The sequence below is a fragment of the Argopecten irradians genome, chromosome 5, assembly GCF_041381155.1.
Source record: "Argopecten irradians isolate NY chromosome 5, Ai_NY, whole genome shotgun sequence".
Taxonomy (NCBI): Eukaryota; Metazoa; Mollusca; class Bivalvia; order Pectinida; family Pectinidae; genus Argopecten; species Argopecten irradians.
The window spans coordinates 47,775,836-47,883,462 of NC_091138.1; the positions used below are offsets into that span (position 1 = coordinate 47,775,836).

The window sequence follows — 107,627 nt, forward strand, 5'->3', positions numbered from 1 at the left end:
GGAGTAGGACTTTAAAGCTAAAATTAGGAAAAAATTGTTATTTTGGGGCCCAACCCATCAGCCCCGATGGGGTCGGACCACACTCAATAAAAAAAAAATGATGATGTTTCACACCAAATATGGGATGGAAATCCATCCCGAATGAAGGATGAGTAGGATTTTAAAGCTTAAATTAAGAAAATTACCCTTTTTGGGGCCCCGCCCCTCTGTCCCCTAGGAGTTGGACCTATCTCATTTATATAAAATATGATTGTCCTTCCCAAATGATGTTTCACACCAAATATGGCTGTAATCCACTCAAGGGTTAAGGAGGAGTTGGCTTTTGTATAAATAGGCTTACGCACGACGCACGACGACGGACCAAACACAATGACAATCTTCGGTCAGGATGGCCTAAAATCACATTAACATCGGCTGTCAATATAACGTTAATTCAATCTAACAAACGATATGAAAGTTTATGTCAAACTTTCGAAAGGAGAAACGAAATAAAGAAACAAACATCGCTTTTGGTATACAATAACCGGTGACAATCTGTTACATAGCTTTGTTTCCAGAGGTCCAGTCGCGGAACATATTCTCTATGATGACACAGAGGCAGCAAGAATTTCCAAACATATCCTTGTCTATAATCTTTAGCGAGGATATTCATATCATGATCTCTTCATCAGTCTAGGGGATTTTCGTCGGGGTCAGCATCCTGCATTAAAAAACAAATATTAAAAACAAACGCAACTCCCGAGTCCCCTTTCCTCGCTTGTTTGACTAATTAACGTCCTATTTACAGTCAGCTTTCAGACAGAAAGGACGGTCTCCCATGCATATATGCAGAGTGTTGCGTGTATAAAGTGCTGGTGTGTGTTTCGGGAGACTGCGGTATATTCTAGTTATGTCTTTCTTGTATAGTGGAAATCTAGCACTTTCCAATTTAGGTGTTAAATTCATCGCAATGTTCAGAAACCTGCTTAGTTTTCTTTTCTTCACTGGTGGTTCCTCTGGCTGTTTTGGTAGATGCATGGGGTATATCTTCCAATGCGATTTTTTTTAATTCTCTATTACTTTCTATTGAGATACGCTGAGGCAATTCAGGTGTTTATTACGTATGTCTAGCAAAATATATACCAAATGAGTGGTCGTTAGAGTGTTTTAATTATTTGATCCGAATCTTGTTTCAGGTTCTGTAGAAAGTGTACCCGACCTTTGTTTTATAGCTATATCTGATCTGTGAAATTTCCAATGACTACCCATTAATATTAAGTCAATTATTAAGGGGCTACATACATGAGTGGTTAGCCGTAAATTGTATGTTAAATATACCTTTTATTTAATATTTAGATAGCGTTTGTTTAATCGAATACCAACACGCCAAACGAATTTTAGTTTTCATCCCTTATATTAAAGCTAGTACTGATAATGTTTTTGAAAGGAAACTCGATTCATACACATTTTGTATCAAACTCGAGTGTTACATGTATATATATTAATAAGAAATAATAAATACACACACTAGAAAATTTGCAAGAATGTTTAAACATTCTTAAGATATATAAAATCATATTAAATAGCTAAACTGAGCACTGGAAAATGTATCACGATGGAAATAAGTTATAAGATAAAAATTGAGCAGCAAGTTAGAGATAAAATGGGACACATTGGGTATTGAATACAGTAACTTGTGTCGAACACGGTTGAATCGAAAAAATGGGTTGTTTATGAGATGAAAAAAAGAAAATGCAAGACAAATACGACTGCAATTAGTATTTATAAATAATTGTTGAAATCGTCGATGCATTTTAGTACAGTAGACATGATTGGCCAAACCACTTGATTTTACCGAATACACAAACTGTTTGTAAGTGGTTTTTTTAAAGATTTTTTTTCTCTTTTGTGTTTTGTTTGTTTTGTTTTCTTTAAGGTCGCAATATGTGCCAAAATGTTGGAAATCCCAAAATTCCATTCAGAATTTAAACTAAAGTCTTAAAAGCGATCTTCTTAAAAGCGAGGTAACTCTTTCAGATTAGTATGGTCTGCTAGACCAAGTTGACAAGGGCAATAACTCCTCCAGGTTTAGCTGCTTTTAGCCAATTCAAAACAGCACATCATGTTTTAGTATGAGGAAAAGAAGTATAAACATCATTGAATTCGTATTACCATTAAAGTTCAATAATAACATTATTGAAATATTTTTGACGTATAGACCGAGATTTGCTATCGTATAAGCAATTATCTTTCCCCTCTTCCCCTCTACTGCTTCAGTACTATCAGGATCAAATTTGGGGGCGTTCTTATAACTCTTTGATGGACGTTATTTAACAAACCTCTAAACTGTATTTTAGAAAACAAGATAAAAAGAAACGAACTAGTTTATTCAAATACGTATGGCAACATCTGCTTTAGAATGGGAAAGTTTAGGTTCGGGAGGTCTACTAAAACGAATCAAATAATGTAAAAAGTCATTACTATACAAGGTAGTACCGTGGGGCCGGCTAACGTCCACACTATACAGGGTAGTACCGTGGGGCCGGCTAACGTCCTCACACTACACAGGGTAGTACCGTGGGGCCGGCTAACGTCCTCACTACACAGGTAGTACCGTGGGGCAAGGTAACGTCCTCACTACACAGGAGTACGTGGTGGGGGGCTAACGTCCTCACTACACAGGGTAGTACCGTGGGGGGCTAACGTCCTCACTACACAGGGTAGTACCGTGGGGCCGGCTAACGTCCTCACTACACAGGGTAGTACCGTGGGGCCGGCTAACGTCCTCATACACAGGGTAGTACATGGGGCCGGCTAACTCCTCACACACAGGGTAGTACCGTGGGGCCGGCTAACGTCCTCACTACACAGGGTAGTACCGTGGGGCCGGCTAACGTCCTCACACCACACAGGGTAGTACCGTGGGGCCGGCTAACGTCCTCACTACACAGGGTAGTACCGTGGGGCCGGCTAACGTCCTCACTACACAGGGTAGTACCGTGGGGCCGGCTAACGTCCTCACTACACAGGGTAGTACCGTGGGGCCGGCTAACGTCCTCACTACACAGGGTAGTACCGTGGGGCCGGCTAACGTCCTCACTACACAGGGTAGTACCGTGGGGCCGGCTAACGTCCTCACTACACAGGGTAGTACCGGGGGCCGGCTAACGTCCTCACTACACAGGGTAGTACCGTGGGGCCGGCTAACGTCCTCACTACACAGGGTAGTACCGTGGGGCCGGCTAACGTCCTCACTACACAGGGTAGTACCGTGGGGCCGGCTAACGTCCTCACTACACAGGGTAGTACCGTGGGGCCGGCTAACGTCCTCACACTACACAGGGTAGTACCGTGGGGCAAGGTAACGTCCTTACTACACAGGGTAGTACCGTGGGGCCGGGTAACGTCCTCACTACACAGGGTAGTACCGTGGGGCCGGCTAACGTCCTCACTACACAGGGTAGTACCGTGGGGCCGGCTAACGTCCTCACTACACAGGGTAGTACCGTGGGGCCGGCTAACGTCCTCACTACACAGGGTAGTACCGTGGGGCCGGCTAACGTCCTCACTACACAGGGTAGTACCATGGGGCCGCTAACGTCCTCACTACACAGGGTAGTACCGTGGGGCCGGCTAACGTCCTCACTACACAGGGTAACGGATAACGTCCTCACTACACAGGGTAGTACCGTGGGGCCGGATAACGTCCTCACTACACAGGGTAGTACCGTGGGGTCGGCTAACGTCCTCACTACACAGGGTAGTACCGTGGGGCCGGCTAACGTCCTCACTACACAGGGTAGTACCGTGGGGCCGGGTAACGACCTCACTACACGGGTAGTACCATGGGCCGCCTAACGTCCTCAATACACAGGTAGTACCGTGGGGCCGGCTAACGTCCTCACTACACAGGATATACGTGGGGCCGCTAACGTCCTCACTACACAGGGTAGTACCGTGGGGCCGGCTAAACGTCCTCACTACACAGAGTAGTACCGTGGGGCCGGCTAACGTCCTCACTACACAGGGTAGTACCGTGGGGCCGGCTAACGTCCTCACTACACAGGGTATACCTTGGGGCACAGTGATGGCTTCAGTTTCGTACAAATTAAAGTATTATTTTCTCGTTTCCTATCACATTTTATCTTATGCCTCATCCCTGCCCGCAATTTATATGAAGTCGAACCACTACCCCCCACATCCACACCCATCCCATATGTCCAGAAATAGACTGCTAAGTGTTTGTTTTTTTCTCTATGGTCTGTATGATATTATATTTATATGCTTTCCTTTTATGTATATATGGATTCTCTTACTAACAATTAACCTACTCTTTTTAAAGAATCGTGCTTAATAAGATACACGTGCGTTATTTACAAATACCAGATACACGCACGTGTGAAATACAGCAATTAGCGTTCAACTTTTGTCGGGTTCAGGAACAAAGGCGAATTCCTTTACAACACATGCTATTCGCCTGATGATATACAGCTTTCTAAATTGTTATTTGAACGATTTTGATGATGGCGTTGCAGATGTGTCGCTAAGTAATAGTGACAAGAATTCCCAGTCCTGATTCACATAAACAAACGTCTCCATGTGTTTTCAGGTAAAAAAATGGCCATGATTCGATATCAGGATTTCTTCTTGTGAAATTGACCTGAGATTTAAAGTAGTTTTCATATAGTTATCAATGGAAAAAATCAGGTCAAGGTCTTTTGAGGAGAGTAGTGCGTAGGTGTAATTTTGTAAAATAGAAACTTTCAATCAGTTTCAATTGCAGATGACGTTGAGTCATATAACCGATTACTGCACTTTCGCCTTCACTTGAACACGATTTGCTATGTACGAGGATTTGTTCCACTCTTACTTTTGGTATCCACTAGAAACTGCCTTCTAACCCTGTTATAGAAGACTGTGCGTATAACTTTTTCAACCATGACGCCATGATCCTTCCTACAGTTAGGGCGTTAAAATTCTACCGACTGTCCTTATTGCATGATTGTTTAAGGCGAACTCTTTCTAACGTCTATCTTGACAGTTGACACCAACTCACTTTTGGCCTTGCGATGAATGCTCGCCCCTGTGTAGTTCTGTCCGCTGGTCAAGTAGTTTATGCTTCTGCTTAGCGTTCAGAAATGAAGTACATTTTGTAGGTGGACGAGTTGTTTGCCCATCAGTATTGAGTTTTCCCTATCGCAAAGAGAGAGCACGAATATACCACAGCCGATCAAATTATATACATTCACACGAACGCATTGTATACAGGGGATGTCTTCCTTAAAGGCCCACTACCTTTCCAAAAAGGCTCTATTAATTACATAGAAATGTAAAACGAGAGCGATAGTTTTATAGAGTCGCAAATGTTATTAAATTACCTTTAATACGACACTTATCTTCACCCTCTGAACATTTTAATTCAAATAAATAAAATATTACGTTCCATAAGGCGGGTCCTTAGTACCGAGCGGTAGTTGAAAATCCCTGCGCCAGGCGGCAAAACAGCGAAATGACTCTCCGCCGTTATCATATATTACGTAGGGAATCTTGCATATGTTTGATGTGGTAACCACATCTTAGGCCATCGATTAATAATTTCTTCTGTTATTAATGATTTTCAGACACCTATTTATTTGCTGCGGATATGGTTAGTTAGTTGATTTAATTAACGACCCGATTAACAGCTTATTGTCATGTAAGACGGCCTCCCATGTAAGCTGCTAGCGTTTATGGTTGTACTGGAGTATGTTTTGGAGAGCTGTCCCATGTCATGTTCTGTCTTATTGAATAGTGGAACTGTTGCCGTATGTTTTATAGTGCAAATCACTGATACCTCATCCTGCCGAAGACACCAAAGCAACACACCGACGACCCACTGGTCACATAAGACGGACAACGGGCAAAAACCAAGTCGTCCCCACACCCTGTAAGCCTGATCGCAAAGAGCAGAAACAAACCACATTTATAGACTTTGGTGAGTCTCCGCAAGGAGGGACAGAACCCATAGCCTTCCTCACTGGGGCTAACGCCTCAACTCAAGGCCAAAAGTGAGGCGATGCCAAGGAGGCATTAGGAAAGAATAAAGTCAGATTTTAGGAAGAAGAGAAAAGAAAAACCCTGCGGATAGGTATTGGGCCTTTAAATGGTCTAAGATATTAATATGCACAATAATCAAACCAGCCACATGAACAGGGTAAGAGTTCCACTATACAGAATGTCACACACTTCACAAACGGAAAACCGTCCACAGAACAACGCGACAAGCGCTGAAATTGGGTCAAAAGGTGGTCAAAGAGGACGATAGAAAATAAAAAGATATTGTCCCAAATTTAGTCGCCTCTCACAAGATCATATGTCGGAAACTGCTTTTAAAATAATATCTTATTGGTAAGACAACAGATAAATGGCAATAAGGCATTTTTCACATTTTTTTTTTCTTTCAAATGCAGATTGACAATAATGTCACTTTGGACACCCTTGATATCTTTCAGTGACCTTTGCGACAAGGCAAAAGAAATGGGCTTAAAAATATTATACAATATCACGTTCAGAAAGAACATGCAGCTGCTCCTGCTAAGCGCTCAACAGGAGTGGGACGACTGGTTTGGCCATTGTAAGTATAACGTGACCGGGTGGGGTGTGTGTTGCTTGATGTCTTCGGTGGCATGCCTCAGTGATATAGCACTATAGAAAGGGTAAGAGTTCCTTCTACACAAGAAGACACATCACGAATATACCACAGTCTCCCAAGATACACACTGCGCACTCCATTTTGTTTGTTTGTTTGATTAATTAGCGTCCTATTAACAGCTATAGTTATGTAAGGACGGACTCCCATGTATGTGGTGTGTTGCGTGTATGTTGTGCGAGGTGCGTGTTTTGGAAGACTGCGGTATATTCATGTTGTGTCTTCTTGTATACTGGAACTGTTACCCTAACACGCAACACACTGCATACATGGGAGGACTTCCTTACATGACCCTGGTTGTTAATAAGACGTTAATTTAATAGAAAAAAAAAAAAGCATAACCTTTTTCATCCAAAGGGATTTGATAAGTATTAAACAAATTACAAAGTTTTAAATCGATGAATATCTTAAAGAGTAGTAATGCACATTCTGATTACGGAATCAAAACATTGTTCTAATGTCTAATATACCTGTTATATTTTCGGAGGTCATAAAATTAAAATGAAGCCAAACTTCACGATTTCCTTTAGTCTTTAAATAACTCTAGTGATTAATTCACGGATCAAAATATCACGACGATTACGGCCCGCTAAATACATCATCCCCACAAAAACAATCGGCTGTTCGAAAATTCTGGTTCCGTCAAATGTCTTCAAAAAGCATTTTTCGTTCGTCAATGCTAATGCTTTTTAAATTTATACTGTCTTTGCATTTCTTGATATAGTTTAAGGTGCTATTTCAGATTAATCATTGTAATATTTTGTTTGAAAATATTTGTTATCATTACTGTTATATAACCATTTATCAATTCTGCTTTCCTACAGGTTGTTTGAACTGAAGTGCCTGACTTTTTGCCTCAAGTGTTATATGAAACCCTAGGCTCAATTATAATCGCAAGAATTAATTTTGTACACAAATGCAACCTCACTGCAATAGATCTGAAGTGTTTGGAGTGATAAGAAAGGGGATGCATTAAAACAAAACCGTAATAAAATATCAAAGCAATGAAAAGATTAATTTCATTCATATTTGCCACGGTATTATCTATATGCTTTGAAAGGTGTTACATTTTTATCAACTGACTATCATTTAATCCGCCTTTGATCCAGGCCAAGGATTCGCCGATTTAATATTTTGCATATGTAACTTGTAAAACATGACCTTGGGCGTTATGGGTTGATGTACAGTAAATAAGAACAATGCGTGACGTCAGGATATAAAATTGGGTGTAACAAAATTGCTTCTTCATATAGATTTTTTTTATCTCAATTTAACATTAAAATCCTTCGAAATGTAAGTTTTTGTGTCTGTGTAATGAAGTTTTATATAATTTTATATGAAATTATGTGACGATCGTAATTAAGTATTATTATTTTGGTGGTCAAGGTTTATAAAAAAGTTGGTTTTGTAGAATGCCCAAAACTCAAGTGACTTACATAATGTAAGTGGAGAGTACCACAGTATCGGAATGGGATTGAAGATCTGGCTTTAATCAGATTGCTTTCATACTTAAATAAGAATTTAAAACTACATTCTATGTATTACAGTATAGGATGGTTAATGTCTTGTACCGTCAGACGGGCGAACACATTACATGAAGAGTGTAAATGTTTGACCCCAACTGTTCTCAACTATGAATGATACATAAAAATATTGTAAAAGAGATCATTAATTTACCACAAAAATGGAGTTTTATATGGTTGCTATTCTAGCGGAACGAGCGTCGCGGTCTACGAGTTTCAAGAAAGGGCACATCAATATGACAAGCCACCGCCGGACAGGTGCGAGAAAAGGAACTGAGAGAAGAACACAAATAAGTATGCATTTTACGTATTAATTGTCAACAAGACGCTATCAATGTACACAATGAGGCCTACCGCAGACATACGGCTATCTGATTTTGCGGACAAGAAGATATACGGCCCGGGATATATGTACATGGGCTCCAAGGTCGTGCGAATAATTTGTTAAGTTTACAAATAAAAAATTAGAAAATTCTTTGGTTACAAAAAAATATTAGAAAGTCCTTTGGGTACTTCAACCTCACATATGTGTGGAAATTCTTATGAAAGCCAGATAAAATAAAAATGTATAGCCATTTATACTTCCCATGAAGTAAATACATGTAATATCGTTGACTATAAGAATTCGCGAATATCACTCAATTCTCTTTACGCAGTATGAAGTTCCTTGTCCATAAAGTTGAATTTTTGTTTAAGTTGACGCAAAAACATTTTTTTTAACTTTTCACATTAAAACCTGTTATTACAAAGAAACGATTGGGGTACTAATAATTGTTTGGTTATTAGTTTGTTTTTTGATTAATTATTTAATGTCTTATTAAGTAAGGACAGCCTCCAGTGGAAGCGGTGTATATGAGGTGGAAGGTGTCGTGTTTTGGGACACTGTGCTATGTTCGTGTTGTGTTTTCTTGTATAGAGAAAGTATTTTTATAGTGCTATATCACTGAAGCATGCCACCGAAGACACCAAGCAACATATCCAATCCGGTCACATAATATAAGTCATCTATGAAAATCCGAAATACTAAGTAAAAATATATTCTGTTAATTATTGGATTATTCAAGATTTTCTTGTTGAATACATGCACTCTATTATTAAGGCAGAATATGAAAGTACTGAAAATTGAAACAAGTGTAAAAATCTTTAGTAAATTTAATGATAAGGATTAATTTGAATATTTTTTATGTTATGAAGATATAACACAAAAAATCTGAGTGCGTGTACTCAGATTACTGGAGAAAATATAAAAAACAAGAATCAATTGAATATTTCACATTATCTTCTATCTCAGATCACTTTTTAGTAAATAATATCGAGGAAAAACTTATTACACTATTTTAAATTATATTTTTTAGTTATAGTAGACAACATTGTATATAAAACTTAATATTCGAACATATTTTAAAAAACGACGTTTAAAAGTACCCTCATGATTAATGTACTTTATGCACTTAAACCCGTGGACCTGCCGGTTTGGTGTTAGTATTGCACCCTGCTGCCCCTATTGCATGATCGTAAAAGGCGACTAAATTTAGAATCTTTCTTATCTTTTCTTTCTTCCTAGTTTTCTTTCTTGCTCCTAACGTATCCCTTGACACCGCCTCACTTTTGACCTTCAATTGAGCGCTCGCCCCTGTGAGGGAGGCTATAGGTTCTGTCCCGAAGATACCATAGTCTCCAAATGTGGTAGTTTCTACTCCTGCTTAGCGTTCAACAGAAAGGAATTGAGACGACTGGTTCGCCCGTTGTCAGTATAATGTGACCGGCTGGGATGTATTGCTTGTGACTTCGACTTCATGCTTCAGCATTATAACACTATAAAAAGGGCAACAGTTCTGCACTTTTTACACACAACCACCTCATAATTGGGAGGCCGTTTTTACATGACCTGGCCGTTAATAGGACGTTAAATGAATCAAATAAACAAACAAAACTACTTTTGCAGTAATTTTTCTAGAAAACTTGCATTTAAGTTTTTCATTGACGCATTGATTGTTTGTTTGATTAATTAACGTCCTATTAACAGCTATGGTCATGTAAGCACGGCCTCCTATGTATGCTGTGTATTGCGTGTATGTTGTGCGAGGTGCGTGTTTTGGGAGACTGCGGTATATTCATGCAGTGTCTTCTTGAATAGTGGAACTGTTGCCCTTTTAAAGTGCTATATCACTGAAGCATGCCGCCGAAGACACCAAGCAACACACCCTACCCGGTCACATTATACTGACAACGGACGAACCAGTCGTCCCACTCCCTGTATGCTGAGCGCTAAGCAGGAGCGTGTATATAAAACTTAATATTTGAACATATTCTAAAAAACGACGTTTAAAAGTACCCTCATGATTAATGTACTTATTCACTTAAAAAGATGTTTTCAGAAACCCGTGGACATGCAGGTTTGGTGTTAGTATTGCACCTGCTGCTCCTATTGCATGATCGTTAAAGGCGACTAAATTTAGGATCGTTCTTATCTTTTCTTTCTTGCTCCTAACGTATCCCTTGACACCGCCTCACTTTTGGCCTTCAGTTGAGCGCTCGCGCCTCAATTTTGGCCTTCAGTTGAGCGCTCGCCCCTGTGAAGGAGGCTCTAGGTTCTGTCCCGAAGATACCATAGTCTCCAAATGTGGTAGTTTCTACTTCTGCTTAGCGTTCAGCAGAAAGAGGTTGAGACGACTGGTTCGCCCGTTGTCAGTATAATGCTGGGATGTATTGCTTGTGTCTTCGACTTCATGCTTCAGCATTATAACACTATAAAAAGGACAACAGTTGCGCACTTTATACACACAACCACCTCATAATTGGGAGGCCGTTTTTACATGACCTGGCCGTTAATAGGACGTTAAATGAATCAAATAAACAAACAAAACCGTTTTTGCAGTAATTTTTCTAGAAAACTTGCATTTAAGTTTTTCATTGACGCATTGATTCTAAACCTCAAAACTTTTCTGTAAAAATAAGCTCAAATAAGCCTATCAACACTATTTGTATTTTATGAAGAATTTAAATTGCAAAGGGTTAGAAATGGCATTATTTGATATTAGCCCAATGAAATATTATGCATCAAATCAAAATCTGCAGTAGGCCACCAGGCACCTCCTCTTTTACACTCTTCTTCTGGAAGACGACATCGCAAAAAAAATTAATGTCAGTCTTCATATTACAATGATGGCTCATTAAAAGGAAATATAAACGTTAATGATCTTAGTGACATTGTGCTCCGATTAAATGAATAACTACGCCTTCGAGTCGGAAGTTAAACACAAATATATACAATATTTTATAATCTACTTATAAATTGCATTATGCATCATACGAGTTTTTCATCTAATAATTTATATTTAAAGCGTCAAATTTCTGTAAAATTGCTGTAAAATATTTTTAAACTTGTCTAACAAATTGATAAAAAGTGTCATCAAAAGATATAGCGTGGATCTGTTACCTTCCCAGCACGTGAACCACAGGTCAAGTGATCTAGAAGTCCCAATACCAGGCACCATGCGCCATAGTACTGACATCTATACGGAACATGTACGCATTTACCATGATCATTTTACATGCAATTTCAACTTTTTCAATTCCCTCTCGATCATCAGATTACATGTGTACCTGGAGATACGGTTGTCAATATCACAAATGCATTTTATTTCATTAATCGTGTTTCATTGGGAAATATTGTGAATATTTCCATGCAGTTTACATGTTTACAAAGGTAGAATTATGAAATCAAAGTCACATATAAAAGTGAGACGAAAAACAACTGAAAAAAAAAACATTTTTCTCCAGTTGACTGCTTTCTTTGGTAGTTTGGTAGAAGCCAAAAGCAGCAGAGGTAACATTTGATATTAGTTTGTATATTACAAATGTAGATATCGACACAGCACTGCAGATAGGGCGTAAGAATGGTGTCTGCTGCCCTAATGCACGATTGTGAAAGGCGAGTTAATTTAGGATCTCATATTGTTTTCTCTAATGACTCTCTTAAAATAATCATCTGGCATCCGTTGAGCGCCCGTCCCTGTGAAAGGAAATCTTGGTTTTCTTTCCTTATCGAGACACTATAGTCTACAAAATTGGTAGTTTCTGAACTTGCTTAGCGCTCAGCATAAAGGGAGTGGGACAACTGGTCCATCCGTTACCTGTTCTGTGTCTTTGGCGACCTGCTTCAGTGATATAGCACTATATATTAGGCAAGCATTATTCTATAACAAAGATACTGTAACCTTCCAAAACACACGCACCTCAAACTAAACACAACGCACCGCCGACACGGAGGTCGTCCTTAAGTGGCTGTTACCATGACGTAAATATAACCAACCAACCTATTGACCTATTATTGTTTTGACTCCGTTTGTATGAACAAAGTCAAATTTATTATTGTGACGTCACAACCTGGCCGATATTGTGCTGTTGGGCTCACAATCTGCAAACGTTGAATTCCGCAGGGTGGTGTCCTAAAGGCATGATTCTTTATTTTTAACATGATAAACATTGTTATATTATCATATTATATAGTATTGTTATATTGACATTTTTAGACAAATTCAAAGTAGTATTTGCGATTAAATATAAGAACAAAAGATTTGATTAGTATTGGAAAATTATATCCCAATTTTCGATTTCCATACTTACATTGAAAATTTATAAAAATGTCTCGATTGTTTCAAATCAAGATGGAAGATTGGAAATTGAGCTCGAAACACTAAATTAATGCTCTTATTTAAAATTGCATGACAAAGCAGTGGGTCAGCATAATTCCTTTTTTACAACATACGACTCATCACCATCATTAAGATACTCGTTTAAGATGTATTGATGTTTTTGAATATATTTCTTATAATTGTTTTCTGTAATTTGAAAATGAAACTCGTTTCACCGATATAAAGACAGACTTATTATTTAAATTGTTATGGACATTTCAAGGTTACCAGATGAGAGATGTGTTTCTCGATTTCCACGGGTGTGTAAAGATGCTCAAGACATAGCAGGCCATCGGGTTAGCGTAAGTCAATGGAAGGTTAGGGAGTGAAGCGATCATACCTCCGAAGGGTTGTGTGTTGGAGTATGTACGTCACTCGATGTTAATTACAATACAGACATTGAAACGTAAAACACGCTGTTTCATCCGATATGTTGGCTTAATCTGAATCTAACCGGAATACGTTAGGTAGTGTATAATTGTGGTTGCGCCATATGTGGAGATGGAAGGTTCCGACTGAAACGAGGTGGAACTTATTAGCCCGGATGTAGCAGACTGATGAACAACATGAACGACTTTTTTATTTCTTGTTAATGTCTGGAGATCTTCTGTACGACATTTTATTGTAATTACATAAGAAAAGGTTTATGGGGAGGTATAATTCCGAGGGGATACGACTAGAGATTCCGGCGACCTGTGCCCGACCTCCGTACCGGGTTTTATATTCTCCTATTCCAGAGTTCGTTCTGGAAAGAATGTAAACGCCGATCAAATGAAAAAAACGGGTTTACTTTCAATACAAATGCCGAAAATACTATCTAATTTTATTAATCGAAAGAGGACATAAAATTTGGAAGGTTTTGATATCGCGACGGAGGTATACATTTAGTGTCATGGCATAGGAAACTGTAGCCGCTAATTACTGGGTTGTGAATACTGCGTATAAAATATGGCTTCACTATGAGGTTTTTGTCCACAGCGTATCGGGGTTTGGCTGTGGGACAGCCCGGACTTGTCACAATATAATGTGTAATTTGCTACAGATTAGACTCTGGATGGTATCGTCCCTGATCTGATTCCCCAGATCATACGTCCACCGTCACAGATCACAGGGAAATGATGATGGTTCGTTTACACTTGTTGGATGTTCGCCAAGTGTCCCGCCTATCGCCTCGACTGTCACTGTGAAATTAAAACATCACTCGCTCTAGTCAATTCTGTCAAACACCATAACCTCGAATTTATTTGAAACGTTTTAATGAAAAAACAAATATATATATATATAGTGATTTTTCATGTTATTGCGTATTTTTCTATTTCATTATAATTTTATTTTTGTGATTTGTGTATGACTGTTGTGGTTGACAAATGTCGTATCATTTGATATGTACGGCACATAGAAACCGATCCTTCTGCTTTGTTCTCTATGCAGCGCCCGGTGAAGGAAAGTGAAATGCTAGACAATGTAATTGTGATATTTGTACTGCCTTTAAACAAAACCTCATCGTGTCAGTGCATTCACAGATGTCAAGTCACATGCAAATGGTCATATTAGGCTAAATTTGTACATTTCTCTTTTCATTGAGTGCTGCTTATAAGACAACCACCCTGCGGAGGAATACACTTGGACAAAGCGGAAAGGAGTACTCAACGACCTTCGAAGATAAAGGGCAATAAGCACACTATGCATTGTTCCCACGCTTTTTATAGGGCTTGAAATACTGGAAAATACACCGATACCCGTGAATCCGTCCGTCTAATGGTTCTTGGGTTCAATATGAACTCAGAACCGTTGTATAGGTAACTACAAGATACATGATATACGAACGCAGAAACTTTACAATATACGAGCTTACTTTTAATTATTTTTAGACAGCAAAAATGGTTGAAACGGCAAACTTTTAAATTACATAGATGAACCATACGTTTGAAGATTTGTGATTGAAATACAATCCGGTTTTTACTATTTATGAACCAGTCTACCTCAGAAGGGTCGATTCATGGCATGACACAGGATCCCGTGCTTTTAGTTTCCATGTATTAATTATCGATATATACTGACTGACAAAAATACATATTACATGTAGGGGTACTTAGAGAGAATTGTCTATACTTTCAACTCATAGTATTTACATTAGTTCCTTTGTCTTATATACTTTTTGAGAAAGCCGTATTTTATAACCAAGCAAAACTTTTTGTTGCCATCTGGGTAAGAATAAAGAAGGAAATGACGTCAAAAAGTTTAAATGGTGCACAAAAATAAAGATAACGGAAAATTATAGATGTCCACTCTATACGGTGGACCATCACGATCCACTATACCACATGGATAAAGCATAATTAAATGGGAGCCCACCCAATACAATGGACCACCGTGGACCACTGAATTTAGTGGACGGTAGAGGATTGTAGTGGGCAGTCTTGTTTTACCACTAGGTCGGTGGACGGACGGACATGAGCTTGTCCACCTGGCCTGTACTGTATGCGATCGTTGCCATGGTTACCACATAATATAGATTCTCGAAGGGATTGAGTAAAAATGCAACAAAATTTGTGTAATTTGACATAAAGATTTATACTTTACCCTAACCATTGCATAGGTTTATTAGGCCATTTGACTCGACTTGCCTAAAATGATCTTGACATATCTCTACCAAGTCTTGATCTGAAATCCAAAATGGCCGCCACGTCCGCGATCTTTAAAAACATTTTGAAATTTTTCTTCAAGCTCTACATTGTACCAGTGTCATTTAGCTGAAACTGAAATAATCCTGGCATGATCTCGACAAAGTGTTGTTACATTTGTATTTGACGGGTTGATTCGAAATCCAAGATGTCGGCTATCTTAGAAACACATTTGATATAGTTCTAGCAGTGCGATTTAGCTGAAAGCCTGCCTGAAACGATCCTGACATGATCCCGATAAACTGTTGTTCTTCTTATTATTTTTTTTAATTATTATTATTGATACAAAAATTACCATTCGCGATTATCATGTTGTTCATAAAATATACACCATAAAAATATATTAAGGTTCTAATTTTAAAATACATAGATGCATCACATATACCATGTTTTTTAAGAGTGAGTAACATAAAAAACACCATTCAGCATTCTGTTTGCAGCATTCTGTTTTATCGGAGTTAGCCCTCGTTTGCTGCCATGAGAGGTTGAACTGGTGGGAAATTAAAATCACAGGTTCAGATGGATCAAGTTAGAAAAACTATTTATGCTATGATTACATATTTGGAATTTACTTATCCGGTAATTTAGTTCTAAAAGTATACCATGTGCTTGTTACCATTTATGATGATAGATGTAACTTCACCCATAGTTTCTAAATTTCGGTTGTTCTGTCCCCTGGCCGAGACACACAATAGTCTGTATTTTCTGCTTATGCTTAGCGCTCAACAAAAATGGGAATGGGACGACTGGTTTGCCTGCTGTCAGTATAATGTGGCCGGGTGGGGCGTGCTTGTTCGGTGTCGTCTATGGCATGCCTCAGTGATATAGCACTATAAAAAGGGCATAGTTCCACTATTAGACGGCGATACAATACGAATACACCACAGCTCCAAAAACAGAATGGCATCCATTTACCGCAACACATCGCATATATGGGAGGCCGTCCTTTACCTTGACCATGGCGGTTGATAGGACGTTTATATAATAGACCAAATCAATAATGTGTCGATTAACCAGAGAACGCCCGCTACTTTGGAACCTCATTGTGATTTCTTAGGATTCTACAGGAAAATTTGTACTGTGAATGTAGAATTATTTGCGGTATATTTTTTTCGCTATTTTCTTCACATTAACCCTCCGCATATTATAAATACACACGCTAAAAGTCTCAAATTTTGACATGCAAATAGTATATATGCACAGCTGTACATCATAACAATAAGAATTTCTAAGGTGATTTAGCAAAAACAGTCACTTTTAGAGGATGTTGTTTACATATGCATTTTTTAAAAAGGTCATGATTTTTGAGTCAGTGAGTATTTAGTTGTTTATAAACCGTAAAAGATTAGTGAAGCCAAACGGTCATACCAATTTCCATGTTTATTTATTTATTTTATAATCCCAGTAAGACTGCCATCAAATTCCATAATACCAGGTGCTAGTATTACCTGGGGTACCATTAAGTATTTAAAATGCAGCCGCCTCAGCGAGCAGACTCTAAGAGCGATGGTAAGCAAAGACAAACTAGGGTATATTGATGGATAACATGATACCTATAACTCGTCTGTTTATCGTCACACGATAGGGACTCCCGCGTAAGGCAATGGGGTTGAACTAGCGCAGATAGGGACGACTTATGACAATAACGTCGACATCAAAATCTGTGAATGGTGGCTCTGTCCCTCCCCCATGTAATATCACACTACAGATAGCAAAATCAAGACTTCTCTTTTATCTATGCTTCGATGATGCTGTATGGTAAATTATATGGTTATGAATTTTCCTATCAGCATACCTCACAAGGTGGAACCCGTCGTGCTACTGAACCAGAAACGGGCCCCGTCGTAAACGAATCCTTGACGGCTTCGGTATATCATTAATTCTCAATCTTAATCGAAACGAACAAATTAAATCTCTATCATGCACCACATATTTCGACAGGACAATCCCGGCTCGTCATTTCAGAAGAGAGATAAATGTATAAGATGTATGGGGCGCAAGGTTTTTATAGCTTTCCTCAAGAAATAAAACTTTCAAAATGTCACAAAAGCTTTGTGACAAATCGGAAGGACGGAAATATGGGCTAAAAAGTTCACTTGACCCTGAGAAAAGCAAATTACATTACTAAAAACCTTTCTTCCGTAAGCGCAATGAATATGAAACATTCTAATTTTACATGCCCCGACATTGTATAACCACACAATGTCGATGTTTATCTCTACGCAAAATAATCTAATATCTGTTAGAATTTGAAGATGAAAGCTAGAGTGGCCTCTTGGATTATTTTATTCTTATCTGTATACCGTTTATGAACTACATGTGAAATATTTTACATTACAAAATGTACTATGCCTCGGTAACGTCGTGGCCTTATTGTATCATATCTTACCTCTGAAACCTTGACAAGAAATGGTGCTATGGGATTATCACCAGACCTCACGCGCAGACTACTAGAGATGTAACTATATTGTATTTGATTCATCTCAATGGGCGTTTTAATTTCTTAATCAAAAATCACTGTTTTATCGTGAAATTCACAAGGTTATTTGAATAGATACTTATAGTTGGATTATATACATATCTTGTAGATCATTTATTCTACCAATCCGCTATTAATTTTAACGCTAATGACCTCATATCAGACCTTGAAGCGTCATAAAGAGCAAAAGTCAATTACGTAATCAGCTAAAGTTATCAATAATCCGCTGCAGGATTAAGTTAGGTTTTCATTTAATAGCTTATCATCATCTCTTTATAATCGTCATTTTGGCAGCGAGATAATTTCCCAAGGATTTTACAATGAATTTTAACAAAATGGAATGCATGAGAAAAGTAACGCTACAATAGACACTTAAGCAAACGCCAACACAGTAGGCTAAATTTATCTTTTACAAAAACAGTTAAGATATTGTCAAATTATCAATAGGAAAGAAACAGGTCTATGTCAACAGATAGAACAGTTAGGATGGAAAACATTAAATGATTCCAAAAAGTTCTATTTTGAAATTCAAGTGGTACTGATTTAAAAGATGACGTTTTTCATCTTTTGAAAAAGTTTTCGTTATTCCATATATGCACTATCGAACATGATATGTTCTTGGGTGCTTTCAGATGGTGGTTTAGACTTATTATGTACCATAGATAGAAAGGATCGTGGGTATGGCTGATAACATAGTGGATTCAATATTGTGAAAAATACATTTCCTTGTTTTTATATTTTTAATTTATTCAAGCAATGATGTCATTATTTTTTAACTTCATCGGGTATGAAAGAACTGTTGTTTGCAAACTGTGTGAATCCGCTACGCGGATTAACTCAAAAGTTTGTAAACAAAATTTATTTAATAACCCGATAAAATTAAAAATAGTTATATATCAATGCTTATAATTAATTTTTCAGACTACTTGATAACATAAAATACGTTTAAACGTACGATTCTATTGACTTCCCAATAGATTTTTTTTTCTAAATCAATACGCAACATCGACTTCTCTATTATGACGTCATGATAACGTCGGTCTTTCGCGCCATAATCTGATTTTTTCTTCATAGTATATGAAGAAAAAGTATCTGCCAATCAGAAAGTAATATTAAGTATAAAAACAAATAAAAATTAATTATTAAGCAGAAATAAATACGAATATTAAAAACTTTTCATATTATACAATTATTTATTTGCATAATACAGAGTTATCTGTCAATTCAGGTAAGTATTGATTATCACGTCACTTTCAAGATAAAACAACGTGAATTTCGATCACAAGATAATGACGTCACAATGGATACCTACCTTCAACGGAGATAGGTCTGTAATATGCAAAGACGGTTCGTTCGTTCGATTAATTTAACGCCCTATAAACAGCCAGGGTCATGTAAGGACGGCCTCCCATGTATGCAGTACGGTATAGTTTACTCATAAGTATAAATCATACCAGGCAAAATTTCTCGAAAAAAACTAGGTCAAAACAGACTTACATGAGATATATTTTGAGAAACATTGAAGTTTTGATTTAATTAAGTCGGTGTTTTTTTGTTTCGAGAAATCGGGGCCGGCTGCATATACTAAAAACGGTCTTATACTTTCATTAGTTTGTCACGGTACAGTGTATTTCTGATTGTTACAAGAGATAGAGAACATCCTGAGAGCCATTCCTGTGGTATCGGGTATAGGATGTCGAAAGCACTGTTATAATTATTCATAACATATTACGGTGTTCACATTTGACCGCTTACGACGTATATTACCATTAAGTTATGCGAATAGGTGAAATAATGTAAAGCACGTCTTGGAATGGGGCGAAAAGTGAAAAGCAGAATGTATATTAAACGGTCGGCGTTGGACATTTACAGAGAAAAAGGTGACACAGCAAATTAACCAATGTAAATTACTTCAAGGATGAGTATTGCGATGCACCGTCTCATGTTTTCCCGTGATGGGTAGAATTTGTAGATCTAAGCCGAGTGTCGCTGTTACAGGGTGTACATTTCATCCCATCCTTGCTGACAAATTCGGACACACCCGGTCAATACTGAGTCATTATGACAAGAAACTCGAGTTGTAAAATTACATTACATCAGATAGATTTCATTTTTAAAGGCAAGTGATAATGAGATAAGGAAAAGGAAGTACTGCAGATATACTGTACGTATTTAAAAATATTTTCGCTTTCACAATTTTTGCGTTAAAATATCAAAGCGTTTTTTTCTATACGGAGGTCGTTGAGATATCAATTATGACGAATGCGCAAATTCGCCACCGCATTAAATTATTCAATATCGTTTTTGTGTAAAATTTTGATATCACCATCACAATTCAGTGAGATAGCACTATTAACAAGAGAAACCCGACCAGCTGTTATGGAGAAGAAGTCGATTGTTGACGGATGACGGACGACGGATGCCGCGGTATCCCATCTCTCCTTCGGACCAGGTGACATATGATGACATTACAAGAAGTCCGTGGGCCTAAACGGTCATCTGCCTCATGGCACAAAACAACAAAGTCACAGTATAAAGTAGTGGTTAACAATTAATATAAACAATACAAGGAACTCCTTAGTGGAATATGTACAATTATAAGTTTCTGAAATAGGTAAATGTCATTTATTGAACAAACTTGGTAGCCCTTCATCCATATATGGTTGTAAATAATTCAAGGATTAAGGAGGAGTCAGATTTTAAAGCCAAATTTCAACAAAGCTCCCATTTTTGACCCCCGTGGTTCTATCCCCATGGGTCTTACCTCGGTCCTTTATAAAATATGATTGTTCTCACCTAAAGCATCCCCTTTTGAGCCCCGCCCCTCTGTCCCAAAGAGTTGGAGCTAACTAGTTTATATTAAATATGATTGCCCTTCCCCAGTGATGTTTCACACAAAATATTGATGCATTAATCCACTCAAGGGTTAAGGAGGAGTAGGATTTTAAAGCTAAAACAAGTACTCATGGTAAGGGACACCATTATATAATCCCCCATACGACCATCCCCCTCCCCCTCCCCATCCCAACCTGCAACAAATCAAGAATACAATTTCACAGGATATGAATATCTTGGAAGAAATTTTGAGGCACTTTATATCTAATTAATTGCAGACGAAAATTTGAAAACAGGAAGTTGGCCCAGCGACAATCTTTCAAATTTGTTATCATATTGATCAGCATCCCTTGATACCTCTATACACTAATTTTCATTGAAATCAGAGACAAAAATATAAAAACAGGATGTTGGCCCAGCGACCATCTTGTAATACCAAAATCTTTACGAAAATATTTGCATGTTGTTCGCCATCTCTTAAACCCCTTTAACAAATTTTCATTATGATCGGAGACCGAAACCTGAAAACAGGAAGTGGGCCAGCGGCCATCTTGGAAAATCTTTATATAAAATATAATTGCCATTCCCAAAAGATGTTTACACCAAATATGGATGAACTCCATTCAAGGGTTAAGGAGGAGTAGGATTTTAAAGCCAAATTTCATCAAAGTTTCCCCTTCTGAGCCCCACCCCTCTGTCCCCAGGGGTCAGACCTAACTCGTTCATGTAAATATCATTGTCCTTCCCCAATGATGTTTTACACCAAATATTGATGTAATCTACTCAAAGATTAAGGAGGAGTAGGATTTTAAAGCAAAAATTAAGAAAATTTCACCTTTCGGGGCCCCACCCCTAAGCCCCTAGGGGTCGGACCAGGCTCATTTATATTAAATACGATTGTCCTTTGCCAATAATGTTTCACACCAAATATGGTTGATTTTCACACAATAGTTAATGAGAGGTAGGTCTTCAAAGGTAAAATTTAGAAATTTTCCCCTTTGTGTCCCTTACCCTCAGCCCTTAGAGGTCAGGGCAGGTTCATATATATAAAATATGATTGCCCTTTCCAAACAATGTTTCAAATCAAATTTGGTTGCCATCCATCCAAGGATGAAGGAGGAGTAGGATTTTAAAGCTAAAAAAAGAAAATTACCCCGTTTGGGGCCCTGCCCTTCTGCCCCCAGGGTTCGGACCTTACTCTTTTTTATATAAATTATTATTGTCCTTGCTCAATGATATTTCACACCAAATATTGATGAAATCCGTCTACGAATAAAGGAGGAGCAGGATTTTAAAGCTGAAATTAAGAAAATTTGCCCCTTAAGGGTCCCACCCCTCAGCTTCTAGAAGGTCGGACCAGGCTCATTTATATAAAAAAAATTGTTGTTCCATACCAAATATGGAAGTAATCAACTCAAGGGTTAAGGAGGAGTAGCGTTTTACGCACGGCGCACGACGACGGACAAAGCACGATGACTTAAGACCTAAAAATCAAAAGTTCCATTACTACAAGGAGACGGATATACCGCAGCCTCCCAAAACATGACAAACATGAGAGTCTGTCTTTAAATGATATGACCCTGGCTGTTAATATGACGTTTATCTAAAACACCCAATCAGGTTCCACTACACATGTTGTGTAAGTTTGACATTAAACAATGGCATATTGAGGATTGATTTGTTAAAGAGAGCTGGTGCCCTCTTCACAAATAAGGTCAAAGAAGGATGTATTGTATTTCTAAGGAAAGCCAAACGAAATAAACATCTCTCTTTTGTCTGTAAGGTTTTCTAGTCGACTTCAGATATTATGTGACCATGCTTTAGTGTGACTATTACATACCGGAGTGCCCAGAACACACGAACATACTGCAGTCTCCCAAAACGTGCACTTTGTTCTACACACACGCTACACATCGCTGAAATGACATCTTTGGTAAGCTTCTGGGCTTGTTTGATGTACGTTGATGCTTTCTTCAACTGATATAGTTCTATACATGCGCGTACTATTTGTTTAAAACTTCCGGTTGCGTTAAAAGGTGTCTATATTTGACACTTGGTAATCGTTCGTTAGTTCCTGTAATATTGATTTTGTACATATACGGTACATCATGGTGACCCTATTGGGTGTTAAAAATAACCTCTCCATTTAAAATGTTAGTGGTTGTTTAACAGTTCATACTACCACTACACAGTTCAGTTGACTAACTCACTAGTAGAACGTTGGTCGAAATTTGGTTGGGTGGTTGACCCACAATTTGTTCAGTCTGGATTTGAAGCAATTAAGCGTTGGTGATGTAACCACTTCCTCTGAGAGCGAGTTCCATGTCTTAATTACTCGATTACTGAAGAAATTTCCGGTTGAGTTTAGCCTAAATCGTTTTTTGAAGAGTTTTTTCGAGTGTCCTCTAGTTGCTATACCCGTTAGTTCTCTGAACATAGTTGTTTGATCCAGAATGTCTATTTTGTTTAAAATCTTGTAGACTTGAATCACATCTGCCCTGCTTCTTCTATATTCTAAACTTGGTAGCCCAAGTTTCTTGATACGCTCTGAATACGATAAGTTTTGAATTGATGGTATCCTTTTAGTTGCTCTTCGTTGTACGTTTTCCGGTGCAATGTTATCACGTGTCAACATTGGTGACCAGATTGTGGTTCGCTTACATGGAAAGCCTTCTTACATAACCCTGGCTTTTAATAGGACATGAAAATATTCAATCCAACACTATTTATTCATTTATGTCACACAAGGAATTGTTTCGTTTTCAATTGTTTCTCATCTACAATCTGCAGGTGTTGTCTATTAATGTAAACATGAAGTGAATATTCCCGATGTGACGTTATTACCCAAGTGTTGATTTCTTCAGGGAGACATCCTCTGGCCATCGTTCTTCTTGTGATTAACGTATACATCGGATAAATCTTTTGACAAATTGATCAATAATGAGAATCATCAAAATTAGGGAATTAGTGTTCTGGACTGCGTTAAAAATCTACATAAATTGATGTTTTTTTTTCATTTTTAAGAGTCATTTCATCGATACAGTTAAGTGCTTTTGTGTATTTTAGTAATACAAATACGTGTACATCGTTCGGAAGTTCGTCAAGATGATTACAATTAATAATGACTTGCTTTGTAAGTTGTAAAAAAATTAATTAAAACTGTTCGAAAGCATATTTTATAAATTTTTATTGAAAAAGTCATGTTGAAAAAAAGAAAATTCACCTTATTTTCAATCATGTTGCACATTCCTTCTCGTGTAGTTGTGAAGTCCTATAAGACTCTCTTCCAAGTGTCGATATGAAGGATATTCTATCAGAGGTAACAAAATGTTGTAAAGTTGAGCCTTGACAAAGTTTGGCAACATCTTGTTATACCGAGAGTAGAATATTCCAATCCTTCCTATCCATGTATAAACAAGTTTTCCCATCACACTTCCGCGTTATTAATTACAGATATGATGCAATTTTGATCTTTCAGATAAATTCTAAGAAAACCACGACAATAATTTCTCCAAACATGTAAATTGTGTGGTATTTTTACTGTTTACTTCCTGTTAATATTGTGTTTTAGATAATATCAGCATGATTCCTGAAATTAGCGCTAAAATTATACCGTAAGGGTAGTCATGTAATACAGCCTCAGACGACATGAGTGTATTGCACCATTCAACTAATATTACACCCGAATGTATAAGAGAAACAAATTTTAGCGCAATACCCAAATTGACTTTTATCCTCGACTATCGATTAGGTCCGGAAGGACAAAGAAGCACAATTTTGAAGTTACATGCGGAATTCCATGATAGTTAATTAATCGTTTTTCCAAAGTTTAAAGCATTCAAAAAGTGATTAGTAAATTTAAAGTTCCTTTCTACAAATTAAGATGCATTCTCTATTTCTCCCTGAATAGTAATGGTATTCATTTCATATTTCCGGTGAACAAGTCGCCTCCATTTGTAAATATTCTGGTGCGATTTGCAGTGTTTTTTGCATTTTAACACTGTAGTTTTTTTTACGTACGAATGCTTTGTGTTTTATAATTTAACACTGTACTATTTTGCATACGAACGCAATACCGTTTGCATTTTATCGTTACATTTTTTGCGTGCAAACGCAATATCTTGCATTTTAACGCTATACTTTTTTTGTGTACGAACGCAATACCTTTTTGCATTTTAACGCTATACTTTTTTGCGTACGAACGCAATACCTTTTTGCATTTTAACGCTATACTTTTTTGCGTACGAACGCAATACCATTTTTTTGCATTTTAACGTTGAATGGTTTTGTTTGTGAATGCAATAGCGTAAAGTTTAATGGACTGTAAGGTAGGAATTGCTCGAAAACGCAACTAAGAATTGCGTACATATGAAAAATGCTATGCGTTCGAACGCAATCATATTTCCCTCATTCCGAATGGATAGGTCCTGGAAGCATGAGACTTCTTTGGTTGGTTTATTTGTTTGTTTGTTTGTTGGTTTATTTGTTTGTTTGTTTGTTTGTTTGTTTGTTTGTTTGTTTGTTTGTTTGTTTGTGTTTTGTGTTTTGTTTGTTGTTTGTTTGTTTGTTTGTTTGTTTGTTTGTTGTTTGTTTGTTTGTTTGTGTGTTTGTTTTGTTTGTTTGTTTGTTTGTTTGTTTGTTGTTTGTTTGTTTGTTTGTTTGTTTGTTTGTTTGTTTGTTTGTTTGTTTGTTTGTTTGTTTGTTTGTTTGTTTGTTTGTTTGTTTGTTTGTTTGTTTGTTTGTTTGTTTGTTTGTTTAAGTTTTTCGCCCTAGCGACAACTAATATATTTAAGGGCCGAACTATCATCTTTAAAAAGAAGGAATAACATATCTGTTAGAAATAATATTTGAGGCAAAATGTAAAACATTATTCTGTTAATAACAAATGGGCAAGTTCATTATACAAATAACAACAAAAATTGAAGGTGGCGATAGAAGAATGAAAAAGTATATGCATGCGGTACCGTCTAACTTTCAAGATATCAATATCTCGTATATATCTTTTATAAAAATTCCTGGACTCTGTATACTGCATCTAAACTGCATAATTATACATTTAGAGCGTGTGTGGGCACATTTCCATAATTCTATGGTGATGTGTGATATGTTTATATCGGTAAACAGTAACCTTAGAAACAGGATTCAACAACTTGTCACCAAACACATATCGTATTCGTACAGATCTACATAAATAAAGATAATTAGTCCTTACATCTACAATATAATTGTATGTAAACACTAAACAATGCCTGTTTAAGTGGTTGTTTGATCCCAAAACCGTACATATTTTATTGTGGTGGTTTCTTATTTAGTTGCAAGCATTCCCGGCATCTTATCTCCCGTCATCAGCAACGGAGTCACGTACAGAGACAGAAACATATTATAGGTGTATGGGCGTATACGTATGTTCACACGGTTTATATGGTATGCACGACATTTTACTTTTCATAATGCTTGTAAAGGGATGGAAACATACGCCAATTTGGTGGGTTTTGTATTAGAATGTCTGACCCTTAGGTTCAGGATGACCTATAGTCATCATGCTTCGTCCGTCACCGTGCGACATTCACTCAAACGAATTCTCAATAGCCTGATATTTCGCCTGCAGCATGCTGGAATGAAGAGCTACCAAATTTGTTCAAAGGAATTACATGTACCTTGACAATCATTCAAGGTCACAGGGTCAAATAGGCTAAAATCTTTAATCGGCTTCTAGTGAATAACTAAGAGACCTAGAGGCTGGATACTGTGTTTGTAGAATGCTGGGATGAAGCAAAGGAATGGCCTTGACCATCGTTCAAGTTCACGGGGGTAAAAAAAGGCTAAAATCACTAAACAAAATTTTGAGAATAACTAAGAGGCCAAGAGATCGGATATTAAGTATGTAGCATGCTTTAATAAAACGCTACCAAGGGTGTGCAAAGAAATGACCTTGACCTTTATTAAAGCTTTTTTTCAAACGACTTGTTGTGAATAACCAAGAGGCCTAGACACCTGATATTGGGCCTTACGTACAAGACAATTGTAAAGGGCTATTCTACTTTCACGGACTCTGAGATCAAATGGATTCAATTTCAATTTCAACAAATTTTATTTCAAAAATATTTGAAAATGGATCGAACAACAGGCTTAGCCTATTATTCTCTATGGCAAAAAAAATCAACCATTCATTCTAGTAAACAAATTTGAAGTGCTTCGTCTAGCATGCTACAGTTTCTGAATACCGTACTTTAGGCTCTAACTTAATACTGTTTGTACAGCGATCTGTCGCCATTACATAATGTTTCTGCTTTACCTGTACTGTTATATGACGAGTGTTCTTTTTGAAACAGAAAACGCTTATACTTCCGGATCCCTGATTGTAACCCCTTATACAATTTCATTAGTTTCTGAAATAATGTTTATTTTTACCTTCGTTCAATCAATTTTGAGAAGACTCTGAAAACAAATTGCTATTTTTTCTGCTTCTTTTGTTTCATTGCTTTGTTCGCCAATGTAGAAGTCACATCCGGTTCAATGCCCTAGAAAGTATGTTGATGTGACACCTGGCCGTGACACGACGAGGGTGACGAAGGGCTTGATGACACGTTCCTTCCTCTATGGTGGGGGAGACTGGATGAACAAAGACACCTTCACGACATACTGTGTCGATCAACATTGAGTGAGGCGTCATTATTTGGTTACCTATCTAACTCGTATTGATGGCAGTTGCTCTGACCATCCGATACGGCCCCGGGGCCCGGGGCGACGAGTCATTTCACATACATAATGCCGAACCAGTGTAATTGAATTTAAATTTATATTATTGCATGTATATTGTGACACTCGTCTCAGTTTCAATTTACTTGGTAATGGAAATCAGGTTGTGGAAACCCGCCATTATTGTATGGCGAATAATATAATTGTTTCCTGTCCAAACTCCCGGGGGTCGAGTCAGACCGCTATTGTACATTCTGTAGGTTTGTTTGGTTTTGCTACATATTATTTCAACTCAAGAGTTACAGAAACTGTTATATACAAATATAATCAATTTCCTTATTTGATGAATGGAAGTGCGTGGGATTTTAACATTCACTTTTACTGTACTGTGAAAGAAAATATGAATTTCAGTAAAAATATATAGAATTGGTAAATGTGAGCCATCATATCCACGATTCACAAAGAAGTACGCTTTGTACGACTGGAAGAGCAAGACGTATATCCATGGCCGATATCATTACAGCAAACTTGTGTCCTTGCGCAACCCCATCTTTCTAACATGTTTTCCATATCATAATATATGTGTGACTAAGAACAATGAATATGGTCCATATGCGAATGAACTAAAAGTACTCATACGCACCCACATTATATATATATATATATATAATTACTACACCATGATAATTATCCAGGCGCGCGCGCATACGCGATCACATCACTACATGTACAGTACCTCAATACTTGTGTCAATGCGCGACCTCGCAGCTACATCAATGAATTGTGTTCTTGACCGACCCAATCACTACAACGAACCTGTTTTCATCCGCGGATGAACTTAAAAGTTTCTGTGCGCGATTTAACTATAAGAATGGTGTCCATGCGCAACTGCAACTCCAATCACTACAAAGCATGTGTTCACGTGTGATAGCTCTACATCAAGACATGCATAGATGAATTTAGAAGTGTCAATGCATGACCACATTCATCAATACCGACAAATTGGCTTTTATCGACAAAAAATGTCATGTCCCAAATTACAAGAATGTGAGATATTTTGAAGATAAATTGAAGTTGTACAAGACTATGCGTAACAAAAACAGATAAAAAAAACTTTCAATACGTGGGATTTTTTCCCTAAAATAACGTTGTTGGTTTTTTTTGCGAGTGGTATTTCTTGCAATTGGCCGTCAAATAAGTTTGTCGTGAACTTTGTGATGATTTGCAAAAAAATGAACTAATCAATAAACATCAAAATACTATAAACTTGTTAATTGCAAAATCATATGCCTCCATTCGAGCTCATACTGAGATGTGTTATTTTCTTGCTACCATACACAGTTACAATTGGAACCTTGCAGTACGCCTTAGACTTTATCGAAAGCCTTCCGAATGTCACATTCTGCCTTCCGAACATCAGGCTTTAAATCATAGAGCTTGCTATACATAAATTGTATGCTAGCTTTAAAAATGAAATATTTCACATGTGAACTATAGAAATAATCTTTAACTGCCGTTATTATGCATGTATTTACATCAATATATCGGGTTAGAAAGTTATTTACTGTCTCTGGGTACAGTGGCGACATGCATTAGGCCGATAGTTAACGCATGTCGTATGTAAAATCGTGACTCTCCATGACACTCGTCATATATATACCAATCGAGGTGTGTAATACCCGTGTATATCTCTGGCTGTGAGGTACATACAGCTATGTCGTAGATGACCCAGAATTGACGGAAATTTATTTCCCGTCACGAGTTACATGTGACTTTTGACCTCATCAAAGCCTCGTACTGGACCTGCTGGAGTCTGGAACGTGATAGTGTATATCTGGACGTATGCTGTTTAGCCTTTTCTCTGGGAACAAAACTGACATATATATATCATTTGTAGGTCTCATATTATTGTAAAAATAAATATGTTCATCATTTATTACTGCTCCTTAACTAGACAAATAAAATTATTCTCTTTGATTAGCAAATATTTAAGGCCCGGGAAGTTTTTTCCACGAAAGAATATCCCGCAGCCTCCCAAAATTTACAAATATTCATACGCACAACGCGTCCTTAAATGAACCTGTGCGACAATACGACGTTAAATCTACTGTATTTATTGAATTAAAAAATCATTGTGAATGAATTTCTCCGTGAGATTTTGTAATAGATTACTTCGTATGCCTTAAGTAATAAAACATTAAGTATAAGCAAACACCCGAAAGTCACGAATAAGTTCAAGATATCAATTTCCTATATGATCCCTAAATGGTGAATTGTACAGTACTAGGAATATCCCAGTCGTCGGTGCAGTGACGTTTACTTTAGGTCCGATTTCTTTTCAATAGAAACAGTTAAAGTTTAAACAGATTTTATTACAACTGATGGTATCGTCCTTACTGTAATACAGCACGAAACTAAAGCAATAGACAAACATAGATGTGTAAGTAAATTTATGACAGGCAGAAAAAGGAAATATAGCTACATTTTGTGTTTGTGCTGGGTTTTTTTAGTTTCCAGGCGTATACATTGTGTTTTTTATTTTAAACATATTTTATTTGTACAATGGGATCGGGCACAAGTGGTCCCAGTATATTATGTAGTTTAACTGTTTCTATTCAGTCATTTTACATTATGAGCATTCGTTTTCGCATTGCAATGCATCATGGAATTCGGTAGCCATGTTATGTGAGCTTTATTTGCATGTTTTCTTCACAGCTGTCGTGTTACTGTATATATTTTCATCGTATGTATATACGCTAGAATAAAATTTCCACCTGGGCTTTGTTTCTTGTTTATAAACTGATGTTAGAAGATGTACTTATATTAATTAACTGCGGAGTCGGAATTGTCAGAATAAAGAAAGGGAAACAACATCGCCTTGTCAACCTCCAACGATTTAATCAAATTATTTCGATTTATATTATTGATAATTCCAGAAAGGTTTTTTTTAGGAATTTATTGTTTTTGCATTATTTTTCATGAGTGTGACAACAGTTTTGTAGTTTACATGGTTTTCTAAAATAACATTAGCATTTTATGAATGTCATGCAGACAATGAGGCGTTTCTATTTATAAACAATTTCATTTATTTCAACTTTATTTCAATTCTATATCTATGTCTCATTCCGTGCGTTCCATTACAGATTCGTACCAGTTGTACCGGTAAGAATTTGCTGATATCTCAAATAGAACGCGCCGTATCACTTGGATCCAAGATGGTGGATCAAGGATTTTTCATTTGCCTTTGAATTGTGTTCTTCATTGAAAGCAATAAAGAAACATTTCAAGGAAACCGCGTAGCTCATGTACATGTATTTTAATGTACGTCAAAACAACTAATGTATTTAGTTTCTGCTTTAATTCTGTCTTATTTTAACGTAGGGTTTATATTTGAAGAATATGATCATTTAGATGACGCCATTTCGAAAAATCCAAACGCGTTTCATTAGATGGTGCGAGAAAAATATATGTTCAGTACAAACTGTATGAATCTGTTAAACGAAAGCAGAAAATAAAATGCTTAGATTCATATATTTAAAAAAGAAAATGTACTTCCGATTTTTATTTATGAAAACAACAGGGATAATTGTCTATCTCCATTGTGGCAAAAAATTATGAAAATATTTAATATAAAATTAACCATAACTACATGTATCAAACCATAATATGATCTTTGATGTATAATGTGTATTATGCAAAAATATTGTACCACTACTTAATACTTCCTGGAATTAAAAAATGCCTATAAACCGAAAGAAAATCTTGAAATCTTGAGTCTTCATCAAAGGCAATTAAGGAATTCACAATTTCTCTAAAATATGTGCATTATATGTATTCATGTGTCTGGTATATGTCACAGAAGGGCTATTGCACACACTATCCCCACCCCCTCCAAGAAAGCTCCGATAATCTTAATGTAATGGTTTTATCAGAGGTGATAACCAACGAAATCGCCTTTGAGTCATAATCCAATACCCTATATATTAAAGTCCGAAATTTTGTGAATTGACACTGATGACGCATTTTGCGGAAGTGATTTTCACGCCTCCATTTCAAAAGAGCTATAATCCTCATTCAAAAGTAGTCTTCTACCGCCAATTAAAATAAATCATTGTTTACACAGGCTAATCGAATTAGTAAACGACGCGTCGCTATACCTTACGTTTAGCCGGATATTCCTCTAGTCATGCTTATGCTGTTTTCACTGTCTTAAGTGTTAATTTAATGGAATGTGATTAAGTGTGAATGATCGGCCTAATGGCTGGCATTTTACGACGTTTTCACTAACTTGAGTATGAGTGGATTATTTAAATCCATTAATCACCGTGGCGAAGCTGTTTTCATCCCTCCCATGTCTGTTTTAATGGTCTACTATTTAATCTGCGACCAGAAGAGGTAACAGGTGTGAAAGTTGGATACACACCTGTCCAGTCCGAGACATGTTTGATCTAGATTATAGGTATGAATGGCAGTATATATCCGCGTCGTAATCACTACCTCTGTTCAGCGCGAATTAGCCTGCAAGCTAATTATGTACGTGAATGGAAAAGTAAATGAATTCACCACCTTAGAATGTAACGGAATCCGACCGATAAGTTCATTACGCAACCTAAACCTCGTTGTTGACACCTGGAACGGGTATAGCCAAATTTTTGGAACACCCCAGGCTTAACCTTTTCTGATAATCAATACATCGATTTCCCATCGTTATCGACGGATAGCTATGTGACGAGTTCCGCTGGAGTGGTGGTATCGATGTCTACAGCAGTTTAAACATGTATCCACTCAAGAAGGCGCTAATATTTGTTTACTTCGACAAATTTATCACCTGGGTACTTAGCCTGGTGTGAAAACTATTGAAATAAACCCCAACTTTATCATTACAGACAAACAGTGGCTTTATACGGAAGGAAAGACAATTCGCCTGGTGCGACCATGTTTGCTTTACGTTTCATTAACTTTGTACGTTTCGTTTAGAATATCATTATCACTTTTTTAGAACTTGCTTTGTCATCTTCTACTCCATACATGAATATAAATTTACAATTTTCTGAATATAAGATGAATATGTGATATGTATTTTTCCCCAGTCACTAAATTGAAATTCCCTAACGCGCCTGTGTGCTGCCATGGCATCCACTGATATCTAACGCTGCCCCTGCTCGTTCAAACCCAATACAACCTAAATTTTCTCCATCAGTGCTCCCTTTATAGAGAACTGACTTGTCTGTCAACAAAGGGCTTTACCCCTTGAGGCCACACACTACCACCATTTCCATCAAAGACTCCCCCTCCCTCCTCATATACAACAACCATCACTTATAAATTATTATTCACCTTAATTGAGGTCGGTTATAATATTTATATAGATAGCCTATATTGATAAACTTAAAAGCAAAAGTTTTGTTGTATCATTGAAATTTCATTCTGCATACCGTAATAATACGACAGTAAAAATTTGCATTTGAATAAAAATTAATTTGTGAACCAACTAAACTTCATTTTACATGCATGATAATGTTTACCCCTACACATGTTTTAAAATATTTTACATGACATTTCTGAGAGGTAGATATTTCAGAAGCCAAAATGTATTTTGCATTTCTGTTTTTCGTTAAACTTGTAAACACTTCATAAAGAGTATTTGATTACTTAATTTGAATTAAATCTGTCAGTTAAGTTGAAAAAAAATCAGCCGGGATACATTTCAACATTAAATAAATTCTGAAAAAAACAAGCGTCCATTGTGATTGCACGAAGCATGTAATACGGGTATTTCGGCACTTATGTTGTAATGAACACCAGGTATGTGAAAAGAGGGGGTGCTAAACCGGGGGGGGGGGGGGTTAAAGAATAAGCAGAGAATTGTATGCGTAGGCGAGAAGGGACAGGAGGATTGGGGGAGGGAAATAGTATTCTTTATACTGTATATACCGGTGTACCCCGGACGTAAAAAATGCAAATCTAATTTTGTAATTGTGTATTTCTTTCGTGTTTTGTGTTTTATGTTGATTGTTATGAAGATCATACGGCTTTGGATTGAATCAGAGTAGAGTTATGTCAGACGAGAACTGGGGATAAATCAGAACTTTGATCCACATTTACATCCCACTGTAGGCTAGCTCAATAGCAGGGTAAATGACCCCACATTTTTGTCGATATTCGATACGGATCTAGTGATATTGATTCAGGTGGCTTATAAGTCTGTTCCTCGTCACACAGGGATACTTATATATTTATATGCGTACCACAGTCTACAGGTAATATAGAATATTATTTTTAGAATGAAGAAAAATAAAATGAAAGAAATAACGTATATATTCCGAAATACGATCTTGTGTAAACAAATGCTATTATAGCAATCGTTGACGAGACATATGACGTAAAAGCAAACAATTTGTCCAACATTCATTGTTCTTTAAAGGAATATATAACTGTTTCGAAAGAAAAGCGATACAGTGCAACCGCGAGACTGTGCTGAGGTGGGCGGGGCCTACAGCGGGGTACTCTGCCTGTGAGCTGAGAGAACCTCATTGATTGGCAGCGGTGGGCGTGGCCTGATAACAAGAATAGGTTTACGTTCACAAGTCGGTAGAGCCTCGATGTATAATCCAACTCGTGTTCTAATTGCCCTGCACAGTGCCGGTTGATAGACTGTTTCACGACTTTCGCATCCACGGTGTTGGAAATCGGACTTGGAATTGTATGTAGCTGTTCTAGTGTAAATCTGTGTTATTGGTACTGATCCCACTCGTGTTTAGGAGTAGGCAGCACTATCACGGAGTACAATTTATCCTCTCAAAACTTAGACGTGCTATTTTATACTAATTACATCGGAACGTAATCAAACAAAGCATCGGAACCAACAAATATAGTCGTGATAAACGTGGATGATATATTTGTGGAATTCGTAAACACGGAATCATGACGATCGCCGAATCTCCGCCAGACGTGTCCGGAGCATGAGTGGTCATCCAGTGGTCACCAGTAGTTCTTTTTTGGGATGTATCAAAGCAACTGTCCGACCGAAGTTCTTCCATCAACATGTGTAAATGGGGATAGCGCTAAAAGATAAAAAAAATCCTGTCAGTTATATGTAAATCTAAATTAATCAAAATAGTTATGAATGATTGTGAATAGTTGTGTATTTATTTGTTTCTGGAGTACATGGAGTGGAATTTGGAATGATAACCGAGAGGTCCAAACTGTCGTCAAAAATGTCTAAATTTACATTACTATTGGGGTTTTTAAGTACCCATTTCATTTTGGCCTCCCCATCCTACCTGAATATGTTCCAACAACCTACGAACCAGGACCCTTGTTATGACGATCGGGGTGAACCTACCCGGTGCGTACCCGATTTCGTCAATGCTGCATTTGCGAAAGAGGTTTACGCTTCAAGCACGTGCGGGGCACCAGCAAGTCAATACTGTAAGTCAACTCTCGGAAAAGACGGTGGTATTATTCGAAACTGTTTTATTTGCGATGCAAACCATCCTAAGAGGCAGCATCCCGCATCTTATTTAACTGACTTGAATAATCCCAACAACGTCACGTGTTGGATGTCTGATACGTACGTACAGTACCCTCAAAATGTCACCCTCAAATTATCTTTAAACAAAAAATATGAAATGACGTATATCAGCTTACAGTTTTGTTCCGCAAGGCCAGCATCAATGGCTATTTATAAAAGTGTTGATTATGGCAAAACATGGGTACCATTCCAATATTATTCAAATGCATGTAAAAAGATGTATTCCAAATCACCACGCGCTGTCATAACGAAAGCTAACGAACAGGACGCTTTGTGTACTGAAGCCTACAGTGACATCGAACCCCTATCCGGTGCTCGGGTAGCCTTTAGTACTCTGGAAGGGAGACCCTCAGCTTATGATTTTGATAACAGCCCCATCCTCCAAGACTGGGTAACAGCGACGGACGTCATGGTGATTTTCAGTAAGCTTAATACTTTTGGGGATGAGAGTTCGAATGACGAAGCGGCGAGGAAGAGTTATTACTACGCGCTGTCGGACTTCGCTGTCGGAGGGAGGTGTAAGTGTAACGGACATGCCTCGAAATGTATCGAGAATCGAGAAGGGCGATTGGAGTGTGACTGCAAACACAACACGGCAGGTTACGATTGTGAGAAATGTAAGGCTTTCCATTCGGACCGCCCGTGGGCCCGGGCAAATAATAAGGATGCTAACGAGTGTGTGGGTAAGTCTAAAGCAAAATCTCGATTTTTACATCAAGTGATTCTGAATTTATGAATTGATATTCCGAAGGAACTTATAATATAAAACGATTCATTCAATATCTTAAGTTATGTTACAATTACAATATATTCTGGTTTCTAATGAAAAATTAGTTTGAGGCTTGTGTGCTGTAAGAACAAAAAAATATAAAGCTATTCAATCGATTCAAATCCGAAGCATGTTTTGTAGACCTCAAGAAATATTATTTTTCAGGAATTGTATTCTTTAATCTTCAAAATTATTTATGTTGATGCTAAGCATAAAATGCTTACATAATTTTATTCGCATATCATAATTATCTATGACGAAAAATAAGAAAATGAAAATTCTGCATGATAAATTCACAGATTTAAATTATCTCTGGAGGATACAGGTGTGACACTTTTTGAAGGAGCTCGGGGGTGGGGAATGGAGGGGGCAACGGCACGTGTTATACTCGTCCTGTTGGGATTGAAAATAACGGGCATGCGCTGCCAAATTACCCCTGCACTGAACCGATTTAAATTTTAATGAAAATAGATAAGGTTTATAAGTTGTAAAATTTTGAGATATTTTCAAATTGTGTGGCCCCGATCGTTCGCCGTAATCTTTACACCAGGTCTATATGTGCTCCCTGAACAGGAAGGAAGAAAAACGAGCGAAATATAAGTGTTCGGTAAATATAAATGTAGCAGGTTTGAGATTAGATGCGAAAAATATCCATGTCTAAAACACTGTACAATGGCTTTATCTCCGTACACTAGGGACAGAGTATAGCCACATGCACTAAATGAATCCTTGTATTGCCCTAGAAATGTACGCACAGAATATGAATAGAAAACATTTTATCATAGCTCTTGATATTTTTTAAAAGAAATCCCCTAAGTTGTCGCTGGCTTGTCTGGATCGGTCATAACATTGTCATGAGCCGGGCTATTTTCTTTTTTACTGGCCATAATACATAAATAAATGTTGATTTTATTTCTACAATATGTAATTTATGATTCTATGTTAGAATTTGATACTCTGGCTGATACTATCAACAAACTTCTACTTCTCCCACCGAAACACCGACCTTTAATACCCTACACCACAATACAATTTCTTTATCTAATTGATATTTATTTATTAAGGTTTTAGAATACATAAATACATGATAGTAAGATTCTTTAAAGATGACTATAAAAGCCGGCGTTTTGGGGTTTTTAATATATACAATGCACAAATGTTCGAGACTTCCCCTCTCTCCCTCCCCCAACATGACAAATGTTTATGTACTGTTAGGGATAGCGAACGTGTGTTTGTGCACTATAAGTCTGATAGATGTTTTCTGGGTGTTAACACCGGTCATTGATGAAGGCATCCAATTAACGGTAAGAATTCGCGTTGCCTGACTTACCGCCATTTGAGCGTTTCGCTGACTCACAGAGTTTGCTACCTGACCGTGTCTAGGCCAGCGATATACTTTAACAATCACGCTAATTAGCCCGAAACACAAAACGTATTGTTTGTTTAACTTTAAGCAAAGAAATAAACAAAATAGATAACAATTATAAAACTGGTATGCAATTTATTTGAATTTTAATATTGTAATATACGATCAAATAATGATAAGGCATTTCTTTTGATTGTTGAGAAGCTCGTTCGACAACTTTGTAGCTGTACGCTGTATAAAAATTGTTTACATTGTATTGTTTATTAAACACCGTACGATTGAAATAAACACGACTTATAGGTAGTAATCTGTCATTGTTTGGTGCTCTAAAGCAGTGTCCCATAACAGATTTTCACACCAAATGTGTTTCCGGTAATAGGGTTAGCTACCAGGTGTCGCTCCATAATCCCCGATTAGGGAGCCACATAATGACATGCCAATACAAAGTCCTACCATTGAGCGAGAAAGGTCCCCTAGCTCCAACATTCCGTACCTACGCACCTCTATAAAACCTCTCATTTAATCGTCAGCACAAAAATACCACCACCTTCTTCCCCAAACAGTTCAAATAAAAAAACTACATTTTTTCTCGAAAGATTTATCTAACAAAAAAAGATCTAAAAAACATTTTCCGGAGAACTCAACCGTTATTTACTTATAAATGATGTTACTGACAAATTCTCGTTTCTAAATGTTTTATTGTGTGGCGATATATTGTGACGTGTTATCAGTTCTAATAATCGGAGATGACATGATTGGGACCTGGTCCTACACAAACCTCAGGTGCTAGCTGATAGAAACACAGATACGTAATGAATAGATGACAAAAGAGCGCGTCTTTTGAAGTTAATTGTATCACTACCATAGTCAAATTTCAGCTCCCAATAAATCTTTTAAATTTCCATTTTAATATATTAAATATAAACTGCGAATAAAATTTGAATATAATTTCCCGTGATTATGGTTTCGGTTCAGAGTGAATGGGAACTCGTCAGCTTTTATAGGTAACTATGATTCTGCTTGAATGAGAACTAGTCACCTTTTTATAAAACTCATATTCTGGCTATTAATTTGGATATTAACATCACGCCATTTTTGCTACCTTTACCACGTTAGTCCAGATAACTTTGAATTGTTAAGAAAATCGAAAGAGACTTTTCTCTTTTCCAGTACGTTATTGCTGAAATTTTGAGATAGTATAAAGCATAGGTCATGTCCGACAAAAACATCAACATGTATTTGCTGGTGTAGGCGCTCAGAATTTATATCATTTTATTTCAATGGACAATCGATATACATAGCATTAATACCATCTTTCATAATAACAGAGCAACTCAACTTCACTCTCCCCACACGTGGTAACGTAGGGTAACACATTGAAATACCCTCTTTCTCCCGTAGTAACCCATGGTGACAAACTATGGCCTCTCCCGTCTTTAGAACCCAAGGGTAACAGATTTTTTTTCTTCTTATCGTGGCAAATAATGGTAAAAAATATTCACGTTTGTGACAACATAGGGCAACATAACTGTTGACCATGACAATCAAGGGTAGAATAAGTTGATCTTTCTTTTCAATGACAACCAAGAGTAACTTACAATTGTCTCTTTCCTACGACAACTTGGGGTAACAAAACATTGCCTCCCTGCCCGCAATAACCTAGGTTAACACGCCATTTGCCCCTCTAGTACCGACAACCCTAATAACATCACACATACCCCCTTCCTGCCTTGTATCTGCCAACTCTAGTCAATGGTTCGTCCTCCATTAAAACTCAGTCTACTATCAGATAAGACAGTTTGTATTTCCAGTTGCAATCTGTTATTGTATAGTGAGTAACATGCTTTGATGCCAAACAAACTAAACACAGTTTTCGATGTGAAGCAAGTTTATAATAATATACAGATTTTCTGGCCACCTGGTGAAAGCCCTACTTGAACATAATTGCATTGAAGACTGGGATGCAAATATTTGATCGCCAAAATGTATTGTCAAATGTAGAAATCTCTATTGACATACTGGAGAAGCGAAGTCTCATTGTCACTAAACGTTCTAATGAATATCTGAAACTATATATATAAAAATAATACAAATTGGATAAATTACGCCATACTGTATAAACATTGCATAGAGAATACAAGAGCATATAAAATGATAAATTATGTCATACTCTATAAATATTGCAAAGAGAATAGAATTTTATTAACAATCTTTGATTTACATAGAAATATTTTACACTAACTGTAATGATGCAGAATGCAATGTATCATATGGATTTAAATGTAATGGGGTAAATACCAGGAAATATTTATCTAGATAAATATTATGGAAACGTATAAAAAAGATATAATACCCGGAAAATCAATAAGCAATATACATTGTAAAGATAAGACGTATGTAATATTTTGTAATGTTAAGAATATGGACATGTATTTAAAATACAATACACAAAAACAGCCCCATATAATGCAGTATTATTATACAGACAATACAAAGTGTATGTATGTGATGTAAAGAATACGAATATTGTATATTAAATATGTTGCATATTTTTGTTCTAAATTGTAATAATGATGTCAATGTCTCATATATTCTTATTCGGATAGATTGGTCGGTATGTAAAAAATGTGATCCCAATTTAAATGTATATATATTGTAGATACATGTATTACATAATAAATTGAAATAAGACAACTCGCAAATGTATGCATTACACAAAGTAAATCTAAAAATATATTGAAATATTATGAGACAAAAGATGCTATTAAAGCGACCAATACCAATGAAGTCAGCTTACTGTCAAAAAAAGCATACATGTATTTCTTTTCTCTACAATAACGTAAAATTTTCCACCGACATCATTTTGATGTGAAGACTGAAGTAACTTTAATATTTGCACCACTTAAATCTCAGATAGGCTATATCTGTGCAACGCACCTGGCGCAATATTAAAACCATATAGATTACACGAATTAAGTGGTCGAAACGAAGACTAGATACTCCAAACAGTATCGGTTTTATTTAAATACGAGAAGGCTTCTGTATTCTCGATTTTACATTTTCTGATGTAATCTGCTACCTCATGCTATAGGGAAGATGTTGGGGATTGTCATGTAATATACATTTTCTTTGTTACATGGTTTGATGCATTGCACTGCGGTATGTAATATACGAATATTTTAATGAAAGTTTCTGCTTATATATATACATGTATACATGTTAAATGTACTGGAATATTCTACTCATTTTAGGTTTTATAAAATAAATGGTTTTGTTCCATATGAAACAAAACAATCATTTTTTTTCATATTAAATGTTTGATGTAACGAAATGAACAGGGAACATTATATGAATGTAGAACTGCTATTTCACGTTTAAAAATAAAGAGAAAGCAAAATCCCATCATGCCCCATGTGATAAATCATACCAGATACTGCAAATCATGTTGTACAATACATGTTGCTTATTTTCTCTCATTACCTGTTATGTCAAAATATAACAAAATTATATAATAATGAAAGTCTATTGTTCAGAGCAGCCAACGTAGGCTCGTTCCTCTCTATCAGATTCTGATGTACGCTTTCAATCGTTTGTCACTCTTACCCCGAAAATATCTATCAATTCAGAACGAGTAAATGTTTATGTTTTTTATAATTTGTTATTTGATCAATATTTCATGCAGTTTTTAACCAAAGGTAATATCGAAGATTTTTATGTCTTATCAAACATAATTGACAATTATACGAAGAAAATTGTCATTTGAAGTTTAAATTAAATATTTTTGAACGAGGTGTTCAGTTTACCAAACACACCATTAATGTCGGAATATGAAAACACGAAATTACATGTGTGTTTGTACTAGGTAAAGTGGATACAAATACCTTTTTTCCTCCGAACATGCCACCATTTGGTCCGGTAAACAATTACATTAAATTTACGCTGTAACACCTGATATACTATCTGCCTTGCTAAGAAGAGTATTTCATGTTGTCTTGTTGTTCCCCGGTTCTTATCGCCTTCCCTGGATGCTTTCATGGTTTCAATATTTTTTGACATTTTCAGTTTTTGGCGAATCCTCGATTTTATTGTCGCCTTTCAGCTTGATTCCAATACTACCCCCACATGCTTGATAATGTGGTTTTTTTTACTTGGTGTGTTTTTTGGTTTTTTAACCGTATCCTGGACGTCCCATGTTCACAATTGTTCTACAGAGTCCTTTTTACTTTGTTATTTTAGTAGTTATTGCTGTCTTCCTTTTTTGTTTCGGTTCGTCCTGAATTCTGCTGTTTTGTTTTCTTCTGCTTTTTCGTGTCCATGGCTCACGTGTGCTTCCTTTTTCAGCATCCCCATTTTTATAGTTTCTGTTTTGTTAGTAAATGCCTCTATTACATGTATATCAATGTGCCCCTATTGGTTTTTATCGTCCATATTGTAAATTTATATCCCAGTATCTTCTATGAAGTTGAGATTGTTACGTTTTTCCAAAACACCTGATTCTATATATAGATATTTGAGTAATAATCCACATTGCGTTCACAATTTGTTTCTATTTAATAAAATTTGGGTTTTGGGATCAGAAGTTAATCACTGTGTCAATGTTATGTTATTTCAACAATTTCCTACCCAAGTTATAAATCCAAATTATTTAATTTTGCTTCATAGACCATAAATATTCTTGCTATTAATATTCGTATGTTATGTATTTAATATATTCAATATTTAGAGTCTTTATATCTTATACTGCAAAACAACGTTTATTCCCTAACATATGAAGATTGTGTAGTATTTATTAATGGAATTTATGGATTGAAAATATCGCAAAGATTCCTTTAAAATGCCAACTCATTGTAATATCTGAACTTAAGGTCAGTTTTATATTTTTGATTGAAGGTGTTGAACTGTCAGCTGTATAACTAGGGCTTATTGTGAAATCCACTTTGACCCCTATCTGTTATTTTAGCATGTTTACGGAGTGGCCCCTATCGAAGTTGATGGTCCTTTCCCCCATGTTTGAAGACCCCCTCCCGTTTTCCCGTGGTGTTATCGATGATAAGGCGTTAATAACGAATGAACCACATCCTGTGGTCGAATATCCGCGGACTCCGGACTTCCCCATAAATCATTCCAAAAATCCAAAAAATTATACACAGGAGAAGAACAATATCATAATAGGAGCTAAACGGTAAACTAGCCTGGTCTGACCGACAAAGTGTCAGTGGAACTCCATGTAATTCACCCACTGAGATCTAACTTTCGCTGTTTGATTCGATCCTTTGGGAATATCATACCAGATGACAAGGATTTGCTAAAATAACCTGACCCGCTTGTATAAGCCTCATCGGCTTACTGTGTGTTAGACCGCATTACTTATGGACGATATTCAGTTATTACTTGGGCCGAATGCATGCTGGAATTCGCACATACTGTCATGTTATATGTGACAGAACGCTGCAATTTATCATTATCTAAAATGTAAATAAATCCAATGCAATATGGGGCAACATGTTACAACTAAGCATTGTCATGTCATATTTGAACGCGATCCAAATTGCCAATCAGTTCTTTGCACTCAAAGTAACCGAGCGTTTTTAATTAAACAAAATATTTGACATAAATTTTTAACATTGAAATGAGTCATTAGAAAACCCTTTCCGGAATGTAAGTGAAAGTGTCAATATATGTGACCCATGTAATCGTAATTTTTTTGTGGACTGTGCTCACAGAAACATTGGCTTCAGGAGTACCCGGGTAGTAAGAATGATAAACAGGTGTTATAAGGGTGGATCTATGTAGCACTTGTACGTGACAAATGTGGTGGGACGGCAGTTACTTTCGGGTGTGAAAAAATCACCATTGAAAATATGGCACTTTGTATCTGGCGGAACCAGCTAACCCCGGACTGGTGGGGAGCGAAGTGGATCTTAGGCAAATATTGAACTTAAGTCGATATGTTGATAACAAGCATACTGTCACCGCAGATACTGTTTTTATCAAAAGTGATGTTTAAATTAAATTTGAGGATTGACGATTGATTCTTTTATCAATTCGCTACTGATTTCCTACCTTTGAGTCACATGTAGGAGATAATTGCGGTACAGTAAGAGTATATAAACATTGGATTGATCAGCGCTTCAGCGTATTTTAACCCCTGCCTTACGGGACGAGTTACTAACGAGCTTTTCGCCACCGAGCAGCTTCTCGGCACTTACTCTATTTACATAAGTATTCAGACGTTATAATTAGTTCATGTTAAACGGTCATTAAACTATATCTCGTCAATATGGAGAATTCAGATGTCACATAACACATTAATTTGTTACGGACCACCCTTGTGCATAGTCGCCGTACACCGAGGAAGCGAATGGGCATGACGAACGATTTTTAGTCTGAACTTTCACTGGGTGCAATTGTATGTGAGAAAGCATTTAAAGTGAACTTAGACATTTGTGATAATTTCGATTATTTATTAATAAAACAAACTGAATGCAAACGCCTGTGAGAAAACATTTAAAATGAACTTAGACAAAACAAGATAATTTCCATAATTTATTAAGAAAAATATGAATGATATGCAAGCGCTTGTGAGAAGCATTTATTGTGTAATAAACTGAGTTTTGGAATTATTGAGATAAATTTCACAACGTATTCATAAAAAAAACTTGACACCTAGTTAATTTCAAATTATATAGAGTTACAGGGAATTGCATAGCCATTATGAAAACGACGGAGTAAATGCCTTCTATTATGATATCAATGCACTCACCATGGCTGCAACGATAAGGATTATTACAAATTTATTTTATTTTAAATATGACGTCAAATACAATTTGAAAATTGATTATTTTAACTGCCGAAAATGTAAGTTGCTGTATCCAAAATTTAAGATAAAAACAATAATATTTATCATAAATGCCGCTGTTCATTATACAACTAAAATGGCAGAATAAATGCATGTTAATGTATAAACTATCTGGGTTTTTTTGTGTAGAATATCTTTTAGTGCTATTGATGGAAGCTAACGAAATACTCTGATATGAAACCTGTAAAAGTTACTTTTTTTGTCATAATTTTTATTGTTTTTAGCTTTCTGTATCTTTTTTTCTTTCAACCGGTTTATAAATATTTACAAAATGCCTACGATTGCTATTACATTCGATAAGTGATTTTTGTGTTGATGTTTTATTACACTGTTGCACATTATTCCAGTAATTCAAAACGGTACAAAGTGAGAAAAGTTAAAGTTTATGTTGAAAGTGACATTATGCTTCATAAAGTCACCTGAAAACAAATTTTGAAATTAAAGAAAAATAATTGCTTAATATTTGTATATGTAACATGCAATGGTAATAAACACATTACCACGTGATACCCGATAACGTTTGTGGGGGGACTATTGTTTCTATTAGTGATTGAATGACGTCAAAAGATTATATCCCGCGCTAACTTCATTTTAGCGGGAAGATTACAAAGAGTAACTTTCCATCACTGGATCTACTAGTCCCGCACAAACGTTATCGGGTATCACGTGGTACGTGAATTAGTCCCATTATTTTAGTGACGGTATTATTTTCGCGTTTTATGCATGACTACATTTTCGTTGCTATTTAATTTCACGATATAGACGGGCATTATTGTATTTTGTCTCTATTTGAAAAAAAAATCGCGGGTTGTTTTTTCGATTGCTTGCGAAAAACGCCAAATTTATTTTGAGGTGAAATTAGACGATTTAGAGTATTATCATTTATCAAGTACAATAGACATACTCTTTTGACCGTTGTTATAAATGTATGATTGATGAATAAGTACGAAATTACGGAATGGCATCACAAGTGTTCATGCAACATGTTTGATAGTATACAGTCTCAGGTTAAAAACAGTTAAGTACAAAAATACATTCCATGTAGCATGCTCCACGCTGGTAGTTCTATCAGAAATGTATTAGATATAATAGTCGTTTTCCATATCCATAGCTTACATACTACGGAAGTGATAATTTGATTTATCATCAAATGGGCTAGGCCGTTGAATTTTAATAATCTTAGAGGTTTTCTTGCGGAAACTGAGCAACGTACGGTTTACTTGTGATTTTCGTTTTTACAAATTTTAATGGCTAGTCTTTGGCAATTTGTTATCATGTGATTGATGCACTTATGTGGTACACGGAATAGGAGTAAGACTTCTGAAATTTTACACTTTGAAAAACTCAGAAGCTATGAGCAATTCAGATTAGACATCTTAAAACTTCTACGCATATCACGTAAACTTGGAGTTAGGCTCAAATGTTTAAGAATCGGGACGCATCCCGCGGAAACCGCTAGGGTGAATATATCAATTTTAATTTGTATGATGCGTTTGATGAATCATAGGTACAACAAGCTGTAGGAGGAATAAATTTACATAGTGATGAATTGATTTCAAAATTATCATTTTGCTATTTTGTCATTTGTAACTTGCTGTATCGTAGATAAATAGTTTAGTTATAATTAAAAAAAAATCATACTTATTTCCATGGTGACATTTTTGAAGATTGTGCAATAGGTCTACTTATATTATTGAATCTTTTTATCGGTGACCAATTTTCGCGAGTTCTACCAGAAATGCTCGCTAAGTATGACACATTCAATCTTGTGATTTGTAGGATAATATGATGGGTATGATGATGATGATGATGACGATGATGATGATGGTGATATACATGTGTTTTGGAATAAAACAAGGAATAATAGTAGGAGAAATAATCTCTGAGAAAATGATAGAATTATTTCAATAGAAGTAAATAAAAAAAGTAATTACTAAAGATTGGTTAAGACTATTTGCTTGGTTATATTTATTAGGCACATGCCTTTATTTTTTTTCTTCGACACAGTTTTGTGTCCTTTAAAACAAACATAGAATTTTAATGTGGTTTAATGACGGTTTTTGGCTGAAAGAATGGAACCTGTCTAATCGCATATAATTAATGATACTGCCATCTAGGAGGACTTTTTACTGGATCCTTTATGATTCTGGAAACACCTTAACGAATTAATGTCAATTTGCTCAAATTCAAATTTTGCTTTCAAGCTTGAGGAAATTATTTTTAAGGATATTTTTTTTTCGAAAATGCCATGGTATTATCCGCAAAAAAAATTCAATTAAGGTTATATGTTATTATGAAAATTTTGATAAGATATAGAACTATACTTATAACAAAAAGTTAAACCTCTTTCATATATATGCTTTCCGGAAAAAAAATCCAAAACTAATCAAATCATAAATCATATTAATTAGCAAGGACATACTTCATATGACTGTATTGGACAATCAGTTTTGGGCTGCAATATATTGGCGCCATATTGCAAAGATTTAACAATGTTTTGGCAGAACATTTTTGTATTTTCTTATAATTTGTGCAAACCGTAATAATGCCAATAGTAATGTTTAACATCTAGAATCTTTGGGACGTGCCAAATGTTGAGAACTTTTATGTGATTATTCTCATGCTGTGCATCAGCATAGTCTATTAATTTACATGTCAAGATATGCACTTGTTCATATGTTTGGGTGTTGATATATTCGCCTAAGTTTATTGAAAAATAAATAAGCCAAAAAATTTCTGCGTCGCGAATAATTCCTCTTTCACAGTAGTAGTTTATTGTGGATATCAATATACTGTACAAGTGTTAAATTTCCCTGACGTATAATTTTGCGATCTACTGTTTTGGAACTTTATTTTCGCGAGACATATTAACAGTCTTTAAAAGCGTCATTCACATGACAGGCTGTGATAAACAAACATGAACTTGATCATTTACGCGAGGAATTAAATTTCGCGAATTTGAATGAATCTGCGAATATTAGAAACTTAACAGTATTCGGTATTTCCTATGTACCAATGTATTCTAGCACTTACTCCATCACCCGTTCACAAAGATCAGTTTAATCACAAAAAGTATTACAAAACCATCCTATGTCTATTAATCTGATCTCCTAACTTTCCATTTTTTAGATCACGAGAGGATATATGGATCTCATTTTATCTTTAAACAAGACTAAATGAATTGAACAGATCGTATGTAAATTGATACCTCAGACATTTCCAGTGCGGGCAAGCTACCAAACACTATCTTTATATACCAGTGCACAATCAAATCTGAATTCAACTTTACACCAAAAACATCAGCATTATGAAACAGCAAATATTTTAATCTTGCTTCGTGACTCCGAGCTAAATCCTGAGGATGAAGCACAATGTTGATGTGTTGGCATGTAGAGTAACGTTATGTACGTACTTTAACTTCATGTGGAATGTTCAAGACTGAGAAATAACAATTGGAAATCATTCTCAACAATCAAAAACATCTGTTGAATGCTCTTTCTGTTGCCAGCATCATATCCCTACAGAGTTTCTCGTGATTCTTCATGAATCGACGTAAATATATTTTACCGTTGCACTACAATGCTCTATATAATACAGGAATGCGCAAAGATGAGATTCAATTAGAATAGAACGAAATACACTACTTATGTCTTCGCCAGCAGTACAGTATCGGGTTCATCGACCATATAATGTCAAATGTAACATAGTGAAAGCGAATGCCAAATCACTGAAACATATCCCCATTAAAAGTAAAACGGGTTTTAAGTGTTTTAGTAACCTTTTTATGGTTTGTTTTTGTCTCGAGCCAATTGAGTCTTTGATAAAAATCGAAATGAAGTATGCTATATGCTTTATTCAAATTGAAAATTTGAAATAAAATTGTCTTACTATGATAATTCATGAAAGATAGATTAATTGAAATGAACGATATACGATTATATTTCTCGAACGGAGCTAATCTCGAATCTTGCTGCAATGTTGATTCGTGAAAACAAATTTACTGTGAAGGATATACATTTCAATCGCTTCACTTATTTAACCAAAGTTGATTTAAAAGTTCAATTGCTTACCACACCTTCAAAGAAAATGATGTTATAAGCTACATTAGCTACATTAAATAATTGATAAAACCTGATGATTGAATTCTTGCACAATATCAGCGCCATGCAACGCGGCAGTATTGTGCAATATACATTAATTGTCAATTTCGTTGCTTATAAAACGTACTTAAAATTATTTTTATTCATAATAGCTTACACAAGACTTTAAAACATTCCGTCCACTCTGGGAACTGTTTCATTATAAAATTTGTCAGTATTTGTAAAAAGCCAAAAGAAATTGGGGAAAACCATAGATAAGAACATATATGCAAAACATACTGTCGATACATAAATGGGAGACCACATGTAGTAGCTCTTACTAAATCATTTAATGTGATGCAGAACAATATTGATAACTTGTACCACTCTCGATTTTATATCATCATGTGTTTATTTTTATCCTTGACGGTAAATAAGACTATAGAATAACAAATGTATGTACTATATAACAAAATATTCGTGGCTACTCTTTACCATGGTTTGTAACTTTAAGATTACTTGGAGGGTTGAAATATTTGTTGTTTTTATGGTTGCTAATGAACTACGAGAACATTAATATATCATGCTATACAATACGTTAAACTATATAAATAAACTTTAAGCAAATAACACGATGCTCAGAGCGAGAATCCATGAGAACTTCTCTAAACTTTTTGCAAGACAGACGGTTATTAAACGAAAGAAAAGATGCGCCCCCAGGTACCGTTTCTAGTAATGAAGTCGATGATATATTCCCGTGCCCTCTTTGTGGTTGTATTGCGATCATTTTTTCATAGATTAAAAAATCAGAGAAGAATTTAATCTTGTTTCCTTATCCAACTCAAACTGTATGGAATACCTCTCCGATAACCTCAAACCTTCAAGGCGAAATATTCTTTGCTGCCGCAGATATACTTTCTTTAGTTTTCTAATCAGCCCCAACATCTTGTGCTCATCTCGTGCTGATATAGCAGCACGTGAGATGTGGGAGTGTAGTAGGTCAGTCATGGTTAGTAATTAACTTTTTGTGACACTTTCAAATGTTGCTAGGTCATAGTAATACCTGAGGTCATTTAGAGACGTTTTTGATTCTAGAAAGTTAATTTTCCCAAACCCATCCACCTATAACAGACCAAATACCTTGCGACAGCCTCATACCAAGCTTGCGAAATATTTTCATGTTTTAATATTAGGAAGGAATCAATTTAATTTCTTATAATATACTCAGTTCAAAACTCAATCCGTCTATTCTTTCTATTCTGTGTAAGGGATAAATAGTCGAGATTACAGTAACCTAAATGTAGTTACTCCAAATGGTTTGGTGTACACTTTGACTAAAGTGAACAGTCGGGCAAGGATGGCTAAAGTCGGTAAAAATGGTGTGAATGTATCCAGTATAATTTCTTATGAAATAGAAAAACAAAATCTCTCGCCAAAATCTGTCTGCGTACGAAGAAATTAATTTAAAGTATAGGAATCCTAAAACGTCCTCCCGGCTGACTATGTCCGTGGTTACATTTACACGCAGCCTCGCTTTCAATGCTTTCAACTTTCCTTTTCTTTACTGGTCAGAATTGGGAAACGTAACAGAACTTGGCCGTCGTATTAATATGTGAGAACTTTTGGAAGGCCAATGAACGCATTTAGATTGGTTTTCTTTGCCCGACTATTCACTTTAAGCCACCCTATATGTTTCTGTGTAATAGGCAATGGGAACCTAGTTTAATCAGTCATGGACACATAAACCAAAACCAGTAAATAAATGTGCACAGCGTTGTTACATATACATCAATGAAACCTCTGTAATCCAGTAACCTTTATTTTCTGACCAGAGTGGCTGGATAGAAATGTGACTAGAATAGAGAGACACGATTTAAAGTGGATTGAAACTTCATAATCGTCTGGAAAATAAATGAAATTAATTAAAGGAGACTGATTTAACGAGACGTCAATATAAAATCTGCACAAATATGATTGATTTTGTTTCTTGTCCCGAGCCCAGCTTGCCTGCCCTAGGTTTAGCTGGAGTTGAAGCCTACCAAAGTCAGTCGTGTTTGGTCTCGGGACTAGAAGGGTAATCTCGACGGTAGCAAACCCGTCACATCAACAGGGTGATATCAATCGTTTATTACACGAGGGCCAATATAGACTATAACCCAAGTAGTTTTACTACACTTGCTACGATAACACCACTACATAGGTGTGGAGTGGTGTTTGATTTAGACATGTTTCTGAACGTGCTTTATCTCCACGCGATAAGACTGGACAGTGGTGTTACTGCCAGCGTAATCAGGTGTTCTTGAGCGCGTTATATACCCGACCTGTCTATCAAAGTCGTCACAGAAATATTAATAAACGCCAAATTCATGGGGAATCATAGGAAAACTTTGCATCTTTTCATTTTTTTCCCTGGCTTTATTCATCAAGATATAACTTAATATAATATTATGTTTTAGATGAATGTGATCTTAGGTAAGTTTGAGTAGTTTTATGTATTTTGTGAAAATTAGAGTATTATGAATTGAAATAATAAACAAAGTAGAAGAGTGATTTTGGTGTAAATAGGAATTATGAACCGTCTGAGATGTTATGGGTTTGTAAAGCCTCTCTGGAAACAATTCAAGGACTTGATCAAATCTGACAATCATAACAGTGTTGTTCAAGGCTAAATTTCTTCTAAAGCTGTGATTCGGGTGCATTTTGTAAGGTTTTGAATTTTACTACCAATTTCCTTTAATCAGAAGATATCGGATGTAGATTGAGAAGGAGTGCTGATTTATTGCTGTCGGTCAATGATAATCAATTTTAACATGCCTTGTGGAATCAGATTTTAGTTAATGATGAGTGCCATTAAAATGAATATCGTTTATCAGGCCCTGTGTTGAGGATAAGCTGAGAGCGTGTAGGTGTGACAATGTCTCATGCTGTGACCATCTTTCATGTGGTTTTAGAGAGGAATGTGATAGATAATCGAACATGAATCACCCTATTAGCCCTATTCACGTGCTCGTGTGTCCCACCTTCTTGTCAGCCCTTGCTATTTAAGAATTTTTCCTCTCACTTGCTCTCCCACATCTTCGATTTATTTATGCTTAGTTCCAGTTTAAGGGTTTATTGATTATCAAAAGTCGTAGTTCCCGAACGCAATCAACGCACAGACAACATGCATTGTATCGGCCATATGATTATTGTAGTTATCATTATTATTAAAAAGGATTTTATTGTCACTCTTCCTCTCACCTGTAAGAATCCACGTAAAGTTTAATATAGGATACATATAGGGTAGCTTTGTTTGTTGTCAACTACACTGTAACCCACAGTCAGTTTGGCCTGAGACGATGTCTTATGCGGGAACACGCCGGCAGTGACTGACAATATATACACAAAAGCAAGTTTCTACATTTCAGGTCAACATGATGATACCGTCTTTTGCTCGACTGACTTAATTACGAATGGATAGAGTTGAGTATCACATCTCGAATTCACTGGGTATACGGACGTTGTTTTGTATTGACCCTCAGTACACCAGTGTTTGAAGATTTTATTACATTTGGTATCAAACGAAATCAAGTCAAGCAAATAGACGCGGACCCTCATAGACAAGACTAGGTTATAATTAGCATGACAACTTCCATGGCGGTCATCTTGTGGAGGTTTGTGGTCCCGGCTCTACCTGAATGTTCACCTGACGTTCTGACTTTCATTTGGGCAAATGTATTCCCCTCCTTTAAAGGGACATCCATCCTTTTGTAAACCGATAATTTTTGCATAGGATTTTCATCGCAGGATTCCCTACAATGTTCACAAGTTTTATTCCGGAATTACAATCCGTTATCTTTACTGGGTTTCTTCATTAGACATGTCCTGGCTATATATCATTATCTCTTTGCATTTCACTCTCATCCATTCTCCTTTTCAACTTTTTTTCGCAGCAGCTATTTTTGGGTTGAAGGAATCCGTTGATGAACCAGGAGATTATTTTTTGACTTCTGACTTAAAGTGAAAACGTATCTGTGTGTAAGACGATGGCTTGGAAAAGCAGATGAACATCTAATTAATTGCCCGATGTTCACTTTTTCAGTGTTAGAAAAGCATTGTTTTGTGTCTGGTGTGGTCGTTACTGAATCCATACGAAAAATTTAACACCCCACAATACCTTGAATAAAAATTCTCTTCTACAGTAACCGATAATAGCTTTTCCTTATTTAATGGTAACCAAGCACTATTTCCCCACTACTGGGACTACATGATATGCATTATAAAGCCTTAGTATAATACTCATGTAAAATATGTTTATATGTAATTTGTTGGTAAAGATGTGCATCTTTATAATAATCTTTTCCTTATATAATGCCAACCAAGCAATGTTCTCCACTACATGATGTACAATGTAATTTCTTGGTATAAAAATCGTGTGTGATATATTTATATGTAATTTGTTGGTAAAGATGCGTATAATTGGCACGCTGGTCTCGCTCAGTCCTATATATATATAAGAAGATTAAACATGTACGAAATACCGTGAATAATGTCACGATGAACTATCTTTTCTCGCCCCTTTTTGTCAATTCCCTTGTTGCCTTACACATAGTTTGAATCCTTAGCACCGTCTCACCTCGTGTCTGTAATAAAACAGCTTATTGAATAAATCAACCCATTTCTCTTTCACCCTGCATACGTATGAGCTATAGCTTTGTTGTATCTTCTGATGTTGCCTAACTGTTAATAGTAGCAAGTGGGCGTGGTCTCTTCGCCTCCCCGCTGTGATGATTGACAACGTTGGATAAAGTCATTCGCTATTATATTGTACTTATGTGAGGAAACAAATGCAGTACAGTTATTATGGTGTGAAATCAATTTGGAAGGTGTATTAATATTGCGGAATGTTTTCAATTATTACAGCATAAAAGGGATTTCCAATATAATTAAACAAATAATTCACCACTTTAAGTTTAGTGCAACATGTTATATTGGGGGTGCAGACTCTGTTAGATTTTTTGAGAAATTCGATTAAGACCTAGTTTGCATCGCAATATCTTAAATTCCAAACGTTAACATAAATTTCGGTAAATCTAACAACCTGCGTATAGTATGTTTTTAATTCAATCTTCAAAGGGTAAATCAAAATATAATTCTTATTCTCAATGTACATCGTTCTTGACCTTGGTACAGTACACGTACATATGTAACAGTTTTCGTATTCACGATGGTCTACAAATAGGTTATGTATTCTGGACATTCTTAAACTAGTGTTGTGTGAAATTTTACGTTTGTAAAACTTACGGATTTAAAATCGATTACAAGATTCGAACCTTATTAATGTGATTTTGTCAGGTCACGGTATTCCATGAATCAATAAATATACTCTGAGATCACTCATACCTAAAACAATTACAAATAATAAAAACAACTTTATACTGTAGGTAAATTTTTGTTTTTGATTAAAAACCTTCCGTTTCCTTTATGAGAAAATGTGATAGCTATACTCAACAACTTGTTAAGATAGTACTTAACACTATCATCTATCTAATGTGCTAATTAGATCACAGTTAATTAAGTCATATATATTTAATCATGTCAATGTAGCTCCTAAATTCCACGTCACTTAACATAAGTGCCAAGAGGCTAAGGAAGTGTATTCGGCTTCTTTCAAGAAAAGGTCGGCAATCGGAAGCAATTTCAACCACGCAGTACACGTGCAGTTAACATACGCTTGAACATGATGTGTAATACACACACCTCATTAGCAATGAAACACTACGAGATCGTACGAGATTACATCTAGCCAGGAGCTCCAGACGAGATTTAAGGGATTCTGTCTCGATCTATAATGTTATTTGATATATAGCGGGCTTATTTACAGTCGGTAAATGATGGCGGATGATTTAAAGGTTCCTGGGCTGTTCTTCTAGTGGAATCCAGTGACCAAACGGGACATTTAGCCGAGATGTATGTTTCCCAACCATTAGGCCTATAGAGCGTTACATGTGATGTGAGATCGCTTTAATTTCGTTCATGAATGTTTCTTGTGTGGTCTGATACCTTGGTAAAATAGTAGCACGTGTCCAACCCTATTCCACAGCTCCTCTCGACATTCTGAGGCAGCTCACCATGCTAGGCTTTATGTTTTCCACATCTCTATCGGATTATGTTTTATGAGATATGTTAGGTCTAATTGTGTTTATGTCTGAGAGACCATGTACTCGTCCGCGTACGTTCTATGCTTTAAGACACAGCAAGTCCGTTCTTCCCCGGTCTCCCTCTGCTGTCTATAACTCATTATCGCGGTGTCCGATCATATTCTGGCCTGATTTAGGTGACAGCCCGGCGGTCAGACCGCCTATCTCCCCATTATATATGTAGCTTTAGATCACATAAATCCTTTGAGCCTGTAATTTTATCAATAAAGTATATTTTACACTTATGATAATGATCAAATTATTTACATGCCTCTTGCAAGATCGGTGGAGGCAATCCAATGAAGCTTTCCTGCGAATCCATACCTAGAGGAGTCCGACATCATTCCCGCCTTGTGCTATCTGCCGTCGCCTTCAGTATCATCTCTTAAAGTTCAAGATAAAACACTAGTTCGTTGCCAGGAATTTCAGAATCAGACATGAGTTTTCGCGTATATGCCGTACTTATTGGCATCAAAACGTATAGGAGAAGCGATAGCAATGAAGGCGACTAAGATATAATAATACCGCATTCGTATTGAAAAGTCCGTCAGATATTTACCACGCATGCTTCCTACTGTTTCCACAGCGGGATTCGCCATAGGAATACCTCTACGACTGTGTGGTATTGCACGGGATTGTTCTTTACGTTTCGCACTCAATACGTCTGTTACCCAATAAAGACAAGATTTACAACTGTAGTTAAGAAAAACGCGAAGGCATAACGTGTATGCTGAGATATTTCAGACTTTTTATCTTTACCAACCCACACTAACTAGCATGAATGGATGGTTCAGTGATAGGTAGGACTAGAAAAGGTTCAAGTGAATGCCAAAAACACCTATCGTGAGAGTTGTGTGTTGTAAAGTTGCGATATGTGTGTCGTAAGTATCGCACTCGCTGTTCTATTGACAACCGAACGGTTCTGACGCCGTTTCTTATCAATATAAATTTTATTTTCCTGCCAGTAGATTCAATAAGATAACTCTTTCTCTGTAAGTTTTCTCTCTATCCAATTCTAACATCAAAATATACCACTATATTCCTCCTTACATCAGTATACCCCATCACAAGTGGGACTACCGTTTTAAGGACCAGATTAGATCGCTTCCTGTTTTTTGGATTTATCGATACACGTGTCCCCCATGGTTAAATTTGGTTCAAAACTATTTGTCGATACATCTTCAGGAAGTAGTGTAACTATATATCGATATACATATGCTATAGTTCTTCCGATTGTGTAAGTGGATTGTGGCTATATTATTGGTGAGGTCGTATCCATCGCAATCTTACAGTTTATCTTTTACAAAAAGACGTGGACACCTGCAGATTTCCAGCTAGACACTGGTGTGTATTGCCCGGCCCGATGCGGGTATTTCTGTTTCACCACAGTTGTACATCTGATTGTAGTAGATGTGTTTGCACCGCCAATCAAGATATATCTAGCTGTACGTAGATGGGTCATTCTCTATCTGCTCTATATATATATTGTAGACTCAGACCTACTGATCTTTGGTCCCTTCAGGAAGGCGTGTTGCTTGTTTGGTCTCAGAATAGCTTATCGTCTGTTGTTGTAGTAGATACCCAACCGTGTTATCTCACTTTGGATGTATCCGAAATACTTTTTCTGTCCCTTCTGGTTTCTACCGCTTATCACTCGTATGATATATAGCTCTAACAAATACGCCTTACCTTCTAAACATGTCAATGTATCAATACATACGTGGTGTAGAGGTCTTTCCAGCCCACTTTTAGCGGTAAGGTATGTGATTCGTATGTGCTAGCATGAAAAGTCTCCTCTGTGCGAACTTGTACTTATATTAAAAACATGTTGTTCGAATTATATTGTTTTCCGTGTTGAAATGTCGTGCTGTGAACCACCAACTAGAAGTGCTAAGCTGTCGTATAAAAACTAAACGGAGATATGTTGTCAGCGATCCAACACGTATTTAGCACTCGCCGATATAACATTTCATGCTCAATTGTCGCCAATTTTCCATTCAATTTTTATCAAATCATCTCTGAAAATCAGAAGCAGCAGGTAGGAAGGATGGAAGCATCCAAGCTTTAAATTGTCTAGTTATTCGCTCGGCAAGCCAGCAGCGGGACCGTTGCGGTCCCACAAAGCTCTGTAATGGATTCATCAGCAAATCTGTAATGAGTTGATAGGGAGGCCATGAGCATACATACCATGTCTGGATAGTCTCTTCTTCCTCGTTTGTTCAACGGAATATTTGACCATTCAAACCTGAAAAACATGATCCACGACAAACGTCAATCAAAAACAAGACTAGATAAACACATTCTTTTTCAAATATTCTAGCAACATTAAGACGTCGAATAGTGTGTGTGATATCCGTGTACTTGATTTCGGATTCCGCTTTTCGTTTTGTCTGTTTTTGTCACATTTCAATAACGTTTAGAAATAACTATGAGATTAAATGAACATGTAATAACGTATCGTGACGATCGCTCATCAAAGCGTACAATCCTAAAGTTCCTTCCGTTGATAGGTTTCTTTGGTAATCATTATTATAATGCATGCTATCTAAACTCTAGGTAAAACAAAATAAGGTATTTTTGTGAAGAATTCATCATTTTCATACTAAGATTTAGCCTCATAATATTTAAAGCTCAAGACAGTCTTAATAGTATTTCTCTAATGGAGATTCCTTAGACGCGAAACTACGGAATATTTCTTAGGATGTTATTACTTTAAAAATATCTTTCTAATTGAATATTTCTTACATATTGTTGTTGTAATGAATGTTTCTTTTATATAGTTATGTAGACGGAGTTTGGATATCTTTGTATGTTCATATATAGTGGGGGTACTATGTGTAACGAATATTTCTTACACATAATGGGGCACTATGAATTATGAATATTTCTTATATATATTGAGGCACAAGGAGTTATAAATATTTCTTACATACAGTGGGGGCATTAGGGGTTATAAATATTCTTACAGATAATAGGGCACTTAGGGTTATAAATATATCATACATATAGCGATGCATTAGGAGTTAGAATATTTCTTACATATAGTGGGGCATTAGGAGTTAGAAATATTTCTTACATATAGTGAATGTACTGAGAGTTGCGAATATTTCTTAAAAATTTGGGCTAGTGGGATTTATAAATATCTGTTATATGTGTGGGGGTACTGGAAGTAATAAATATTTCTTACATATAGGGAGTAGTGGGAGTTACTACATTCTTCATTTAATCTCCCCTTTACAATTATCCAATTCGTCATACCTTGTGAGAAGTAAACATGACAGACCAAGGGAGACTTTATAGAGAATTATTCAATAGCTCAACTCTAACTATGTTTATCAAAAGCCTTCTCAACGATGTCGGCACATTACAGGTAGATTACGCGAGGTCCACTCATACATTGTTGTTGAAAAACACATATGGTCGGCTGATTGTGTGATTCATCTCGACCCCATTCTGGATGTTTAACTTTAAATTGATAGATTAAAGATGTCTGATTGTTTGTTGACTTTAATTAATTCGATATACGAATCAAGTCCAGTTGAATAGAGTTAGCTGGCTTCGGGTATTCTCCTAAACTTTGGTTGAGTTAAAATGATTTGGTTTTGGTAATGAGAATTCTACAAATTGATATGCACAAAAGATCTCGTTGTGTTCATTGAATATCTTTGTATATGATACTTTTGCACTCAAACGTTACATATCGAGACGTATTTACTCATGCACTCGCGTGATTTCGGATAAATTGTTCAACCTTTGACATGGAATTATTTCAAACGTATGTTGGGGAAATGAATAAATATTACTCATTTATTTAAAGAAAACAAATCTCAACTGATATACAAGTCGATAATGATTTTTTTTCTTTCATTTGATTTTAAAACTGAATAAGTTGTCGTAAAGTCGATATCTTTTTTTAATTCTAGTGTTATTGGTCTTCTATCTATTAGATACTAGAATGTATTTTGTCGTAACCTTTTACCTGAGTATTACTTACGGGCATACAAGACAAAACCGCTACATACATATTATGTAGTAATGGTTACATGGTTGTTGAAGTGTACATTTTTAGTTGTCTTTGGCATTATAGGTAAATATTAATATATATATATATATATTTCAAAATATAAATGTATTAAACCGTGTAAAAAGTAAAAGCAATACAAGGGATATCGTTGATTGGCAGATTAGACGTAGCGTCCTATCAGCAGCTAAGATCATATAAGGACGGTTTTCTCTGTATGCAATGTAATACGTGTGTGATTGTATGTATGATTTGGGAGGCTGCGGTATTTTCGTGTATGTCAGCAATGTACGGGTTGAATAATGTAAATGATTATGTACATATAGATCACTTTCAAGTTCATGTACATGTCTGACATTGTACATCAGAAAGATATATTTTGCATTGTTACTAGTTTATTTCTCATAAATCTCAAAAGTGTGTGTGTATATATATATATAATATATATATATACATATATATAATATCTTACATAATAAAGGTAAAATTTTGCTCATGCCATATCTATGTTATTTAAAAATATTATACAAATTATTTGGAAAATAAAAAAAAGTGTTATGTAGAAATTTCAGTAGTTTCCGTCGTTGCTATGGCACCACGAAAAGACGAAGTATTTTCTTTGTTGCTCCGTCGGCAAACTACGAATATTTATAGCCGCAAATGATCTGAAATCTCGAAGGAAAATACTCACGAATATTTAATGCTAGACAGTATATGTTAAAATATGTCGATGATGTAGGCACATTACACACTGTACTGGTGGGCTTTACTCGCGAGAGTTAATGACAGCAGCCTACTTTTATCCCCATTTTCCAGGCTATACACTCGGTATGTGAGAACTTGTCGCTATGTTGTAGCACAAAACACGTGCAGCTGCGATAGATTACGAGATTTGACGTAACAGTTATGTAACCGATTAGTCAATCACACCTGTATCCGTCCATTTTAATTGTATAGGTACGTTTAAACAGTCAGCTATCTATTATACCAAAGTTAGTTAGTTCACTTTCGACATTTTCGCTACTTGAAAATGTCGGAGCGAAAAAAATCCCATATTCTATTATTGCATATGAAATTACAGTAGCTCTGTTTTTTGAAGTTTAGTACTTTCTTCCAACGTTATGTATTTTTTTCCCTATTTTTGAGTTTTAAGGAACGTTTGTTTTCGTATATAGTGATTACGTATTTTTTTTCTCTCTCTTTTCACTCAATAATTTGAGATTTATGTTTTCCTTCAACTAATAAGTAAATATGAATTTCTTTTCATAACAAAGTATTATTTTCTCAGGTATGTGTTTTGTATTTAATATTATTTACACAAATGTTGATGAAAATAAGAAGTATTTTGACTGTTGGAATGCGGGGTATAATACCACACTATGGTGTCAGTGGTAAAGGGAATGTGATGTGCGTGGTGTTCCGTGGTAATCCACCACATATCCAATGACAGGTGTAACTCTGTACCTGACCACCAGGTGTATAGTCAAACATTATCATTCCTCTTCTACGACCGTATCGTATGATACCGACCTAACGTTAGCTGCTATTTATGTATTCTTACCATCCCTGTTTCATGTCTTAGGATGTGATTTTAGTGTCACGACAGGATCAAATATGGCCCTTATTTTCCTTCAGCACGCGACGTTCACTTCGAATATTCGGATAGTTCACATCGAGGCTAATTGACGGAGACGAATACAATAGGTGACGGAGTACTTGATGAAATATGTGAAGGAATTTCAGTTTAAATCTGTAAAGTATATTCATGACGTATCTATATTAAAACATCATAAATAAACGAAGTCCACCCATCAAATGCTTCATACGTGTAAATCTATTAATTTGGATGTCTTAACCATCCTATCTCCCCTTGTAAATTAACCGACTGACATTCGATATTTTTAATGTAAAAATCAAATGACATTATCTTCTTCAGCGTCAACTTGTTAGTAGAGCCATATTTCATGTTAATGATAACAAGTTTGACGTTAATATATTTTATTTTATTTTTTTTTGGGGGGGGAGGGAGTGTTCAAATTTGATATACGCTTATTCTAATTTTTTTTCGCAAAAACGGATGTCATAAAACAAATTGATTAAAGTGGATGATAAATATTTAATCGTTTCTTAACTGTGCTCTTTACCATGTTTTAATGTTCCAATGTCTCCTGCTGTTAGCGGAAGTAAGTTCCAAATACATTGTCCTCTTCGAGAGGGTGGTAGACAAGATATTACATTTACTCATATAAACATCTTGTACTTTGATGAGGAATTGAGTAATTAAAGGATGACCTTTGCTGTACAGAGTTAGCTCGTGTTTTGGAGTTCAGATCATGATTTAGGTTAATAGAATTTCCCATAACACTTGTAAGTGTTACATGCTACACAGTTCAAAAGACCGACACACGGATAATCATAAAGATAGTATATGCCCCGGTAAGACATTTTCATTGGCAGTAATTGGGAGATCAGCAGCGGATCATTTTTTGCCAATCAAATCCAGAGTTTGTACGGAACAGTCACAACGCCTACCTCTTCAAGATTTTTTTGAAACATGTTGAAGTAAAAATATTTATACAGTTGTAAATATTTCTCGACACATTGAAAATAAAAAGGTCATAAAAAACGATCGATTATTTTTGTTCGAGGTAAATACACAAACAAAAATGTTAAAAAATTATAAAATTCAATATAAACGTCTAAAAGATTGATTTCAAGATAGTAGGATGATGGAGGTAATGACATAATCGAAATATATGAGTTATCTCCCCTGCTGTGAAAATGCGCTCCGGTTATCAGATTGGCGGAAATGAACACGTAATATCAAAAGAAAACAAAAACAAGAGTCATTTAGGACTGTGTTTATTTAATTATGTTGATATAAATAAATAGAACAGCCTAATCTTGGATTTTCACATATGGAAAAAAATGAAGATGTGTCGACATATTTATTTTTAAGTAACATCCTTCAAACGTAATCATCACACATCACCAGGTTGCTTTTGACCACCTACTATATCTGATAAGGTGAGCATGTCTTTGAGGGCATTGCTCTATATAGTTCCGATTGAGATGAAATCGACGGTAACATCCTTCAAAAGCAATCATCATTCGTGCAATTTTCGTTTTTTGTTTTTGTTTTTTTCTCCGTTCAGTACAGCTAATGCACATATCAATAATCTCTGATAAGTATATAAGTAGGTCATTAGAGACATTCATGCTTCAGCGTAAGATATTAGGCGACAATGTAATAGGTGTCGAATAAGTATTTGAAGAAATCGTTCTCATGCTAAAGAATACACTATTTTTTCTCATTTCGCGAATAATTTTGTTAGTGTGCTTTTTTATGGAATAATGATAAGCGGATCTTGAATGTGAATCGGTAGTCATTGTGTGGTCTGCTTTACGTTCAAATAACAGTTATTGTACTAGTTTTTATTATTTTTCTGTAAATAGGATATTTGAAGACATGAATATGTGTCATTGTATGGCCGGATAATTTCGGAGGATGATATTTTCGCGACTATTCATTTCTATATGACGATAGGATAATATGGTACACTAAGACTCCATTTACCGGTATATGAAAACCATGAAAATTATGACCCTCGAAAACAACAGGATATTAACAAAATGTTACATTTCAGCTGACTTCATACCAGTTAATGGGAGATAAGTCTTCTATCAAAAATTGGTGTCTTGATGATGCACTTTGTCCATTTCAGCTTGTAACTGCAATCTCCACGCCAGACAATGTCGGTTTAATAAAGAACTGTACATTCTCTCGGGTCAAAAGAGCGGAGGGGTTTGCATCAAATGTCGCCATAACACTGCCGGAAGAAATTGTCATTATTGCAAGGAAGGCTTCTATAGGGATTCCAGCAAGCTTATCACCCACCGAAAAGCTTGCAAAGGTAGGAACACTTTTTGAATAACTATTTAACGTCATACTTTCTTTTTTACAGCCTGCAATTGCAACTTGCATGCTCGTCGCTGCCGCTTTAACAGAGAGCTGTATGAGCTTTCCGGCCAAACAAGCGGCGGGGTTTGCCTGCGCTGCAAGCACAATACTGCTGGAAGGTTTTGCCACTATTGTAAGCAAGGTTACTACAGAGACCCCTCCAAGCACGTTACCCATCGCAGGGCATGTAAAGGTAGGCAGTCATTGACTCTCATCGTCATCTGCTGAACCATACTCTGTATAAGCGTAGAGCTACATCATCAGCCCTAATGGTCACTTTTAATGGTCACTGCTAATCGTCATCGCTAATGGTCACAATGTATACTCTAGAGCTACCAAATCGTCTTTGATTTGATTGACATTGCTAATCGTCATCTCTAATGGTCACTTCTAATGGTCATCGCTAATCGTCATCGCTAATGGTCACTATGTATAATCTTGACCTATATGTACCAAATCGTCTTTGATCGTCATCCCTATTGGTCACCATGTTTATTTCAGAGCTACCACGTCATCTCTAATGGTCACTTCTAATGTTCATAGTAAATTCTCACCGCTTATGGTCAGTATGTATTCTCTAGAGTTACCACAGCATCTCTAATGGTCACTTCTGATGGTCATCGTAAACTGTTACCACTAATTGCCATCATCTTTAATGGTCACTTCTAATGGTCATAGTAAATTGTCATCAGTAATGGTTACTATGCATATTCTAGAGCTATCACTGTCTGTCGTAATGGTCACTTCTAATAATCACAATGAATTATATATTCCAGAACTATCAAATCATTTTTATTGGTCATTTCTAATGATCACGCTTTGCTACAAATTCAGGCTTAGTTGTAATTGTCGTTTTATATTCTAGAGGTACAATATCATATCCGATTGGCATTTTTTGTAATAATTACCAAATCAGATTATTAAGTAACTTAATTTCCTCAATCATTAATCTGTAGTTTTCACGAATCATTTCTAGAATTATCTGATCACCAATATCGGCCAACTAATTTATTTGGTAACTCCTTTCTTTTGGTCGTCAGATCTATGCTATATAGCTGCCAACTGATCGCTAATGTCTAGCACTAACCTACCATCTTATCTATCTTTTCAATACTTGTTTTTTCTTCAATTTTGATAATTTGTCTTCATGATTATATGACGCCTCATATCAGGTACCATAGTAAGCAGTAATATGATATGATGGACTGTTATAATGAAGAAAATCAGTTCTTAACCTATATTAAAACCTATTTTTTCTTTTATTGTTTTTTAGAATAAGATTTGTTTCTCTTTGCTGTCTCTTTGATTTGTTTAGCCACTCGTATGTAGATGTAGAAAATGGTTACGAGTCTGTACCCCTAACATTATATACGTGTTTTATTTTCCTAGTCTAAGAATGAGGTACATGTAGTAGTGGAGGTGGATTGTAGACGATTTGAGGGACTTCAAATATAATCATGGACACGATCTTGTGGATCTGGGTTTTGTAACTTGTGTTGATAGTTGTAGTTTAAAACTTGATATTTTCTACCTAAATAAGGCATTGGAAGTGGACATGAAAGTGTCTGCAGACTTCAATCCAAATCCTGTGTATGCGATGATCTTTCCGGTCATGTAGCTGTCTCATGTAGATATGTATAATGTTCTAGAAGCAGGAGGATGTGGTTGACATTGGAAGAAAGAAGGGTTACAATATTTGTTTTTTGTTGTTTTTCTTACATTTTGGACCCTTGTAATTAACACTATGGTAGCCGGTGCTGTATTATGTTGTATCCTGTGTCTATTCGGAGGAGCAGGCTGGTAAGGGGGGTTGGAAGGAGAGTGTTTGCAGGCCTTTTACATGGACACGTGTGAGCGATACAATGGTCCTCGAAATGAAGCTGGAACGGTTTAACTTCTACAGGTGTGGACCAGACACGCTCTGGTCGAACGTAACGCCAAAGAAAAAGCCATGGATAATAGCGAAACCACGCTTAAACTGAGCCGTTTCTGGCTAACTCTCCCCAGCTGGCTAAAACGTGAAGCTCAACGTTACCCCCAAATTATACTCACATTGGCATGTTTTTGAAAACTAAATTAATTCGCGTTATTGGTATGTTTCCACTTAGGTCTATGCAATCTTTGCTTTTAGCTGCAATGTAAATCGATCGGAAGAGGTGTGAAAATAGCATGTTTGCGCAACATTTTCATCTCGCCCTTCATCTCTGAAACCGAACGCAAAGTGGAATTTCTTCAATTATTTTCAGTTTTTGTAGATTATTTCCGTGGGGGTGTGCGTTTCTATGGCATTTCTATAATACATGTAACATTAATTATAAAATTCGCCATGTGTTTTGAAACCCCACACATGTTCTGTAATCATTCGACATATTTAATTTAGATAGGCAGTTAATCCTTTCTAAGACTTTTTTAATTCTTTATATAATATTGTTTTTGAACAAATTTACTAATTTAGATATCATGAAAAAAAATTCTCACTTCGCTTATTTAACACATATGCATTAATTGTAGTTTTAATTAAATTGATCCTTTTGGAATTAGTATTTCATTATTTTTTTGTCAAATTGTTATAATATCTACACATGTATCTTTAAAGGAGATATTGACACCATGTTCCGTTTTCAATGAAAGAAGTCAATGTTGATCCTTGTGGAATCTGTATTTTATTTTTATGCCAAATTGTAATTATATCTACACGTGTTTCTCTAATGGAGTTATTGACACCATGTTCTGTTTTCAACGAAATAAGACAATGTTAATCCTTATGGAATTTGTATTTTATTTTTATGCAAAATTGTAATGATATCTACATATGTTTCTTAAATGGAGTTATTGACACCATGTTCCTTTCTCAACGAAATAAATCAAAGCGAATTTCATCATAAAAAAATCAAGTTATATAATCATATAATTCAGTAACAGTATATTTAGATGAAGAAATCACTCACCAAATTGAAGTACAATAATTACGTACCAGACGTAGAATTTAAAAACGTCTCAATTATTAATCTATTTCAAGTATCATTGATATGATTAAGATATTATACAAGCAAAGAACATGACACAAATACTTATTTAAAACCTGTTGTTAATTAATCCAATACTTACACTATTATGTGAATGTTAGATCATTTGACACCTTGACACTAAGCACGTTAAATAGAACAGGCGCCGGGCCGTGAAAATAATCCTCTTCTCAAAATCGTCCTTAGCGAATCGTCCCTCTCTTTCTTGAAAACCCGATTTCAGACATTGAACCTCTTCTTTTGTGTCACCTGTTTTAATTATCCGTTTTGCTTTCAATGACATCGGTGTTTATACGCGACACTTGTAAGATAAAAGGGTTTCTTCGATACTGTTCTGTGTTTAGGTCTGTATTTATCGGTATAAATGTCTTCTGGAATTCGATACAAGCCTGAGTTTTACACTTGAGGTATTAAGAGGCTGTGACAAAACGTTCAATGAGATTTCCACTGAAGGGGACTATCAATGGAAAGCTCAAACTATTGTTAGTAGCACCTATTTCATTAGGGCTAATAGCCATACTCCTCTGTCCCAGATAAGCTCTCAAGTGGACCTCCACGAAGTCGCTGGGCATTCAGGAGGTGTTCCTCGCCAACACCCAGGCTAATTAACACTATGCCTTATGATGCGTCTTCATTCGGTCACCGATACACTTCACCAATGCCTATCAAATTATACATGTAAGCACCCAATTGAATTTATGTCAGATCTCTACTAATCTGATATCTCACTACTCTAAACATTGTTATTATTTTCTTTTTACGTAAAATATTTCAGAAGCACTTCTATTATTCACTTACAAGGTTAATCCGAAAGAGTTTTTTTTTTTTTTTTTTTTTTTTTTTTTTTTTTAAATTTTATTTTAATTTAAATTCCCTAGATTTTTCCTCGAAAATCTTGATATTTTCTTTCATAGAAAAAAAGTGTTTTGAAGAATTTTATTCCGGTAGTTTTATTGAGAATAAAAATACATATATCATCCGTCCTGTTTTCCACCGCACTGCTTACATCAGTAGCCCACGTGTCGTTTTCAATTAAGCTTTATTTTGATGAAAAGTATTGACATAGTTTAGTCTGGTGTATATAAGATCGTTGAAAGCTGTCTACCAATTTACCAATTTCTCGCCGGGGTAATGCTTCAGACTTTAAATAGCGTTACCGTTGATAAGATAGAAGATGTAAGGGCGGTGTAGGTTTCAACCCAGCATTCAAAGAATCGCAATCGTGTCATTCACAAATGGAATACTTTTCTAATAACGGTCGCTAGCTAGTTAGAAGATAATGATTGAAAGTAATAGGTAAGTTTGATATATATAAAAAAAATCAGCATTTTTATAGCAATCTCATTAAATTTCGTTTTTTTAACCTTTCCAGCTTATCATACTGAGTAAAAGCGACATTGATAGTCTTTATATCTATGTGATAGCTTAAATATTAGACAGCGCTTATTCCCAGAAAACGAGTTTCTTTTCCGTAAAGGAATAACTATTATTAATTTGAGTTTGAATTAGTAACGCCAATCGGCAAATTTACGGTTTCCATCTTTGTGTAATGCAGGGTTATCTTCTCCTGTTGGTATGGATTGTTTGTTACGTCATCAGTTTGTGTGCTCAAATAATGTCGTTTTCTTTGGAAAATATTATCTTACATTTATAAACAGATGACGCCACAACCAAAACCTACCCAACAAGTACAAAATATCCCTGCCAAGGCATAGCAGCACATTGCTATTTAATACTTATATTACCATCGTTATATAACATTTCCGGATATGAATAAAGTATTTATCATGTCCATACATTTTTTTATTGTTTGAAATTGTGTTACATGTATATTTGTTTGTTAAACATTGTGCTATATTTATTGTACTTCATTATATATGGGTAATATATATGCAAAAGGTAGGTATGATTTTTGTTCATGCGGTTGTATTTTTCTTTCAGCAATTATGAAATGTAACCAAAGAATTGATTGAATATACATAGAAAACAAATGCTCAATTTCATGCCTATCAATAATTATTATGTTGAAGATATTTATCATATATCTTTGAAGAGGTCGATATTGTGTTAAACCGCCCTGGTGGAATAGATGATAATCGAAGGCGTAGCCCGATGTCATTTTTAAATTCTATAAGGGTGGTAGAACACCATATTGACCGAATTAAAGGTCCTTAAATCTTCATATCAGATATGGAAATCATTTTGAAAATATCAATATCATTTTTTGATATGTATGATTAATATATAAGAAGAACGATGGCCTTAGGATGCCACCCTGATGAACCCAACCTTTAGGCATTGAAAAATCGATCATTATAATATTGTTGCGTCCTCTTATTATTCGATAAATTAAGAAAATGTAAGTTAAGATGTCTTGGATAGTATCAATTAAGATACATTGTATCTTGATAATTGAAAAGAAGATAAAAACACTGCCATTTCAATTTTTCCATTGATACTTGTATCTCGGCCCGTTGTCTGGCCATTTCCATATTTTATGGCTCCTTGTATCTAGTCTTTCTATTGTATAACCAGGTTGTGACTGTCATCCCGTCGGCGCTCTAGGTCGAACATGTAACCAATCTACTGGACAGTGTCCGTGCAAGGATGGGGTCACCGGACTCACGTGCAACCGATGCGCTAAGGGATACCAGCAGAGCAATTCTCCCATCGCCCCATGCATAAGTAAGTTTTGTTTTCACTTTTTGCAAAGCATTTTTTTTACAAATATCTATAATTTCCTGGTATCACAGCGAAAGACGAACCATCGAAAGAAGTTGTCATGTAAACTGCTGCAGCAGTTGCAATACATAGCGATTTACCTATTTTACCAAATATTCTTGCCGTTGATTTCAAGTTGTTCTCATCCTTTTTGCGAGAATCAACATAATTGTCACTCGCATTCTTCAGTTTTAGTTATCATTTAGATTCCTTTGATTCTTGTAAGTGAAATTTGGTAATCGACACAATATCAGCTAAAAAGAAAAGCTATAAGATATAAACATTACTTAAAGAGGGTATTATCTTGCATGTTCACAACATATTTATTTGAAGCTATTTTCTTCTGATTCCTCTGATTGGGATGCATGTTTCCTATTTGGTTCTTTTCCGTAAAGTATCTGTAGTCACATATAGACAAACTGTATTTATCAAATGCGCGAAATTGTTTCTTTGTCCTGTCCCATTTTGTTCTTTATTTTCTGTTAAACAATTATTCAGAGCGCTGATGCTATCAGAATACATTGTCGCATCGATGTTAACAGAACGCAACAGGTCGCTTTGAAACACTACAATTATTAATGCGACCTGAAAGTGAACGTTTTTGGACAATACCATTCCTCTATTTCAGGAACCGCCAACTCAACATCGAACCATTACAACAAAAATAGTTTGTGTTATTATTTCGTCTAGCGCATGCGTAGATCAGATGTTTTAGCTTATAGAGCGGAATTGAGAGTTAATGGCGATACCTGTCGTGTTTGACAAGGCATTTATTTCCGGTTTGATTGTTGTTGTTGTTGTTTTTGTTGTTATTGTTGATTCTGATGCTGGTTAGGCGTTTGCTGTTGTTGGCGCTGTTGAAACAATTTAATTGGCATGATTAGAAATAGTATGTAAATGATGCACAAGTTTAACTTATGAATTATCGTTCTTAATACGTTAGTGAATAACGTTAGTTTAACGGTGTATTGTTCACATGAGTATATATACTAACTTTGCATCGCTAGCAGTGTGGCACAGCTAGATTACACAACCATCACTGCACATTAAATGTCAAAATATTTAATGAATTGTTGGTGTTGATCTTGATTTGATGCTATATCAGATGGAAATAGATTTTAGTCGATTTATTATGCGAACTTGTCAACTTATTCAACATAATACCATTTCAAATTCTTCTTTGTCTATATAATACATAATTTGTAACAAAATTAGTAAAAGAAACAAGCTTAAATTTATTCGTTGCATTTTGAATTTATCCCTTTTTATTGTTTTGTTTGTTTTATTTTAAACCACATTAACTCTTTCTACCTCTCACTATTTACAAACAATTTTATCTGAAGTATCACAACAAATCTATACTGTACATATAACATGGATTTCTTACTTAAATATTTCTGAAAAAACAATCGTTTTCCTTTCGTGAAAAAATGTTTTAGATTCACGGTAAATCCATAACACACTGAAATATCATCAGAACTCTCAAACACAAATATATTGTTTTGGCGAATTGAATATATAAACTAATACGTGAAAAGGGTTCCTTACAAATAAGCTATGACGGCAGTGAAGGAAGTTGTAGGTTTGACATTTCAGCTGCTGTTTATTATTGTACTCTGAGAGGAACCCTGAGCCGCGCACGAACAGAACATCTGTTCCCCCTCCCACTATTCCACAAGCTTATAGAGATTCCGAACCATTCTAGTTTTCACGAGCTCAATTATTTTTTCTTAAGTACCTACCATATCATAAAAATCAAGATATACATGTTTTCAATGGTAAAAGTGTTTTAGCATTGCATGACATGTCTTTCCGCCTGGCTGACTCATTGTCGCAGATTGCACTTTTTAAATTACACGAAGTAAACTTTTTAAAATATAAAGTTTTATGTTATAACATTTTGTTCATATCTTAATTTACATCGAGTGCGGTCAGTGAAGAGAGAGAAGAAGGACACTTTATTTCTTCCAACAGCTGTTTGTAACTTGACTCTTTTAATTGCTTTAAAAAGTGGCTTTTTAATACGTGAAAATATGTTGTGATCGGTCTGTAATGAATCTTACCGAGTTGTCTGACAATATAAAAAGGAGTATATGACAATACATGATGGATATGTTCGTGTTTGTAACCAAACAAATAATGTTTTTGGCAGACCCAGGGATATAATATTTCATTCTCATATACATAGAAAATATGTAGCGCTAGTAAAAACCCCATCGAGATGCAGCAGTTAATGACTTTATTTCATATATTTCCCAACATATATTAATACAATGTTATCAAATATTATTTTTACGAATTTTAATAAAGGAAGTAACTTTTTGACAAATAAAACTGGTTTAAAACTCATCACCCAATGGGTTTGTACGTAGTAAAGATATTTTTTTTATTTATTTAAGGGTTATCTGAAATGAGTTCCTGAATGGCTTACGTTGATGGAGATGCCATGTGCGTCAATCTTAGCACTTTGTCTTACAAATTGCCTTATTGCGAACATAGGGAGATTTCGAATTCCGAAACAGCTGAAACACTGCAAGTGGCTTTTGGTGTGAAGTGTTTCTAAACTAGAAAACGTCTTATCTGCTTGAGGATTCTGAGTGTGCCTATAGTATGATACGGTCCAAGCAGTGCTCGTAAAAGTATCGTTGCGTCAACAAATCTTAGCTTACTTCTTTAACAGTAATCAAACAGGGCGGTAGTGTGGACTTGGGGAAGATGTAACATTACAGATTTTAACTCAGAAAATTCAAATCAGAGTCGTAAAACATAAAATCCAAGGTAAATTACAAGACTGATAAACTTAGGGTTAGTTGAAAATGTAAAAAAAAAAAATTTTATTTGATCTCATTTTACGTCATGTTTGTACCGTTTATTAACTCGGAGGTGAAAGGTCAGTTGTACAATGTTACACATCTTTTTCATCTTTGAAGGAAAATTTTGAACCGACTTGTTAAACACTATGTATTTTCTAAATGCAATTTGATTCATAATTTTTTACATCAAAATTAAAGGTAATGTGTTTTACGATCAGTAATAGATAAAGATATTTGGAGAAAGATCATATAGGTACAAAATAACAATAACGTGGTTTAACAAAGACAATAACACTATGACGAGCTAATTCATATATTATGTTGATATATTTCAGTACTCACTGAAGGTGGACTCAATGAAATTACTTAAATCCTGTTTCATTTGCTCATGAACTTGGGTATTTTTTAAACATCGTCCTTCGCGTAAGAAAATACTCTAGACCTACTTTTGCCTAATAAGCTTCCTACAAGGCGTAGATCTAAACAATGATAGTTTAAAAAAGTGCAAAGATTACGGACATATTTTTACAGTTAAAGAGCATTTTTATGAACTCTGATTTTGCAGTTTTCGCATTAGTTTTGATCACGTCATCAGCCAAAGAGGTGTGAGACGTGAACGCGTGTGTGTAGGATGGGGGAGGGGATTGTAGGCCTATTATACACATTATAAGGTTTAGTTATGTTTGACTAGGCTAGTATATCGGATCAATTTCAGTCCTTTTAACGTTTTACAGTCTATCGTTCGAGTGGAGTAACATTCCGACGCAGAATAAAATGTGTTATGTCCCTGTACGACGAAACTACTTTAGAACATCTCCGTTACCGGCAAATGATAAATACTAAATGGCGATGAGAAAAACTAAATAAAATTCAATAAATGTTGATTAACCTATAATCAGTTGTTTAACTACTAAGGCTAAAGGCTACATAAACTACCAGAACAATGCCAGTCCCATCACGTTACGGTGACTCGAAGCAGGAGACAACCGTACACGTATCACACAGTCTAGCCATTATCCTTCCACAGGCTCAGCAGACGATTTTTGCAATCACTTCTAAATCTTAATAAATGTTTTTGATTTCATCTGGATTACATCGATAAGATGATTGTTTCTAAATAATTGCATGACAAATTGTAACATTTGCGTTATTTATTCTAATAAATTGTATTCTAACGATGGACTATTTCCTTACGTCTCTCCTTGTAGAATTGGACAGGCCGAGATCCTGAGAGAATCGCAAATAAATGATAAAAAATATACAGGATTGAATTAAAATATAAGAGTTGAATCTTGCTTTGGTCGATAAAAATTTGTGTTAAGATCAACTCAATTCATCAACCCCTAAAATCGACCAAAGCAAGATTCAATCTTTAAATGAAGTGGATAGTAATGAATTCATTGTGTTTTTATCGGATTAATTATGTAATTTAATATATATTAATATTAAAATGTTCATTTTAAACAATAACAAATTAACAAAAATAGAATTAGAAAAAAAGTCAAATTAAGCCTTTTTTTCCGTGGTAGAAATCTTCTGGGCCTAACCTGTTATATCATCTATCTATATGTGCTTACATGAACAATAAAATCCGTTGAAAATGTAAAGGTTTAATTTTTTTTCAATTTTATTAATAGCATACAATACATTTTAAAATGCTGCGAATGTAATGCTGCTTTTGCAGTCATGCGAATATCAGAGACAAGATCAGAAGCATTTAGGCACTATCTAAATGTGTATACGGTCATAAATAAGATATTGAATGAAAACTACATTTGTTTTTCGCCATGGATTGTCCTATATATATTATGCAGTAAATAGTACCACAAATGATGAATTTTACATCGCAAACGTACTTATTTTATCCCTCTTCTGTAAACAAGATTACTGTCAACTGTAATATAACTGTTGATGTTTATAATCAGACACGCTTGACTGTGGTCTAACTGCGGGAATGGCATGTTTACCAGCCGTCAGGGGCAATTCTATATCAGTTCATACGTGTGTTTGGGCGAAGTCGGAATCAATTATCATTTTCATTTCTTTAATGTACGTATTTGAGGCGCCCACATCATAGTTTTACATGATGAAATGATTTCTAATAAAATACTTTAGCCATGTATGATATGCTGGATTTTTCAATGCTATATGCTGTAATCGACCGAACTCATTTTTGCGATTATAACATTTGCGCGGTTTACTTTTTTTCATAAACAGTTGGCTAAAATATAGCAATGAAAAATAACTCTACAAGATATTTTGTCACGTAATTTCATAGACACCATTGGCGTAGTAATGGAAACCTTATTCGAGACGAGATGATCATTCTTGTTGTCAAATCGCCCCCAATTTCAAATTCTAAAAAAAAACATTGAAAATCGAGAAGAAAAATTCATAGCAAACTTTAGCATATTCTATGGTATTTAGCAAATTATGATTCATTATTCCATTAAGCTACTAGATTAAGGTTGTGCGCTGAAATATTAGCCCGAAAAAATGACTCCGCTAAAACAATAGCCCGCAAAAGTGACTCCGCTAAAATATTAGCCCGCAAAAGTGAGTATGCTTACAGCATATGCATGGTTTACATATACAGAGAAGAGATGAGCTGTGAGGTTTGCGTTGAATGCTTTCCAGCCTGCTGTTTTATGTTTGGATTACTGCCGGCAGATGGCGAGTCATGCTATTTCGTGTGACACAAACTGTCAATGCTTGCTCTAGGACGTATAGAAGTTAGCACTGGAGGTGTTCAGGCACGTGCATGTCGGGGAACGCTCATGCGTTCCCGTCTAACCACGGAATGTACATTAATTGTTTGTTCAGAAAAGCGATGCCGTATAACGTCTTACATGTTGGACATGAGATTCCAAAGAAAATTCTAGATGTTATCATTTTTCAATTTTGCCAAACTCATAAGAATTAATGCATTTGTTTGTTCGAAATTGCTACAAAGTTCTAGTAAACCAGACGAGATTGAATATGATCTAGCATATGAAAGAGCGATTAAGCCGATAGAGGTCGCTGCTGAGCAGGCGCGGCGCGTAGCGGTACAGCAGTGATTGTGTATTTATTAATGTTCTTTATATCTATGTATGTTCGTTTTAGTTTCTATATACAATATATTATTTTGGTATGTTGCCTAGTTTTGGTAATAATTTATGTATTTATATCAATATGTTTTCCAGAAATACCGGTTGCTCCTACATCAAGGCCAAGACCAAGTAAGTTATCCAAACATTTACCATTACCTATTGAGACACCTCATTACACCTGGTTACTGATAATATGATAATTATATAACGGTGAAATATTTAGACATAATTAAAATATGCAAGATTCTTTCATAGAGTGGTTGATCCCCTATAAACTGTTGTTCAATTAATTCGTAGAATTTTGCCTTATTCTGGTAATTCTAACAACGAAACATATTATGTGTTTTATTCGAATAATGAATAAATCGATATGGAAGCCGAGGTTCCGATGAAGTTCGAGATAATGAGACTGGGCTATAGTGTATACATTATTACGACTTCTGTAAACCAACTAATTTTCACAGTGTCTGATTTTCGCATTTATATGCCGAATGATCTTTTCACGGATACCTAATTTCGCAAGTTGGAGTCTTTTAGCTCTGCTAGCTTATGCTTGAAAAATTGGAAGCGAAAAAAATGGTTTACAGGACATGGTTTTATAGGACATTATTAAGAAATATGATAATCATTAGTAAATAAGGGACATATGATGCTACTATCATACTATAAATAAAATTTCTTTCGCGTGCGATTTATATTCGCGATTCAGGTTAGTTCGCGAAGGGTCATCCTCGCGAATAACATTTTTCTATATCAGATTGAAAACAATTTTAATTAAAAGATTATATCTGCTAAAATTTATCACTGTGAACTTATTTTAAACGGAAACCATGAAATTTAGTTGCCACAAAAAATAGCTGGTTTTACAGTATACAATACTGTCCTTCTTTAAGACCAGGTTATGTACACCACATGTAAAGGGACATTGGCAGCGCACCTGTGGAATATTGATCCACGTACTTTAACGGTATGCGGCTAATTCCGCATCAAATGTACAAATTCATAACTTACGAGACGTTACTAAACTGTAAATCAAACCTATAATTCTTTATTCATTTTCTTTGGTTGGGAAATGTTTCCTCTGGGAGAAAATCATCGAACTTAATCCTCCGCAAATCTGAATCTAACTAAATTACAGTATCACACAAAGCGACATACAGCCACGCTGTAACCCCTATACATTACCTTTAACTTAAGTTCCCTCTGAATCAAACATTTCATTTGTTACTAATATAACGCCCACTGTCACGATTAATCCAAAATATCAAACTCCCTTACGGTTGAAAACGTCCTAAGAGCGATCCCAGACCGTACTTCAGTAAAAAATGCAATAACCGACGAGAGTCACGTCGCTTGGTTTACTCGTGTGAAAGCCGTAGCCAATGCTATGATTGATTGTAGATTTTGGAGAAGGATTTTCGTTTAATGGTTTGGATTGAACGCTAACACTCTATTACTAGACGGAAGAAGAGTCGCGGATTGACGAGCGACCTAGGAAGCAAGCCCACCGTCTGTCTCTCCCGTACCTATACCCAACTACCTATTTGAAATCAAAAATTATTTTGTTTGGTTCAGGTCCATTTTGATGCCTTTCCAATTCACGGATTTGTTATGACTTCAACGGCGAGTCCTGAAAGAAAACAACCATACCCATTCCTTGTGTATACAGTTCGCACTATTTCTTCTTGTGGAATGTTTTTCAAACGGCATCACCGGTCTCATTGAAATCATTCCGCCTGTGAGAGCATTACGCATTTACGTATTGTGTGTGGCCCGTACACCTGGTCGCAACCGCTCGAGACCATTAAGTACATATAGAACACGCGCGTAAAAAAATAAGGTTTCATCAAGCAAATGAAATCTACAACGGTATAAGTATCACACATTAATAGACTGACGAAAAACCTGTTTAAGGGATTATTATTAAGACATAATTAACCAGTTTTTATGTAAGCATGGCCTACTTAGATCCGCAAACGCGCAATCCAAATCATATTCACAACGAGGGCAATCAGCCGTTACAGATCATATTTCAAATTAAATACTGTTTGAATGTATTTTGGAATTAACATCTTATTCTGTGACTTTAATGTGTGTTTGAAACTGCTCTTTATTTGTCTATCGACGTACACAGTAAGCTCCCGTTTATACTTGTGTAATACCATATTATATTTAATAAAACATATCAGAAATTGATTTCTTTTGACGTTAATCCACACTTTAGGGTTTATTGCTTGATAACTAACGAATGTTGTGATGGAGCGGTTTACTTAAATATGATAACCTTAACCTATTAGTGTTTAGTTATCAGTTGTACGTATGTTTATAGTCATTGTTATCAGGGATTCCGAAGGTTAAATTCGCGCAAACATTGTTCTAATTCTGTGTCAAACAATACAACATGGACTACATAGAACTCTTTGTTAATTTCACACCTCCAACACTGCAATGATGGGTCTATGTAACGTTTTCACACTATTAACACTTTACATATGAAAACTAGATTATAAAAATTATATTGAAATGCACCGCAAAATTGTTTACTCACTGTTTAAAGTATAAACATGGCATTTCTGATCATTAGAATGGCAGATTAGTTTGGACGTGGAGACAGGTCGTAATTCAAACTGTCTAGACAAATCGTAAAATGCTGCTAATGTCTTAACGCCCTGCTTAATACTTGGTGGCTCGTCATCAGCGGGGGAAATGAATATCCTTCATTTTGATAACTTAGTTTCATTTTAAAAGGGGATGGGATTGTATTAATTATCGAAATAGGTGCGGTTTGGATAGAAATATCAAATTTATATTTACAGAGTACCTGACTTTGTCGATTAGGATATACACACCTAAATAAATGTTATAAGTACCGTGTTTCGTCTAAGTATTTCTTGTGTAAAAACGTCGACTTGTACATGTATTTACTACCAGTTTATGTTTTACCATAGAGTAATGTGTAATCAATAACGATATTTTTGTTAATTTAAATACAAAGTGTAATCACATCTAGAAAAAAAAACGGCAACCGATAATATATATTTATAAGGTTAATAAAACTATGTAACAACCTTATCATAGGTTTATACGTGTATAATATTGCTTTAACTATTAACTTAGAGGCAGTTTTGCTCTGATTCATACAGTAATAGACACTTATCATTAAAATAATGATATAAAGTCATTAGCATTCATCCTTGTTGTCTATTTTCTTTTAAATTTAATTTTTTTATGCAATACTGACATTGCATATTTCCAAATGTTTTCTTTGTGTGTATTCGAAAGTATGCTTTATGTAAATGTCTAAAGCTGAATCATCTATGATGACTAGTACGATACACACAAATTATCTTAAGTATTAACACTTTACATTGTGAGGCTTTAAATGTACGATTGATCTCCGTATTCCCAAATTTGTTGTCCTTGGTTCATGTTCTAATATGTCTTTCCTTTATTTCAGCTGTTTGTGGAAAATGCAAATCGAAAAACAAGAGAGTTAATGTTCGGAAATATTGTCGCAGAGACTTCGGTGAGTCTTGATTTCAATTAAACACATTTATATCTCTATTATTGACAGAATTCATCTATGGTAAGAAAAGACGTGTGTAGTGGATCACAAAATAGATATACTCAAAAGCATAAAATCAGGACATTGTTAGCTCGGGATTCTGATATTCTATCATGCGTTTTGTTCACTTCGGGATGTAACACGTCAGATGCAGCAAAGTCAGAGTTCCTGATATGAATTCTACAGGCAATAACATATTGTGGTCATGACCATGTGGGGTGGGATGGTGGGTTGCTAGCGGAAGAACACCAAAAACCCCTAACTACATACTTAACACAGCCTGTATTAATGAAAAATCATAGAAATGACAAACGGAAAATTAACAGATTATTATTCAAATCCGCTAGAGGAACAGTATGCTCCTAGCAAATAGTAATTTCAAATTTCCATTTAAACAGACAATGTGACGAATGTGTGAAATATAAAGGTCGAAACAAACTTTTGAAAGAATGCAACTACATGTACCATATTCGTCCCAAACAGCGTAAACTCACTATAAGGATCCCTAACTCCCTCGCCCTTTTTGAGGCCTGAATTTTACTTAACTCGAATTAAATGCAGCCTGTGAAGATATAAACAATAGGCTTCTTTATTATGTTTCTTTTTAAAACTGATCAATTCTTTTCTTCGTGCAATAATTGTATGTTCACATTTCATGGTATTAAGCGTCCCTATATTTATTTCAATTCTTAAGCGACATGGGCGTTTATTGGGTCGGATATAGTATGTGTTTTGTACAAAATCATGCAATCCTCTGATGATGTTTACTTCAATTACAGCTATCCACGCTAACATCCTGTCCAGAGAGACTGTTGGAGATATGGTTAGGTTCACAGTTCACGTGATCAGCATCTACAAACCAGATCCCAAGCAGAACAGACGTGGAGAAACATATCTTTGGATTCCTAAACGTGACGTCAAATGTAAATGTCCGAAACTACGGCTCAATCGTCAATATCTTCTGATCGGCAAACACCGGAGGCGGAACAATCGTACCGGATATGACGTAGACAGGAAGACGATAGTCATCCGCTGGAAGGACAGGTGGCAGCGTCGTCTGCGAAGATTCGTGAAGCACCAAAGGAAAGGCAAGTGTAGGTCAAACAGTTCGCTGAGAAAGAAGAGAAATTAAAGCCGGTAGTTTGACATATTTATGAAATAAATGACAGGGGTATTGAAGAGTGGAATCAGGTGAAAAGATGATTGACACGCATTTTTGAGAGAATTGCGATCTGTCATCAACTGATTGGATCATGACAGGCTATTCAATCAATCAAGTGTAACGGGTAACTCTTACACAAAACTCATATATTGTTCAATTACAGAAACACCATATAGTTTATATGGTGAAAACTGGTCTTCTGATGAAAAGCGGCGCGTGATGTTGGTTTATACCTAAACCCATTTAGTTCATGTGTATCTAAAGACTGCTACTTGAGTTACCTTTTTGCACGCGGCGCAGAAGTCACAGGATTCACGAAGGCATGTTTGGCAGCCTGCCGTTTGTGTTACGGAACGCTTGGAGTCCGATAAGGCGGCATTAGAAACTAATTTTAAGTGCGAATATAAAATAGTTTGAAAAACAAAGTATATTTTTCATACACGTGCTTACAAGCGCGTAGTTGCCTCGATTTAAGATCGTGCTCATATATTATTTGTTTACAAAGTTGGGGCAGTGATGAATACATTGTGAATAACTCGCTGTTTATGTGTAATGTCCCGACACGCGAAGTGATTGTGGACTTTATCGTTGTATTGTAACCGTCATAGTGTCTGTTTTTATGTAAACATTACATATTTGTATAGTATCTGAGAAATGTATATAGATAATTTAAGCGTTATATTTTATTGTTCAAGAAATCCGTTTAACTATTTGTGTTATATTATTACCATATACTATTTGACACTGTTTGAGAAAAGAATACGTGTATGTTGTACCTACATTGGTGTATATGGAATCACTGTAATACTGTTTTAAAATGTCTTATTTGCGGACATGGAGTTGATATTATATAAATTGTACATTTCAGTGAGACGTTAATCTGTCTTAAGAAATATTTTAACTTGGGACAAACATTTATGGAAAATGTGGAAGCATATTTAGTAAGCATCATTTGCATTAGAAATTGTTCAAAAATAAAGTAAGTTCTGCGTCTTTAGCGCAGGTTGTTTAAAGCTACTCCAGTAATAATGCATTTTATTTGTGGAATTCTTATTAAGAAATCTATATTAAAGGATTTAGTAATTTAATTCGAATGAATAACGTCAATAATGTTAAAATTACTAAATGCATCCCAAACTTAAGTTCAAACGAAGGAGTCCGTAACTTAAGTTGATATTGAGTTCATATCTAAAGTAGATTTAAATGCGTTCTTAATTCAGATGGTTCTTGGCACTTTCATAATGAAATAAAACTGAAGACGTCCACGATCAAGATAGTGCCATGGTCAAGGACGTCCATAACTAAATTGGTAACAAGTGTTTCCAATTTTGATCCTATGAAAGTCCTCCGTTACGGAGGACAGTTAAGAGTGTCCTTATTTAAGTTAGGACGTTTAGTTTGATGATAGTTGGATTGTGGTTCGGATAGCTCGATATATCAAAAATAACAGTACAGTAAAATGTTGAGATACATATTTTTCATTGACTCATTTGTTATTATATTTAGATGTTACGAAAATGTAAATAAATATAATGTTATTCTACCGTGTTGTTGATAGTTATCGAAACATCCCATATTATCATTTATCACGTTTTTGAACCATGTATTCAGCCAAATCACTCGAAGTTTTGAATCAGATCTGTTTTAAGTACACTCGTCCGGAATCGTTCATCCCGTCCGGTTTGTATTTACCAGATGTTCGACCTGTTCCGGGAGGCATGTACCGAGATTCCAATCTAGGTGTACATTGATTGGCTGAGTTGGTTTTTAGCCTCTCAAATAATTAATAGTGTAATGTTTTGGTTGTGTCCCTTATTCATCTTAATACGAACAATCTCATGTAAATCGTCATCTAAAATAAAATGAAATAATCTGCTAACTTTGTTTTATCTTATTTAATTTTTCTTAAATAGTTTATATTTGTTCTGTGTGGAAATGAAGCTATATTTAGCATTTTACTCTCGTTTCTAACAGATTTCATTCTTTCAGCTCTGGGCTTTACTATAGGCAATAAGCAAAGTTTTTTTTATTGAAGAATATTGTATTTTTATAAACAAAACATATTTCAGAATGATTGAAATGAAATATACGTAGTTCATTTATTCATAATAATTTCTAATCCTTAATAAAATCGTTTTATGAAGACGCGACACGTATCATTAAAACTATTGAAACACTTATATCTAGTGTAAATGAAAGATAGTGATACAATTTTCCACCACACTTAGTCAATAATGAGGCACCAGTATCGACAAATACAATCAGTACTTCACTAGGGTACTTTTGACAGGATTAATGATAAGATCAGAAATGTCCTCTAAAAGTTAGCACCTAGATCGCACCGCACGTATGATATCTTTACTATTTAATTATATTTTGAATTGAGTGTCTTCACTTTTTAAATTGAAACAAGTGACTATGCTTATTCATAAAAAGTTTCCACTTAAATCTGGTAAAGAAATTTGATAAAAACAGCTAATTACATTTTATATAATTAAGCCTCTTAAATCTTCAGATTCAATACTTCAATATTCTGATTACCAGAAGACAAAGAATGAAAGGTAGAATATAATCTGTCTACCTGACTTATTATGAAAATAATATTTCATTAAGATAAATAATAGAACCACCATACCTGTCATATTATGAAAATAATATTTCATAAAGATAACATGAAATCGTAAGTGGTGCACTTACGATGGATATTAAAACTTGATATGATCTTTTATGTTTTAATGATCTATTTTTTCCAGTATTATGTTTAAATCAAAGAACAACATGATAGCATAAAAAGGTTAACACCCATAATGTGTAATACGATAACGCAGTCTCCAGTCAAACTAAGTTTGTGTGATTACAAAGTGTGATGTACTTGTGCCAGATCTTGGCCATGAGATTTAGGAAGAATACTAGGAGAAAAACTATCGAACCTATATATATGTATCATCAGTAACAGGCGAGCATGTGTGCTTCTGACAAGGATACCTGGCAAGAAGTTTTGCTATTTAATGTCAAGACATCTTGGTTGATTGATAATTTATTGGGTTTAATGTCACTATTTCGGTTATAACCGAGCCTAGGACACAAAAAGAATATATCTATGTGGCTAGCGTAATCGTCTATAAAACAGATAAAAGGCAATATGTAGCAATATCACAAAGGTTTTAACACTCAAAATCAAACAATTCAGAAACTAGGCAAATCGTACTTACCATGAGACTGGACGATGAAGTGACTTTTACAATATGAGAATAACTAAAACCAGGTAATTAAAAATTAACCACTTTGAAATAAATGACGTTACTGTATAACATGAATATTCGTGTGTATTTTTTCTCGCGGTCTCTAGCTTTTATAGGATTTCGTGGATAGAAATAGGTGTGGTTAGTTGATGGAGCAATAGTGATAATAATTATAAACAAAATTCGTTGTTTTTATTTTCGTGGTTCCACTTCAACAACGAAAATATCTACACCACTAATATTTCATGTTATACAGTACTGGCACATACAAGGAACACCAACTAAAGAGTGGAATGGTCAACCTCTGCCGACGAACAACAAAGTGAAATGATTCAAAATTATAGCAGTCAAACCTGACAATAGTGACCACCAAAGAAACAAAATTATCTGTATAGACAAGCGGTTTTTATACATAGGTCAAAATTTTTAAATGATTACGTTGTACTTCTAGAATATAATCTTAAATATCTTATCCACTAGTGCATTATATATAAACATCATCTTGAAGGTCTGTTATTATCCACAAAGAAGAACTAGTTGGCTGTCATTCAAAGGTGGTCGCCCAGACAGGTTTGACTGTACTTATTAAGTTGGTTAATATACAGAGCTTATTTATAACCTCTTACCAGAAAAAATGTAGCTTTAGTGGCCAAATATTGCAGGTTCAGTGCAACTTCCAAAGGAACATCTATATTGTTGTGAAGGTATGTCTAATTCTGGTTATAACACATTCTGAAAGAAGACACCGAACGTTGAGAGTATCGCTGGGTCCATGCAAACACTAACATTTCAGAACGTTTCCGCGTATATCTGTTTTGCCAATCAGAATATTGTTATGATGCGATGCATGATTGATGGGACAAGCATGATGAGGAAATTAAAGAAATGCTATATAAATGGTTCAATACAAATTAAATCGACAATACCAATTCTAAAAAATAAACAACATTTTTTCATTGGTCTCGAGACGTCATTACTCACAATGACAATGGATTTTCCACGCGTACTTTTAACACGACTGCCATACAGCCACACACTTCAGGAGGTATGTTAAAAGACTTGTTCGGGACGGCGGTATGAATGGCAGATTAATCAAATGTTTTTGGGTAAGGTGAAAGTCGAGGAGGCAGATGAGGTGTGCAGACCCCAGATGGGTTCTTCAAACATGCACCCCACTGTTCTGAAGGGTACTGTCGGTACGGGGTGACAAATCGACGACCTTTAACCTTACAACTGTCAGAATTGTGGATCAAACAGACTTGCTCCTATTGCGAGGGATTATCGAGAGCTTGGTTTTACAAGTTCGATGAATGAAGGTGCTATTGTACTAAAAAGAACGACATCCTTGACTTGATATGACTAGATTTATTTCACTCTTTCATAAAAGAATGAGAACTATATAGATAAAGAAATATTTAAGGGAGATAGCTTTTATAGGCTTGGCCACTATATCTGACCCCGATTTCTCGAAACAAACTAAGTCCAAATTTTGCACATAAATCACATAAAGAAATATATTGTTTTGACGTAAGTCTGCACTTTTGTTTCGAGAAATCAGAGTCTGAATAACAAAATGCCTGACTTGGTTTTCCTTACAGACCCTGTTCACCTGTCCTCATATGCACAGAAATTGATATTCTAACCTAAGCATTGCTACGTTAACACTGATGTACTGACTACAATAATTTGGTACAATCAAAGCTTAGCGCAAAATTGATCTTGAACAAGTTCACACAATGATGAATTCACTCATTCACAATAATTATTACAAATAATACAATTAGCACAAAGCATATAGTCCATGCTTTAAAGAAAGCGAAAAAAATGAACGTGATTACCTTCTTATAACAACTTGCTAGATGAACGCCATCCGCTCTATAACCAATACTAACGTACGACCAAGATTAAATTATCGATATATTTGCATAACAGTTGAAAATAATTTTGACATATATAAAAAAAACACCCTACCACTGGTACAAAACACATGTTCATTAAAGCAGTTTCCTAATTGGCATGACGATACGAGCTAGCCTATGCATCTATCTACATAGATCGAGGTACATTTGTATAAGATAATCTAACATACCTAAGATTTGCTCTACAGCATTTTTACACTAGTATGAGTATCATCCAGAACGTATTCCGGTGTTTATGAGAAATACCTCCCCGGTTGGGGGGATGTCAACACTGCGAAGGGGCTGTAAACCGCCACCTGTCCCTTCTCCAAGACTACAAGTCCTGCCTTATCTTCACGACGTCCATCGAACCCACTTTGATGTTAGTGGCACGCGCTATTGGTGCAGACGATATGCTACAAGGTGGGAGTCAAAGTGACTTAAAAATATGTAACTATTAGGCCGTTTTAGTGTCGTTTTATGATCCAACCTGGCAAGTCGGAGCATAAAGTTACACGGGTGTGTAAATCTAGTGTGAAAAATATCCTCTGTATACGACTTGGGCTTATTAAACGCTAAGGACGGATTAAGTTAGGTTAACCTGTTAGGTGTTCAGATTTGACGACCTTTTTTTCTCCGCCCAAACCAAGGACTTAATGTAAATGAGCATGTGCGGTCAAGGTCAATTTCGAAACGCCATCCTGAATAATTACCGACTAAATTGGCTTTAGAAGACTACTCTTGTGAAAACTCTTCTAAAAATAGAACATTTTATTGTCTCATGCTATAACAAAAGGAATTGAGCAACAGTTCGTGCCTTTTAAAGCACTCAAGATTCTTCATTTGTTGCATAGTTCTCTTCGTCGATGGTAATAATATATCAAAACTTGATGAATGCTGGATTTTATTTATTTGCAGAGATAAACCTTCGAGAATTTTAAATCACATGCGAAAGGGTTTGATTGATTGGTTTTGTTTTAATTATTTATCACTATTATTCTATTAACAGTCAGGGTCATGTAAGGACGGCCTTAAAGTGATGGACATGACAATGTTTGTTAAATTGATGACATTTTAGTACCAGTTGATATGACGATGTGATTTACTTGGTGATTTGACGACTAATGGTGTGACATGGCCATGTAAAAGAAGCTGCGGTATTTGTGCTGGCTGACATAGAAATAGATGTTTTTAATAGCATCATTTTCTATTAAAGGGACAATTCAGTCTAAGAGAACATTAAAATTTGTACATATATCGGAAAATACCCAGTTCTAATAGGCTCTCAAATGGGGGCCGCGGTGGCCGAGTGGTTAAGATGTCCCGACATATTACCACAAGCCCTCCACCTCTTGGATGCGGGTTCGAATCCCATGTGGGGCAGTTGCCAGATACTGACCGCTGGCCTGTGGTTTTATTCCGGGTACTCCGGCTTTCCTCCACCAACAAACCTGGCACGTCCTTACATGACCCTGGCTGTTAATAGGACGTAAAACTAAACAAACTAAACAGTTCTAATGGAAATTAGATCAGTCGGTTTTACTCTGATATGCCAGAAAAGCCCATGGTGGTGAAATGCGTGTGAAATGTTCAAACTCGCTCGCTGTCCGCCATTACACATTGTGGTCGAACATCTTGTATGCCGAACCCTGTCCCTTGCTCGTAAAGTAATGCAACTTTTGTCTAGAACTGCTCAAATCGCTCTGATAGCAGTGTGTTTACCTTATTATGTGAATTGTCTTGCCAAAAAATCATTTATCACCTCCTCAGTGGTTATGTAGTTCATTTGTTTAACGTGCGTGACTTTGGCTAGGGTATGGGTACAGCGTACATATTGTACCTGCTTAATCGTATTGATCAACGATTTGTAATTACAACGGTATCAATTAAAATACTAATCAATGACGTGGAAATTGTCAATATTTTATGTTATATGTTTCATAAGAAATGTAGAACAATACATTTATGCCATATTTTGCTTTTTAGTTATGTAAAAGAATTACCCTGAGTGAAAAGTCCCTTTAATATTGTTAATAAAAAATGAAGATATCTTTCTGAATAAGGAAATAAACTATTTATAGGACATGACACCTTGCATATTTACAAAGTGTATAATAGTGCTAGCACAATGTTATCTATATACTTTAATTAGAACACAATAGGTTTTTTTAATTTGTTTTAAACTCCACTTTTATAAACAAAATACCAGGGCAAACAATACATTGTGTACGTACCATACGCATAAAGCTGAAATTCAAACTATTCATGGCAAAATAGGTGTAATTATAAAAACAATCTCACAGCGCAGCAGCAAATGCACCCAAATTTGTTGTATCATGCAGGTCGTTATTATAACAGTCTTATCGCTCTCGCCCCTATAACAATCTGAGATATCAAATGGATATTTAACTACAAAATGCTTAAAACCTAGTCATGTCGTAATAACGCCATTGGATGCAACAGATATGTGATGATTCTGACACCTCCGTGAACGCAGACCTCGATGTACACCTGTCCTGAGGTAGAAGAAATAGGTACAGAGGCATCAACTGTCCACTTGTATGAAGAGCGAATTCTCATTTTGATCAACGAGCACATGTGTGATCGTCACAGCGAGCCGCAAGTCAGAGATCTATTGCATTACAACCCACATCATGGTCTACAAGAGAGTCATTAGCAAGGTTCATACTGTGCGTGTAGTCTAGACCTCACCGGCTTTGTCTCAGTCTGTCAAATCAGACAAATCAATTGGTGCTGCGTAAATGGATTGCCGTCATCTATATATATGGACTTGTCCTTTGGACTAATTTGTTTCCTTGAGAGTATCTTAGACAAATTTTGATTAATTAATCGGCACCTATGTAGTTGTATTCCGGCCTGGGAGTTTTCGACATCTATACAGCGCTGGGCCATGAGAGCAGAGCAGACGAGACATTGGCACCAAGCGTACAGACCTGACGGTGTCAAACACCATTCCAATCCACAAACAGCTCCGTCTTCATACCCACCTTTCCCCAATAGTACTCAGGACCTCGTGTCTTTCTCAGGTTACTAATTAGGACAGCTGTAAAATTATTATTTGAGTAGTTCTGATTCTGTATACCTTAACCAGACATCGACCAGAAGGTCATACAATCAAATGGAGGCATAGTAAGCTAATATTGTTACTTAATTATCTCCCGTTGATTCGTAAAACCCACTCGTAATCCTAGGTGTCTCAATTTTCGATTTTCGCAAGCATTATCTATATTATTTTATTTTCCTGAGTTGTTTTAGTGACAAGTTTTAAGTTCATACCAAATTGTTAAGTAATTAATTTTGAGAAGGATCTCTTTTTATGTAGTAGCTGTTGGCTAATATCTGAACCAGGTCAGGTGAGCTTACCCGTGACGCGATTTAGAAGCTTTTTAAAGCTTATAAAATTATTTTTTCCTATATGACGTTTCTTCCTCAAACAACATATCAATACTTACATTTTGTCGCCATAACCCGGGTCATGTGACCCTTCTTAGATTGATGAAAAACATTTGATTAATCTTAAAGCTATTAGTTAGATGAAGAATTTGACTATCCAGTAGGTTTATGTAGAATTTGATGAGAAAATTGAAAAATGCCTACAGAAGGCTACTCCCAAATTTCTACATTTTATATTTTCTTCTTTCTTAAAAGTTGAATTCACAAACCCATGCTTTTCAGATTAAAATAAAAATAAGCATTGTATTATCTTACATTATTATTTTTTGCTATATCAAATAGTAATATTATTTTTCATTTTTTGGTTTTTCATCAAAGAAGTAACTTTGAGTTCAGAATCGAGGGTTTTGAGTAGTAAACATACAATGCATAGTTGATCCTAGAATTCTAAGGTCGAAAAATGGCTCGAAATGTTACCATCCTTTTGCCAAAATTACATAATAAATTTACCACCTGTCTTACGAAAATTCATAAAACGCTGATCTGACCTCATTTGTACAAGACAAAGCGGGTTAAGACATCTTTGCTTGTTTATAACAAATCATTCTCAGGAAATTAAAGGTTTATGGCTATATTTATGGATACGTGATCTTAGGAATAGGAAATGAGTGTCTGTCGCCAGATCAGCAGCTATTGTCTTAGGTCATAATGATAAGATACAAGGGGAAGGGACAGATCCATTCCGGAGTCAGCTTACCGGATTCGTACCGATTGTTAGAAAATAATCTTCCGAAATAATTGAAGGTTCTGTCTGAAAATCATAATCAAACGTTCTTATTACTAATTCAGCGTCATTTCCGCTCGAGTCACGTTCACTAATGACAATGTGATATCAGGTGAAAAATTAGTCAGTCTTACTCATACCTGTTCTCAGCAAGAACAATGAAATAAATCGATATACATATGCAAATTAGAGACTACTTTTCTTCAGATTGTCATAAAATCTCTCATTTTTTATGATTAAATATACATCAAAATAGACCAAAACTAACATTTCATTTACAAATCTACTGATTGTAACCTAAATAACCAACGATGTACATGTATGTATGAAATTGTTGACGTGCTACTTATGACTATTACCACATGGATCTGAGTATTACTTACAGTGTATTTTAATTTCGTCTAGATAAAAAAATCGTTAAAATCATATTCAACACACTACTAGTACCATGTAGAATATGATTTTTACCGATCTTTTAACTCGACCCTACAATGTCTAATATTTGGCTATTGACATTCCTGTTGGTCGAAATTGAAATACACTGTAACTAATTTTCAGATCCCTGTGGCTATATAATCGGACGGCAAGTCTAGCAACCTAGAGTTGGTTCAATAGTATTATGCAAGTAACCTCAAATGTTCACACCTGTAAATGAAATGTCATCCTCGATACTCCAGGGGATCCGATCACTTACGATCTTTACACCCCTGGACTGTCTCATAATATTACTGGAGGCAACAGAACAGAAAATGTAATTCATTTATGTATGCATTTCAAAATCTGCAAACAATGTGTTTTATGTGCATCGCAGACGGCTTGCCTGCTCCTTTTCAGGAAGTGTCGGTTGGCATGACGGGACAGTTTTACCGCAACACATCACCAGAAATATTCCACTTACTGCGAACAGGGGCGCTGTGACTCCTTAATGTGTACATAAAATAGACATCTTTGTTATATCTATAGTAAATATGCATCTATTGTCCATCAAAATGTCTCTTGTGAAGCTTATATTGCCCGTGTTGCATTTTTCTCTTAAAAATACAAGATAAAAAATTTGTTTCAAATGCACCGAAATACACTCTGCCATTTAAATAATCATTCGCAGTGCTCGAAAGCAAGAACATCTTGTTCAAGCATTGTCAATTCTTAAGTACTAAGGCAAATACAATTATGTTCTCACCGTAAAATGATATTCGGGAATATTTGCTCGGCTTTTTAGAATACTTGCAATGTAAGTAAGGTGTTTAAGTGCTTAGTCTTATCTGTATATGTCGAGCTTATATCTTTAGTTACGAGGTGATGGCGAGCCTAATTCGAATTAAAGTACTCAACCGTAGATACCCTGATGGCTTGGTGCTAATGAGGTTATTGCTTTAAACTTGTGTTGTTGGTGTCTATAAGCCGTTATTATATATATATAGGTTAAGTAAGTTCATTGACTCCCAAAACGTGCAGTATCCGCCTTTAGAATTTAAGATTGTTGCTGTTCTTTAAAAACAAATATTAACATTTTCAATTCTTTCCATCTTAACGAACCTAGAAAATTTCAATCAATTTATTTTTCAATGAAGATGCTTCCTCTACGCATTTCACTTCATTTACACGAGAGTAACTTTCTTCATCAGTCAATTCAAGCAATAGAATTGACAATGAATGCTTAAATGGTGTCCTTAGTATAGCAATTTACCAAAATTCAGTATTGTCAGTATAAGTATTTAATCTGGAAGAATTAAATATTTGATTTATCATCCAGAATGCTTGCAGTATTAATTATTTTTTGCCTTCAATGACATTTACCTTACATGCATGAAACAGACAATTTCTACCGGTTTTACTTACAATTCAAATCCAGACAAAAGTTTCACTTCATTAACATATCATTAGAAACGTTCTTATTTTCTTCCAAAATCTATGCCTTAACTACTCAGCCCCAGTAAACTTTTGTAAAATATCAAATTCATCGTCTAATATATATTCCATCCCTAAGCGGATACGAGGGTACCCCTGTCATCCACAAAGGCAATGAAGGATTTTTCATTCACCATTTTATACTCTATGTTTTGGTAATACTGAAACTTGTGAGTATATACCGACAAAAAACATGTGTATTTAAGGTCATACTGAAGGTCAAGGGTAAAACGGTATTTGCATTTGGTGTACTTCAAGGTGCTTTCATAGGTCCTTTTCTTTTAAGCTATTTTTTTCATCTTAAATTTTATTAAACTTGCCCATGTACGTTTAATAACAATTATATTTCAAAGTTATAGGCATTTAACAGATGAGTCAGTTTGTGATCCAAATTACTGTACATTCCCTTTTTTTATAAAAACAAATACAAAGAAAATGTTTCTCAAACAATATACATTATACTGTTTTATATTTCCGATCGGAGGATAGAACACCGTACTGTAGTGTTTACAGACATGTGACGAAGTTGAGTAGAGAAGAAAGGCACATACTCGACGAGGCGTCCAACAGAGAAAAAAACCCTATCCAAGCAGATTACCAGTTCAAGGGTTCGTCATGTTGTTAGGATCGGTACAATGGCTCCAGGATGGGAGTATCGAAGCTGTTTTTTCATGTATCATGAAGACATCCGCGAGAGGAGATTTGTGGAACAGTTCAAGGTGCGAAGGTGTCTTCGCTATGTCAAATCGAGCTGGGCGCTTGTCAAATCGAGTGAGGGGACCGCTTGTTTCACTTGTAAGGATCGATCGGGAACACCTCCTCGGCGACTCTCAGTATTGTCCGCTGGCGATTAACGTCTCTCCGCGGGACATTTCAAGGGTCCCGTAAAAGAATTTGATTAATTCGAACAGGGTCTTTATTTCTCGTAATCAATATAAAGAGTCTCGCTTACTGTAGACACGTTTGTTATCAAAATAATTGACACAATCTTCAATTTTACAGGTGAGTCGAAGTTTACCCTCCCAAGGTGTTACTATAACAGTGTAGCTGTCTCTCTCAATCTGAGTTGTGCATACGTATAAATGATATAGCATGGCTTCGATTAAGAATTTGAAAGATATATCGACGACTTCTGACAACAACGACAGGACGAGATGATAGCTTTGGCTTAACATTGTAAAATCACTTTATAAAAATGAGGAAATTATAAAGAAAGCAGCGAATCAATTAGTTTAAAACTATTTTATAATATATATTTATTTATTGAGGATGAGATTGCTTAATTAGCCAAATTTGTCTGAATTAATTTAATCGTGCCTTGAATTATAGCTAAACATACATGTAGTTAACTAACTTAAAATGATGTTGCTCGTCAGTCCAGATGTGGATCTGGTTTAGGCGCGGTAATAGGTGGAGTCTTTAAACCGATGAAACCAAGTAACTAACTACACGTAAATGGCGATAGATATTCTGAAAAGAAGTAAAATTTAAACAAATTATTAAATTACCCTTAATTAATTAAAAAAATACTTGTAGACGAAAATGTGCTAACGACTCTGTGCCACTATCACGTGTCGAACGGTATTAGATAAACAGAATGTACCCCAGAGTTCGGCATTCCGGTGGTGATGATATGATGAACTTCCCACTGAACTGTCAAAATGACTAACGCGTGTTTTGTCTGAAATATGATTGATTGAAAATAGAAACGTGCGAGTTCAAAACCTCGCAGATGTTAAATAGCATACGGAGATAAATACCATATACAAATTGTACCTGTAGCCCATCAGTTGTCCGACGATCTTTGACTTTTTAATCTGTTTGCATTTTGAAGTCGTCTGCTCAAGAATGGGAGTATGCACATTTTCATCGTCATTAGTCTGTGTGAAAAAACGTCACGGATTTATGAGAAAATTTTATTACAAAACTTATAAGGTCCATTATCTTTTTATACTTCCGATATTATTGATCGAAAGTCGTTTCAGAAAAGTAGTGGTCCTTTAATGAAGTTAGCGAGTGTGATGAACAGTTGTGGAGGTACGAATTGAGACAATGACACAATTTTGACACATAAATCAATGACGCGGCACTCAAAATATGGTGATACAAAGGGCAGATAAATCTTATTCAAAAAGATAAAGTGATTCCAAAGCATTTCGATACATGTATATGTCAGCCCAAAGATGAGTTGGGACTTACAATGTACATGTGCCACTGGTCAGTGGGCGGGCTAGTCACCAAGTGACCAGTGGGCGTACTTGTAAGTATCAAAAAAACATTTCCTTTGGCTCTATGTCCCATTTAGGTAAATCTAATCCATTTCAAGTATCCGGATTATAGCACGTCTAATACCGACCGCTGACACCTTCACAACAACCACATGTCGACCGGGGAAATTGATTACTGGACATTCAGGCCTCCTTGACCTCTCCATCGTACGAAATGACCACTATTGTATAATAAAGACATGAATGTGTATTTACTAAACCGGGCATTTTAAGCGTTGTTCACAAAGAAAATGGTTCAGCAGGTGCGAATCCGATATCTAATTCTAAAGTGTTAAGTACAGAAGACTTTTCTACATTATAAACCATAACAGGAGAAAATAACTTCCACGATGGTCCATTATACACGGGTCATCAACTCTATGTCCAAACGTAATATTTGTCAATCCCTCCCAAAGTTGTGTGATACAAGATCTGTCGTAAAAACTCAATATACTGTTAACCTCCGTAATATTCTAATTTATTCCTATATCCCATCCTCACCCCAATGTCACCACCCTCCTATTTTGCCTTTGCTGCTTACAGAGTAACAATGTAGCAGGTAGGTATCGATTGTTACGTCATTATTTTGTGAGCGCAATTAACGTCGTTTTCTCCGAAAAGTATGAAATTACGCTTGTAAAGACATGACGTCACAATCAGTACCTATCCGTAAGGGTAAATACAAATGTAACTCTGTAATATGCAAAAACAGAATAACGTCCCCAGTATCCATGTCACCACATCCAGTAACGTGTTTAGTCCCTATGACATCACACCCCTGTAACGTACTGCGTCGTCATGCCCAGTGACATCCCGAATTCCCTGTGTCGCTGCGCGTGCGGATGTTAGCGTTTGGCAGTCTGACTACGAGCAGTTCGCGCGTGTCAGTTAGTGGGGTGCTGAAAGGCTCAAGCACAGAACGTCAGCACGAGTTGTGTAGAACACATTGAGAAGAGGCACGTTGGCCGTGACAGCTAACATAAGAGAATCCAGTCGGCATCATGTTCCGTGTCTTCTGAAGGTTCAGCGGCATGAAAGACGGGCCAATAACGAAAGGCGAAAACAACAAGGGATAAGACTGTTGACGTCAGAGAGGAGGAAATTGAAAATTGTAAGGCATTTATCCAATGATGTTTGTGAAGAATTGAATATGTCAGGGATGGAGATTGGATAAGAAATCAACGATTCGATCTTAATCTAATGGGAAGTATGTGTTTTCTTTGTGGCCACCAGACAGACGATTCTAAAGTCCAGTCATTCATGTGTTTTAATTACGACACGGAGCTTATTGAGACGGGTCAAAACCAAAAATAATGAACTGTAGAGGCGATATTTCTCAATGTAATGATGTAATCGCCATTTCGCAGGATAAGCTTTTGGTCACAAACATTTAATCCGCATATATCATATAAAATAAATCATGAGATACTCGTCAAACGAAATCGTGAAATTTATTATTGAATTTTATTTTCTCATTTTAAAGTTCCACTACCCTTCCGAAACAAAATTGAAAACTTTCTTTGAAACATTAAAGGCCCACTACCTTTCCGGAGAAAAATATAAAGATTTCTTAAAAACATTAATTACCCCAGAAAATATATACCGATGGCCTAAGATGAGGTTACAACACCAAACATATGCAAAATTTCCTGCGTAATATATGATAAAAATGGGGAATCATTTCGCTGTTTTACCGTCTGGCGCAGTGATAGTCAACTACCGCGCGGTATTTAGGACGACGGCGGGAATCATAAGACGACCCGCGTTGTGAAAATTAACATCTAATTTATTTTAATTAAATTGTTTAGGAGGTGATAATAAGTGTAGTTTTAACGTTAAGTTAATAACTTTTGCCACTCGACAAAATTATTAATCTCGTTTTACATTCCCATTTTAAAAATCAAAAACCATTTCGGAAAGGTAGTGGGCCTTTAATGACAAGAAAAATAAAGATGGCGTACGATGAGGTTTTTGAAAGGATTTGTATAGGATATCCTTGTTGTCCGATCCATTTGTTAATACTTTATCATTTTATGATTTATATTGTTATTAGGTTTATAATTCTTGTATTATTAATGAAACATTTTGAAATGAAAATGAGATTACGACACCAAACAAATGTTAAATTCCATGCGTAATATATGTTAATAGTGAATATTAATTTAGGACGACGGGAAATATATGAAGTTTTGCGTTATAAAATTAACATTTTTCTTAATTAAATAGTTCAGAAGGTGTTGCTGAGTGTAGTAATAACGGCAAGCGTATAACTCGTGCGATTCTACAAAATAATTTCACATTTTCATTTTAATAATTAAAAGTCGATTCGGAAAGGTAAATCAAAATCGCGAGTATGTAGACCGTGAAATAAATGGACCATACGGTATATATATATCAGATATACTCTAATTTTCCAATATTCTCATTGGCTAATATACTGTACATGGTCACATGGAGGTCGCATGTCGACTCGGTGTTTCTATTTGTAAAACGTCACATTCACATTGCCCAAACATGGTGTTCCTCAGGGTGATGTCATACGGTCATTACTATTCTTGTGTTTAACTAGCATGATTATAAAATGATGACAATAACATTTTAAAAAATCCATTTATAAAATAAAAAGTAATGGCTTTGATTTGGTTAATATGTTGTTACACCACCCTGTAAAAATCTTAAAAATCAAGAGGTCCAGAGGTCCTGCTTAGGTTACATGGTTTAATTCAGTAATGACAAAAAAATGTATATGACTTAGAACTTGACACAACAGTGTCAGTATTTCAGTGAATTTAATATACGTGAAGCTGTCACATTCAAAAGAAAATTTAAAGTGTATCAAATTAATATACATATACTTTATATCCATTCACATCATTCATAGAAGAAATCGTTTATAGCAAAATGGTCAGCTTGACCCCATTGACCTCGCCTCTTAGGCCCTCTGAAGTCAGTCCAACCATTTGTACCGTCATGTAAGAATGGTTTGTACGTTTTTTTGTGTGAATTGTTAACGGACGGACGGCGGTCGGACGACGGTCGGACGCCACAATATGGCACAAGTCGGACCAGACAAGCTAAAATTACGGATCTTGAAATTAGTTCATATTTTGCCTAATACATTTTGAACTTGGATTTGTCATGAAATCCGTAACATTTGGTCCTATCATCTATTGGTAATTTTTTTAAACTGTTTATAGTCCTATCATCTATTGGTATTTTTTTAAACTGTTTATGGTCCTATCATCTATTGGCATTTTTTTTAAAACTGTTTATGGTCCTATCATCTATTGGTATTTTTTAAACTGTTTATAGTCCTATCATCTATTGGTATTTTTTTAAAACTGTTTATGGTCCTATCATCTATTGGTATTTTTTTAAACTGTTTATGGTCCTATCATCTATTGGCATTTTTTTAAAACTGTTTATGGTCCTATCATCTATTGGCATTTTTTTAAAAACTGTTTATAGTCCTATCATCTATTGGTATTTTTTTAAAACTGTTTATGGTCCTATCATCTATTGGCATTTTTTTAAACTGTTTGTAGGAAACAATGATAATGTTGTATGTTCCTTTGATTTTCCCATTAAAGTAAATAAAAATATGACAGTGTTATGCACGTTTCAAGCTGGATACATTCCAAAGCATTTATCATTTGTAATGTAGCATGGCGTTCTTGTATGTCAAATATTGCTAAATTTGAAAATCTTGTGATTTACTGCCGAAAAACATTTAAGTGTCTTATTATTTATAGAAATACAATACAAGGTTTAGGCACAAATGTGTTTACAAAAGATCTGCCGTTGTTTTTTTTAATAATTCATCATGTGGAATCCATATATAAATTATAAGTTCGTGTAATTACAGTAGAATTCCGTGGTATTCTTTATAGTATTAACTGCTAACAAAAAGTTAGATATAATTGACGAGATCATTTTTGTCCCCATTGTCGAATCCTGATGGTGTTCATCTTCAGATGGCGTAGACTCAATCGACGACCTTTGATCGAATAATGTGTAGGATCATGTGTTCTTTCACGTGGATTTCGTCTCACTTCTTTGTCAATCAGGTCCAACCACAGGCTTGATACTTCGCATTTGGTAGCGGAGTTAACAAGATTTTGGTTAATCGAGACTTTTACATTTTGTGCAAACGAAATTGATAACGCCTTGCTTTTGCATTTTGTCTTCAATTGTTTGTAAATCAAATGAAGATAAATATCATTTCTTAGATGACTTACGATTGTTTTTGTATTTCTTATCGGACCATCCATATGATATTTTGATTATGATGAGGCTTGCAGCATCACTGAACAAAAAATGATTACGTCATACATATGCCCCTGCTTCTGCTGAAGACGATTGTAAATTTATGAAAATGGTATTTATTTAATATCGTATAGAATTTCATTTATGATGGAAAATATTCTCTTTTTTCGTTTACGAGTTTAATGCTATTTTCAGTTATCATGTAAGTTGGTTAAGTGACAATAAAACGTAAAAACACTCGAATCATGAACTCATAATTACATCGGAAGATTCGATTCTTTGCCAAAATAGAAAATAACATACTCATAATTTAATTTTTAAAGCACCGTTCATCAGAAATTTTGATTCATAAAAATGAAGGTGTAAATAAACTTGATTAAAACAGTTATATATCTGTTTGGCAAGACAGAAATTCGAAATATAGCTTATCATGACAATATCATACTTTTTTCTCTACTTCAATTCTGTTGTCTATCGTCGACAATCTGCCTCTGTTTACTCCGCTGATCATTACCCCCTTGTGAGGAAATCGTGTAGAGTTCACGTTTTTTTAACAGGTGCTCCCCGTTATTTTTTAAACTTATAAAAACAGACTTCTGGTTGAAAAACCCGGTTTGGAGAGAGAGTGGTAGAAAATCCATGCACCTCACGCTTAAGGCAGCAGTATCAATCATTTCTACGTGAAAATGAAGTTTCGTACATACTACCAGATGTCAGAGAAGATTCCTAATTTGTTGTTGAATACTTCCCCAGCTGGCCCGGACCCGGTAAACTATGCCATTGAGGAGCACTGGTATTGTTCTCGTCGGTCTAATAAGGCTGTTTTTGGCACAGGACCCCATCGTATCCCCCTCCCAAACCCTGTTCGGTACTGACAGTATCCTCGGGTCTGGTCACAAGGTCCAGCTAATTGGCATCTTCTGTTTAGGTTCCTTGCTAAGTATACAAAGAAATTTTTTTATGTTTAAACATTTTCATTGAATGACGTAATAGAATCACTCAGTGCATTTTATTTCTCTTCCAAGAGTTACAAAAAGATTCATTCTAAAGTACTATTGAACGTCTGATAAAGTTCTAAATAGCATATGCATACACTGTTCGTATGGTTTATGGGACATCCTTTGGTAATGACTTTCTCGCTAAGGATCATCAAAGCTTACAAAATTGGAAACAAGGAAACATAAATAAAATCGCAGGATTATACAGTTTTGGCATTTTTTAACATGTGGAGTAACATTAATGCTTTAAATAGAAACACAAAATATAAATATGTACATTTTAAATTCTAAAATAGCAACATGTAAAATTTGATAGATATTCGCAAAATGGTATAATGTGGAAATTAGCAGAATTAATACTAGAGGTTAAATTTATCGACGAATTTCAGAAGAAAAACATGTGAACTGAATCAAAATGTTACCCTATTCTGATTTGTTTTCATTCAAAGGACACCTGCCGGACAGAAAGTGACCGTTCCCACATTGTGACACATTAATGTGATGTAATAGTTTACACGGTACATTTCCCAAACTCACGAATCAGCCATTTCATTTCAGATGTAAAGTTATATGGAGGATTTCGTGACCATTTATAGCCATGCCTATACAAAATTGTCTAATTTGAAGTTCTGTTCAATTCTTATCCATGTCGTGCTTTATAATACATCTTATTCCCTCAATCACATTGGCATTAAGTTGGCATAAAGGCATGAGGGATTAATCATCTTTAAATTCATATTAGGACCAGTTTGGAAGCAATCATCAACATATTAAGTGTGCTTAAGTGGTGGCCGTTTGGGTTAGGTGGACGTCACGTGACTGTCCGCCATTGTCGTGCCACTGTCCATATAACTACCTCAGATCAGCCCCTTGAAACTTCAATCACAACATTTATTTGGATTTGTGCAGAAAGCCATTGGACGTGTCTTGATAGAAGTTTAAGCTCATCGCGGTGTATTGTGGGAAAAACCATTTCGCACTCCGTCTGCTTTGTTAGCGATAATGTTATTGTGTATACTGTCAAATTTTCAATCTTTCGCCACTAATGGCTCCGTAATTGGTATTAGTACAGTGCGATTGTAGTCCTGCACTCTCTAACAGGATTGTTATGACATCATCACGCTAGAGTGACGAGAAATCAACAGACCTATCAGCGCAGACGTCGCGCCACCGGAAGTCTGGTTAGCTTGTTGGCATGACAACACGGCCAAATTAAGTCCTCTATCATCGTCTGCTCGATGCTATCGTCCAGTACCATCGACTTTGTACGTTAAGAGTACCTCAAAGAGGAGTATGTACTGTATAGAGATGAACAGAGAGATGATAGTCTTAGGGAGGAACATGTACTGGCTAGGGACGTGCATCCTCATTAATCCAGGGGTTTCGATCATTCCCCTGGACTATCTCATAGTAAAACTGAAGGCAGCTCAGTGGAACTAAGCTGAACAAATCACAGGCCTGCAAAAATTTCTTTGAAAACTACAGAGACAGCGTCGCCCTACTTCAAAGCAACACAGTCATCCACAGTGTACCGTTATACGTCTATTTTGATGTACATCAAAGGATTAATTAGCTGTTGTGTTCTGTTGCCTCTAGTTTTACTATGAGATAGTCCAGGGATGCAGAGATCGTTGTGATCGCAACCCCCGGATTATCGCGGACTAGGGGCGTGCTTAAGAGATATGAAAGTCCTGTGAGGAGTATATAATGCCTAGAGACGTGCTAAAAGATATGATAGTCCTAGGGGAGGAATACTTACTGTCTATGAAAGGACTAATACTATTCTTACAATATCATTGCATGTAAACAAATTACTATTGCGTGCGAACGCATTACTATTGGGTGTAAACGCAATAGCATTACATGCGAACGCAATTTTTTTCGTGTGATCGTAATAACATTGCATTTACATTCATTATTTTTTGTGCAATGCGAGTGAACGCAAGATTTTTTGCTTCTCTTATGTCCTTTCCCATATACCGTACGAAGGGAAGTAACTGATAAAATGTTCGGCTGATTGCAATGGGTCATTTTGTAAGAATAGACGTTACGTGTAGTAGGATATTGTTATAGTCATGCATTGAGATAAATAACGTTGAAATTTAATTCAGCTTTGGCCATGGGTATGGCATTCAGAATACATTACAAAGTCGCTGTGTAAATATCATAAAACATCCAACAGATGGCGTTCTGCCCACCATTCACAATATGAATATTGAGCAAGCTCGATATAAAATATGCATCATTCAGGATCCAAGTGTATGTAAAACAACTCGACATACAGAATTTAAATGTCGTATCTATGTCGAGTCGTTTAATATAAAACGCCGAGGCGTTAAGATATGTTGAGTCAAAGTTTACACAGCTGTCAAAAAATTTACTCTTATTTATCTAACGTGTTATTATTGGTTAGCTCATGCCGTATTTTTCCGGAGATATTTATTTTTAAATTGCCGATCTGTTTTATAAATTGGTCCAACTACATGACTTAATTACGGATTTCAGTTATTCATTTGATACACTTCTTATTTCAAATATAGATAATGAGGCTGATTTTGGTATAATTACAATTTTATTGTTTTCCGTTCCGGATTTTTTTTGTAAACTGTCTTTGATTTCAGTGTTAGATACGCGTTCTCACTTCCGACACACATCCATGATCTCACTCCGCGCGTGAAGAGGGCGTCTGCCTCCGTTTGATGTTTGGGGAATGTGTTTTGTTAGCCTTTTTGTCTTTGTTTCCGTTTAGTTGTATTCGTTCTATACAGTTATCTCTATCAGGTCGTTGCTGGGATGATTTTAGCCGACTTTAAATGCCTTCATATTCACAACGTATTAATGATATAATACTGTAAAATGATTTTACATCGACGACATTCTACGTTTCAACGTCTCCATTATACATTTATTGGTGTACATCTACACCCACTACTCTCTGTTATTCCATCCATCTGTGTATTTGAGCAGGAAGTTGTGTTTTTACTCTCGTTTCTCTTTCATGCGTGCGCGCGTGCGATACGCCCATTTTTAGGGACTTATTCATATCTCTATGGCTGCACGTGTACGGTGATTTAACTGACTTTATCTCACGTTGGAGATCTCAAGCAATCATCGTGCATTTATCACGTAATTATCGTGCATCCTGATGGAGATGTGAGGTTTGTACCAAGTCCGATCCTCGCGTCAGGTTAATGCTGTGTTATGTGTTATCCGGATAGATAACACACCGTTTTCGGATCCGGTAAATACAATCCGTGTTGGATATCGAAGAAGAAGATTTAAGGTACAATAATTGAGGAAGTTATAAATGTTGCTGGGCGGTATCAGTTTGTACCGTATTTCTACTCGTTTTACTTCCATAAGGTCGGTTCGTTACATAATTGAGAATAATCTACTCTTGGAGTACTGGGCCAGGTATTCATGATTTGGTCATTAATGTGTGCGAGAAGTTTACTCACAAAGTAATGACTATGCTGTCACACTTCCCCACCTCAATGAAACTACTAAACTCCATTTCTCAATTAAAATATCGGATCACGCGCAGATCTCTGACCGGAAGAATACATTCTGACATCGTTTCCATTGCATGGTGACCTAAATAATTCGGCCTGTGCAATCGACAATGTGATTTCCATGAAATGTCAACAAAATACTAGCAACCATGTGCATTCTGATTTGTTTTCACAGGGCTTATAAGAATAACAACGTATGCACGTAAATTATTGACCAAGCACTTGCTGCAACAAAAAATATCTTAATGAAAATTGCTCGCGTTTATAATTAATATATATATATATATATAATAACAACGTGGATATACCGTAAGCAGACTTTCTTTCGCGGCTATTGAATTTCGCGATTTTCGTTTCAAAGTATTTTCGCGGAGATTAAGTTTCGCGGATTAAAAATTGAATGGCGATATCATTGAATATAATTGTGCAAGAATATTAGAAAATATCAATTTGAGGAGATATTTTTTTACGAATTTACATTAATCGCGAAATTTGCGAAAACAAATCGCACGCAGAAGAAAGTTGGTTTACAGTAATTTACTCCATACATTATTTTCTTATATAGAATGTTCAGCGAAAATATAATTGTCAATCGACCATTCACTGCGGCACGCGCTAATTTGACCCGGGCTTCAGGCATGGCCAGAGTATCTCGCCATCTTGCGAGGCCAAAATAATGTAGAAAGGTGTGGTGTAGTTGAACCTAAGATTAGCAAGTTTTACGCCGTTTTTTACCAGTCGGGAGCACTTATGTCTTCCCGCAAGTCCCAATAAAACTCATCATCGCTTACTGAAAGCCTTCGTTATAATAATTCTCCATTTCTTTAGCTCCTATGTTGATGTTTGTCTGACAGGCGCACTCCGATAAGTGTGATCGAACGTGAGATTACGTCACGTCACGTGTCATTGTTTACATAACAATGACATCAATGGCTGCTCAACTGTAATCGTATGCGAGGTGACTGCATTCAAGACATCTCTTGGGCGTTTTGTTACATTATGTAGTTCTCACAGAGGCTGATGCGGGGTTTGTTTCCTGATGTTTGTATATCTAATGAAAAATAAAGTCTGTTAGAATGATTAGGTCAAATGTCGAAGGTTAAATGTACTCAATACTTAGACTGCAAGTATCATTGTACGTTATAATCAAGGTCAAATACTACAAACAAAGGTCAAATATAGCAATGTAATACCAGAGTAACCTATCGTTGTATAATGTTTACGATAAACTTTTCAAATAACCTTATCAAAGAGGTTAGAGGTTAAAGGTTAAACATGTTTATTGTTTACACTTAAATCACTACTAAAGCAATCATCATGATAATAAGGGCGAAGCACTTCTAAGGTAACACATACATGAAAATATAAGAAAAAACCCACAATTTTTCAAATTCAATCCTGCACACTGACAACATCAGTTTGCGGCCGCCATTTTTCCCCACTGTAAAAAAATCCCATCAACTGCATTTTTCCCTATGTTCCTTGCTGTTGTAATCTAATAAAAATGAGGAAATAAAGAATATCTATCTATCTGTCTATCTATCTATCTATCTATCTATCTATAGATATCTATCTATCTAATCAAGCAGTTCAAACGCTTCTATGATCCGACAAACGTAATATTCATCTGGCAGAAGCTCAGTGCTATTGCTCTTCATTTGCAAGCGTTTAAGTGATAGACCACCTTCCAATATAATCAGCTGGCCTAAAACGGAATATCTGTTACAGAAAATAAAAAAAAATCTTCCTTTTCTTATGTGGATTTCCTTTACCAAATAAGGGTTCGAGGTGTGAATATATGAATAAAAAAAATAAACAGAAAATTCGGATTAACATATTAATATTGCATCATTAATGGTCACTGAAACATTTGGCTGCGCCCTTTTATGCCTTGTCTTCAGTCATATTATCATAAAAAGACTCTTTTAACGTTTTGCGCGATGTATGGAAACAAAACATATTCTAGCTTTTTTCTATTGCCAATAAGATAATAAAAAACTTTGAAAAAAAGAAAATTGTCCTCCTGTTGATCTCTTGAAATTGGAAACATAGAGGCCCATGATTACGATTTCTTTTAGACAAAAGGTCGAAGCTTGAAAATACTTAGTGTATAGAATACTGATGGTTCGTACATCCCCCCTAATCCCATCGTCTGCTTGATTACCTTTATTTCCATTTAGATGGTTCGAGATACCGTAAACCTATCACGTTTGCAATGTCGCCTCGTCGTTAGGAATCTTAATAACTTCCGGTCGGGGTCCGGAGATCCGGAGATCCGGAATCCGTCTCCATTTATGTACTCTGAGCTAACACGACTTTTAAAGCTGTTTACGGTGTCTTGTCTGTTAATGGTGATCAGTCTGCCAGTTTGGTTTATCTAAGTTTTCCGAACTAATCCTATTACGCTACTAAGTATTTTCCAACATCGAGTTTATTTCGAGGTGGAGTGCCATTACGTCGTTTTAGGCACTGCGACAGTAAGTAAGTGTGCGACAGCAATAATTACCTTGATGGGTTGTCGAAGATGGCCATGACAGGAAGGGACTTAAAACTCCAGAAAAAAATCCTTTTTAATATTCTCCGGTATAGGATCCTGCGTAATCACAGTTTACAACATACAAGCGAAATAACAGTCACATAATTCAACGATATCAATTAATTGAAACCTTACATCTTGGTCTCCTTGCAATGACTGGAGTATTTAGACGGGATGTGATAGGGGATGTTATGTCTGGTAACCTTATTAGGGGAGCATTAACGCCAACAAATGTCGTCGGCCTTCTAGGTCACAGTAACATCTACGTACATAACAGTACGCGTCGACTACAAATTTCACAAAATTTTGGTTTTTGGTAGAATTTTTGTTTGTTTTGCACCTATTTCAAAAGTGCTAAAATGTATCAAAACAAAAGTATCTTTTCGCGATATGGACAAGTTGAACACTGCCTACAGGATTATTAATATATATAAGTGCATAGCAGATAGATTTTTCTAAGAATGTATTTTAGACCTGTATAACCTAACAGTCAACTTGTATATAACTCATCATAAAACTATACAAGTCTACATCAACCTGTATATAACTCATCATAAAACTATACACCAGTCTACATCAACCTGTATATAACTCATCATAAAACTATACAACAGTCTACATCAACCTGTATATAACTCATCATAAAACTATACAACAGTCTACATCAACCTGTATATAACTCATCATAAAACTATACAACAGTCTACATCAACCTGTATATAACTCATCATAAAACTATACAACAGTCTACATCAACCTGTATATAACTCATCATAAAACTATACAACAGTCTACATCAACCTGTATATAACTCATCATAAAACTATACAACAGTCTACATCAACCTGTATATAACTCATCATAAAACTAATACAACAGTCTACATCAACCTGTATATAACTCATCATAAAACTATACAACAGTCTACATCAACCTGTATATAACTCATCATAAAACTATACACAGTCTACATCAACCTGTATATAACTCATCATAAAACTATACAACAGTCTACATCAACCTGTATATAACTCATCATAAAACTATACAACAGTCTACATCAACCTGTATATAACTCATCATAAAACTATATACAACAGTCTACATCAACCTGTATATAACTCATCATAAAACTATACAACAGTCTACATCAACCTGTATATAACTCATCATAAAACTATACAACAGTCTACATCAACCTGTATATAACTCATCATAAAACTATACAACAGTCTACATCAACCTGTATATAACTCATCATAAAACTATACAACAGTCTACATCAACCTGTATATAACTCATCATAAAACTATACAACAGTCTACATCAACCTGTATATAACTCATCATAAAACTATACAACAGTCTACATCAACCTGTATATAACTCATCATAAAACTATACAACAGTCTACATCAACCTGTATATAACTCATCATAAAAACTATACAACAGTCTACATCAACCTGTATATAACTCATCATAAAATCTATACACAGTCTACATCAACCTGTATATAACTCATCATAAAACTATACAACAGTCTACATCAACCTGTATATAACTCATCATAAAACTATACAACAGTCTACATCAACCTGTATATAACTCATCATAAAACTATACAACAGTCTACATCAACCTGTATATAACTCATCATGTATATAACTCATCATAAAACTATACAACAGTCTACATCAACCTGTATATAACTCATCATAAAACTATACAACAGTCTACATCAACCTGTATATAACTCATCATAAAACTATACACAGTCTACATCAACCTGTATATAACTCATCATAAAACTATACAACAGTCTACATCAACCTGTATATAACTCATCATAAAACTATACAACAGTCTACATCAACCTGTATATAACTCATCATAAAACTATACAACAGTCTACATCAACCTGTATATAACTCATCATAAAACTATACAACAGTCTACATCAACCTGTATATAACTCATCATAAAACTATACAACAGTCTACATCAACCTGTATATAACTCATCATAAAACTATACAACAGTCTACATCAACCTGTATATAACTCATCATAAAACTATACAACAGTCTACATCAACCTGTATATAACTCATCATAAAACTATACAACAGTCTACATCAACCTGTATATAACTCATCATAAAACTATACAACAGTCTACACAATCAACTAATATAACTCATCATAAAAAAAACATACAGTCTACATCAACCTGTATATAACTCATCATAAAAACATACACGTCTACATCAACCTGTATATAACTCATCATAAAACTATACAACAGTCTACATCAACCTGTATATAACTCATCATAAAACTATACAACAGTCTACATCAACCTGTATATAACTCATCATAAAACTATACAACAGTCTACATCAACCTGTATATAACTCATCATAAAACTATACAACAGTCTACATCAACCTGTATATAACTCATCATAAAACTATACAACAGTCTACATCAACCTGTATATAACTCATCATAAAACTATACAACAGTCTACATCAACCTGTATATAACTCATCATAAAACTATACAACAGTCTACATCAACCTGTATATAACTCATCATGTATATAACTCATAAAAACTATACAACAGTCTACATCAACCTGTATATAACTCATCATAAAACTATACAACAGTCTACATCAACCTGTATATAACTCATCATAAAACTATACAACAGTCTACATCAACCTGTATATAACTCATCATAAAACTATACAACAGTCTACATCAACCTGTATATAACTCATCATAAAAACTATACACAGTCTACATCAACCTGTATATAACTCATCATAAAACTATACACAGTCTACATCAACCTGTATATAACTCATCATCATAAAACTATACAACAGTCTACATCAACCTGTATATAACTCATCATAAAAATATACAACAGTCTACATCAACCTGTATATAACTCATCATAAAACTATACACAGTCTACATCAACCTGTATATAACTCATCATAAAACTATACAACAGTCTACATCAACCTGTATATAACTCATCATAAAACTATACACCAGTCTACATCAACCTGTATATAACTCATCATAAAACTATACAACAGTCTACATCAACCTGTATATAACTCATCATAAAACTATACAACAGTCTACATCAACCTGTATATAACTCATCATAAAACTATACAACAGTCTACATCAACCTGTATATAACTCATCATAAAACTATACACCGTCTACATCAACCTGTATATATAACTCATCATAAAACTATACAACAGTCTACATCAACCTGTATATAACTCATCATAAAACTATACAACAGTCTACATCAACCTGTATATAACTCATCATAAAACTATACAACAGTCTACATCAACCTGTATATAACTCATCATAAAACTATACAACAGTCTACATCAACCTGTATATAACTCATCATAAAACTATACAACAGTCTACATCAACCTGTATATAACTCATCATAAAACTATACAACAGTCTACATCAACCTGTATATAACTCATCATAAAACTATACAACAGTCTACATCAACCTGTATATAACTCATCATAAATATAACTCATCATAAAACTCATCATAAAACTATACAACAGTCTACATCAACCTGTATATAACTCATATAAAACTATACAACAGTCTACATCAACCTGTATATAACTCATCATAAAACTATACAACAGTCTACATCAACCTGTATATAACTCATCATAAAACTATACAACAGTCTACATCAACCTGTATATAACTCATCATAAAACTATACAACAGTCTACATCAACCTGTATATAACTCATCATAAAACTATACAACAGTCTACATCAACCTGTATATAACTCATCATAAAACTATACAACAGTCTACATCAACCTGTATATAACTCATCATAAAACTATACAACAGTCTACATCAACCTGTATATAACTCATCATAAAAATATACAACAGTCTACATCAACCTGTATATAACTCATCATAAAACTATACAACAGTCTACATCAACCTGTATATAACTCATCATAAAACTATACAACAGTCTACATCA

The 107,627-nt window shown here is 35.6% G+C and overlaps 2 protein-coding genes across 4 annotated transcripts in view; both read left to right on the forward strand.

Moving 5' to 3' along the window:
• LOC138324469 (mucin-22-like) overlaps nt 1–6,030 on the forward strand; it is a 9,087-nt gene extending 3,057 nt beyond the window's left edge. Inside the window, exons 2-4 of the mRNA XM_069269533.1 lie at nt 2,892–3,164; nt 3,322–3,816; nt 5,797–6,030. Of these exons, the coding sequence (XP_069125634.1) occupies nt 2,892–3,164; nt 3,322–3,816; nt 5,797–6,030 (1,002 nt within the window). The remainder of the gene's footprint in view (nt 1–2,891; nt 3,165–3,321; nt 3,817–5,796) is intronic.
• A 28,142-nt stretch (nt 6,031–34,172) lies between these two features.
• Nucleotides 34,173–80,610, forward strand: LOC138324082 (netrin-1-like). Of its 3 annotated transcripts, none has more exons than XM_069269124.1 (7): nt 34,173–35,801; nt 62,357–62,545; nt 67,914–68,063; nt 68,728–68,766; nt 74,098–74,133; nt 77,462–77,530; nt 78,349–80,610. In XM_069269124.1, the coding sequence occupies exons 1-7, from the start codon at nt 34,769–34,771 to the stop codon at nt 78,699–78,701; spliced, it is 1,869 nt and encodes a 622-aa protein (XP_069125225.1). In that variant the 5' UTR covers nt 34,173–34,768; the 3' UTR covers nt 78,702–80,610. The 3 variants fall into 3 exon arrangements, with proteins under 3 accessions (XP_069125225.1, XP_069125224.1, XP_069125226.1); XM_069269123.1 differs by lacking the exon at nt 62,357–62,545 and adding an exon at nt 62,117–62,305 and having other exon boundaries at nt 34,176–35,801; XM_069269125.1 differs by lacking the exons at nt 62,357–62,545; nt 68,728–68,766 and adding an exon at nt 62,117–62,305 and having other exon boundaries at nt 34,177–35,801.
• Nucleotides 80,611–107,627: the final 27,017 nt, after the last annotated feature.

Coding starts and splice junctions, on each gene's coding strand:
- LOC138324082 (XM_069269124.1), top strand. CDS start 34,769: ATGATAACCGAGAGGTCCAAACTGTCGTCAAAAATGTCTAAATTTACA. Junction 62,546..67,913: donor CCATCGCAGGGCATGTAAAG/GTAGGCAGTCAT, acceptor TTGTATAACCAG/GTTGTGACTGTCATCCCGTC. Junction 77,531..78,348: donor ATATTGTCGCAGAGACTTCG/GTGAGTCTTGAT, acceptor CTTCAATTACAG/CTATCCACGCTAACATCCTG.